This window comes from Trichoplusia ni, chromosome 8 (genome assembly GCF_003590095.1).
Source record: "Trichoplusia ni isolate ovarian cell line Hi5 chromosome 8, tn1, whole genome shotgun sequence".
Classification (NCBI taxonomy): domain Eukaryota; kingdom Metazoa; phylum Arthropoda; class Insecta; order Lepidoptera; family Noctuidae; genus Trichoplusia; species Trichoplusia ni.
In genome coordinates this window covers 5,376,744-5,520,922 of record NC_039485.1, presented here as the reverse complement: position 1 = coordinate 5,520,922, position 144,179 = coordinate 5,376,744, and the positions used below count along the sequence as shown (strand labels likewise).

General features: G+C 34.4%; 4 protein-coding genes across 9 annotated transcripts; 2 read left to right on the top strand and 2 right to left on the bottom strand.

Moving 5' to 3' along the window:
- Positions 1-26,742: 26,742 nt before the first annotated feature.
- On the top strand, positions 26,743-29,970 carry LOC113496630 (non-structural maintenance of chromosomes element 1 homolog). Its single transcript, XM_026875908.1, has 5 exons — positions 26,743-26,994; positions 27,185-27,483; positions 27,992-28,150; positions 28,638-28,771; positions 29,522-29,970. The coding sequence occupies exons 1-5, from the start codon at positions 26,892-26,894 to the stop codon at positions 29,691-29,693; spliced, it is 867 nt and encodes a 288-aa protein (XP_026731709.1). The 5' UTR covers positions 26,743-26,891; the 3' UTR covers positions 29,694-29,970.
- A 59-nt stretch (positions 29,971-30,029) lies between these two features.
- On the bottom strand, positions 30,030-43,654 carry LOC113496629. Its single transcript, XM_026875907.1, has 32 exons — positions 43,526-43,654; positions 42,373-43,447; positions 42,050-42,290; positions 41,841-41,958; positions 41,513-41,767; positions 40,744-41,330; positions 40,505-40,659; positions 39,447-39,632; positions 38,829-38,952; positions 38,592-38,745; positions 38,107-38,330; positions 37,211-37,424; positions 36,859-37,055; positions 36,355-36,519; positions 35,948-36,154; positions 35,548-35,752; positions 35,040-35,226; positions 34,598-34,775; positions 34,235-34,456; positions 33,994-34,161; positions 33,542-33,640; positions 33,380-33,463; positions 33,204-33,307; positions 33,076-33,125; positions 32,809-33,007; positions 32,485-32,697; positions 32,223-32,364; positions 31,839-31,983; positions 31,441-31,619; positions 30,921-31,142; positions 30,548-30,631; positions 30,030-30,252 (listed from the first exon to the last, which is right to left on the bottom strand). Exons 1-32 carry the CDS (start codon positions 43,527-43,529, stop codon positions 30,091-30,093), a joined length of 6,549 nt encoding a protein of 2,182 aa, XP_026731708.1. The 5' UTR covers positions 43,530-43,654; the 3' UTR covers positions 30,030-30,090.
- Positions 43,655-47,159: 3,505 nt separating this feature from the next.
- On the top strand, positions 47,160-113,340 carry LOC113496871 (protein held out wings). Of its 6 annotated transcripts, XM_026876242.1 has the most exons (8): positions 47,160-47,556; positions 85,048-85,181; positions 100,337-100,453; positions 101,711-101,851; positions 103,093-103,213; positions 104,466-104,813; positions 107,959-108,073; positions 110,327-113,340. In XM_026876242.1, exons 1-7 carry the CDS (start codon positions 47,427-47,429, stop codon positions 108,033-108,035), a joined length of 1,068 nt encoding a protein of 355 aa, XP_026732043.1. In that variant the 5' UTR covers positions 47,160-47,426; the 3' UTR covers positions 108,036-108,073; positions 110,327-113,340. The 6 variants fall into 6 exon arrangements, with proteins under 6 accessions (XP_026732043.1, XP_026732045.1, XP_026732042.1 ...); XM_026876244.1 differs by lacking the exon at positions 110,327-113,340 and having other exon boundaries at positions 103,093-103,198; positions 107,959-109,395; XM_026876241.1 differs by lacking the exon at positions 110,327-113,340 and having other exon boundaries at positions 107,959-109,395.
- Positions 113,341-131,991: 18,651 nt separating this feature from the next.
- On the bottom strand, positions 131,992-135,807 carry LOC113496826 (probable salivary secreted peptide). Its single transcript, XM_026876186.1, has 2 exons — positions 135,441-135,807; positions 131,992-133,455 (listed from the first exon to the last, which is right to left on the bottom strand). The coding sequence occupies exons 1-2, from the start codon at positions 135,627-135,629 to the stop codon at positions 133,315-133,317; spliced, it is 330 nt and encodes a 109-aa protein (XP_026731987.1). The 5' UTR covers positions 135,630-135,807; the 3' UTR covers positions 131,992-133,314.
- Between the last annotated feature and the right edge of the window lie 8,372 nt (positions 135,808-144,179).

The window sequence follows — 144,179 nt, the reverse complement described above, 5'->3', positions numbered from 1 at the left end:
TAATGAGAAAATTCAGCCTTTATTCCTTTAAGAACTGTAAACGTTTGTAAGTTAGGTTTTAAGACAACCGACTAGTTTCTAAAAAAAATTGTCTTCAATTCTACCAAGAAATTAATTGTAACAATACCATTGTTTCCTTACAATAAACAATAAGATACAGCATACAATACCGCCGTATGTGGAAGACATATCGATCTGTCATGATAATAGGTAACTGGCAAATGTTATGTCTGCGCTCCTGCATTTGTCACTGCAAATAAGCATTGCAAATTACCGACATCCCTGTTATAATGTTGTTTCATAATTTATACGAGGATTTGTGCTGTTAGGGCTGTTACGTGATCTTTTATTTATGTACCTATTTGGGTAACATGCATCTCTTTGATTTCAGACTGTTATTTTTGGGTTTTCCCGAAAAGGTATGAACTAACTGAACGATGAACAGGAACGATTCCTGGCTTTGGCAGTAGAAGGGGCCCGTCGTTATTTTAAGCTGATGAAAGTCCAGCATCTCCATCCAGTGCTCGTACCCTCGATGTGAGTTGAAGTCACTGGTTCACCGAGAAAAACAAAAGAAGGTAATGCCAATGAAGACCATGAATGACATTAAATTTTCAACTGTATTGCTCGAAAAATAAAGTTAAACCCCCATGAAAGTTAAAGAACCCCAAGAGACAAAACAGTGCTTTCAACAATTTTGGCAATTGGTGAAAAGTTAAAGAGTAAAAAGTTTTACCACGAATTCTAATGTTTTTGTATGAAATGTATTTTGGGCCTTCCAGTTATCAAAGTTTTCCACTCAAAGCAGTCTAGTAAACTATTTCATGTAGTTCACTCCACGTTTTTTTATACTTGTTGCAAGATATCTGGGTTCATTTTTAACTTAACTAGCTTGAGAAGACAGAACACAGCAGAAGAATAGAAAGAAGGCCTCTTTTCTACCATGCAACAGAAAAGGCTAAGACAAAAAAAAATCCAACCAAAAAACTTGAATCAAAAGTACTAAAAAATAACTTTAACCAACCAGAAAAGCCTGAGTCAGTGGATAAGAGTTTTTCGCATAAAAGGAAATTAGTTAAAGAATAGGCTACTCGAAATAGTACAGTAAGATCATTAATCAATTTTAACGGTGGCAACACACACATAGAGCTTTGTAAATGCTATCTAGACAGTTTATGAAACTATTACCGTGACGTAATAATGCTTCATTCAAGTGTAATTCTTTTCGTCATTGTATTCGGTTCTTTTGTCGTTTATTCGACGGAAAATGACCATTGACAAAAGATAGGTAACACCGATATTATTGTGTCGAGTGGACGCGCTCCTAATGAGTTTTAATACCTTTAGTATGTGGGTATTTTTGGGTAGTTCAATCTGTTACAATTTTTGGTAATGTGACTCAAAGTAGTAATCTCTTAGTAATAGTAGTGTCTTCTAATCCTTAGGCAATGACTTAGTGATATGGGTCATGAAAAACCATTAGTTACCTACATGAGAACAGGTCTATGAGAGCATTATCCTGTATTCTGAGATAGGGTGTGACAAAACTAGCGCTTTCAGACAGTTCAAAACGACGAGGACACGATTTGGGTATAGGTACCTAGCCTACAATATCCTCGAGGGGTCATTTCAATTATCCAACTAGACTAAAAAAAATATTTTTTTGAATATTCTGTATTAAATAATCCCTGTAAAAACTTATTTTTTCAAGTAATCACAACAAAACATTTATTTATACTTTACCAAGACTTGCTACGAACAGCTATAAACACTATTCGATAAATAAATACGGCTCCGAGCCGAACAAGTTTATTCAATAAAATCAATTGTGCTGTCACATCCGTAAGCACTTAGAAGACGAAACGACCAACTATTTTGATAACCACAAATACGTGTTTCGCGTTACAAGGGTGTAGCCCTTAGGCCACAAAACAATGACAGTAATATAACAAGTTCGAATACTTAGTTTGCCTACCTTTGTCATTGGGATTTTAAAGTGTGTGGTTAAGGAATCGGGGTTCTTAGGACTATTTGTTAAGTTTTGTATTGTTTGCAAAAACAATTTTGTAAGTACAGGTTAAAAAATATTGTATAGGTTTGAACTGTTAATAAGACATTAAGAGGGTTGGCATCAAGAACTGTCCTTTCAGATATAATATATGCCTTTGTGTTTAACTTATAAATTAAAGTGCTTTAAATTCTGTCTCTGTAGTATATTCACTATAATGAAAAGGAGTAACTGATAACAAACATATCCGTTAAAAAGACAAAAGAATAACTATCTGTATCGAAGCATCAGAATGAGTACGGAGAATTGTTTTCAACGTTCGAAATGCCCACAATAATTGTATTAATAAAATAAAGTTACGAATAATTTATGAATAAAAAGTGATGCTTGAGTAAAACAATTGAACGTAACCATCATTCAATGAAATTAATTCAAACTTACGGTCCATAAAAAGTAGCTGATACCAATAATTTTCCAGCCAGTATCCAACTGTCTGTAATTAGGTTACGTATTGTATGTGAGGAAATTATAAATTTGCACAAGCTGTGCCTCGAAAATCATTATTGGGCAATTTGTTGAACTCGGCCATAAAAGCACCGTTGATTAATTTATTAAAGGGACCACAGTTTTACACGAATGATGGCAGTGACACAACAGTTGCATTGTTCTGTGCCACGATGAAACAGTAATGAAGCTGAGGTAATAAATTTGTTTATTTTATAGGCTTACATTATTGACTTGAATGCAGATTGTGTTCCTGATTTTGAAGAGATAAAGCTTTTTTTGGGATTTGTGTTTGACTAGAAATATACCTATGTTTTGAAGGAAAGAAAGAAGAGTAAGAAAACAATAAAATTTATTTAATTAAAAGACAACTTATTATAAAAGGTGCACGCATAGACCAATAGATGGGGTCCCGACGCCAAACCCACTGAACACGACTTGTCGCGGGTTCGATCCCCGCGAAGGACAAGCGGTTGTTTGATTCATACAATACTTGTTCTGAGTCTGGGTATCTCAGTGCATGTCACTCAAATATTTGTGAATCCCCCCTCCCCCATTAAATTATTTACACACACAAGACACAAGGATTAAATTATTTACGGCAAGAGTCGTATATAATAAAAAACAAAAATTAATTTCCAATCCATTTGCTTCAGTGTTTCATTATAAGTTTATTATGAATTTCTATTTATAAAAGTCAACAAACCTGACCGAATCCCTTGATCCTCTATTTAATTTCAGCCTTCTTTTGTTTCATCTGAAAAGGTATCTTGGCATTGCAAAGGTATATTTGCTTTTAATTATTTCCTAATCAAATTATCAAATAAAACATTCAAAACCAATTTTGACTTCATCACCGAAACCATCAACACTAAATTACGCTAAATGTAGTATGAAAGGCGTGGGTGTAAAAGGCTACGCTGGACTTTCCACACCTTAATTGAAAAAATTGTTTATCTAAACAACGTCTAAATAACTGTGACACAAGCACATAGAGGTTGGGCAAACTGAATCAATTTGTGAGCTCCGCCTACGCCATACCCCTGCATTAATTGATTTACTTAGCAACGAGATACCGGCTTCAATTAAAAATTGTTTCCTTTAATTGACAATAACCGAAGCCAATAAAGTGAGTTGGGTAATAAATAAACAATCCATCAGCCAGTATTTTGTTTACAATAAAAATCTGTGCGGTTTACGACGTTTAACGACTGAAAGAATGCATAAATTTATTTAATGTTTTTCCTTTGTATAAATGCATAAGCAACGATTTTCTTAAACATCCATTCATGATTCATGAATTTCAATTTCTGTATTACTATTATTAGTAATAAAGAAATTACTATTATTAGTAAAAAGAAGTCTTTAGTACTATTATTAGTAATAAAGAAATACAATTAAATATAGGTAATAAATATTATAAATTATAATAAGTATAATTAATTATATATAATTACAATTTAATATAGGTATTTAAATATGAAACTACATTATACCATTATCACTTGTAAAATGTCTGGTCGAAGTCTGTCTCATACTAATAACCTCATCCTAATACCTATATTAGAATAGGAGTTCGCATAAAGCAAGGAGTGGCCAGGATATTTTCAAGTACGATCCAAAAATATAAAAGCTAGACGTTATGCCATCAAAGGCTGCGATAAATTAGTCTCGCCATATTCTCCCTTAAATTCGAACAAACTATCGCGAAAGAGATTGGAGCGTTCAACAATTTCAACAAATGCACATCAAAAAGGATCAACAAACAAAAACATAGTTTGAAACGTAACACTCCACATAAGATCACAATGAGAACCTAAAAAAAATAGATTACCTTATTTTAATAAACATCTAAAAGAAGAGACTAATAAATTAAACTGTCTCATAAAGGGCTCATGTTTTATGCTAAACATCGAGACAATAAACATTAAACATGCGTATTAAATTTGACATGTTTTTTAAATAGGGTCCCTCTTTAGGTGTCAAGATAGGATTAAAACAAAAGAGTATATCAGGTAGCCTCCGAGTTTACAAACATGCGTTATACGATCATTTAGTTGCTTTGTGTAAGAGAGAGACACCGCTCTGCAGTTTATAATGCTCTAAAAAAAACTACATTGAAACCGCTCAATCCGTATTGTATGTATAAATTGCACCATCGCGTTTCCACAAAAAAAAATAATTCTTTACTTACAATATACAATGATTACATTTAAATTAAGAATCCATGTACGTACTAAAATTTTATCTTGCAAATATTGATTTGGTTCAGCAATCATCATTAATCAATCAAAAATCAAAAGTTATCTGACAAATTTGCTTAAAAGTGTAACGTCTATTTAAAAAAAGCACGAGGCCCGTGCTTTTTTTTGAAATTTCCCACTTCATGCCGTTTTAAAACGCTTTTTCTTAATAAAGCAGTTCTGAACTTCGAAAGACTCCTGGCCCATCTGATGCTATCCGATAAAATGTATAGTGCATTGTTCTGTTCCAACTATTTATATTCGTGTCATCCATCAATTAAAGCTTTCGTTTTATATTACGGATTGTGACAAACATTCAGACACTATTAAAGGATTGAATATTAAAATAGGATTGTTATTTATGATAACTTTTTATATGATCTTACTAAAATTTATTGATAGTAGATGAAATGTATAAAGATAATTATAATCTGATCATGTGAAGCAAGAGAAATCAGCAGTTGGTGTCAGGCGCAGTGATACCAAGACAATAACAAATGTACTAAACTAAAAGTTGTTCAGTAAAAGTCTCGGTCGAATAATCACGACTGCACTCCGTACAAGCTAAAAGTCTAATCGAGTAATATTTTACAAAACCTTAGTTAAAACTGCAACTATCCAGCTCATTCTCCCCAAACCATTATTTGTTGGAATGGAAGGCGTTTTAAGTAAAATAAATTACCTGTTACAAGATGAGAGTTTGTGACCGAGCGGGGATCAGCGGCTGGCGAACGTTACGGAAATGAGAAATGAATTGTGGCGGGATCGGGCCGTGTGTTCCTCGCCTTACCGCCGGTAAAACTATCCTGTTTCACTAAAGTATGAGCATTATCTGGAATACCGAGAATATTTTTAATAGCACCGCAATATCTTTTAAATCGTTCATTACAATTTACTTGGCGGTAACGGCGGGAAAGGTTTTGCTTTTATTTTGCTGAAGTCAAAATAAGTGTTTTTGTTACTTTGAATTTTATTTGCTGTTACTCTGTTTTATGATACTTGAATAGAATTAAGAGAGATTTTTTGGTTTTTCGTAAATTATTAACATGTGTTTTTTTTGTGTGTTACCAAAGTGTTCCTTGTGGCTTACAAGATATAGAAAACGAATTATTCAAATTCGTGAAAAGGACGTCGCTAGCGACTAAAAGCGATTTAATACCTAGACCAGAGAATGAATTCATAACAGCAGACCACAAATTTCAGCCAAACCACAGCGAAATTTACCAAAATCTTATTAACTACTTTAAATTCACTTTAAATAAATGTCAATGTTGACTTGAAGATACTCCAAAAGTCAGAAGAGTTGTGTTAAAAACTCAAGAAACTTTGTCCTTGTTTGATGTGGCAATGCGATGTTGAAGTTTGACTCAAAGTGGAGGCAAACTCCTCAACGAAAATAAAGGTTACTTTTCTTATACAAAACAAAATAATGTTTTGTTTGTTTGTTGCGAATCGAGCGACTTGCAATTGTTTGAGTGTTTTATTTATTTCATTATAAGTAGCGTTTAGTTAAGTGTTTAAGATAAGAATTCAAACATAGGTATGAATTGTTTTTTCTACTAAGCTAATAATAAAAATAAACTTGTTGGGTGTCAACAATCATTTCAAACAAAAATGCAAATAGGTTGAAAGGTAAAATTTTGTGATTATGCACTAACAAGTTATGACTCTTCATTGAGATTTTAAAGTGAGTAGTCTAACTTTTAAATCATATGCATACTTCATTCTGACTTATGAATTCTTGTTCCCGAATAATTAAGTACGAGTTTCAGAAAATGACGTAAAAGGCGCTATGCAAGGAGTCTAGATTCTCATAAATTAAAACATAATTTAATATGCTCTTTACTCAAACTAAAAATGTTATGAACCTAAAATTTTTTCTCCGTAATATCTTTGGTCGATATTATTTTTTGAGGAAAGAAGCTGCGTTTCGGTTTCCTGATAGCTTTTACATGAGACAAATGTTCACAAACTTAAGTAGGTAGTCCACAATAGTTGCATCTTGTGTTTCATGAAAAAAAAACATCGATACAATTATTTTTTGCAAATTATGTAGTCTCCTTTATATTGTTCCTTTTCAATTTAAAATAGATAAGCGTAATTTATTATTTACTAAAAGTTAATACCTTTCAGTAGGCTAAATCAACACCTATCCAAAAATCTTGAATGTGGATGAACAATAATAAATCGATCTGATTGGTCTTTCCGTCAACTTTAAAAGCGACTTTGTATCACAACCCTTATATGTCATTGATTGTATACTAGATATCAATATGAGCGCACAGATAGAAGCAAAATTGATGGCCCATGATTCGGTCGGGAGCTGGCTTGAATTTTTATTGAATTTGAGTTCGCTGGCATCAGCTCAAACACTACGTTAGCAGAATTAAATTATGGTAGCGCCAATTACAGCCGTTTTTGAACCGCAGGATGGCTGATCGCCAATTTATGCGCTTATAAAGCTGGTTTCAGTTATAACATGATTCTGATGCCGTTGTAGGCCGTATGGCAGATTGTCGTGTATTCTGACGTAATGCTCGATAATGGCCAGTATCTGCTTAGTATTACACGGTACTGGAAATGCATTTGGTGTTGATGGAGTTTTTGTAGGCTTACCACACGTTAGATGTGAATATACCTCTTAAAAACAACTTTTACCTTTATGAAGTTATGGTATATTATCCTGGTTATCTAACATAACGCATCAATAAAACATCAAACCAAATATGAATGAAGGCAAACCAAATAACCAACCTTAAACACAATACAGATAACAAGTTTTTTTATACAACATATACATCGATTACCTAGTTAGGTACTAGATATAACTATACTATTTTTAGTTGACCGAAATCTGATGTGGTCCTCGAAGTAACAAAAGTTTTTCTAGTTTAGTAAACTTTGTTAAATAGATAAGGTCCCGTCCCGTCATGAATAGCTCGTTAGCCTGGTTTTAAAACTTTATAAGCAAAAAGACAACGACCGTTGTATTTTATCTGGTACTGAAATTGTAAAGCCTGTATTTTCGGAACTGTTATCCAATTATCAACTTTGAATCAACCTAACATGTAGTTCGCAGAATTGATGTTGGAATATAATTTATCGTTTTTGCAATAAAAGCTAGAAGCTTTTAATATTGAAACACGTTGTATTGTCATGCCAAAATTTTACTATCTAAGTGGTACTTTTATGGTTTAAATATCACATTTTATCTCTCCTTTGTGCAAATTCTGTCCTTTGTTCGCTGAAGGTAAGAAGTGTAGCTTTTTCGGAGCATGCAAGAATTTGCATTTCTAAGGACAAAACTAGGAACTTATGACAAAGGTGAAGATAGCTTTCCATTATGTAGAAGCAGCGATAGTGCTGAGACGAAACAAAGCAAATGAAACTGACGACAAAAATCTCCCAAAAAGATGGTTATAAGTTTTATTACGACTATAGCATTTTTGAGAAAAAGCATGCACTGTGGGAACAAGAAGATTCAACATTTCCTCGAAATGCACTAAGAGTGGAAAAAGATTATTTGATAACTTTGAATATTTATTAATAAATACTTTGTAAGACCATTTTGAAAATACCAAATACTGAACTCGCATTATTAACTCGGTTTACTCTCGGGTATTTATCGAGATAGCCCGACTAGTTTTGGACCCAACCGGAGTCCTTAATCATGAGCTGACGCGGCGATCTCATTGCATAATTTATTAGTGAATTATTCTCAAGACAATTACTATCAAAAATACTGAATTAGTTTCAGAAAACGATGCCACCAAAAATAAATAAATCTCAAACGCTTTAAACTTTGAGTAATTATTAGCAATAGACTTAAATGCCTATTTTCTTATATGTCTATTTTCGAATATCAAACAAGATTTTGTGTTTTACCAGCTTTGTTCGAGTGACCTGTATTTCGATTCTCAGTACTTTAATATTATTGTTCATTGTATGTCCCTTTCATATTGACTACAGCTCGTTGTACAGCAACACATTTCTTGTTTGCATCGGTCTCGATTTTCCGTACTGATACTGGACGTTGAGGTTTGTTTAGAATCCAACTTTATGCGGCTTTTGTTTCAAGCATTTCGAACACATCGAGCATTTCCATATACAGACTGATATCTGCATTCTATATTTGAATAACCAGACATATCATAATGCACAAACAATAATGGGATATACGATATATTATATTCCATTAACTTTTATGAACTGTCATAAATCCGAAAGGGTTCTTTCGCAAAATTCATCATTTCTCTTTGTGCAATTCATCGAAAATCTAAGAACCCCTGTCTTCTCTAGACCAATTACAATCGGCTTAATTTAATAATTCCAAGAAAACAGTCCAAATACGTAGCGCCCACATAGTTAGGTAAATTTATATTCAACTGAAATCTAACCTTAGTCAGCCTTGACCTCAAAGGTCGATCAAATGGAACTAACCAGCCGAGAGTCCACTAAATACTACTAAATTAATATCTAGAAACCGTTAATCAAAATGTAATTAAATTAAAACTACTAAAGGACAATTATATTTGAAAGACGACCTTGCCAGGACTAAATTAATAGAGCACGGCTTTCGCTATGAAAATACTGGCATAATTACCTTAGTTATTTAAATACACAATATGATTATTAAGTTATTATTAATGGTAATGAATTCAAATAGTAAAAATTAAATCTAGTGTTCTGCTCGACCAATTCTTCGGGTTGATAAGCTTAATCTTTAAATCAGTTGGTTACCTCACGTTAATACATGCACAGTTCAAAATAAAAATAATAAAATAAAAAAAGTTAAAGATAATTTTAAAAGTCATTTATTTCTTTCTTAGAGCTTCCTAAGTCAGGATCCCGCTTTAACAAAGCTTCTAGAATAAGGCAAAATATGTATAAGTGAGACACCTTAACAATTTACGTTACGAGAAAAAGAAATTATCTAGTATTATTATTACTTATAGAATTCCCTACAACAAGCTAAAGCATTACCCGTATAATTGACTCCCATTAACTCCAACCACACGCACGTCAATCTCCTCTTCTTCATCATAATGGAATCAACTGTTTAATGGTCTGGAGCGGAACCCACAGGCTCCAGGAAAATATCCCTTCCTTACAGACTTAATGATTCCCCTCAGCGTTTTTTCTCCAGAACCAATGGAGTTGCTAACACCAACAATTTGTCAGAGGGATACATTGTCTGTTTAGATTTGGGATGTTTATCTCTCCCTTTGAATTCACTTCAATCTTGTCACTTATCATTTGGGAGTTCATGCTTCAATCGAGTTTTGAGTTGATGACTGAATTTGTTTTTTATTTCTTGGATCGTAACCATTAAATAGCCTATCGTTAAAAGGGGCTCGATTGAGAAAATTATGCCATTGATTTGTTATTGTTTTCTTCAATATACACTTAGATCGAAGAGATAAACAAAAAACTGTACGAAAATTGAAATTACTAGATATAGAGCAAGAGCCCGTGAACCCCAGACCTTCGTTATTTTATAAAAGCTGAAAGTTTGTCAGCGCATACTCCCAACACAGGTAAGAACGATGGACCATTATGAAGTTTGGGTTATAGTGGCTTAGGCAGGTAAACGGTACTAAAGGTGTGTAAAATACCGATCTAAATTCGTCAAATAATAAAGTGCGATTTTTTGATATTATCTTCAGAATATTATTAAAAATCACGTTATTCATTGCCAGACACTTAACATCGTGGCAACCCCTTGCCAGACACCCTTAATGTTCATGAAATTATAGTTTAACTTACGTTATAGTATAAAAGCTGATTTTTATAAATAATACTTGGGTAATAAGTAGATGATGTTTCCTCATTAGCCAGACATTTTTTATAGTTCCAACCCCTTGCCAGACAAGCATGTAGGGTAGCTGTAGGAGCGAGCGCGAGGCAGTATGTATATGAGTGAGTGCGAGTGAGATGGCGAGTTAAGTCTACCGCGATCCCTCACTGCGCAGTTGTTATTTCTACTGCGCATGTATTGTTTAGTACTCAGTACATGTTTACATCAGCTAAAATAATATAATATAGCATGATACGTAGATTATATTTTTACAATTTGTTTATGTGACTTTTTAAATTAAAGTGATTTTGTATTATAAAAACAAATCATAGGTGAAACATTAATTTGTGTTATTTGCAAAAAAAAGTAGTGACAAATAATATTTTATAGTATGACTAGCTGACCCGGCGAACTTCGTACCGCCTTAGCGTAGCTTTGATGCACTACTTTATTTTGTATAGTTGACCTATCTTAGGTATGAGTACCTATTAAATTTAAACTGGAATCTATAATATTCTCCATATATAAATTAATCCCTATTTCCCTGGTCTCGCCATATCTGAAAAGGACCTAATTTTATTAAATACAAAACAAAATATATTTTTATCCTCAGTAATAACTTGTAGCATCATTAACCTATTTTTAATTAAATTTTTGAAAAATATTTTATTTTTTGGCTTTTTTTTTTAAACCTGTTTTTGATAAAATAAATTAAAATTTTTAACAATTTAAGGTAATTGTAGCATCGAATGTCTTTCCTTAAGATGTTTTTAAAATTTACATAAATCTGCGCCAAAAAGTTTATTTGCATGAGTCATTCATAATTCATAATTAATATTATTCTTATCATTTATAACGAATATTTAATTAATAATAATTGAAGATAGCACATATTATTGTTTTAGTTGATGTAAGCATGTATTAAATACTAAACAATACAAACGCATCTCACTCGCACTCACTCATATACATACTGCCTCGCGCTCGCTCCTACAGCTACCCTACATGCTTGTCTGGCAAGGGGTTGGAACTATAAAAAATGTCTGGCTAATGAGGAAACATCATCTACTTATTACCCAAGTATTATTTATAAAAATCAGCTTTTATACTATAACGTAAGTTAAACTATAATTTCATGAACATTAAGGGTGTCTGGCAAGGGGTTGCCACGATGTTAAGTGTCTGGCAATGAATAACGTGATTTTTAATAATATTCTGAAGATAATATCAAAAAATCGCACTTTATTATTTGACGAATTTAGATCGGTATTTTACACACCTTTAGTACCGTTTACCTGCCTAAGCCACTATAACCCAAACTTCATAATGGTCCATCGTTCTTACCTGTGTTGGGAGTATGCGCTGACAAACTTTCAGCTTTTATAAAATAACGAAGGTCTGGGGTTCACGGGCTCTTAGACCAATACTTTAATGTGCTTTTATTATGATCATTTGATACCAATTCTAATTCAATCCGTATCTAAATTCAAATTCATTCATTCAGAAATTTTGGCAATGTGACCATGTATTAATATTGTAGTTTATTTCAACCCTAACTGGTCATCATATTTGAACTCACTTAAGCTAGTGCGATGTTTACTAAACCACTTCCGCATAACATCAAAGGACAATACCCATATTCAGGTAAATGCGTGGCATGCCCATCCGACTCAAACGCTAACAGAAAGGTGGTGAGAAATGCCAAGTTCCAAGAACGCCTGGCTACGAATACTTGCATAGCCTATATACTCGACATCCCTACAAAACCGCAGCCTTCTAGTTGACATAGTCTTGTGCAGAGATTCAGACTATGTGAATAATCCTTTACCACGACTATGAAGCATAAATTTATTGACACCGCTTCCACGGGAGGAATTCGATGAACGTGTCGGATAAGCAAACTATTTGTGTTGTTTGTGCTATGTATGTTGTGCTCGTATTTATTGCATGCTTTGTACGCCGGTTTGACGTTGTATTTCATATTCGTTGTTGTATGGAATTTAATTTTCATTTTATTTTATTAATTTTTCTGATTGTTACCACAATCAGTAGCTGAATAATGAACAGAGTCGTCTATAAATAAAAAATATTACTTACTTTTGGTTTGGGTGAGGTTGATTTTGTGTGCTGTAAATAATAGATACTATTATTAACTTCTTCAGACCAAATTTAAATGGCACAGAAATGAAATCGTCTTTTTCAAACAGATTACACTCATCTAACTTGACATCCCAATCCAAACTGTTAAAGTGAATTTAAAAAACAAAACAAATTCTTATAATGGCAGCTTAAAAAGCAAGTTAATAAAGTCCTTTTAAAAAAGGGTTGACCATGAACGAGATTTAACGTCAAATTTCACCAAAAATCCTTTACCACTTAGCGGTGAGTCGTAGCGCACGCTTAATGCACTGTACAAGGTACATTAGTATTCCGTCTATTGTCTTCCTTTTTTCGAATGGACAGATGCTGGCCTCTTCCGGCCTTTATAGCATCACTGGGCTTAAGCAGGCGAGCACTTAAGGCGCTCAGCCTGTAAAAAGCAAGCGGGGAGAGGGGTAACAAGATGTCTAATGGTATCTTAGGGAGAAAAGCTCAGTTTTGCGGTGTAAGAAAATTGGCCATATTTTTAACTAAAACTATGGCCAATTTTCTCTTAAAGTTACTCGTCGATTGCTTTACTTATATAGTTAATATTTTTGGAAGTTTTTTTATATACTTAAACTGGATATGCCCATTTGAATCAGACAAATGTGTTGTGCTGGTATTTGCTCTTGTCACAAAAGATGTTTCAAAGTAAATAAAAAATCTTGGTTTAAAAGTGTTTACATTACATTGAAACGGAAAAATACCATATATGAACTAGTTACCTTGCAAATCGGGTCACCAGTCTATGACAGTTTAAACTAGACTTTTAATGTCATAATTTTTAATGGCTCACATAACCCAAGATCTGATAGAACGTATCAGTGGCTAGCTAATGCATACTCCATACATTATAAAAAGGAAGTTGATTTTAATAAAATTTCGCTGTATCAAGCGTCGTGCATGCAGTACCATAAATATTGTCGCTCACACTGGCTTAATAGCACGTATACAAACTTTTATTGAATTCGCTCAATATATTTTGGCATTGGCGCAAATACGATGGTTGTTGAATTAAATAATGAAAAGGCAGTTTTCCACAGGTTTTAACGGGTGAATGGCAAAGAGCCAACGTTTGTGTTTCACGTATCTGCACATCTACGACCAATAGACGTACTTTTAGTCGCTAACAGATGGTGACATTGTGGTTTAGATGGGACCCTTATTGTACTTAGTAGGTTTTGATACATAAGAATTAATTAGTATAGTATTAGTAAGAAATTACTTTTGTAATTCAAATCACAAGTACGAAGACAGACAGACAAAAATGATGTTGAGCAAGCTTGCGTGTTCCACCAGAATAAAAATCCTTTGCAAATTGATTTTGTCGTAGCTTGCATATCAAATTTATTTTATCATCGAAATCAGTCATATCTAAATTGATTTTTTTAGACTACAGTGTTTACATTTCCATAAAAGGATTGTACTGTACTCACGGCATCAATCATCGTTACCAATATTTACTAACAGTTGAAATTCAGTATACTTATAGCGTTATGTACCTTAAAATTAAAACACTGAGTAAGCCGTGCATATCGATAAAGAAGTTATTTAAATAAAATACTGATTTGACTTATAAACAAAAGTTTTTGATTTGAAAGTTTGTAAATACTCCTTTATGAGGGAGTCGTTTTATAGCAAATCAAAAAATATATTGTATATATTATACTGTATTATAACTTTCCCTAAATTACATCCCGAATCGTCTACGCTTCACCCCGTTTAACCGAATGTAAACTTAAATATTTGTCTCATAAACATCACTCAACAAGCTCGCCCCGAAATTCAGAACAAATTTTTCGCATCCAATATTTTGACGGAACGACCACATTCTAATAATATCCATTACAGCAAAACAAACAGCTTGGCAAAATTTACACAACACACTCCACACTGCCATTTATTAGCCATCATAAATTGCTTCTGTGGCTTTACTCAGTTTCAATTAACGTTACAGACTATTGGACTTATGCTCACAATTACTTTGGTAGACGATTTCTGTTCTTAATAACCTTATGTGAACGTTTTAATTTGTGGATTGCTGTTGCTATTTTTTAGATTTTCATGCCTAAAGGGCAAGAACTGAAGTTTATTACTAAGGATCCGTTGTCTGTCCATCTGATAGCAAGCTGTATCTAATGAACCGTGATAGATGGAAGGTAAAAAAAACATAGGTGATGTATTTCAGCTATTCTGTTGCCGCTGTAACAATGAACACCGAGGTTAAGCAAATGTGCGTCATAAACATGATGGGTGTCTATTTTTTTGTAAACTTGTTTTACGAATCAACTTGTACCTGATCGTTTTATGCATTTTTTTTTCCATTTGTAAATCTTCGAACATATAGAGAAATGTGATTAAAGATGTATGCTTGCATAATGTGAAACGAATGGTCGTTAGCTTGACTTTCTAGGTTTGTTAGAAGTAACATAGTTTCGTTCAGTTTGAGCCATCTACGAGTAACTGCAAGGAGATAATACGCGGAGTCTTTACTCTTACATTGCCATTGCCTCATGTACCTACATGAAAACCTTTATCGCCAATGTCATGCCATGAAGGAAAATCTTTAAGCCTCCGATATTAGTGAATAAATAGCTATAGCTTTGTATATACAAAAAAGTATTTGAGCTTGTAGTAATACAGTAATTTCTAAGCGTATCAGGAGGAATAGCGAACGCCGTAAGTTTTTATGTTCAAGTAAATAATGCCGCCTCCTAATGCAGGGTTAATTAAAAACGATACGAAAGCCGAATTACCGCCAAAATAAATGTCATAATGAAACACATTATTTTTAATGCAAAAAAGTACACTGACTTTCTTTTAAGCTGAGATGTATAACGCCGTTTTGAAGGATAAACAATTTTTGGAAAAATGTCCTTTTAGCTTGGCAATTTTGTTTTCTTGTCATGATGAATTTCGCACATACCTAATTGATGTACCTACTTACCTTTTTTCTTCTTAGTTAGGCTAATCTACTTTGAGCTAGGAAGTGGGTATAGTGAGACACTAAGGAAAGGTAAACCACCGTGCCATGTCTGTGTTGGCCTTTTGGAACACTGGCTACCCTTGACCTACTTCTTCTAACTTATTTTTTCCTAGATTTACGACTCGCACACTAAGAAATTGAATTCTTGTGTTTCAATAACATTCAAGAAATATGTCGAGAACACTCAGACTCAGAGCAAGAGTTCGGTGGATCCCGCACGTCCCCCATAGTTGGTAAGGCGTAGGAATAGGCCAACATTCGGCTATCCCTGCAGTCGTCAAGTGCAACTCGGCAACTACATTTCAACATTTCGTGTCAACTAAAAACACTCACTAACTGTATCCATCGGATCATTGGCTAATGAGACGTTCACTTTGGGGTAACTTAAACACAAAATTAGTTGAGATTCTTAGCTGAATACTCAGTCCACAAACACTTGGGTAATCAGCGCATATGAACTTCACTACATCGTAAACCTGAAGAGTATCTAATGATAGATAGTTCCATTTTAACTTAGCCCGCGTTAGCTTTTGATCAAAATACCCCAGTTGGGTGCGCAACTAGTCGGGCAACCTCGATAAATACGCGTGAGTAAACCGTCATTTCATTGAATCGTCCACATGAAAGTAAGTATAAAATGTATGTTCATGTTGTACCTAACCAGAGTGGAAGCCATTTCAAATAGAATGATCAATAAATATTCAATATTCGTTGTAACTTCTAACCATGTATCCAATAACATGTATGGACGTTAGCAGATATGCTTTACATTCACTGGAAATTACAACTGAATTGACTAAACCTATTAATAACATACATTTTACAAAAGGTACATTTTATACTAAACATGTTTAAACTGTCATTCGGTTGAGGAGGTCAGATTGGCAGTCGCTCCTTGTAAAACACTGGTACTTAGCTGGAACCGATTAGACTGGAAGCCGACCCAGACAGTTGGGAAAAAGGCTAGGACGATGACACGTCCCACTGCTGGGCACAGTACACAAAAGGATGGGAAATAGGGAAGGTTCGAAGCGGTCACCACGCCAGCTCACTGTGGGATTTCAGATTCTAATATTTATAATTCAGGTTTTCACCGTCTGTCAAAGTGTCTGAGAATAACTAAGAAAGTTAATTTTCAGAAGTCACATTGGCCTAATAGTATTTTATAAAATCATACCTAGGTATTGTTTTTAATAATATAGAATTAAAAACGTATGAAAACATCCAAAATATCATGATTGTACCTAGGTTGTTACACAAACGACTGTGAAACGCCTCTTTAGAAATGTATGAATTTACAAGCTTTTTATAGCGACTCAATTATAATTACGCGACAGGCAACACAAGAAATGATTAACGAGCTCACTAAATACTCGGGTAGTAATATAATGGTAGCTCTTGTAACAACATATTAACTTTAATTCCTGAGAAAATAAAGGCAACATTCAACGGTATTGTGTCATTATGAGCACTATATGAAAACTATTTATAAACACCGCAACAATCGATTCAACTTTATGAGAAAAGCTTTGACAAATATATTCATACATACATACGTAAAGACATATTAACCGAATTTAAGTTTTTATTTACCGCAGAACAAAACTAGTTCGCAATGACTTATTTTACGTTAAATGCTTACCTTACCTTAATAGCTTCTGCCCATGGATTTACTTACGAGGATGACGATGGTGAAGCTACAGAAAAATCTGTCAATTCAGGTTGCTACCTACCTAGATTTCAAATCTATATCTATACTTCTATACTAATATATAAAGCTGAAGAGTTTGTTTGTTTGTTTGTTTGTTTGAACGCGCTAATCTCAGGAACTACTAGTCCAAATTGAAAAAATATTTTTGTGTTGAATGGACCATTCAACGAGGAAGGCTATAAAACATCACGCTGCGACTAATAAGAGCGAAGATACAATGGAAAATGTGAAAGAAAAACAGGGCACGTATATGTAAATCATAACTTATCTCTTCTACCCACGGGGACGAAGTCGCGGGCAACAGCTAGTCATCAATATTGGTCAAACCGTTTCAGCGTTAAATGTTAACAAACATACACAAAAACAGTCAACCTTTCTGCTCTACAATAGTCATGTTATTATATGATACACAATCTACGCAGTGCATAACATATTGGTGCTCACGCCTCAAGAGCTCATGACATGACCTGTCAAGACGATACTGACGCTTTTGATTGACGAATGGCCTGTGTGGAAACTGCTTTATATCAACTCATCATAACTTCTGGATATAAACCTTATGATACATATAGTTATGGTTGAAAATGAGCATCTCATTTTTCTTCATGATATATTGTTTTAATTTCTTATAATGATTTCCTGTTATGGAGGCCTTTATCTCAGGAAATGTGCGTGGTGTATTCGAAGCTTAGGTTTTACTATATATGGATTCAAAGTAGTAGTTATTTATTACATACGTCTGACTTAATTTTTCTGATTGTAGAGTTATTTTCAGAAAATAATTTTAGACAGCGTTTTAGACGTGTACTTAAAATAGACGTAAATCACTATAACCATAATTTTAACATCGCATGTTCGTCCTTAAGCCGGGTATTAATAGATAGAGGTGAAAATCGAACACATGTTAATATGTAAACCCTTAGAAAGGTTATGAAATCAGTCACGCGACATAATACCGGACCCGGATATTCTGAGGTCGTGTGTTTCTCAATGCGGTAAAGCTTAGCCACGGTACACCTTGGCTTAGCAGGTTTAAGTATTATTAATAGACAAGTGAAAAAGTTTGCATTACTACACCGAATAATTAAATACAAAAATAGACAGAACTAGTATTAGTCTGGAAAAAGATCTGAAATTGCACCTCATAAAAAAAAGGATTTGATTTTCCAAGAACGGTATAATTAAAAGATCTGTTTAATTAAATTCGAAAGCTTTTTTAATGAGAGCCGGGATAAAATAGTTAAGACCTACATGAAACGAATTTCCTGTTGCTTAAGCCAAATAAAACAAAGGTAAGGAAACCACTAAAGTGAGCGGGGATGTGAAGAACACAAACAAAATTAAAGAAAAACTCAACAGCAAGTAAACATCGATGGAGCTTGTCCGGTTGGGGTAAGCTAAGCTAATACTTGCCAGAGAGAAGTTAAAAGCTTCACAGAATCCTCTTTTTATTTTTATTTAGTGCGTACAAACACGAACTGTTACATATAATAAAACTATTTAACTTTCCGAAATATTGCATCAAGCAAATATTAGCAAACAGTGAACAAATATTCGTTTGTTTTCATGCAGGAAATTTACAATTGTTTGTAAATAATATGTCTATTTACAATGTTCCAATTTTAAACAGAACTAGTGTTAGTAAATAGTATGTAATGAGTTTTTGTTGGACTACTACCTCCCACTCATTATTTTGTATCTAGGCACACAATATTAACAGAAAAGCTAGCATAGAGTATTCTGCTTTAGTAACGACTAACTATTTAAGCTCCTTTTAGCGTCGATAAAATCAAAGCTCCCTATGCAAGTTTTAAAAGGTGTAGCAAGACTAAGTAACTTCTGACTAATAATAATGCAGCTAGAACGGTCTATACGGGGTTAAATCAGCACTCAGTAAATAGAATTTAATAGCGGTGGACGACAGCTGAACTGTTTGAGCAAAGTTAATATATACAGGAAAAAGTGGATCAGGCCACAGGGCGTCACTCCCGAACAAATGTGCGAGAAAAAGTGGCAAAACCACACATAACGACTAACCGATTGGAACAGCAAAACCCTGCATCGAAGTTGAAAGAAACTAACTGAAAATTAATAGTGCAGTTAGGGAACCGTTCAAAACGCGACGATGTTGAGCCGATTTAAATTCATACTTTATTACTGTGCACTGGAAATTTCCTTTTTATACGATTCGTTTTTCTCTTTTGTGAAGCGGAGAATTCAATTTGATTATTTCTGTTATTTATGACCTAGACTAGATTTGTTAGTTCATTTCCTGATAAAATGTTTTACTTGATTAATATACTTGTCAATTTTGATATCCATTCGAGATTGACGACTAAGATCAAATTAGGCATAAGTTCTCGACTAAGTTAAAGTGTAGTTTGAACCAATATCCAAGTCATAATTTCCATAATTCTACCAAAGCACGCTTAAGAACATCAAAAGGGATTGAAGAAAAACCTCCTCGTATCCACACTTGTTCGAGAAGGGGAAATATGTGAGTAACATTTTTTTGTCTGGGTCAGACCGGGAATCGATAGTTATCCCTCTAAATGAGGGTGAGTATAGGCCGCGAAGTGGTCAATGTAGTGCCACAACTTAAAGAACGTCTAAGTCACTTAAATAGATAAGATAGTGGTATATTGGATCCTTCAGAAGATTATTTATCCAAAAGAATTCTTATTCCTCGAACTACAAACAAATTAGTGGGTTTAAAATCAACTCATCACTAAATATAGGTTCATTTTGTATTCACATTCTAAAGTTACATTGTAAATTAATAACTTCGTTTATAACTTTTAGCACTCAACGAAATAATTTAGTCTTATATCAAGACAGCAAATTTAAACTTTACCTTGATTAACTTCGACCTACGATACAAATAAAATATGATTATATCTAACGTAAGCGACGAATATTCGGATTATACTTTCTCATAAAAAACTTTTATTATGGAAGTAATTAATTTGAAAGAATGCTAATTTTTCTTTTAATCGCTTCTTTAGCGCCGCAACTTTTATCTACTTTGTTTGAATTACTTTCGGGCGAGCAGTTCGCGGCAAGTTTCTGAAACATTTTTATACTAAGTTATAACACTTTTATTATAATACAAAGCCATTGTTCCGAAATAAATTTATAAATAAAGTTGAAAATACACGTAAATACGTAATCTAATCCAGGATTAAGTTGGTAATTTGGATAATAAACCGTGACTTTGCTATCTATTTTACTGTTAACTGAAAACTCCACTATGCATTTATTCCAAATTGTAACGAGACAACAGCACTACTATATTTGATATTATCTACATGACAATAACCGTTTGATGCCGACATTTTACATGCAGGCTATTTATGAGACTGTGGTACAATGAAAATCATAAAAAATATCCATAACAATTTTCATCCGCTGACAGTGATGTTTATTGTTTGTATTTCCAAAATAAACGCAAGTACATTTTCCCTATAAAACATTGCAGCGTTTCGAACCAGAAACAGAATCTGTAATGTATTCGATCGCCGAATTCGTGACTACTCAATGCAGATCAAATATGAGCCAAATTGGATCCGTACACACGATGGACCTCCGAAAAAGGTTTGGTAGCACCGTAACTAGGCATTTCATTCGATACTCTTGAAAAAAAGTACGAGGCAAACGGGACAAATCGTTTCTGTTCGATACCATGAAATTACCAAATCGTTTGTACACCTACTTGTAGGTAAACAAAGGAGTCACTTCGGACTGAATTGATTTGATTCTAGATTACTTACTTTTGTACTTTTTAGGAAGCTCTTCTACAAATACGAGAACTGAACCGTGTGTTTTTCTAGTAAAGGTTTCTTGCCTACATCTTTTATTGTAGACGTTTCAAAACTTGGGGACAAAATGAAAGCCTACAAATGTTAGATCATACTTTTTCATGTACCTATATAACTCAACTATGGGTACAATATTAACATGCAACATATTCATTAGCTGTGTAATATATGTGGACACAGTAAGATACAATATATTAGACGCGCATAATTATATTGACCGACGTTACTGTTCAAACTTAATCATCATTTAGGTCATTAAAGATACAATCGGTAATGGTCTAGCTAATCAGACATACGCTGACTAATCAATGTCATAACATCCGTTCCTGATATTCTGGGGATTATGTACGAAGTCCTGAAACCTTATTGGTTGGTATTTGGTACACAAGTCCGTGAATATCAGGTGACGTCATTTGACTTTCTCTATTTTTTGGGAGTGGCTGTAAGAGTAAAAGAGCGACTTGCATTTAGCTTCTTCTAAGAAGCTCATCGAAATTTAGATGTTTTCTTTGAATGAACAGAACGCTTTTGTTTTAGAAAACTAAGACGTATTTTCTTGAAAAGTCTTGACGTCGCCAAAATACATCGAATTATCAAGCACTTATATAACACACATAAAAGATTCCTAAACCTTTTAACGTTTATATCAAGCAATTTTCACCTTCACAAAGTATCAAGTCCGAAATAACTTAAATGAATAATTCCATACATCAGTGTCAGGGAACAGTCGGTAAAGCATCCGTGAAATTATTCCGTACTCGGTCTTAGCTGTACGCGGCGGATAGAAGCAGAGAAATTAAATCGTATGGAAACTACGTCGCCAGCTTCGTGTACTATATGAAACTTAATTTGTTATTTGGTAAATTTTAAGACCTCTTGTCGGTAATCGCTGTTGTATCTCATATTGTCTCTAATATCTCTGACGTCTCTTAGACGATTCTTGCCCTTGAAATGATAAACGATGTCTCAAAGATTTTCATACCTTCATCAATATTTTATACTTATTATAATTATTTGCATGGCATGTGAAAATTGAACCCTTAGTATAGCATCGGTATATAGTTTTATTATGAATATTTTTTACATTTCGCGGGCTCTTAATGTGCTGGGGAAAACATGGGATCCTAATTTGAAACATTTTTACTAATCCTTTTAAAATAACATATTATATCGATCAAGAATAAAGAGTGTACCATCCTTAGAATGTCATCATCATCGTCAGTCTTCAAAGCGTACCTGCCTGTCTTCAGGAACTCACAATAATTTTTGTACACTCCGCCAAACCGGCTAGAAGTGTAGGTAGCTCCATCTGTTACGCTCTGCGTGTATTATCAAGATTACGTATAAGCTTACCCCGATTTCTGCGAAGCTTTCCGAAACTGAAACTTTTATTTTGAGTTCACGATACCTTTTGAGTAGATATGTTAACTATAATCAACTCATTAGCTAAAATCTTCAAAGACCTACAAAAGTGTTAAGTCATAAAGTAATGGATTATTGAGGTAGCCTTACTAATTTCTAGCTTTTCTAGTCTGTTAAGGGGAATTCTCATGGATAACTATCTCTTCGGGTGGGAAGTATTTTCAGACTCTTACTTAGTAAACTTGAACCAGAACCTGCAACGTATTCTCCACGTCTTCAGCATTTCATCACGCAATGACGTTGTACGATTGTGACCGATGGCTTTCAAGTGGAGAGACCAACGTGTAAAGTGAGTTAGCTTCTGCACCAGCGACCACATCCACTGCAGGAAATGTGAACCCCTGTTGGGGTCCTATAAACGAATGACTAACACCCCCGTGTCCTTCTCACGGGAACCTAGTAAAGGCAGGTCACTTACCTAATCACTTACTAATTCATATAACCGCATAAAATTATTCCTTTTACATCCATAAGTTCAAAATTCACAAGCGAAACAGAAAACTAAAGTACCAGCATCAGAAACTAGAAACTATTGCTTCATATACGGCGTTATAAATATCTAAAGGTAAACTGTTAGCTAAGACCAAAATTCGAGAAGCGAGTTATGAATGTTACTGAAACTTTTAATGGACTGCATTCAGTTAGCTCCATGCAAAACTGCGTCATACGAGGCAGAAGTACAATATTAAATCTTCGCATACATCGGTAGGTTTCACGTTTATCTAGGGAATTATATATGGGGTATAATTTTGAAATGTTACAATTTAAGACATTAATACAAGCTGTTCGTTAGAATTCCCCTGGTGTTGGTGGTGCACACGTCCGAATGAATATGTTTTACATTTAGTGATAGATGTTAGATTTCGATCCAGTTATGACAGAAGATTATTTGAATAGTCAATAAAATTTACTTAGGATATTATCATAAATTTGTCATCCATTGGGTAAGTGCCGATATATTCAAGGCATTCGGTGCAAACTGTTAACTTTTTTCAATTGATTTTTTTTTTCAATTTAGAAATTGCACATCAGATTCTAATGAATTCTCCATAATCTGGAGTTTGAGAATTAGGTATGTTTAGTATCTATTAGCACATGATCATACCTATATAATAATATCTAGAAATTCAGAACAACATTGTATTATCTCAAAGCTCAAATCCAATCAATAAGTTACAAAAATGATATGTAGCATTATATCTAATTAATCATATACATATATAATTAAATATGGGTTTGCAATGTTACTAACAGTGTTCGCTAAATTCTAAGTAGCTATTTGGTAAATATAATGTGGACACAAAACGCCAATGTGGGCAACAATAAGTGATCACTTATTACAATGACCTCACGATTACAAGTTTCAGGAATTTCCGCTTTTACAGAAAACAATAGTGCCGACCCACGGACTTATTAAAAGTAATTATTTATCACATACAACGCTTATGCAAAATGCTTACACAACGAAATAAACGCATTATGTAATGTTACGCTATTGTGAGACAACAACGGCTGGTTGTATTACTTTAAAATAGGAATACCAACATTTAATCCCAACATCGCAGGGAATGCTACACCTAGCAACAATGCAAAAATTAAAGTAGGAAACAAGGCAAACTGGGAAATTAGAATTGGTTTTCTTAATCGGCTGAGGTGGGAGCGTGCTTGGTTCATTCTGTCGCTGCCGAGAGCCGGCTGTTTTCAATACACCTCCAAATTGCTCCATTAAAACTTCTCAAACTGCCTTCAAACCGATTGTTAACGCTTCACGTAGTACTAAATGTTGGACAATGACAGACAGTCATTGAAGACTAACGTCAATAAATGTTTTCTTAGGATTTATTCATAAAACAGTTATACCGACCTAAGATTTTTAATAAATTCAAAGTTGAGCTACATATTCAGTTTGAGTAACACAAAAACCTTTAAGATTAATTGTTCATCCTAAAAAATTGAGTACAAAGTGACATATTACCTCATAGATATTTTCCAGAAACATCAGGTACCAACTTAACACATTTATTTACAAAGAGACAACAAAGTGCCTTCATATTCTTAGAAGAAATGAATGAAAGTTTGAAGATACCGTGAAATCATCCCTTAGATACTTACTACTAAGGCACTACATTTGGCACTATTTCAAACTTCCAAATCTCTCAAAGCCCGAATCTATTTCTCTTTTTGCGTTCGATTAAAACATGCTCGCTCTTTTCGTTCTATTCATGTATGCGATGCACTTCAACGAGTTTCACAGAAAGGTGTGTGGCAAATAGCACCATGCAACGAGCGTCATCGTGTTAAAATAGAAGGGAACTATCGTAAATATCCCCCTGGAGCACCAAAGAGACTACTACGAATACTAGCTTCGAGATAATGAAAGTGTTGTACAGAATTTCCTTGCATGCTCAATATTGCATTCTTAGTACATGAGCAATTTTAAAATTAACTGTTCTGACTGTAATATCTGGTTATTCAAAAAGCATAAAAATTCCAAGAAAAGTTGGCTCTCGTATAAAAGGCCCGGCACTAATGTTTGTATAAATCGTACTTACCTGGCCTGCCTCGGCATCCAGTACGTTAGGTGTTTTGAATGCGAGGCCAAATTGACTCCATTAAAAGTTTTGAAAGCGCTCGTAGCTTAGATAATTTACTGAGAGAGTTATGCCGTCTATAAAAGCATACGTGGGTACTGAAAACTAATGAATTTATGTTTGTGTTTATATTTTCGTACTTAACTTTGTTAAGTCAAAGCTTAATGTTTGAGGTGGTTGGAAATTTGAAATATTTCCACTGAACATTTTAAATGCTGTACCTACCTACGTAAGTTAATATGAAATAAGTTATAATTACTATCAGTAGTTACTTGAAACAAATTGAAATTATAAGTTGATAAGGTGTTCTTTCTTTTGCTATGCTATGCTATTATTGACGTTTTTCAGTTTCCTCTTTAGGTAATAAAGTAGGAAACACTAGGAACGGGCATTTACTTAAAAGCTTCATTCCAAAGACACCAAAAATTAAAAGGCATGTTTATTTTTAAAGTCTCAAATTAAATGATTGTTAGAAATAAATCAACAAAGAATCATACAAAAATATAATAAATATTTTTAGATATTTGCCTAAAATACATTATGAAAAGATGTAAAATTGGTGAAAATGTGGTACAAATTCTTAGCAAAACATAGCATGGCGTTTTAGAAGAAAGGATTAAAGAAAGTAACTATTTATTTTTGTGGTAGATAACAGTAGGTACCTAGACATCTTCATAGCACCAAATTACTATCTACTACTCGTAGGACATAAGTAAATACTAATTCAAGTTATATTTGTTTTATCATTTAGGTACAATGTGCAAACTGTGGCATGTAAATTGTAGTGATCTCACAGGGGACAGGACCCCATAATTGATAAGAGAGCACGGGACACAGGACGCAGTAATTAGGGAACGGGGAAGCAATTACGACTTTAATAGGAGTGTGATGCTCGCGGCCGTACCTTCGTTTGCCACATAATATTGTTATATGTACCTCGAGGAGCGCCTAATTCGTAGGAAAATTATTTATTGACAAGAGTAGCAAAAATTGTGATTGGTAATGAACGGAACGCTTTAACAGGAGGCTTTTCTAACACAATTATATTTTATTTATTGTATCAATAGAAACATCTTCCTGTTGCTGTGTGATTGCAGGCAGGTACTGTACCTATACGGAGTAAATTTTAATAGTGTTGAGGAAGGTGAAGAAGTGCAAACTTATTAAATAGTACGTTAAGACAAATTTAGCGCTAACTAATCTTACATAGTAAAATGAAAATTGGAGAAAAAACAAATACCAAGTTTTTTATATAAACTATGTCGTTGCATTTATATTTTTGAGCTATCACTTAAAAATAATGTGAGATACCGTCGAATCAATTTTTTTGACGACACAGTTTCCTAAATATGATGTTAGAGGATGATAATATTTCTTATATATTTTTATTGTGAAAGTAGAACCAGAACCCTAGCATTTGCGCTACGCTGTCCCATGTCCCATATCAATGGTTATAACAGTAACAGGCGCAAAATACCTGTACCCAAAGATCTTGACCATAAACAATATACAAAATGTGATTTGACAGTTGACATTTCTTTTAATAAACAAAAATGCCGCGAGCGATCAGTGGCTCGTAATTTTAGTTTGCGGTGTTTTGGCGGAAACTTTTGCTTTATTTCAATTAACAGCTATTCCTTCCTTTGTGTAATAAGCATTATTTTGTAACATGACGCCGTACGGTAATGCGCATAGATTTTTTCTGAGAACGGTAGCCAGTCAAGGCGTAATATCAGTCGAAGACGCTCAAAAACTTTTAGATAATTGTAATAGTAAGTTCACATAAGATATAAGTTAAAATTAAATAAATAATACGCCAACAAATAGTTCCACATTAAAAAGACAAATGAACAGAAGGCCATCTTTCAAATGTTCATTAACACTATTGCTACGCCAAGTACTGGTAAGATTTTTCATACTAAAATACTCACAGTATACTAAAATACTACTAAAAAATTTCAGGTGACGAGGAGATAACAGTAAAAGACGTTGTTAAAGCCGTAAACGATGAAATAAAACCATACCAACAGGAGATTAAAATAGCAACAGATGAGTTTACAAATGATGAAGTAGTAGTGTTCCTATCTCTCGGTTACGACGATGCTACAAAATCACAAAATGTGTTCTCCGCCACTGAACTTGAGTATTTCAGAATACTGTTAGAACAGATAATGACTACAGAATCTAGACAGGTCTCTGGTATTCATGCTATGAATTTAGTTAGTAAAATGAAATCATCTTTTACTAAAAGTGATGCTGAAGTGAGTATGAAATTATTTATATATTTATAATATTCATGTACAATACCAATGTGGATTGAGACGGAAGCAGGCAGATGTATTAAGTAATTTGAAACTGATGGTGTCTTCAGCACTTAGTTTTAATTTTAATTTTAGGATTTCTTAATAAATTTCAAAATGCTAGATATGTTAGAGATACGAAACTTTAGATCAGATAACTAGCTTTGTTTAATCTAGTGCAGCAAATGGAAACAGAGACCACTAAGTACCTAGTACTGGAACAAAAGTAATTTATTATGAGATGGCATGGCATCAGCCTGGATAGTAAAGTTAGACTGTCTGTTTTCAGTGGAATAAGCCCTTGCTCACTATTTTGCATTGATTCTTATGTATGGTTATTTAATTTTAATTATTACCTGTTGGATCATATGGGTATCTATTATCCAATTATTATAAATTTAAATATATTTAAACTTTTCTGTTACCAATAAATAACACAAATCAAAAAACAATGTTTCAAACATTCCAGAAATTGCTCGGAACTTGGTGCAGAATGAGATATTTGGATAAAGATCAGGACAACTACGCTCTTGGTGTACGAGCAATCCATGAATTTGAAGGATACCTCCACCAGAATATGCCCGACTCCATTGAAGAATGCTGCCTTTGCAAGCGGATTGTGTTTAGAGTATGTATTGCATATGATTTTTATATTGAGCTGTTTATGTACTATGTAAGCCATTAAGTGATTGCAGGCATATCTGTCACTAATTTGATGGATAAATGGGCAAATAATGCAGTGAAAACAATAACCAACTGAATAGTGACTTCTTCTTGTATTATTTTTGACTAGCTGTATCTTGTGGCTTCCTATAGTTTCTAAGATATCAATTTTGTCCATAATACCTTTATTAATTAAAATAGTTAGCGAAACATAAGCATTTTAACTATAAATCTGAAAACACAGAATTAGTTACATGTTTCAAATTATCTTACTTTGCAACTTTTTATTTAAACAAAGGTTAGCACTGAAATTTTGCGAATTCCTTGAGCTAGTATTGAAACATTATAGACCTACACCATTTTATTGGATTATAAACTGGTGCATGTATAATGTTTGATAGCTATTTTCTTATCTATTTAACTGATTTATATTGTTAACATAATGTTTTCAGGGATACAATTGTCCTGGATGTCCTATGGCCATTCACACAAGATGTCTGAGGCGGTATTTAGAGAAAGTTAATAAGTGGCCATGTTGTAAAATAGATTTCTTCGAAAATCAGTTGGAGAGTATGACTGAGAGAAGGTTAGTGCTTTTTAAATTGAAAATTGTTCTTTTGGAAATGTTGACCAAATTATATCTTGAATCTTAATATAAGCATTGAGTCATTGATTATTAGGTAAGGACATCTTTTCTTCTAATTGTTACTACTTTTCTCCCATTAATTGTGTCAAATTAATAAGTAGTATGATGTAGCATATACTCAGATTACAGCTATGGAATAATTATGTCTTTAATAACGGTTTACCCAAGCCTGTTTATTGGGATAGCCCCGATAGCTGTCACATCATGATTCATGATCCAAAATTATTATAAATTAGAATATAAAGTATAGAAATATTTTTCTGTCATAATTTTTAAGTCACATACATTATGTAAACAAGCTACTGTTAGTATCTTTATGTTTAAAATTACCAGTTTCGCAGATTTCTCTAATGAAAAAAAAAATAGGTTCAAGAAGTTATCATACTAGTTTATTAGGGAAGGAATGTAATGGACCAACTGACTTTTTCACTTTTTCACCATTAGCTTTAAAATAAGCCAACTGAATATTGCGTAATATTGTGAACAGTCGATAGATTTATTTATTTATTTATTTATTTATTTAATAATCACACTAATCTACCATTAGATATAGTTAATAGATGGCGCTATCACGACTGAAGAGTTTCTTGTAGTTGAAATTACGTTTTTATATTTTTATGCCATAATATTATATGCCAAATAATAATATTTTTAAGTAAATGAACCCAAAATAATTTTATTTATTTTCAGTTCCAGATTGGCTCAGTCCGAGACACAGCAGTTAGATACTTCAAATCGTTCAGATGATGCTACAGAACTTGATCCAACTCAGAATACTGAACTCACTCAAGACGTAGAAATGTCTCAAGATGTTATACCAGAAATCTCACAGAGAGTGACTAGAAAACGAAAACGAACTTAGTTTATAACTCTAATGATAACTAACCTTTTTGGTAAGATTCCATGTTGATTTGATAAGCTTTTGTATTTTATTTTTAATTAGTTTGAGATTCTGTAGAAGTTATGTAGTTTCGGTTTCTTTAAGTAACTTTAGTTGTAATGGGACAGAAATATCTGTGAATGACTCGCTTTATATTCAATTTTACTCTTATTTGTTTTTTAAGACTGTTGATTTGATATATATGGTCGCGGATTATCCACAGATAATTCTGCTGCTTTGCTTTAATATTTTTGTTAATAAATGTAGTTAAACATGTCAATTTAATTACAAATAAAAGAACATTTTATAAAATAATCAACTTTACTATTCTAATTAACGAATACCATTAAAATTAACTAAAACTACCGGGAAAATAATATTATATAGCTAAATATACATTTTCAACTTTCCTCTGGACGATTTTCGCTGATCTCGGGTAGTAGTCCAGTAAATACTTCCATTGGTCTAACTTCAGATAGACGATATCGACCACAGTCCGTGCACGGAACGAAAAATGGTGAGCGACTCCAACAAATAAACCCTGTGAAAACAATAATTTAGACTACCTAAATCTGGAATTAAATCGCGAAAAACAATGTACTTCTATCCTTTTCTGTCGCTCAAGACTGTTACTCTACAAGAGTACGAAAGAGCTTGTTGTTAAGTCAAATCAATAATCAACTGAGCCCGGTCTCACTTTAACTTTCTGTCTCTCTCTTATTGAGTATCGGTTACTAGGGCCTTGTATAGCTTTTCTAACAACCATCGTACTGGTAAATTTGACATTTGTTTCTAACTGAATTATTTAGTGACTGAAAATAATATTTGAACAGAACCTGAGCAATGCCAAAGCTATCTTCAGGTCCTAATACGTCGTATATAGATTCCGTCAAGTTTGGATGCACAGTCAACACTTCAACCTGGAAAGTTGAGTAAATTTATGTGTCTTTATCTACAACTTGGACACACACTAGTTGGATACTACTTCATTGCCAATGTCACAAGAAGGTGATCAGAATACCATCTTTGTTCTTCTGGTGTTGTACCCTACTACCTATTAGTCGTGCTCTGCTACTGTAACTACTCTACTGGTTACTGGTTACTGGTGATGAACTCCCTTTTCCGCATGTAGGCTCCAAGGGTTCCGCAGGTAGGGTGCCTGCGATAACGGCCCGTGTATTATTAAAATAAAAATACCAAACAACATACCTGCCCTCTATGTATAAAATAAATACATTGATCAGAGTCGCCGCACTGCACTATATAGTTCCCAGGGAAGAACACACAGTGTTTCATCCACATAGCCAACATTCGTCTGAAGTCGTCATCTGTTTTACTGAATATAACGGATTCCCTGATGTGAGAGCCGTATACCGCTTGCATTACTTGACAACGAAGTCTAAACGGCAGCTTGTAGACAAGTGACGGCATCTAAAACAATTTAAATATAGTAATTCTGTTTTTTCTGTGCTTCCTGATTTTTTTACTTGGGTGGAATAGTTTTTTTAGTTAGATCTTTATGTTGACCTAACAAACGCACCTGGTCAAGCTAGCCAATGGTATTGCATTTTTTATATATATCAGAATTACATCAATTGCATGAGTCGGGAACTCCATTGAAATTAGTATCTTTAATGCTAGGCAACATCTCGGCGGGTCTCGATAAAATTGAAGTTTCTTACCACACTTAGCTTATTATTTCAAATTTGATTATTTGCTTTTCAAATACCTGTTTCCCTTGCTGTCTATTCCACAATTCACGTACATAGTCCCACATTTTACTCATTTGATGTACACTTAAGTCCATATCGCGGAGACCGTCCCTCAATTCATTGATATCGTAGTCGTATGCTATGCGAGAAGAAGAGTGAGCAGTGATCATAGCCGACATTTCCGATATGAGAAGACCTGTAAAATTTGGTAATAAGTTTTGAAGTTGCTATTCATATTGTTGGCTTCTCTGTAGCTCACTGAGAGCAAGTGTTTCTTGCCAAAATAAGAATGGACATTTTATTAAAATTTTACATTAGTTAGTAGGTATTTAGTTTTTTGGTTAAGTAGTTGTTAATAAGCATTTTAGGTATACATATATAGATAGATTTAATACTGTGATAAGTTATTTCTTACCTGTGCAAAACTTAATAACTATTATTACAATAATAGTCTCGATTACTTCGAAACTGTTTTGCGAGGATACATCTCCGGTGCCAGTTATAGTTAGTAAGTTAATCATATACCATAGAGCTGCCACGTACAGGGCAAAGAAGTTACCCTGAAATTGTAAAATTACATTAATAATACAAAGCAAGGAGGATCGTTAACCCATAAAAGGATATATTATGTAATCGACTAAGACCAACTTCAAAAGAGTAAGAAGGTCTCTATTTCATGGTAGGGATTTTCAAAAAGTATGCATTAGCTATCGTACACCTGTTACAAAAATGAAAATGTATCCTATACTATACACCCAAAATCTCAGCTATATAGATCTGTGTATGAAAGAACTGTTACCTCCGAGTATTTTGCTCGTAAATTGAGAGCCTCTTTTGACATCCAGTTAGCAGAAGTACAGTGGACAGGGGTTAGGCACGATAGCTTAAAGAATATGCAAGCATTCACGTGCGATAATATCGACGCCCATATAGCAATTGTTCTGAAATCATTAAGATAAAATAGTACACATTATACAATAAATTATGAAGTACAAATCATTTCGAAGCTACTTGTTACTAGGAAGTTATAAACAATGATTTGCATCACTTGTAATACTAACGTCAGTTTAAATAATAAATTCGCCGAACCAATACTCGATTTCCTATGCGTTCTGTAAGTAAACAAATAGGAAATTCTGAAAAGTTGCGGTGACCGCGCATAACAAAACAGGGCCATTTTCATTGATCTGGATAAAGACAGTGCAAAAACGACGTAGCATATGAGGAAGTTTGCTAGAAAGTCACGTCGGCGAAGATACACTTTTGAAAAGTACCTGAAATCATAAAAACGTTTGAATTCTTTAAGTCTTGCTCTTCCATGAAGGCAAAATCTTTAAAGATGATAACACATCTATAATGAAATGAAATAAAGCAAAAGTGCTTACATTTTTCTCACTTTATGTGGATTCAAAACGTAATCTCCATATCTATTCATATACCCACTATGAAAATCTAAGAACGCTTTAAATACAAATAAAATATCGAATATGACGCAGACGTGGAAGAAGTAAGGCACGGAAAGAAAAGCCATTTGATACACTAGTAACATAAAATCCATGTAAGATATGCAGAGAATAAGATATTCTGAAAATAAGAACAAATATTAATATCTTTTTGATTTTGATTTAAAGTCATTGAAGTAAATAGCCTACCCATAAATGTAACTAGTTTGCTGTCAGGAATAATGCTGCTACGAAACCATCTGAAACATAATTCGTTTGTTAAAATAACTTTTATTTTTTATTATATTTCAGTGAAATAATGTTAGTCACATGTTTACCTGTGAGGTTTAAATATCAGTAGTAAAGCTGGAGTATAATCCACATTGCCCATGGAAGTAATAGATTTTGACCCATGAGATTCCGCGATACTTTTCTCTGGACTCTGCGGGAAGTCAATCGCGATTAAAATTATTTGGAACCTTAATATTACAAGCTTAAAGTATTTTTGGCTAACCTCTAAGTATACATTCGGATCCATCTCACTGTCTTCTTCCTCCTCTTCTCCGGTCTCGTAAGATAATGGAAAGTTGAACATTTGCTGGAAATGTAACAAAATTGTCGGATACAATAACAGGTTTTAAGCAAATGACTTCAAGGACCAATTTGTTTTAATTACCTCGGTACTATTTCTCTCAGAAACAAGAGTCGGTAAAACATAATCTTTAGGTGCAGATTCCACTGACAGTTTTACTTTCCTTAAGACTGACGGATAGCTCTGAAATTTTCAGTCCAATATTAAAATCATCACCATCAATCCTTCATTGGGTAGGAACAGCTAAAGAAAGGGCGAACGGTAAAGAACTGGAGCTTCTAGTGCAGCTAAAAATAAGTATTACATTCTAAAGTGATTTACCTGTCTAGATTGACGGAAAACATGCACTTAATGCACGGTTAAGATTAAACCCAACCAAACGTTCTTCGTTTATAAGATACTCAACATACATAGCCAAATGACTCCCCTAACTGTTATACTTGCCTTCCAATTGTCAAGTAGAGCCAAATAAACATTTCGAAAAATCTCCCTTCCATGCATCTTTTTAGCTATTTGTTAATTCATAGGAACAGTACCTTTAAAAGCGTATAAAAGTCGCGACCCTGAATACAGAGTAAATCTATATTCCTTGAAGCGGTAACATTGGACATGGTTAAATACTTCGTTGCTCCTCGTATGTTACCAAATATACCTCCAGGTCCCATGCAAGCTTCCACTTCGTTCACATTAGACATTATATCCACCTACCAACAAAGAAACGAAATTTCAAGTTCTGGAGTAAACTTTAATACACAAGAAGTTTGTTCAGCAGCTTACCTTTCCTCTGTAAATAATATACATTGTATCTATCACTTCATTTGCCCTCATCACCATGTATCCTTTTTGGAAATACAGTTCCTTAAGTTTCTTTGCAAATGCTCTGAAGAAAGAATACTCAACATCCTCGAACAAGGGTATTTCTCTTAACGTTTTCTCGTACATATATAATACTGCGTCTTCGTTTAAGTTTGCATGTAGTTTCCCCAGAATAGATTGATGCTATGCCAATTATATTAGATGTATTTATTATTTTATTCATGTCACATGGTAATGAAACGCGGAATAAACTAACCAAAATTTTACTAAAAACTTTGTTTAAAGACAGTGACGGTCTTTAATTAGGATTAGCAAGTTCCTTACCGACCACCCACCAGTTCTCTTCCATTGGTATTTCCAATACTCAATAACCGTCTTCTTCAGTGCAAAAGGGACTTTCTCTCTGTTCAGAAACATTTCTAAATGTTTCAGATCCTCTTGGAACTTGGTCACTACTTGATCAGCCATTGCTTTAAGTGATGCTATTCTTGAATATACATACCTATAAAATTGTTTAGAGGCAATTATCTAGTATTAAAACTGCAATCCAATAGACGGGGCTAGAGCAAATGTGGAGAGCTATTAAGTGGATGTGATCGTAAAATACGCGTGTGGATCCATTCTCAATTAATTAATGATGTCGATTTAACAAATATGACTGTTGTGACAGTCTCTTGGCAAAATTTCTAACAGTGTGCTCATATTAGTTATGAGCACTTTATTGTTCGTCAATATTTCATATTTGAATGTTTTCTGCGAAACATACCCGAAAAATAGAACTCCATGAATGTTAACACAAATACACATTATCATGTGAACTATATTCTGTGGAGTGATATCGCCGAATCCGGCCCCTCCGAAACTGGTCGCTGCCCAATAGTAAGCCAGTAGAAACACTTTCGTCGGTGACATGTAATCTCCCTTGATAATTATAATCCCATCTATCCAAGATCCTGTAGAATTAATCAGGGATAGTGTTATGATTATTAACGTCGTAAATAAATTTATGTGTCCGACCCAAATTGAGCATTCTCTGAATTACAAGCGGGGAATATGCCCAGATTTAGATAATTCTGGGCTGATCAGCCCATGAAGATTATGTTATACATATTAGGTTCGCTACGAAGTCTTAGTAACTTGGTCCCGAATTTTGCAAACGAGCCAAAAAGGGAGCAAGATAAGTAAGAAAACGTTAGTTCGTGTTCCCTGATTTACTAGAAGAAAAGTATAAACATTATTTAATAGGGCAAGTTAGCGCATGTTTAAAATCTCACCTTCCTTACAAACCATGTTGCCGTCCGGATGAAAATTCGTTTTTATGTATTTCATTTTCTGGGCAAGTTTTAACATTTGATATTCAAAATCTTCAGGATCATCTGCCTTTACGTATCGACAGGATAGAGTGATCAGCAGTGAAGTATACAGATTTAAAAAGAATAACGTTAGAAGAAGAAAGTGAATCACACTCATGAAGTATGCCTGAAAGAAACAATAGTAAATTAAATTTAAAGTTTATTACAACATGACAACATAGATCAAATATACAGCCATTTTAAAATGACTGTTGAATACATCCATAAAACATTAGATTTAATACTTCGATTAGTCGGATGCAGTGTTTTTTATAGCTTCCTATGTCTCACGGTGGTTAACGTATTGCATAGACGGTCTCACCCGTCTTAAAGCGCCGATAGATTCCGCCCACGACGCTGCGTACAATTTGATTACTTGTAAAACGTTAATCATTCTTAATGCGCAGTGGAACATGTGGTGATTCACTTCGTGGTCCTCCTCTGTGTGATCCTCATTGTGTTTGGGAACGAAAAGCTTCCATATTGCGTACCAAGGGCAGCATATTAGAATGTCTACTACGAATTGTCCCTGAAATTGTTCAGATATTGTATAATTAGCATGTGTTTCTATGTATATCTACTACATCAATCTGATATCACTTTGTAAGACAAGATAGTTTCTATCATAAGACAAGCATTCTAACTTCGTTGATCATTTTTTTTTTAAGTTTAGTTATTGTCTTTTTGGCCTGATTACTTATCAACCCAGTATTTCATTAAGATACTTACTTGAAGGTAATGTTTTGCAGTCATATAAGGATGATATATCAATTGGTTTTGCGACCCGTAATAAGCCACGTGAAGCATCAAATACATGTCAATATAGCAGATGGTCTCCAAAATTATCAATGTAATATTAAATGTTCCGAACAATGGAGCCATAGAAACAACCACCTTGAATAAAAGTTGTTAAATGATTTGAAACAAATGTTCAATGTTTATAACGACACCCACTAAAATGAAACAAATGGGACTTGCTTGTACAAAACTCATAAATCTTTTCACTTAATACGAGATTACGAAACTAAAATAAATGGTTCAATTAGCGTTGAAAATTTCACGCGAAATCATTTCAGAGAAATCAGAATACATGTTATTTTCGTTCAAAATACGTCTAGCTTCCGTATTAAGGTGTTACCAAAATAAGAATCCTAGAATAGATTTGATAGACTGCCTAGACGCACCTAAAGAAGACGACTATATATTCATACAAATGTCAGAATAAAATCTTACAGGTATGAGTAAACATAATAAAAATGCAGTGATTATGCGAATGATCGCCCACGTTTTTAAGAATATCCCGTCTGGTCTGATGGCTATGGGCATCAATAAATACGGCGCAACATTGTTCAGAATTTGAAATTGTTTAAAAGATTTCCAGTAGCTTTCCTTGTTTTTCTTGTATTCCAAAGAGAGGTCAATGAAAGAATCTGAAAAATAAAAATGCTATTTACTTACTTGTTATTACCCTTTTGCGTCTGTTGCAGGGTTGATGATTCAGTTTATGCTTTCGGAGGCTTACCGCCCCGTCTTGATATTATCTCTCTGTTTCTTAGGTTTATCTAGTAAAGTTACTACTACTTACTATTGAAAAACTCTTGGAGAAGACTTGTAATCCTGACTTTCTGTTTCTTCTCCGTCAGCCGATTGTAATGTTGCAAATAAGAGTCGGTGCTCTGCGATTTAGCTTGAATCTCTATTTTCTGAAGTTCTTCAGGTTTCATTAAGCCTTCATGTTCTTTCATGTCTGGAAACAGGCTCAGTGCCGACGTGTATGCGTAGTGGCTTACGCTAACCAGCTAGAAATTATTAGACTATAGGACATTATTCTAATGAATGTAAGTAACATCTGTCCCAAAAAAATTCTAGGACGTAATTCTTTGACAGTTGAACAAAACAAAATGGTTTTTGTCATGCTAATATGATAATGGTACTGTTAATTATTTTACTTTTTGTTCCTATCTCGACTGTACCATTATGGCATTACTTTTTATCCCAAAATTACCTTGTGTGGGACGACAATTTATCTACCTAATTTTATTAGCGACGTATCTAACGATATCAATCAACCTGTATATCTTTGATTTCCATACTAATATGGTCCTATACTATTTATTATTCTGCGCTTTGAAAAAGGCAATTCAGGAAAATGAATTGTCATTTGTTATTTTTATTTGTTAAACTGTTTTATAAAAACAAAGTCTGCGTATAGTCTGGTCAAATAAAGAATGGAAGCAATCAATACAGTACATTGTATCTTAAATCTTTTAATATGGTCTTTCATGACATAAATTCGCTATAGGATACCAGAACGAATTTCAGTTAAAATTTATATTTATCAAAACAGTCATTCAAGGCAAGCAAACAGTATCTAGACTCAATGTCCCATTATTCCTTATGTATTTATTTAATGCACATAATTTAATTATTTCTGATACATATTTTATTAGAACACAATAAGATAAAGACACGATATTTTACCTTGCAATGTGTTAACGTAATAACAGTGCTGAGTGTGGGTACACCATAAAGCAGCACCAGTAATCCAATATGGTTTCCAGGGCCTATCACCCTCTCGCTTTTCATCTCCCTCATTTCATTGGACGTCACCAAACAATATCCACTCTCGATTATATACAGTTCTCTCGTAACAGTACCTCCATAGAAAACTATTTCACCAGGCGGTAAAATTATGTCTCGGGCGGCTATAAAACAAATTGTTTTTATTGACAGAATTGATGTGAAATTTATATAGCCTTGAATTCCAAACTCAGGAACTTCCAGCCAGGATTAAAAGGCATTTTGATCAATTTGATGATTGATGTCAATTAACTTTAGCTTTTATAGGAAAGTTTTTGGACTAAGTTCTGTCGTGACAAAAGTCCATTAAATTGTAGCATCTAATTAGGACATTTTAGAATTGATGTCATGTACTACATTGCATTTAAGAGTGTCGAATTGAATACCTTCTGTCAGTGTGTGAATATATGCCTTGTTCTTCACTTGAAAGAATTTTATTGAAGTCAACGCTTTGAATCTAGCTTGATGCAATACTTTTTTTCTTAATTCAGTTGGCACTACTGTCTTTTCCAACCAATTATCGTCCGTTAATTCTACGCCCTTAAAGTAAAAATAGAATTTTAGCTGTTGCGAGATATTCTCAGAGGATGTTAGATGTTTTAACACACGAAGTAAGTAATTACCGAATTATATTGCCACTGCAATTCGTAGAATGCCATTATCCTAGATTTTATTGCTGGATGCATGTTGTTCTCTTTCATGAATTTGTCTATTGTTATTATTACTTCCAAGAATGCAGTTTTTGTTCTGTATAATGGGAAAGACAAATATTTAAATACTACTGTCCTAACTACCTTATACTGGTTTCACATCTAGTACATACTTACTTATAATTGATGTCGTCAGGTACCTATTGAGTAGGTAATTAAAACGCATTATTTCGCTATTTGCTAAATATTCAATTGCTAAAAGTCGTCGTTAAGTCAAAAAACTGAGTTCAGCATTAATTCACGAGGGGAATACAAACTCATGATCCTAAATTGAAGTTACTGAATGCATTATAAATAATGTCTTCATAATACAAACATTAGATACGCGTTATCAATTTTAATTACAATTTATTGCATTTGGATGAAGGGGATTGGGTTTATCATAGCAAACTCCGTTCGCCCTTTTTAGAAATGACTGCAGTAAATGAGGCTTGACCTCGCTTCGACTGATCCGTGGTAGCCATTCAGCATAATTGATACAAAACATTTTTTGTCACTTGTTTGCAACTACAATCACATGTGGGTTGTTACCTTGACCAATGTGTTACTACAGCTGAGAACTCGGACACACAATAACCGGAGAGTAGAACTCCGTAGAGGCTTAGAAAGGCTATGAACGCCATGTCGTAGATATCACCAGGCGTATAGTCCCCGTACCCGACGGAAAGTAGGATGGTTGTCGCGAAGTATATGGATGTGACTATTGGGTATTGAGTTCTGAAAGAGAACAAGTTAATGGCTTAAGAACGAAGAGTATAAAGCTGGACGGTATTGGTAAAAAATATTGGACCTAGTACTGGACTAGCAGTATATTCAGCTAGACTTGATAAATAAAGAAGATGACTGGTTATAACATGGGAAAAAGCATAGCAGGAGGTCAATCAAGCCTGATTGAAAATTAAAAAATAGAAAGAATTATAAATTGTTATGCAGGATATTGTAAAGTAAATATTGCAGTAACGAGGTACTGTTTATGTCAGAGGCATTAAATCTTAATTAAATTGGACTGGGTATGTTATCCTTATCTAATGACTGACACTGTTTATTATATAGCACTTGAGTACTAAGTCATAATATTCGCGCCATATGCCCTTGCCATTTATATAATTCTAAATATGAGTTAATTTATTAAGGAAATATATAATTTACCAGATTGCGCTAAAACATAATATGCCTGATGAATAATTGTTGTTTGTCCAATAAAGATCTTTTTGTCCTAATTATAAGAAATAAAATAGTCTGAAGTAGTTCACGCGCAGGACGGATGCCATCAGATTTATTAAATAATGATGCTGTATTTTATAATGACTCATAAAAATATATAATTCAACGGAAAAGTTTAATAGGTACAGTATTAATGCTAGATGAATCATATCGGCCCGAACCAAAATAATGTATTACGTCGCAGTCATATTACATGCAATACCATGCATTTGGAGAACTGAGTTTATGTAATCGCTTTATAAAGAAGGCTGAAGTTAGAGACATCGAGAAAGCTTAGTTTCGACATAAACCCACATATCGCCCACACATTACCAATAAAGAATTAAGATCATTAAAATTGATTAAATATGCTAGTTATAACTTACTTTGAGGATCGGAAACCGCTTTTTTGGTCTTCCCAAATTAATGCTCTGCTAAACCAAGAGTTTTCTGAACATCGGTTTACGAAACAAGATTCCATGTATAAAATAACGCCGGACCAATAGCACAGCAGGCAAATATAAACGCAATATTTGACAATCTGAAACATCCAACATCAATTTTCATAGGCCAAAACTTGTATTATCTGATTATATTCCGATAAATATTTCGTGTAGGAAGATACCTTTACAAGCAGCGAATTCAATAGCAATTTTCTTTCCAATTTCTCAAAAAAACTTGACAATCTCCATACTAGGCAAAGTTTAATACCTTTACATAGAGTAAACAAATGGTCTCTGTAATTATCGTGATATTTAACAGTCTGATGTATTGTAACAATGTATTCGAATGGCATGATTGCCACAACGTCGAGGTAAAAGCCAAGAGTGTTCATTCTGTAGTTCAGTATGTGTCGGAATGTTTTAAAGTATTTCTTCTTAGTTTTTACGGCTGTTACAGAGGTCATAAAGAGATTTAGAATAAGCGAAATGGTGATGATTATCTGGGCGTAAAAATAAATTCCATCGGGAAATGTTCGATGAAATCCAATGAAATAAGGGTAGACGATGCAAATGTAGAAGACAACACAAAGCATGTAAAGTTCCCAATATTTAACTAGAGGACAATCAGCTTCCAGTATCCAAGGAAATTGGGGTTGTATGCAAGTGAACTTGGTTTTCTTTTTCTTAATGTGTTCCGACAGTATGTACAGGTCTAAACAATGTTCGTCGAGATCGTCGTCTTTTGTTAGAGGGTCGACATCTGTTGAACCTGTAAAGGATTGATAATACTTTTACTGAAACCATTATTATAAAAGACTTTTATATTAATTTGTGGGTGCTGTTTTCCTTTATCTTTGACTTTGGAACACAATATCGATTGCTAGATTCATAAGGTTTTTTTTCATGACCTTGCTAAATAAAGAGAAAAATATTACAAATCTTCTTTGGTACCTTGAATGTATCTCAATTTGTCCTTCAAACATTTTATACTGCTTTTCTTTCGATCTTTAGAAGCGTAGATGTTTAAAGAAAATTCATTTCGATCTCCTTGTTTCAATTTCCTCATCCGAGCTCTTGTTATTCTCGTTTGTATTTCAGAACGTATTGAATCAACTAGGTCTGGGTAAGTTATCATCAGTTTAATGAACTTAGTTTTTTCTAAGACTTGGCACTCGACATACGTCGCAGCTTTTACCGTGCATCGTGCTGTGTAAATAAAGTAAACTTTAGTCTTCTACTCAAATTGTCCTATTGCGTTGTAGATGATATTTATATTTACCTGGTATGTTGTATACTAATGACGTTTCTCCAAAACAAGTGCCTTTTGCAAAAGAAATCATAGGGCTTTCGTCGTCTTCATCAGACAATAATTCTAATACGCCACTTGTAACACATACCTAGAATGGAATTGCAACGAGGTGATATTAATGATCTTAGCGGCACATAGCTAATTATAACTTTAAATAGTCAATTTATATGCAACATTACCATAATAGTCTTGTTCTGGTTGTGGCTGTACACAACATCTCCTGGTAAATAAAATTGATGACTCATATCTAAGGACAGCCTCCTTAGAAATGCCTCTGGCAGCTTCCTAAATATTAAAGAACTATACAGTGGAACAGCATTTAGGTCGTAGCAAATTTCCATTTGTAGAGGATAAGGAAGAAGTCCTAGGAGTTTTGGTTTGAATACTCCAGATTTTTGATACCAAAGGTCTTCGTAATACCTGAAAAATATATTTTGGTTATTTTTGAACCATTTTTTAGTTGGGCTGTAAAAATATTCTATTACTAAAGAACTTTGCTAACCTAATGATACGTTTTGTGGTGTCGGAATCCATTTTGATCAACCGGAGATGATTCTTTATTTTCTTAAGCTGCCGTACATATTTGGATCTCCTAGTTGTTATAGTAATGAATTGCGATGTTAGAGAACCCACGAATACAATTGTTGTTAGCAGGAACCCCAGTAAGGTCGCTAATATGGCTATCACTCTTTCAGAAGTGGTCACTGGGTACAAATCTCCGAGAGCGTTCGTAGTGAGAAACATAACAGACCAATATGTGCAAACATAATACCAGTCGACTGTTACTTCAGTTGGCAAGTATATAGCAGCGAGTGACCACGATGTACGAATTTTATGTATGTCGAAGCTTCTATTTGCAAACAGGTACCATACACATGCCCAAGTATGAACTGACAAGAAGAAAAGTATTAGATACTGTGACAAAAACGTTGTCCATTGATTGCTGCCGGCTTGCGAAGATCGATTGTAGAAATATTCGATTATCCTGTACACTCGAATGGACGCTGTAATCGGCGCGATCGCGTAAATATCGAAACTAAACGGTATCACATCGGTGTCAAGTAAGTACAGTACTGAAAATGGAATCGCCAAAATTATGTTCAGCACAACTTTATATGTTTCTGGTTCTACCAGATTAAGGGTTTTTCTCCATTTCTTAAAAAATTTCAACCCAACAATGATAACCACGTCAAAAGTAAAAATAAAATTGAAGCACAATAAAATGATTATTGCCAAATATGGTTTATGTGTAGCTTTACAAAAAGTGTAAATGCAGGTATCCAGAATGTATGCAATGAATATTGTTGTGAGTATGAATATTTTCCAGGCAGGGTTAGAATAGATCAGTAGAATGGTTCGCAGCTTGCTGTTTGTAGTAAATTCAGACCGTGCTTCTTGTAATATTGCGTAAGTTTTTTGACGTTTGTCTGCACCAATTTCCATGCGCACATTTGGTGAAGCTGCCCCGATTCTCGACGGTATTTGTGGATTATTTAGAGCCAAATCAGCTCTGTCATGTCTTCGTCTAAACTTGTAAATGTCTAAATGAGGTTTTTCTTTGTGATCTTCGTTATCAGCTAACAAATACAAAACATCATTAATAATAAAGTTTTTACAAAAGATGTAATGAAGAGGAAAGAAATTGTTATGCTTACACATTTTCTGGTTTATTTATTCTCCCGGTCCAGTTAAAAGTTTACGTTCAACATGACTCCAGATCACTGATTTAGCGATTCAATATTTTAAAACTTGTCAAAATAAAATATCATAAACATCTAGTTGGTTTTAAAAAATAAATAATCAAGTAGGCATATTTATCACAATAAAATTTTATGTGGCGATGATTTACGCTGAAAACAGGAAACTGGCCACAAACTTTGAGTATTAGAAGAATAAATATGAAGTATTTTGTATTCGGACAAGGCAGATTCGTGTCATCATTTGGTTAAGATCAAAGATGGTTAGCTTGTAGTAAATGGTCACAAGATGGTTTGGTGACGCAATGTTTTCCTCGGCGCACAAATCGTAGGCCGAAAGCCGGACATGTAGATATTCAAGACGCAAAGCTGTGCGCACGGCACTCCAACCTACATACATGAACATAAAAATTGTTGCGGACTTGACGTTAATTTAATTTCATACTGTGCACATGTTATTTTATAGAAAAGAAAAACACAATGTATGTAGGTAAATGTCTATATTACCGCGTTTTTACGACACGTTGATCATCAATGATGTTATAATATCTTTATCGCTTACCAATGTAGGGCTAGTTTGTTTTATGAGCTTAAATAAAAAGTTTCCATTGTAACATGAACGTGTGACAGAAGCTTTTTTTTAAACATGGACTACAAATTAGTAAGGAAAAATAAAACTTGTGTAGTTGCAATGTTTTAAAACAAATAATGTTCGAGCAACATATTCGCTGTCGTTGAGTGAAATTAGTCTTGAAAAAGCAAATGCAAACTATAAAGCTATTTACCTACAAAGATCCAAGAAAATGCTACATCGTATCATTTCCATTTTAATGTTTTTATTATTGGCAGAGAGTAAGATACTTGAAAGCGGCATTAGTTCATTTCCATCTTCGTATATCCAAGTTCCATAGCGCCTAGATAATTAGACTCTGAGCGACCTACCATAGTCGGAGCGGCCGCATAATCACGACGCTTTTATGGCAGTCAAGCCCGTGTATCGGTGAAAAATGTTGTCATAAAACGATTTTAAATACTTTTAGCATTTTGCAGTACATTTAATTTACTCGAAGCAACCTACTTGTTAGATTATTCTGTGGCAGGTATTCTTATTTAAGGAAAATTATTTGCTAAGTATCAAGGTGCAACCATCTTCAGTATGACGTAACATGGGTCCTACATTTATTTCAAAGTAAACCTTACACCTAGTATGGTGAATTTGGTATCACAACATTCTCCCACACCCTGGACATTCGTAATTACCCGACTCTTTTGCAGTCGTTTTGAAAGCGGATAGCGTATCTGTACCTATGGGCAATCTAAGAACTATGTTCCCTATATGTCTGTAAATGTCTATATATCTAATAAAACTTTCAATTTAGAAATAATAGCGGAATATAGAGCGTGGAACTTGTGTGCTTAATCCGTTTAATTCGATAGATCCACAAGAACATCGGATAGGGGTCAATTATCCATTTATCCTTTTAACGGAATTGATAAAACGTAACTAACTTGGGTGATTTTAATTGATCCAATGTGCTGGCATTGTTAAAAACGAATTTCAACGGTGATATAAAGTTAAATTTCATCAGACCAATGGATGTTTGAAAATGCAATTAGAGTTTTAGTAGCATCTAGACTGATATCCAAAATTGATGTTTAATGTGTATCTTTAGTACGCACGCATAACGCATAATTCTTATATAGTTGGTAAAATAGGCACAATGGATAGTTTGTTTTGCGAGGCCATTTTTCCTAATAATTTTATTGTAGCCTTAAATCAAACCGTAACAATTTTTGGTTACCCGCGGTACACTTTAAACTTTTGAGATGCCATTAGTGACAAAGACTGCGCAAGATAAGTATGTAAAAGTGCCCATGGATGGGTAATGGAATTGCATACAGTTAATCTCTGTGACACACATATTCCCTCAGTCTAGACTGTAGTTCAAAATAGAAGACAATGGATATTAAGGAAGAGTTATTTACGGATGTTACCATTTGGAAATCTTTATAGTTGTACGCATCAACGAGCACTTCGTTGCAAACCCGTCAGCCAAGCGGCTCGTGTTATTAAAGTTTGTCATTTTTAGTATGTAGAGCTTCTCAATCGTAGACTGGAATATAGGATGAGGTATCCTCTTCTTATCTAGTTCTTGGTTGATTATTTGGTATTATTTACACCATTTGAGATAATTTTAAGCATTATATTTTTATGTTCTTTAGGACTCCTTAATTTCAAAGTCAGTAGCTTCAATGCTGCACTATCCATTTTTGTGTTTGCATGTTGTGAAATATATTTGCTCTTATCGAGTATTCCCAACCTACGTGACCAGAGGTGATCATAAAATTAAAAAAATAGTGTATAAGCATACATTTATTAGCGATCAAAGCCCGTTTATGTTCTTGACACATTGCGTAACTATACTTCTATAATAATATGAAAAACAATTTGCCAGTCGCCCACTGTCTCCTTTTATGTAAAACAAGAATAATACTTTTAACTCGACTGAATATTGTGCGTTGGCGTAATGAGAGTTAATACTTAATAGAGGTAGGAACATGCTAGTATGTTGTGATTTGATGAAATATCCATGAATAATTATGACAGATATTTGTTATTAGATTATTTTGTCGTTAAAAATTACCTAGCTAAAAATTAAATGAGGATTTTGTCCAATTAATGGTTAATCCCATTAAGAAATCGTTGAACTAAAGCAATTACGATTTCAATTGAGCATTAACTTTGGGGGATGCGGACCTGTGGGTTAACCAAGAGACCCTTATGGAATAGATTCTTTATCTGATGTTTCAAACTATGGAGACGCGTCTCGGTTTGTGGGTTTTATAAGTCCTTGAGCGTAATTGTTCGTGACGAGCATGGTTTTTAATAACAGCAGTTTAGTTCAGCCTTCAGAATGAACTACATTTGCATTTCTACTGTTATAATTGTATATTTTGTTTAGTCTTCTAAGTTTGTGTAAGAGGATGTGGAAAACGAATGAATATCTTTTTCTGATATTCTGTTTCGAGTAATATTTATCTGAGAAAGTAGAAATGTTCCTCTAAAATTAGTGAACTTTTTAAGTGACAGTAATTTATGATCATCTAGTATGAATTTTATGAATCAATTTTTACCAGTTAGCATATAATCTTTACGCAATTTGGTATTTGTACCGGTTAAAATAAATGCCGTTATTTCGACTTGACGATTGATGACGATTCATACTTAATACTCTAATTGATTTAATATTGATTTCCCCAAATGTCGATATTAAAGGTAAAGAAACGCTGCATTTTAGCTAATCAACTATTTTACTTTTCTCTATTGATTACAGATAATTTGAATTCTTACTTCTCAAGTAAATATTCTTAAAGACAATATTAAAACTTTGCTACTTCACTTCATTAGTCTAACATAGATTGGAACAACGTGAATAGCTACAGTCATGTCAACCCATACTAATATAATTATAGTTGCATCAACGATGGCTAGATGGCGACTGCTTCGCATTTATTTTCTGTGGGGTTAGAGCGAGACAATCGGAACGACGCGCGCAGTGCGAGCGAGTACAATATATGTTATTATTACGCCTACACTGCGGACAGAAGTCGAGTCGCACGCGCTTACAAAAAATCCATTCGACAAGAGCGCAGGCGCAGCGCTATATTCGCCCACAACTTCACTTCGGTCAACTTCGTCATTTAGTGGTGATCGAAACTTCGATGTGTGTGGAAGTGAATTTAACTTTTCTAACATAATCTCACAAAAATAACAATAATCAGTAACTAAAGTACAATATCCTATTTGATCGTGTTGGAATAAACATTTAACGTGTCATTAGTTATATAAAACGTACTCATGATGTGTGATAATAACAGTCCTTCAACGCAAAGTATAGCGGACTACTTAGCTCAGTTGCTCAAAGACAGGAAGCAACTGGCTGCGTTCCCGAATGTTTTCATGCACATGGAGCGACTTCTGGATGAAGGTAGGTCAAAATCGTGTCGAACTATTTATAATGCATGGACAGTCGAAAGTACTAGTTCCTATCGGCGATGCTTGTCACCGAGGCGATCATAAATCGGATGCGTCGACAAATGTTACAACGCAAACGATATTAAGTTTATTTTTGTCTTCGCCCCGCCGAGTTATGGTCCAGTGGTGTTTGTAATGCGATCCTTCATTTCGAAAAGCGAAGTAAAGCAGAACGTCTCTGGTCCGATTTGCGGTCAGCGGTCGTTAGATTGTCGCCGACGAAAGAGATCGGTGAAATGTATGTACCTAGTAAACGAGTTTGGTGACTACGTTTATGTGTCTCATTTCGCCGTCCACGCAGCTGTTGTAAATAAATCTTCAATTAGTCGAGTTATGATTTTGAGGTTATATTTTAAATGGGGACGCGTGAGATGAAGGATCACAAGCCCTGGGGGTAACCTGTTCGCAGGGCCGTATTCTTACATTCCGCGCGAGTTGGAGGAATGTCGCCACTCTGTGTAGGTACCGTACGTCCACCATTCTCGGTCCATACGAGATTTGTACGTAGCGCGACGCAGGCGCACCGCTCCTTGTGCGATGTATAGCCTTGTTTTAGTACCACTCGTAACCAGTCCACAGATACTATGTAGCCCTTATCTTTGCTACTGAACGCCTGCTAACTACTAGTCACTTGACGTTTGCAGAATAAGTTCCACAACGATTTGAATATGGTATGAATTTTAATGGATATGGGTAGGTACCTGCTAGGTATATGAGTCATTTTAATAACATATGAATTAGTTATTGTTGTCACCATGCTTTTGATTTATTTCAACAGTATATAGCGCTAAATGCGAGGATTACTTAAGGTACATTCCTGTATCCTTGCTACTTTGAAGAAAAAAATATTTGGACCTTAACTACAATAATTCTGCTTTCAAAAAATAAACTCATTTATTATTCGTATTATTTAGAGTCAGATCTACCTACCCACAAAAAACTTTAGTTTTATTTTCCTTCGTATTTCCATTTACCTGTTGCAAAAGGGGAATCATTTTATGCTACACCTAATACATTAGTATTATATTCCTCTGACCGTGATAAGCTTAAGTATCCAATATTAGTGAGTAAACTGGTTTGAGATACTTTGCCACCATTTAAGTGAATGCAGTTAGGTACGTACTTAGGCGATTACGCTTGTTCGATTACTAGGCCCTAATTGATATTACCAGCTAACTGATTATCGAAGAGACTAATTGATTTGATGCTTACATTGTTGTAGAAAATTCTTTACACTGGCAGTTTACTGCACTGTGCATAATATGTAAGCGAGAGAAAAAGATGCAATTAATTATTATGTAAATTATATGTAACGTTGCATTTAAATCTCTTTACAAGTAGAAGTACCTACCTACGTAGATAAAGTTTTACTAACAATTTTATGTTAATTTCAACACAATCAGAGGCACGCACATTGATGATAATATTGCTTTTAAATAATTGTGTAAAATAGAAATTTCATTATCACGTCATTTAATTAAGCATTCTGCATCACAGTAAAAACAATTCTATTATTTACAATTATACCTGTTGTTGTTGTGTTACCGTTTGATGTTGAATAAATAAAATTCAAAATATAACATAGGTTTTCTTTTTGACAAATGCCAAATACTGTCAGATATCCTATGGAAGGGCAAAAATACGCGTTGAATCCTCTTTAATTTGATTTTTGGTATCTCGGTAAAAAAAACGGGGCCAAAAAAACAAACATAAAAGTAATTACGTATCCAGTTCAAAGACGGATTCATATAAAAAAACTGATTAAATGTCGCCAGTCTTGATCTTTGTAATTCAACTTTTTATAAAACTACAGTTAGGTAATTGATTCCATAATAAAAAAAAACAATCCTACTATTATTAATAGATTCTCCGTAAAACTATGATCATAATAATTAGTTGGATTCTCTTTGTTTTATTCTATTAAGTCATGTTGTAGCAATTAAATTGAACAATTGAAATTATTATTTTATAAATTACTTTATATAAAAATATAGGATATACAAGAACTGATTCAATTAGGTATATTTACAGTAGAAACCCTTTTATAAAAATAGTTCTCCTGCCATTCTTAACTCAAAAGCTAAACTCATTGAAAAGACAACGTGTTACTTAAAAACATTAGTAAGTCTAGTCACGTCTCATTGCAAAGCAAGGCCTATTCGAACGATACCTCTACATGTCATAATGTCGCAGCCATAACGATTTACTGTTAAGCGTTGCCCTTTGGGATTTATGAAGCATTTTGTACGTTATACGGAGTCCTTTTATCATCAGAATTGTTATTTATTAAAGTTTTGTCTAAAAATCTCACCCCGTATTAAAGTACCCAACAAATTGATTAGAGTCCCTAGATTTTCTTCCAATTGAACCACGTTAAAAGTTATGCGACTGTAATATGCTTGAGAACGAAATGCACAACTGGCACAGACCGTCTGCGCTATTTTAAAGAATGTTCTGAATATAGACGCAAATATAAAGTAGACAAACAGTTTGTGTTATACTGAATCGTCAGCAGATGTCCTCATGTTCTCGTTGGTCTCACATTGTCCAATGTTTACTCGCATTTAAATGAGCACTTACGAAATAATGTCAGTGGCGCATGAATCTAATAAGATTGGTCTCGGTATAGCCCAAGTGGATTGAAATGTTCCATATCCAATGGTTTGTGTTCACGTGTTCTTATTATAAATGGCGACAACGGTATTATACTTAAATTGCGTGAACGCAATGGTAAAATGCATGTCTCCAGTAATATTCTGCTTGCATCATTCTCGAAAACTTGTTGATTTAACATTTGCCTTAAAAAGCAAGAGCTCTCGACCGGAGGGACTGACTCTTTAATTTCGTTTTGATAAGATTGGTAAGGTTGAGTCACCCAAAGTATGTTGGTATCTGAGATACCCTGTCATAATTTTATTCGTTGTTATTGGCGTCCACGTTTTCACAAACTTTTATATTAAAAGTTTAGATCAACATAGGTACCAGGGTGCAACGATAACGATGATGTTGAAGTTTTATGGTTTATTTGACATGTCACGCCGCCGCGCCGGTCCACGTTGGTTACTGACGACTTGACGAAAATATCGACGGCAAGCTGACAGCCGACAGGCGTGGCGTATCGCGTTACGCCGAACTAAGAAATTACGGAGGTTATTTTCGTTAGACGCTGGAATATTGGACATATGAGAAAAATATTGTTTCACATTTTCATGTAACATTATGTTAAAAGATTTCAACGCGTGTCTTCCACATCGATAAAGAACATTACCATGACATTACAACAAAAGAACCGAATATTACCATGTTCAGAATGTTAAGCATTGCTAAAGACCATGTTCTAGTGATGAGATTTCAAGTTCACTTATAATAATAGACATGAGTTATCCAAATGTAATGGCTGACATTTAATTACTCAAAATATTTGATAGTCGCAAACAATATCGATCGATCAATGTTTACATATTGAATCAACTATTTGGCTGTTTGCATTCCAAGAGGAACAGTAAGCACCGCTAGATAACAATGCGCTAACCAAAGTAAACATATAAATTCGTCAATCAAAACATTCAATAGATATCAACAGATAGAATATAGGTAGTTGTCAACTTGAGTAGGAATATAGATTAATTTGGTGGTATTACATGATAAACGGACATCAATGGAATATCGGTAATTTTATCTATTCTGATTTGAACAATATGAGTGGATTATAAAAAAAAACACCAGATTTATACATAACTTTTATCAATATGTTACACACACTTGATATACAGATTATACTACGATAAAAGATAAAATGAGTTTAATAGCCTTTACACGATGTTCTTATCGGAGACACATCCGAGGAGAACGCTTTGTAAAAATCTTGATTTTATGCTTTGGCACTTCGCTCGTTTCTGCTGTGTAAGTTTCTACTATGTTGAGTACATTACAAGTACAGAGACCTTCCAAAGCTGAAGTCGATCCTCAAAATGCCCTGACCCTGTTTAAATGAAATCGAATTACACTGAGCGTGTAATGCCTACTTAAGAATGCAATTATTGCGTTTTGATGCGTAGGCGCCACCTACATTTGATGCCGTCGCTAGGTTCCGCAACCCTACAGCAAAAGTGAGTCTTAGTTGGGTCATTATAAGGTTGCTTAGTATGCGATTAGGCGGGTGCGCCTACGTCGATGACCAAATGAGGGTAGCCGTGGGTAGCGTGGAGGTGTAGAAGCCAAGGTTGTTCCAGTCGCTTTCCGACACGTTATAACTTGCTGTGGGTTGCTTAATTGCAGAGGTTCAAAACAGTTGCCGATGCTTATACAATATATTTTGACTGTCAACCGACCTTACCCGAACTCACCATTTAGGGGTTTATGCCTTAATTATGAAATGATTGCATATCCGAACAATTAATTTGTAAGGAACCATAAACTCATCATTCCACCTACAATGTCCATTTATAGCGTTGGGTTATAAACATTTATTTCCAGTTTATTAATATTTTAACGCCTATTAACGTTGCTTCGAAGAACTAGTGTCAAAAATACAGCGGTAAAGCTCCAAACTCCAAAAGACGTGCAGTGGCTTTTGGTGCTTAAATAATTTCGTGTGTACTACTTCAACCGGGCATTGTTCTTTCATCCTTTGATAGGTGCTTAATGTATCCTCTCCCTTATTGGATTTACTTGACTGACTGGAAGCATAAAACAATATCTTCTCTTAAGTTATTGGACTTTTCACATTGAAACACAAAATGGACTTACTTGCTTAGTCCGTAGCTGGTATTTTTTAGCTCAGTTCAGTTTAGTCGCGATTTAAGCACTTTTGTTTACCTGTTGATAAGCCCATGCCGTCGGTAAATCATACTTGTATCTAGGTTGCTTCTGAATTGTTTATAACGTAGAATAGAGAAACTGGAATAATCAATAACAATGTTATTTAAAGTAACAAATTATGAAGTAAAACCCAAGCTCGATTCCATTTTCTACAATATATAAATTAGAGTTAAAGTGCGACAGGGAAAGCCAACTTAAAGCGTATGGAAACACTTGCTTTCTTACTTCCTTTGTATGGTCTTAAGTACTACAGAAAATGTTACAGAAAGCAAATATTGACACGCGACTCATTATCGCGGCGACCTCGATAAGGCTACATCTCTGTAGAAAACTGGATCATACGAGACACCTATTCTTCGTTCGTTCCCACGACACTGCCGCTGCGTATCTACGCTTTATCTTCACCAACGTGATCGTTCTGCTAATGAGATATACTTTTTAAGTCCGTGAAAATGAACTTGGTACCATAATAGTGATCTAGGTGATGCGACTCATTTCTAACAGTTACTGTTATATATAATTTTGCTTACCTACTTAAAGCAACTTTCAAAAATAATAACATCATTTTGAAATGAACTCTGACTTGTATTTGGAATGTTAATGAAAACTGAATAACCACCATAGATAGTGTACTTGAACGCACAAAGAACGCGTTCGAAAAGAACGTGTGGGTTGCGCGTGAGCTCTGTAATTTGAAATGAAAATCGATCGCTTCAGAATGTCGAGGAAACCAGTCCCGTAGGCGGGGCCCCGAAGCCTACGCTTAGAACCAAACAATCCTTCTAATGTCGCTTTAACATTTCGGGTCCCATAATATCGCCATCACACCATTTCGGTTCTCCTACGCAGGTCATTATGATTTATTGTAACTACGAATATTTTATGAAAGCGTATAATATATATCCATATTGTTCGAAATAGAAAGGTGAACAAAACTTAAAACATGATCGTAAATTAAGGTACACCGATATATTTTCGGTACAATAATTAGTAGGTCTACAAATACTGTTTCTATAACGTGAGATAGTTACACTCGAAGCTGGCTCACCATTCAAGTTGTACGACAGCTCTATCTAAACATAATTCAACTTTGTGTACTCTCTCTAAGCTACCACTTAGCATACGTGAATATTCAGCAAGTTTGTAACACGAATAGAAATAAGACGGATTGCTAACACACCTTTACAAAAAGGTCGGAGTCAAAGCGTGGGACTTGACAGCCCACGGACAGAGGTGACTTGGGTGGACCTGCTTTGTTTAACAGTGGCCCTCAACGCCTACATTACGACTAGAAGCCTGACGATCAGGCTGTTATCGACATTAAGTTCAAAACTTGATACTCAATTCGTAGGCAAATATTCAATGTAATCCGAAGTCCCACTTCATTCACAAAAGGCGTTCCGATTGTGGCCAGGTTTCCATTTAAACATTTTTAATATTTTAGCAACTATTGACAAACTAAAAACTTCCCTCAAATGGACCTTCACACAATCCGGCGGATGTCTTCTTTATCTCTTTTAAACATAAAATGTAGGTGTGTTCTGTGAACTGGACCAAACATCCCGACGCTGGAAATTCTTAAGGAATGACTTCGCAGATTTTGTTGCATAAACTAAGTAGTGTTTTGTTAGCGTGATCAGTATGTTACACCCAATTAAAAAAACCTAGCTTCAATCCATTGCATAATGCGTGGATCCGTTTCCTATAGTATTGATTCAACGTAAGGTTGGTAAATAATTGCCATTTTCCTCATTAATAAAGCGGTCTTATGTGTAACAAGTTGAGTGATATTCATGTTTGATTCATCATTAAACTTCCAAGACTTTTTAGAAGGAGAAATGCGTTAACTTGGAGTAAAGACAAACTGTGTAGTAATGTCGAGTACAGTTAACCAACAAAAGCAATTACACCTAGAAGATGTAGATCCGAAACAATGTCAACAGACACCTTTTAAAAAACTTTCCTGTGTGAATTTACCGCAGTTACAAACTGTTTGATCAGACAGTGGAAGCTTTTACTGGTTCTATGCATTAGCTGTTACATGGTACCTACTTTGTCAGTGGGAAACGTAAATATAGTACCTACGGACAGATGGAAAACCGCTGACCCACTTAGTACAATGGGCCAATAAATCTTCTGTTTTGACAAAAAAGGTTTTTGTTGTAGGTGAGCCGACTTCACTATTGATTCTTGGTTAAGTGCACCTCTAGTCCACATACAATTGCCATTGGTATCGACAACAGTAGCCTTTTAGTATTGAATATTTTAGTCAGCTTTATTTTATTTTCAATTATTAAATTTACTGTTTACAAAGTTTTTGATGGTTTGTCAGTAACAAACGAGGGTGAATTGGGCATTGACCTGTTAATATGTAACAGACCTGATAACAGTTGCCATTATTATTAATTTAGAATTCTTCATCCAAAAAAACCTTTAAAATATGTCTGTTAAATTGTATTCAAGTTATGATCAGCTTCAAATAACGAAGTATCTCTGATAGCCTCTACAAACGCAATAAAGTAACGACATTATTTTCTATCTATATAGATTAAAATTCAAAGTTAATGAAACAAAGACAAGTATCGTACTGATAGTTTTGCATAATCTGGAAAATCCCATTAGGTAGTGATCTTAGAATTGAAATGTTTCTCAACTAATAACTTTGAAATATATTAACTGCACAAAATGAATGTAAATCCTGTGTAATGCTTATGAATCCTATTGTGCCAGGCAGTAAATATAATATGATCTTATACTAATAAATTACTTGAGATGGCGTACAAAGGTAGGTATGACAGTTATGCTTTTAATTTATTGTTCTTTTCAAATCTTATATCTTGGCACACATCGAATCATTTCATTTTTTACGTTCCAATGCTTTCCCTCTATTCTTACTACTTTTCTCACACGTCACATACGTAAATAATGTATTATAAAGTCTTTTGACGTTTAGCTCACGTTATCCATGTTATTTAATAAATTCCAAAAATTGCGTATTGTAAGAACGTAAAATTTGAGTCAAAAATCTTTTGATTAATTGTCAGCCTCATCGTATGTAGATGCTTGATCACTTTATTTGTAGTTACTGTATCGCTCTCAACTCGTTCATGTAGTCAACTCCATATAAAACGTCAGAGTTTCATTAAAAATGTGAAATTTATTGTTTACCCTATTACTGGTTACGATAACGCCAGCCCGGCCTTCACGCTCTACACTAATCGCGATCCATGCAGCGAGCGCACGCTGTCCGACCTGTTATTTAATGTTTACATTGACAACAGTTTTAAATATTTTTATCAGTGCTAAAGTTCGCTAAGTTGTAATTAATGCAAATGTAATTAAATTCATAACACGTGTGTATCTAGTATATTTTAGAGTAAATTCAGACTTAGTCATCTTCTGGTTATAGCGTCATTTAACATTCATACCTACATATGTCTGAGTTCTAGTTCTGCGTAGTGAAAATGAAAATGCTGTGTACGACTTCTCATATACCGACTTCGTAATTCGTCCAAACTGGACCGGTCTAGTTCTCTAACTTTCTACAATATCACGTAGGAGGCGATCGACGGTCGACATTAAAAGACTCTTCCGATCTATTGACAGTTTAACAGCCAGTTTATAATAAAATCTAGCTCCCGTTACTCTGCTGTTTGTGCCGCAAACGTCGATTTAGAACTGAATTTGGATTTCGTGTGCTTATAAACGTTTGTCAAGAAGCGATGTTATGACATCAATATTGAATATGGCCACCGTTTTTCTTCGAGCCTCCCGTGATTCGCTTTCTATAATCGATAGGCAAGGCGTTACTAACAAGCAACGCAAACATGTCGAAAGTGCCTCTGTTGCGCCACACGTGTGGGATGCGCAGGCGCCGGTCTGCCGTCAGATCTAGTGTAGACGGCTTAAGGGTCCCATTCATTTCGCATTAAGCAATTTAGTGAACGCACAGCGTTTACCGGTTCATTCATGCGATTGTGCAATTGTTGGTATGTGATTTAGTCGTACACATCAAACGCTGACGATTATTTAACAAATATCCGATTACTGTTTCATACTGATTTTTATGACGAAATTCTGTGCACCTTGATATTATTGAAACAAGTTTAGAGGAAATTCAAACACGGGTTCAATTTTAAGATAGAAAAATGAATATAGTATTGCTTTAAACAGGAAATATAGATAAAAGCTAAATCTATTAAACGTCCTGGTCTAGATCATTTATATAAAGGTCGTGATGCCGTGACTAAGCGGCGAGTAGTCTGCTCATGTCTTTACTTTCAGATACCTACTGATAGATTGTTATGATCTCACTCCTACTTGCCTATCAGTGTATATCTGTCACTTTCTAGCTCGTCCAACACTTCACGTGTTTGCTAGCTCGCCTACGCGACGTCATCTGTTAATTTAATTACTTCTACTTTATACCATTTGTAAATTGTTCATGATTTTTTTTTAAACGAAGCTCACTTTTGCTTTTCGAACTAAAATGTTGGAGCCATTTATAATATTAATACAGCTATTCGAAATGTAGACACGTGAGTCCCCCGCAGAGGTAAATTTTTAAATTCTTAGAACCACACTTGTGTTAAACACCATACACCTTCTATTTATAGAATAGTCTGTAGAGTTACAAACGTTATCTTAATTGAACATTACAAATAACACAATGTTTTAACTTATAGAATATTTGCATTGTGGAATGTATAAGCGAGTACTTACAATGAATTCCTTGAGCGACATTGCATGTAGGTTAGGATGATTGTAATAATACTTGTGCCTATTATGAATGTATAGCTAATGTTTATCTTATTAACGAACAAGCCTATAGATGCGAAGATTGTGGTGTTAATCTAAGGTCAGTCGGTAGTAATTTACGTAATTCTCTACTAATGATGATAATGGTCCTGTTTATAACGTTGTCCCTCCGGCTCCCGATCAACTCGACAACACATTACTTAATATGAATTATTATGCACTTTATATGTGTGACTATGATCCAAGATATGTAAGAAACGGACGAGTAGGCATATTATGTAAGTAAATTGATAATTTAAATAGAGGCAACTGCATCCAGCCTGTTTTTTGGATGGTAGCCAACTTCGTCTAATTGGGTCATTTATATGCATTACAAAATTACTCAAATACTTTCTGTAGTTTCTGATATAAATTAAGAGGGATTATTTGAATTGAGATAATACTGAATTGCATCGTTAAACCGCGTTTTAAAGCTATTATAAATGTTTACTTTCCTCATCGATTTAAATAAGAATTCTTAAGAGTTTTGGGTCTATAATAACACTTCTAATATCCGTGTCCTTTGGTGAATGAGGAAGATTTTTGAACTAAAATGCTAACGCGCCGCTGAAAAAACAAAACACATTTTATGGGTTTCTAATGTTTGTATTTCGACCTACAGTTTCCTCCACTTCTTTTTAATTCCAAACTTTAAGTTTGGAATTAACAAGAATAAAAGTAAAAAGTTCCACGATTAAAAAACCATTCAAACCCTCGGACTCGCGAAACTGAGGGTTTCGTACAAAAAGGGGAAAGAAAAACACATTAATTGAGTGACAGATAAATCTATGGGTCAAATTAAACTAGTTTTTTTTGTACTTCTATTAGCGGCAACGGTAAGAATTTCACCATCAGTGATGATGTATTTCTGCCGGTAGAGAGTTACCCTTCTTATACCGAACCCTAATCAAGTGTGCACGGTACTCGCGCTGTAGGAAGTACAGCTATTATTAAATATAAGTTAGAGCCCGCATTTGTCCCTATCGATCTATCCTGCATTTCATTACGTTTTAACGGGGTCTTGATAATTTTTGCTTTGTTAAAACTTTCCCCTTTGAATATAAAATAATGATGTGCTATTTTTATCAACATGCTGCATCTATAATACTGTAGTCATCAAACATCTACCGCTTTAATGCACGCCTTTTAGTAACAAAATATACAATAACTATGTTCTACTTTCAAAGTTCAGTCTTAAATATAATGAGACTGTTAAATCGTAAACTAAATTTTATTTCATGATCCGAATAAAATATTCTTAGAGCAAAAATATCAAACGCTAGCCGGAACCCTGTAACGACTTACACAGCCGCGTTCTTGATATCTCTGGAAGCAGTATCTAACAGATGCAAGGCTTATGAACCCTGTGTGTTTACTTTAAAGTCCAAATTAGCTTGGAAGTCATCTTCAAATACGCCTTAATATAAATTAATTGGATATTTTTAATGTCATGGCGTTGTGTATTTATAAACCATCTGGAGGCGGTTTGGTTCACGGATGCGTTATTTGGAAATGTACTAATTTTGTTGCGATTCATTTGGTTAATATAGTTTTATGTCTTGTTTCAGGTATGTTGGCGTCATAAAGTTTAAGAGTATTGTTGTGCAGCTGAAAAATACAGTCGTAAGAATCTTGGATTTGCAACGATTACTTCCTATTTTAGCTAACTCTTCATTTCATTACTATTTTAAACACAAACTCTTTGTTTTTTTATTACTTTATTGCACATAAATACACACACTAGGACAATATGTTCTTGGACAGTTCATATACAAAGGCTTTATGACATATACCTTATTCCCGGCCTTTTCTTCCTTTAAAGAGGAATACGTGCAAGTAGGATTCACAAAATCTACGTCGATATCTTTCAATCATAGCGCAAACATTCGCAACTGACTGCGATTGCGCTCTGAAATTAGATAAAATGGCGCGTGAAATTCATAGAGCTTGCTTAAATTAGAACGATTTCTTAGTCTTCGAATTCCAATCCATAAGTACGCTTGCTATTCATATGTAGCTATTGGCCGTGCAGAAAGCAAAAAAAGGTCGTTTCCAATTGTTTATTCTAACAGTTCGAATTTATAATGGAATTCCCTCCAAAGAAAATAATTCCTGCCGTATCCAATATATTTTTATACTCGCTAACACGCAACAGGAACACAGTCGGCACGAGCGTACGCTCATTAAACCCCACAACAATGCAGGGCGGGGTTTGCCTGCGTAATAAAAATTACAAGACGCTCAGGATGGGAGTGCCTAAATGGTTCCTTACTTGTCTCCGGTCACGATAAATCTAGTGGACTCATTAAATCTAAAGCATTCCGAGCTACGAATGGTATTTGTTTTAAGAATATTTTATAAGCATAATAAACTGCTTTTATATTGTATGTAGTATATGTAGTAATATGTTTGAGCGATGTTTACATGGACTATTTATTGCTATTCCCGTTATGATTCTTATCTTGGGAGTGACGTACAGTTTACGAATGATGCGCGCTATGAATGAAGCGTGGTTATGGCGATGGTGGCCAAGTTTTGGGGCAGCAGACGCGAGCCAATGACGCGAGGTTCCGCCAAGCTTCCGCCGCGCCCGTACCGCTGCACTCGCGCGTAAACAATCGTCAGATTTGTTTGTTGTCCATCGCCCCCTCTGATTTCAGTTTGAATATTCTAATAGAAATGGGTTTTATTGTTATTCATACTATACAATTTGAGCTCTACTTATTTGTTGGAATTATTCAATTATGGTGCTCTACCTTGTAATAAGCGTATTAAAACCATACTAAGTAACTATATGACTCTATAGTAACAAAGTATAAAGAGTAATAACAGATTTTATACATTTGTTGTTATTTGCCATGGAGTTATTTTCATGTTGAACTCTGATTATTTAGCTAATTTTTTTATAATTCACTTAAAATAGCTTAGTAATTGTCCTATCATTTTATTCCTTTAATACGGCTAAATTGTCATTATTTTGACCTTAAACGGTTTTCTCTTGCACAGATCGCGTTTCAAGTTACGCAACGAGAATGCGTCGGCGCAGATTTCGTCACCGCGGAAAGCGCGCTGGCCCATTAAATTGTTTTATTATGAACTCGACGCCATCTTGTGTATTTTTGGCTGAAGTTTAGGTGTTTATCTGGTTGGGACTCTGTCCAAGCAGTAATTAGTCAGTGTAACTTTATTTTAGCTGTCCACATGAACTTGTTGGATGAGAAAAATGTGTATTACACCGAGCAAGAAAAAATAATGACACTGCTTCGGATATTGCACATTATTTGCGTGATATATGTTTATCAAAAAATATTTAGACATCACAACGCTGCTTTCGATTTTCAAGAATGTAAAGGCGTAACATAAACATTTATGTATAAAATCCAGCCGCCAGAAAACAGTCTTCCTGCAGAGTTCAACGACCGACGTTTGTTTGTCATCCCACATCATGTCTTCACGCAACTCCTCGCATCACCTGTTTCATTTTTCACTAACGTCGGTCGTGAACGTAAACGTTCTCTATTTTAATCCTCACTCTAAAATTATGAATGAGTCTCTACAAATGACACAGGATCCGCATTCTATAGTTTTAAATATATTTAAATAAATCTATTTGCCGTCGAGTGTCTGGAGAGTTATCAGAAAATTCTTGGAATTTCTATTTTGTGTGTCACACTATAAATTATTTTAGTTGATACATGTTTATAGAGCTCACTATAAAGTTTAAGATGGATACTCCAAGATTTAAAATCTAAACTCATCTGTTAGTGTGCGAAGAATTATCATTTATTCATTCAAATTATTCCGAAATGTACAATTATTTCTGTACTTAATTATATCGTTCTTACTAAGTTGTAAAATTTCGGTCTTATTCAAGCAATTCTTCTTCGAACACATTGTTATTTGCATATTCATTTTTTGTCACATGACTCAGAGTTTGGCTATCCACAATGTTGGTACAAATGATGTAATCTACATTTCGGGGCTATTGGACGTAGGGTCATGAGATACGGAGTACTACGTACTGGGCACCGTAATAGGCAAGGCACGAACTGTACTTGCTTTAACGAACCCACTTACCTGCTTACGGCTTTCAAGTTTCGCACCAACAACGCACTCGTTATTGTGTTTACATGAATCAAATTGTGAGCTGCTTCTGAAATGTTTCTCTCTAAGTGCTAGCAATTTGAACGTACGAAAATTCGGCAGGATACGCAACAAAATTGGTCAATCGTTAACGTTCGTTGAAATAGTGAACCAAAGTATGACTCACAACAATTCAATTGAGTAAACACGTTTTTTCTCGTCTTTAACTCTCCGTAATTTTGGAAAATATGAATTCTTTGTATTTAACTCATTGGTTTTACATTCCGCCTGCTGTCAAACAAATTTTCTTGTTTACAATAACAAATATCTTTTACTTTATACTGACAGCTAGAAGTTATGTGCTCCACTTCGTACGCAACTGGTATCATAAACCCCTATGTCGGAATAATTTTGTTTTCCCGAAGCAAACTAATAAGATATATCATTGTTAACCGATATGCCAAATAAGCTTTTATGTACACAGCCGACCTATTTGTTTTCGAAGCTATATTTAGCTATCCGTCGAATCTGATTTGTTTGGAAAAATCTTGAGCTTAATCGTACTGACAAATTGAAGTCCAAATAATCTTAATTAATTACTTGACCTCACTGCTTTTATTGATTACCATATAAAGATTTCATTTTTAATCGTTAATCATGTTGTATTAACTTGCATAACTAATTAGTTTATATCCACAAAAAAAAAAAGTTCCGTCTAATGAGATCTTCAGTTTACATGCAAATAGAGAATTTCGTCGTGTAACTGATTTGTAGATCCTATTGCATCGGCAAGCGCGGCGTGGGAGAGGCGAGGAACGTCGACCCCGCGTGCAACTATAAATATACAACACACTCCTTATCCATGCATCTGAACATCCTTGATACACCTCTTACACTAAATGTGCAGTCAAGGAACTTAAGCAGCTACGTTACAAAGGGATGATATTTAAGTGTAGAATTAATTTCCTTAGTCTTTTTATAGTTAAATATATCTACGTCTGGTCTTCTTATCAATACGTGGTTTCAAAAACATGACCAAACCTTGTTCTATCGAGTTCGATCCGGTGTCTTCTAAAACTGTTCCGGTTTACGTTTTTCCGTTATACAGAACTTGCTGAACTCAACATCTGAGCACGCCAGTCCGCCACACTTACAAGCCCGATGATACAAATTGTTTCGACAAAGTTCAATGCCGTCTCTACACGGGTGATAGCAATTGAATCAGTTCCACTTGCAACGAATTAATGTTCATTAACAGAGAATGATATGACACGGTTGGCCATTTTATCACTAATAATGAAACTAGTGTGTCGGGTGTCTCTCTGGTCTACTAAAATTACCATTAGGACGTCCTGTTGCATGACATCACTGGTTTGATTTTTAACGATACTATCTCGACCTGATAAATTAGCGGTCCTTCTGAGAATTATTCAAAAGGCTGAGTTAATATGGAGTCTTCATGATTGATCTGAATGCTGGGCTCGGCGCTTGGGTCGTGAAACGGAACACGGTCGTCCCTGATAACTTTCCCGGCACTAGGTCAGTTTTGCGCGGCTCGCATAACGGTACAATCAGGTTGTTGCCGTCCGTCGACACGTAACAATGTGATTGCAGTTTTGAAACGTTCATCGTAAGCGATTCGTTACGATTGTGACCGATGTATACTCTAACGCTTTGATATAAGAACGGAGCAAATTGCTATGTCCGCTCCCAAAAGCCTTGAACTTGGTCGCGTACACTTGCTTTGCATATTCGCTTGAGTTACGCTTTAGATAACATTGAAATTGCGATAGAATTTTATCAAGCAACTTTTGTTTTTTTTTTCGGAATTAGTCATATATAAATTTATTTATCTATAACCAATTTTCTATAACCATATTATTTTACGGGTGATAATTAATTTTGGTTGAAACGCCTTGTTCGTAACGTCTCAGACACCAGTCTGTCATTTGTCACAAATTTTGACTGATTGATTAATTGCGTTTCTGTAAAGTGGATCGCTAGACGTGGAATTACTTTAGAGATAAGGTAGTCGTTTCGCTAACTAGAAAATTCTATGATAAATGAACTATGTAGGCGGTAAGTACTAGCAACGTGTACTTAGCAACCGCGCCTAAATGTAGTATTTTGTGCTGTAGCGACAGCCACCACCAATTTTGCGGTAAATAAGCATTACGCTTATTGAATGCGCGTACGTTTTTCTGTTTCATGTCACGTTGCTTTAAATCAATGCCTCAAGCTTCTACTATTTTTTGCTTCGATGACATCATTTTCGGCGCTAAAAAGATTAGTAACTATGTAAACAAACATAGTGTGTCTTACGTTTTATAAGCAGTTTTAGAGTATGTTTATTTAATGTATCGAAAGGAGTTTCCAAAATATGTAGTGAGTAATAAATTCTAATAATCTATGACCGGAAATCAATGCGAAGACCGTCTGGATAAACTTAGTGATGCAGAGAGAACGCAGGCGAAGGTGTTTGAACTAACGAATGCTTCGTGCCTATACGAATGTTCGTTTCACACTATATTTAACGATACGCAATATTCAACATTTTAATGTTAATCGAATTCATATATTCTAAAAACATCTAAAGCTAAACTTGTAAATATGTAAAAAGCAATCATAAAAACGCATTTAATGCAGAAATTATAAATGTATACAAATAAATTCACTTACCTATAAATAATTCTAAGACGAAACTAATAATATAATAACAAGTCGCACCTGTTTGCTTGCGACCGTACCTGAGCACAGGTTGTCTTTTGTGTTTATCAAAGGCACCCCTATTATTCAATCGCAGTTCCTTTGTTGATGACGTCACCGCGTACGAGGGGCGCCGCATATATGAGGTAATCTCCGAACGTCACTATAAAAAAAAGTGTTAGGTTAGTAACGTTTTTGTCTCGTTAGATATAGGATTACGGAATCACATTGCTCATTGATTTTTTATGTCCGATGCTAAAATCTACTGATGTCACGGCCGTTTTACGACTGTCCAAACCCTAGCCGTAAATCTATTAATTGAAATTCTGATTAACGGTGTAGACGACGATCGTTTTGAGTTGCACGCGGAATACTTAATTTGTGAGGCAATAGTAGCACTTATAGTCACTCCAAGGCGGTCCACGCGATGTGACTCCATTTTTAATTATGAAAAGTTTGGTTCGGAACGGATAGTTCTTCTTGCATGTGGTAGAAGGAAGATAAAAAATATGTTCCCAGAAAAAAAAGAAAAAGCAATTGTCTGGTACTGTGTCGCTTAAAATGTTTAGAGATTCAATTTTAATGTCGGCGTGCGACGTACTAAGCTGCTGTGAGGAGGAATTGACATTGAATTCATTGAATTTGTACATTCTGAGAAAACATAATTGTTATTCCTTCTAAATACGATTAATAATATAAAGTTATACGTAAGCGATGCTTCATAACGATGATCCAGGAAAATGTTCACTTTACAGTAAGTGACCTAGAATCAGCTGATCACAAGAACTCGTCTTAATTAGGTTAACGTCGACAACTTACTGTAAAAACAGCAAGCGATAGCATTTTGTCTCTTTTCCATTCGATTTGTAAACTTTTATTATTATTGAATTGTAAAATATACTTTTATGTATCGGATCTAAAAATTATATGGCTATTTTATATCCTCAATTTTGTATTATAGAAAAGTCTAAGGTAAAATAATAAATAAATAATTCTCTCAATCCAATATGTGGAATATGAGACTTGTAAAATTTCTCTTTGTCGAAACCGTGCCCAAATTTGACATCTTCATATTTTTACTTCTTTGCATGGTTCCGTCTCGTATCAATTTGTTTGCTGTTTTTTTCGACGTCTCCTTAACCTTAAATAAGATCTTATGTTTCAAAAAGATTACATAACACAAGAAGTCATTGCATTAATACATTTTATCGATATCCTTTGTAAGATCTCGTTTTCAAGCCCACACCCTATAATAAAATTCATTTCCTGACAAACGTTCAACGAAATGCATATGTATGTATGTATCATTGAATGAGTATGTATTAACATACAAATAAGTGTAGGCAGTTTTCATTGCATTATCTTAGTACTAGGTATCTTGCAAAACAATCAGCACGTTGCACAATCATTTCTTAGTCTCACAAACAAAGGGATGACCGTTAGTTGCTTTTTTCCCCTTTTTTGTCTGTCCCATGCGATGCGTAGTCTTAACAAACGTTTCTCTTGTTTCCTGTCGTTGTTCCACATCTGCTACTAATGTACTGCCTATTGTTGCCTAGTGAAGAGTTTTAATAACAATGGGTTCGTCTAAGAAACATGTTAAAACACTGTTCCGAGTTACAAATGTACGTTTATCAACACTTTTTGAGTCTTCGTACTAAATTATAAGTTTATTATTTAAATAGACCTTTGGCATAGTCGGTGAATTAGGGGTCATCTTGTTGGAAATTGATTGGTCAAAACGAGTCGATCGATGACGAAAAACTGGCGTTTTTACTATCTATGTATATATAAGATTTTTTCAATTAAATTATCTTGTTAAATCTCCTTACCACAATGAATACGTATAAACCGCCAAAGAAGCAAACCAATGACACAAGAATAACTGTTGCATTACGACTTAACCGCAAGTCCTATATAGAGTACAAGCCCTTCGTTCTCACAACATACAATCAATCAACAATAAGCCTAAGCAAGCTGCTTTTAGAACCTCATATGAAGTAAAACATACCACAGTGAACAGTGTAGTATCATTTGCACCGACATTGAATTCAATTGCTCTGGTAATAAAATCTATTTTTGGTATTCGATTGTTTATAGCACGTTAAGTGTGTCGGCGGTCGGAGTGGTTGCAGACATCTCGTGTTACAGAAGCGTGGTTGGTGTTAGCGTCAATGATCCACCTCTTTGTGCCGAACAAGCGAACAGCTGCAATTTGCCAGAGCCGTCGACCATTGACCATTGTTATTAGCCCTATTTGTATTCATAATTTTGAAATGTGGTACGACTTAAATTTTGCATATTGTTTGCTTAGGATTATGAATGCCTTACACATGTAAATTAAAATGGAACTGTTCTTGTTATGTTAACAGTTTTCGGTATCTAGGTGTGTAATGTGTATATGTATATTTAAAGTTATCGTTTCGCAATTTTGAGCGTTACAATTAGGTATGTACTAGTTCAAGTTTTTTGTTGAACTAAACATTATAAATGCAGCAATAGATGTCAATCTCGTTGTCATACCCTTCGAATTAGTATAATGTGCTAATCAAAAATGCATATTACCTAAAGATCGTGAACTGCCGGCCATTAGGATAAAATCAGTCAGTAATTTCGTGACAAGTACTGGGCGTGCCTGAGGTTACAGTTTACTTTCAACACTGTCCACATGTATGTTTTAAACATGAATGCTTACAAACAAAAAAGGTAAATAGCTATTGAAATTAAAAACATGCCTGCCTGTTTCGTAGCTAACGCTATGCGTAACAGTGACAATATGCGGCCTTGTACAGCTACTGATCCTTTTATCTTCGTTATGATACATAGCTGTGACGCCATTTATTAGGTATTTTGTTTAGAACATAATGTTAATCTTGTTACAAAGGTGGGCCCTAAGGCTAACGGGACCGTTAAGACAAGAATCATGGCGCCTAGTGATTAATAACTGAAGGAGGAACATAATATAAACTTCCGAAAGACCTATTTATAGAATTGACATTTCTATCGGTACAATCTTGCATGCACAATGAAATTGAAAATTGTAAATCAGTGATGGATAGTAGCGCTTTTATGTATTTGTACCTCTATTCCATTGTTGTAGATCGTAAAACTGGCTGATATAATCACAATGTCCATATAACAAATTCACAGTCTGTACGATCTTTACTGCTTTATCGAACACGCACAATTTCCAATCAAAGCAATCTAACATTCGTAGTACTTGATATTTAGTTGTTTTCTATGACCTAAATACTACTAGATCTACCATGCAAATTCCGATTTCATTGCGATATACAATATTGTCATCGAACTTGTATACCTAGCAGTTGTAATTTGTCACAGGGCTAGATACAATGGGTGATACATTGCATGAAATATGGTCTTGTGGCAACATCCATCAGCTTAGTTACGTTGCCATCGATATTTCATATTATCCAATATAATATTTCAACGTTCATACAAGTTCCAGATTGGGTATTTTAATAGGAATGTCATTTTAAAAGGAAATCTACGGGGACTATTAGGTCACTATAAGATTATACCTTGGAAGTGGTCAACTGTTAGGCTTCTTGTAACGAGTTAAAATCAATCACACCTCTGCTGTACTTCATTCCCATATAATGGTCATTAAGGAACTGACTTCACAATAGTTACTGAAATGATCCTATTTTAGTACCAGCTTCCAATGAGCTTTGCTGCATCGTTGCGTTCAAACTGTTTACTTGAACCGACATTATTTGCTCCGGCAATAGTCCAACAAGCAATTTGACTTGTTCAAACATCGCTTAGGGCGCGTATTTACTGTGTACCCATTTATATGCGATATCATTTGAGTATATTTGTGGAAACTACCGTAAACTGAAACTGATTTAGCAAGATTCGTTTTAGTACTTTTTTATGTAAAAGCCTTCGAAGGATAGGTAGCAAAACATATGGACATATGAGTGTTCCAAACAAGAAGCTGAATTTTGCCTGCATTATGATAGATTTTGAATCCCAGATTAGTTTCATACATGGCTGCTTTTGGGTATATCGATAGGACTTTTCATAGCACCAAATAAGGGCAGGGGCCGAGTTCTAAGTGCCACCTACACAGTGCTGTACAAATGTCCATATTCGTCATTATGGGCGTTCTGACTAAGACGGCCAGCGAATCGGCTACCTTTGTTAGATGTAAGCTGATGACTGTAGTTTTTGCCGCGGCCGTGGGCGGCCGATTCACCTTCGATATAAAGATTATCTTATGCCATGTAGGTGGTAGGTACCTACATCTTATACTTGAGAATACTTAGGAAGTGGACGTTGTTTCGATTTCGTAATGATAGTTCCGATTTGACGTGGGCTGCTTAATGACGAAGCACAACCTAATCCACAAATTACATATTTATTTAACCTTATTGCATAAGTAACAGCAAGTACTTGCGACGTCCAAATGACCTTCTTTTGGACAGTGAATGTATGGCTCCAGTTAAATAGACAAATGCTTGAATTATACAAGTTTTATTTTAATGACTCTCGACCCCAAAGGAAGTCAGTAAAACCGTTAATTTTGGATGTGTAGTTGTTGATTACGCCTGCTCAAATGACCGGGTTTCTTAAGTTTCCCATGATGGAAACATAATTCGCCAATGATTTTTATTTAAAGCTAGCTTTATTCGTAAATTGTAGTTATAAAAGCTCCTGCACAAATCACGTCAACCGGAAATTGTAAGTGACTTAATCACAATGTTGTAAGCATCGCTTTAATCAAAATCAATTCAGATTTCAAACAAATTCAAAAAGTTTTATAATCCTAGTACATTGTTGGTGTTAACAATCATTTTAGCGTTTATAAACTATGTAGAAAAAAAAATACACTTTACTAATTTAATATAATACAAGATCGCCAGCAAACAAAATTTGCGCTTAATGTTACTAGAACAAAATAAAATTGTTAGTACAGACCAAAATTGTATAATGCATAGCATTAAGTTTTCATCGCATTTGTAACCTATCATTTTGGTTTACCAAACAATCTTTCGGATTGTTTCATCTTGCTACCGACTGTAGATAAAGACTCCTCTAATGTAATGGGTTTGTTACAGTAGGGTTGTCATGCACTTATCTTAAAATAGAAGAGAAAAAAAGGACTATGGGTTATACGTTAAATATGCTTAAAATATGGTACTTTTTGATGGCCTCGTAGGAAATTATATCTAACTACGTAAGTAACATTATTTACAGCTTATGTAGAATAGTTTTAACCGAGATTACAAACATTGGAATCAGAAATGTCACCCTGTAATTAACGTGGTAATCAATGCTCAAACACTTCCCTGGATTAAGCCTGTGTGCGTATATTAAATCTCAATCTTACGTCATCTTAAGTTGTGTTTTATAATTTTATTTCAAAAAGTCACAGTGCGTTGGAATTTCGAATAATTTAATGCTAGGCGTAACCAAACAACCCAACCCTAGTTTAAGCGTTGTTGCATGGTACCGGTGCAGCTATTTTAATTACCATTAATTTAGATTTAAAGTACTACTTGAGAGTTTTATGTATACCTTTAAGAGTCATGGTCGAATTGTTCATAGTTATTTATAAATAGATGACGTAATTGTATGCAACATAAACCTCGCCAATCAATCATCATGTTTAAAAAATAACGCATTTGTTTGTATGTTACACTACCGTCTACCAATTACTTAAACGTCTGTCGAAGAAAGTTAAAAGAAACAGATTGATGTTTGGTAGTTAATATTTGTGGTCACACCCAAGACGTGTTATTATGTACTTAATTAAGCTGATTGCTCAATTTATTAACAGCTCATCAGTGTCCCTTTAGCTGCATTTATTTATCGTGCTTGAGCTCATTTAATTTATGAAGACTCATCGTCATAATTCACTTCAATTAAAGTTAACATGAGCGGCGTTGACTTAGCTGTAAACATTTAACCTTAACGGTTACCACTCGTTAGTAACGGAACTTGGGATTTTGCATAATTTTCATTCGTTGACAACAGGCCTTGTTCGTATCTCAAACCTCAAACACGCACGTAATTGCAACCCGATTAAAAAACATTCTCACTTGCGCGCTTGTATTCGATGTAATAGATATTGTTGGACATTGAATAATAAACCACTGGCCGTAACAAACTATTCTTCCGACAAGAGATGACGAATTTTACAAAAAAAAAAACATCATTGATTGATATTTAATCTTGGAACCTTTGAACTTTCTGTCGTGTGGACAATGGGTTCTACACTCAATTAGACGCCAGGCCCCTGTGGGTGGTCCGATATGTTTCTTTGCCCTACACTCAATAAAAATGCGCCTTTAGTGTTCGTGTCAGTTAAAGTGACGTTTTGACGGACTTTCTGTTTGATGGTTCTGGTATGTAATGGACATACGAGTATCATACTAGTATTTGGTCTATTATCTGCAGTATGATGAGATCACATTCTTTACTGTGGTAGGATGAGTGATGTCGATTTATCACGAAGACATTGTCGTGATGTTTCCATTTTTAGAGCAGCCAAAATTGGAATGATTTCGAAACGAAGTGAGTTGATATTTAGAAAGCAAGAGATATACTCACCTTGTCAAGTCGCGTCACAAGTGTGTACTAAGAAAAGGAGCTACCTAGAAAAGGCCTTCTTATTCTTCTTAATAGTGTTTCGCTATTCACTAATTTGGCTTTAACTTAAAGAGCATAATTTATAACATTCTAACTGATCCGGCGAACTTTGTTAAACCGGCTTGATTTGTGAATCTAAATAGTCCAGGGCGCCACCCAAACACAAATATCATTAAAATCGGCCCAGCCATTTAGGTAGAGTTTTAGTTTTGATTTTTGTTCTCGGTTGTCATCTGTTTATTAGTTTTATTAAAATGAAAGAAAAGTATTTTAAATACTTATAAGTTTTTTCCCGATACTCGGTTCAATATTCTTTATATAAAAATGTTTTCAAATTAAAGATAAGAAGATTGTTCACGAAAACCAAGTACCTATGTTTTTCTCGTACATCCCTCGTTTTCTTGAACACATCAATACGGATTATTATTTTTTTTTTTTCAAGTAGGTAGATACTCATAAATCGTCTGCGGCTAATTCATTACAGTATCTATTCACTTGTTAGCTTCATATTTTTATTAGCTATTTAATGTTTCCTGCCTTGCATGAAGAACAATCTTACTGATCTATTAAAAAACAAAATACACAAATAGGTAATATTAAAAAAATTAAACCTTCGATGCTCAAATCTTCGCTTCATAGTAAGTGCCCAGCTATGAGATGTATAATATTATAAGGTCGTATTATTATGTTTTTGTCTTCCTTCGAATATAAAAGAATACTTATTTATTTGGAAGAATATTGTTACAATAAGTACCTTTAGAAATACATAGTTATCAATATTATTGCAACCATAATTTTATCATTATCGATATACTATGTAAAAGGGTCGAACAATAAATCCTCATTGTAATTGCATTTACATAATCTGAGACAATCCGTGAACAATCTCAAATACCATGTCTATGGAACAACTCATAATTAAACTGAAGTTTTCCGTCAAAACACATCATTTGTGGCATTTAGCCGTCGTCATATAATTAAGTAACCTCCGACAAAGCAACATTTAACGACAAGAAGCGCGAACTTTGATGTTGGCTATTATTTTATCATCAGTGATGTAAGCTTTGTCTTGTCTGGTCCTAACATGAGTGCTAATGCAATAACTAGGAATCTCAATGCTTTAATCAGTTCTGCAGCTAGGTATGTGAACAAAAAGCTGATGAGGAACGTGACGGATTTGCAACACTGGAGGTTCCAAAAAGGTTGAAGATAAAGAAATTTTAAAATTAAATTACCTAACCCATTTTTGACCGTGCCTATCGATGTCTATCCTCAAGGATAATTTTCCTTAATTGCTCTTATAGTGGCTACGGAAGGAAAAAAACGGTTTTAACTACATAGCCATCTCGGTTTATTAAATACAGCCTGGAGGCAGACAGACAGACAGTAGAGCCTACGGATGCCGTTTTTACCCTCGTAACGGATCTTATAGTAAAGTTACATTAGTATGTGATGTCAACAGAAGTCTTTGTTTGGGTTGATTAGATTTAAATTAATTGATGTGTCTACCTAAATACATGGGAAATCCTGTTGTACAAATTTCGATGTGTGTCGCTGTATAAATCTAAATGCAAACACCAGGTTATTTAAATTAACTCAAATTACACACCTGTTAATTTAACTATAGTCAGATCGTGTAAAATTTCGTCATTAATTTAATTATGCAAAAATATTGGTTAAATACCAATAAATATCGAATAATTTTATCTAAAAGTACATGGTAGATACGACTACTCGAATAATAATACCGATTGGGATGTTAGCCAATATCTATGAACGTTCATCTACCCCTGTTAACAGCCAAAATAAATAGAGTTTTATATTCTAGCCGTCACATTTGTTTAACAAATATCTTAACATCGTGATCCAACTAGTACAGGCTTAATATACATGTCGCAGCTATCTTGTTAAATCAGTCATCTAATTGGACGCCTAAGCTGTTCATTAAACCCCGGCATTCAATTAAATACCTAGACCGATAGTTAATTGAACTAGGATCACTCCACCTTTAACAGCTTGGCTTATAAAGTGCTCTCATTCAATGTCTGCCCTTTGAAGAAGGAAGTTTTGGTCAGGCAAACCAAGACAATCAATTGATTTAAGTATAGTAAGTAATATAAACAGTAAAAGGTTGATCTAAAATATTAGTCAAAGATCTACAATAAATACACAAAGTATTTATTGTTGCGCGACTCAAATTCACGAACACCTAATTGAACAAAATGACTAAAAGGTATTTAACCCTTCAGTTAATCGCTGCGATCGATAACTTTGCTATTAGTGAGTACTCTAGCCATTTAATCGGATGCTGGCATTTCATTAATGACTTAGGCTTAAAATTAGCCAACCGATTAATCAAGTTGACTGCGACAAATAGATCCCCATGAAAAATCGTCTGATGTCAAATCATAACCCCTTTAATATGATTTTAAAACAGTTACAGCTGAAGGAGTGCTTTTGAGATATAAATGCAAGATCGATCAAGAAAATTGATATTGTTTTCCTCTTTTTAAATTTTCCTTCACCAACAAGTTTCACTATGAAATTTCAACATGTAGCTAGCTATAAACTGAGTAACATCGTGAACAGAGATGTGCCAAGTATTAAATTATTAAACAAACATTTTTGAATAATTCTGTCATACACGACGAATTTTAAAATATCTAATTTTAAATCACGTTTTGTATAATATTAGCTTGACTTTTAAATGCTTGAGTGTCATCGACACAGCTCATCCTCACCTACCCTGACAGATATTCAAAAACACGGCTATTATCTGGATTATTTTTCAGTATTTCGTTGTAATTGCACCGTTTCAAACACGTGCATGTGCTTAAAGCTCTGTGCCAAAAGTTTCGCGTAAACATCTAAATAAAAAAGTGGGTTATTTTTGACTATCACTTCTTAGCTACATGAGTGTCGGCGCTATGAATGAGCTCTCTATTATCATTTAACGAAATTATAACATTTATCATATGCGGTACCTTCTTGACGGCTTTGAATGCCGTTGTTCAACATAGTCCAGTGGAACGTGCCTACGCTTAACAATGCTTCTTATTAATATCTACCGTATTAAAATAAATTATGTGTATATTATGTCACTGTTATTTATAAACTATGTGTGAAGCCCTCTCTGTTTGACTGAAGATTCTGTTCACCTTTGCTCTTTAGAATATATTTAGGTATTAGGTGCGATTAACCATCGCTAAACCCTTTTAGCAACATAAGTAATTGTTGCAGCGAATTGAAATCATAAAATTAAGTGACAGTGGGAAGTGGAAAGCGTTAATACTACTGTAAATCAGGGCACATTTAATGTAGATATTATATCTGACACACAATTAGGCCTACATGTGAAACTTCTGATTATTAATTCAGATACTTACAATACAATTGCGCACCCCGCAATTCCTTTTGTACGTGTGAATTCACGTAGAATTCAATGGAATCAGACATTCTAATGCAGTCAGTTTTAATGTTAAAGAAAATGTTGAATTATTTGCGCTAGATATTCTTGTTGCAAACTGTATTTGCTGAATCTTTTAACAACGTTGCATCGGCATCAGCCGCGTCCGTTCAATTATGGCAAGCTATTTTTTCGCTTAGACACTTCGACGTTTAAAACCATGCTGCTTTGTCTTTATGAAGCAATAAATGTCTTAAGAGCAGACACTCCTCTGTACATAAGTATTTAATTATGTATTTTAATAGTCTTAAACAGAAAATGTAAGTTGTGCATTAAACTAAACGTACACTTGCGTCAGATATTTACCGATATTGCAAATAACACTTTAGTTACACAAGACTTGAAAAATGCGTGTGAAATAATCTCAAAAATATTTTTTAATGTTATGCTGATTTGGTAAACTTCCTTTTTATTCTTGAGCTTAAATAGATACAATTTTATTTTCTTGATTTCGAAATTAGATACCTGTATTTGTTTTTCGAATAAAATACGAAACGAAAAGTCTTAAAAATGGGTTGAACCTGGCACAAGGTTTAAATTGCCGATCGGGAGTTGTTTTAATAAAATAAATGTTTAGGCAAGTTATTACATAGCTCATCACATAAAATACGAACATTAAGACAATACTAATAAATATTTTATCTTTCTTTTCAGGTAAGCACACAATCAGAGTTGAGACGTGAGAAATTCTATAGAACACCGCGAGTCGTAAGTCATAAAGAATCTCAACGATGTTTTTTACCACCGCCTTTATAGAAACGCAGCTTTCTTTAGCTACATTATTTATTGTTCGAGACATTACTACTTTACATGCGTTTGTTTGTTATACTTCCATCTCCCAAAGAGCGACTGGGAAGCGATATTTCATTTATTAAGTAAAACATGCATGTTTTCTGTATCGAATTTAATGTGGATATTAAACTGTTATAAAAGTTTTATAGCCCACATGTATTTGATTTTATCTGGAAACAAGTTGACATAGTATACGAATTTTGCTCTGTTGAAAATCGACGCGCTGTAGCAACTTATTAATCGAAACATGATTTTAAAGTAGATCGAAAGGTTAAACTACCATACATGTTATGAAAAACTCTTACGTTTAGTCTTGTCCGCCAATGATCGGCATTTAATATCCTAAAGTGAGTTTAAAGGTATTTTTAATGGCCAAGAAGGACCGGTATACGGCATCGTTTCATATTAGGTTAGGGACACAGAATTAATTAGCAAAATTAGCTCCGCAATGACACAATCTTGGCCTTACGTGTATTTGATTACACCTACGATTATTACAAGAATTGCAATTGAATTGAATTCAATCATTGTGCATCTGTAATTGTTGTTGAATCCTTGAACGAGGAGTACATCATTCTTGACAAACTATAACTGTAGCCTTAACTGTAGGCAATAATATACATGTTTTGTGGCCCATTAAAAATTGATGTCTATGTTTACTTGAAATTGTATAGGAATAGGTGGAATAATCACGTGTTAAGACACATTTTAAGTATTTGTTACTTAAAATGTGTCTTAACATGTGATTATGACTACTCTTTACAATTAGTTTTTCTTAACTTGATTTGACGCGTGTCGTTCAAGACGCGTTGCTACTGGCTACGTAGCAATACATTATGAATGGCAAGGTTGACTCGCGTTGTCTGTACGCCAAGTACTTCGCTCCTGGCTCAGGTCTTGCTATTGTCAAATATTTGCCTCAAATAATCCGTCTCGCTCGCAACCGAAAACTGTACTGGTTTGATGACTATAACAAGTTCTTGCGACACTAAATGCAACTGTATATTGACGAATCATGTCTCAAATAAAAATAAATTGAACGTTATTGTTGATGTAAAATGAAATACACAATGTGTCACATTCAATGACGCCATTAAATCTGTTTAAAATTGTTGTTAGTGTTTATTCAATAGTTTGTCATTGGTATAATTCTGTCATTCAATGTTTGTAAGCTACGCCCACCAGGCATCCATTGAATACGAAGCCCATTCCAGAATGGAAGGTGTCGACATTGACGCTCACACAGTATATTGTTATAAGAAAAAATACCAGTCAATATGTTGATTATCACTTGACACAATATACCTTAGCACCTCGCCCATATTGAATGACAATACTTTTAATTATTGTATTATTCATAAACTAAAATAAGAAGTTTTATGCCTTCCTCCTGACACCAATTTTTGCGTGAACAGCTTTATAAAACGGCTACACCGGAGGCTATAAACTTTCTATTGAACTAGCATAATGGTGCATTAAAGTCGATAGCTGACACGACACGATACACTGGAACATCCACACCTTGTTTTACGATAATGTTCCATATTATATTGATGTCCACGTCACATTAAGTCATGTTGTTTGGCATATAGCACATAAAAAACGAATCCCAGTTTCCCTAATGTAAACTCGTCCTATATTTACAAACAGGCGTCGCAAGTAAACCGTGAAAATAAATATTAGGCGATAAATCAGCGAAAATCTCCGGTTTACTCCTCTGTTTTTATGGCTATAATAAAAGAACCGTCAACTGCGGATAGTGTTCGGGGAATAAATAGTATAGATCGCGGCCAGTGTTCTGGAAACTCAGACGCGTAACAGTGCCCATTGGTTCAGCTTTGACACATTTAAGCGATCTTAACTAGTGAGCTTATTTACACGTGTCGGACTCGCGTAAATCCTAACGATACGACTGTAAATCTGTAGCCGCTTTGTATGAAAGCATACGTAATGCTCGTACTTAAACAATTTATAGAGATATAATTCTAGTTTCGCAAGGAAATGTTATCTTTACATAATATTATTTGAAAAACAACTTCGAAGGTATTCTTTGTAAGCACTTCGAAAGACTTTTTGTGTAATGTTGATGTTTCTCGATTACTTTTGACGATAAGTTTTAACAGAATTATTTGTTATGATTACCCAGTTTTGAAATGTAAATATAACCATGGAAGAAAAATACAAAAATGAATAAATTTGCTAACAGCAAACATATTGGTTTTCACTTCCGTGTACCACCTTAACTCGGTATCACCATACAAAAATATGTTTGGACACTTGGTAACGATTGACACGCAAACATTGAATGTCTTTCTGACCCTCGGGTATGCAAATAAGATTTATTTTTTTAGGGTTCTGTAGTGAATAAATATAAACGGAACTATTACGGAATTGCTAAGGCACCGCAGTTAGACCGTTCGTTCATGCATCGTTCAGCAGGTGACATCGCAAGAACTGTGATTGCTACACAATTAAAATTTTGTCGGATGATGTATTCCTATGTATATGTGTACGGAATCGACGGTGTCGAAGATCCGATTCGCACTTGACCGTTTTTTTTCATTCATACCCGAAGTCGGCAAACTGCCATTCATGAATATGAGTATTTATTTTTTGGTCCATTTACGCCTGACCACCTGTGTATGTGCACACGGTCTTTGATGTTAACATAACTTGTTACCCTGTTGATATTCATATTTCCCAGTCTCACTGCACACGATTAGCTGCAGTCCAATCAGCAAACGATACTTATGCACCTATAATATCCATTCATTTCAAAGTGTCAGTATTTCCTTCTAAGATTTTTTGCCGTTTCTGAATGTCGCGTCGTTCTTCTAATAATGTGACAAGGATTTTCTACCCGTGCATAGATTTAGATATCACGATAAAGGCGTTTCAATCACAATTGTTAAGCCAACCTGCGCTGGCATTTCCAACTGGTTTCCATTTTGAGTGCATTTCGTAATGGCCAATGTCAGTTCGCTCCCAGTGATTTATGCACTTATTATTTTGCACGTAGGTAAGTACTTGCATTGTTTTGCATGGCGACTGAATTAACTTGTATCTTTACTACATCATTGTTTTCATTCATAAATGAATCACCTTCAGCTTCAATCTCATTTCGTCACTTTTCGAGGTAATAATTATTGTCATCATCCCACACGTTCTAGTATGACTAATGGGAAACTTGGAATAACCATCCATTACGTAAGTAGGATACTGGAACTGACACCATTAGTTTAGTTTCTCGTGTAAACAATTTTAGTTCTAATTAATTCAAGTCTATCCGATGTCCTCCCTCCGACTGCTTGTTCCAATCTTAGATTTAGTAGAAATAAACATGATTCAATAAAAGTCAACTTGATTTGTGAGAAAATTCTGTTGCTTCTGTCTTCTCTGCCTATGTAAGTAATTGAAGATTTCTAATTTACTGTGAGGTAATCTACCTGAACTAGGTACTTCGACTTTTGTAAGCTCTACAGCTGCAACTTTAATTGTATCTTCTTCTATTTGCATAATTCATGTGCATGACTAGCCATTAGCCTATAATACTTGACATAGAGAACAGGAAGTCGGATATTACAGGAGGAACTGTGTGCGTTGGTAACATACTGTTAAATACCATATGTATGTACCGTCACGATCATCTCTCTTAGCCTGAGCAGAATATAGATATTTAGACAATACGTTTATATATTCATATTCATGCACAACATCATAACCCATAAATGTTTAAGTTCGTTTTCTACACATTCTTATTTAAAATTTATTAAGTGTGATGAAATTACAGCTGAACTTTGGTTTAGTCATGAAGTAAGAGTTAGGTGCAGTACTGAACGAAAGGCAAATTTTACAATATCAAGATAAAATAAATGTACTGGTATTTGGTCCCGATGTTTGTGATAAATTAATCAATGCAAAACTTTTTAACGCTACTAGCAATATTCGCTTTACTACCTACTATACAAAGCTTTGATTCTAAATACAAACATAGGGGAACCAATTTGCTTTCACAGCATACGTGAAATGCTAATACCGTGTTAATTAGTTCCACGTATATGATCACAATCCCTGGAAGCGTTTTTTATTTATTTAGCGTAGTCTGTTACATTACCAGTAATGGTTGAACTTTCATATAGAATTGCCACCATTAATTCTAAAACTGAACAGTCTGACGAAAGATGCAAACCTGTAAAGCAGAAACAGCATCGTAAGTTACAGTACTTGATTAAACACGTCAGTGTAAACTATATCTCGTGACATTGTGTAATTTGAATGTGCTCTTTATGTAAAAGACACATTTAAGTTGGTCAATAGTTTACGCAAATTTATTCATAATATTTCCAATAGGTTCGTTGAATCTTATCAGTATCTCGCTCTTCTCGTGCAATAAGCAATAATTTCTTCAGTTCACTTCGAGTGTCGGAGTCCTTTGCTTTACTATTAGAATATCGGTAGGCATCGGCGCCGTCCTGACGTGTCTGAACATCTGTTACATTCTATATATTTCCCAGAGCTACTGTTACGGAACCAGAAACTCAATTCACTGCTGGCTATAGATTATCTTGCTCTCATTCATCATTCTGAAGTGCATCGCTTTCTATTAATAAACACTTTTTATTGTTACATGATGAATTGACTAGGCAACGTATTCTAACATTGATACACTCTGATAGTCCAAGATCATTAGTCTTGTTACCACGTTCAAACAAAACTAGTTTGATTATTTAATAATCTAATTTGTCAAGCTTGATTACAAATTGCCCGTCCAGAAACACAATAGTTCTTCTAGAACACGCCGGATGTGTATGTTCTTTGTTCAGCAATGTCACATTAACTTAATTTAGACAGCATTTACCTGCATTTATGCCCATATAGATCTTGTTTAGGAGTATCTTTACTTAGTATGTAAATGCTGCAAACATTTTATATACCGTTCCCTGTCTAGCATTTGATTTACTAAAGGTGGCAGTAATTGTTTACCATTATGCGAAAATGATTTATCTACTATAGATTTCTGTCTTCGGTACTAATATTTATTGTTGTTATTAAACTAGCAAGCTTGAATGCCCCTGGGTCTTGTACTATGCTGACCTGCTAAGTTACATTTCTGAGTTTTATTTCAAGTAATTTCGTTTACATCTTGCTATTAACACCGAGTTTGCAAACAGTAGTTTTTGTGCTAACATAACGGTAATGAGTATTTGCATTGTATGTTCTTGTTCAAATACCGACACACCTTCGTTGGTTTTTAAAGTTTGAGTATAGATTACAGTACCTGATACAAGTTTGTTGCATGCTATCGAAGCATTCCCAGAGATGTCGGATTTCTTTAATGTCATATATGTGCCGGGTAATTACACACACATTTTAATATATCAACATAATTATTCGCGTGATTCAAGTCTCCGTGGTTGGCCGGCGCAAGTAAAGCCGGTCGCAACTGACCGTGTTGAGTTTACGCATCGACGCTCAACGTGAGAAAATTCCCCTTCAATCCACATTGTTCTTAATTTACCCTCGTGTATACAATCTTAAACTATTCAGTGTTCAGGGAACATTAGTCTCAGTGCCAGCGGAAAGCGGAGCCATTACTTTATCGAACAAATTCTCTTTTAGCTTCCAAAGTTTCTCGTTCTGACTTCCTAATTTCAAGATTTGCTCCAACATAATTTGGTTTACTAAACGGTGGTAGATTTATGAAAAGTTTATTTACAAAATCAAGACGTTTCTTTTTATTTCTGCTCCAATTGTGACAGTCAAGTTTAATTAATACACCACCTCGTAATTTCACTGTCTAGACCACGCGTCCGTTTACTTAGTTTGTTATTATGACGGCAGTTGCATCGGCGTCGTTGTTAAATTACGAAATACTAGCAACTGTGCTTGGTGATGAAAGAAATTAATTGTTTCCGCCGACCGACGCTGCTAACGAAAGTGATTTTGTGACTAAGTCTATTCTTAGACTGGTTTCTACCATTTTTTATGCTGGAACTGTTTTATAAAATGCAAGGCGATACGGTTTATATTTCAGTTTGGACATTTTTCTTTTTGCCCAAAGTAGGAAAATCAAGAAGTCATTATTGATAGTCAATTTTCGCATAATCTGTATACGTAGATGCCAGTTGGATTTTGAAATCATTACAGTAACGTCACTTATTTCATAACGATTCCAATTTTCTTATGAAATTAAATAAATACCATCTAAGAAAATGAGAGTTACTTTTAGTTTTCCACAGTACAATTAATTAATACAATCGTTTCTCTGTAGGTATATGAGCGTAGGTACTTATCATTGCAATTTTCATTCATTGATCCTTAACCTTTTATTATTAAACTTAAAAAGTAATAACAAAACAGTCTGTTCAATTACTCCATTCATTTCAGTAATGAATGATGTTGCATTACTGTCCCACATTTTATTGAAGAAACATTATTTTGTTACTCAAATAAACTTCCACATAATATGATGCTTTATCAGCAGCCAAGTCGCTTGCCTCATCGATTAAATCAAAATTACCTAACTGGCTATTATTTGTACTTCATAAATATGTAAAATTGAAAATTAATATTACGTGACCTTTTTAAATGGTATCACATTTATTTCGAATTATGTCGAAAATTGTACCATAACTGTCCGAGGGTCGAGTTCAAGCGGGGCTTAACACCAAACATGTTTATTTTATGTATAATTTAAAGATCGCACCGTGGCCAATAAAATAGAGTTAAAGTTTTAATAGAAACTATAAAACCTTGTGGGAGGCGAGATGTCATGATGGAGCGTAAAAATCTAATCACGTAGCGACGCTTCCAACTCCGTGTGATAATATCGTTCTTGCGCTTGAAGTTACAGCTTATTAAATGCGTATTAGAATAGAATGAGGGAGAGGGATTACAGAGTGAATGCACCGCGGTCCGCCATTGTGGACTGTGACAATGCAAGAGAGATTGCATTGCATTATCTGGAACCAGTAAGCGTACGTGTGCGAGATTCACTCTCAGTAGATACTCCACCAAGGAATTTAACCTCTCGTTGTTGTGATTTGTTTGTAAGTACTTTGTTGCCGAACAGCAAAATATTATGATATTTTATACGCAGGTGTTCCTATATACAATTAGAATGGCAGTGTTACAATGAATTAAACGATTGGTTTTATAATTAGGTACGTCAGACCAATATGTTATGTTGAAATTATTATTTGTTCGAATTATAAACTTCAACTATACGACTTATACATAAAATTTATGGCTCCTCTTAATTTTTGTTACAAATCCGATGTAATCTGTTACTGCTGTTCCGTAGGTGGTCTTTAAATTGGTCTTGTCGTTTGTCACTCTATGACAGACAAGCCGCTTGCACTTCTAATAGTGAATGTTCTTCCTACGCGGCCATTCAAACATCATTGTGATATCAATTATATTCAACACAATTTATATCTTAATTCAAAGGCACAGAGTTATATTTAGAATACATCGTAGGAGTCTTGCATAGCTAGAATTACGTATACAGAGATCGCGATTGCGGTTTGAGTAATCCGAGTAAATGGTAAAATTAAACCTTGTTAACAAATATAACTAAGTATATTGTGTGGCTTTGCAACCTGTTTGGATGGCTCTAGTTTTGATGCAACTATGTTTCTGTAACCTATAACGACGTAATAAATTATGTTAATAATTTCTCACTTAATTAAATTGGTCTGAGTTTAATTTATATCAAAATTTGTGATCTTTAAGATTCCTAACACGATTGGATGACCAATATTTTTATTCTTGCGAGGTGTGAGAAACATGGGATCGGCCGCCTTCCTCCATTCCTTAAGTTGAAAGAATTAGCTCCGAGAAATGGGTTAATGGGATGCTTGTAGGCGCTGAGCATGCAAGCTGTCATTAAATGCTTTCTGTTACATCTGCACGCCTCGTAAATTACCTGAATACGTTAATTTAAACGTTCCGCTATAAGTTATAATGGCAGAGCCGCGAGCTTTTACTTTTTTACAAAAAATAAACTGATGAGTGCGTGTAAACATTAAAGATGTTTAGGCATCTTTCGTCCGTCATAGTTCACACGGGTTACAAGTATGTACACAAGTTTGGTGACTTGCGCAACTGCGACCTCCTACAGACGACATATTCCGTAAGTCGTTCACGTCACACCCAAGTACATTAATCAAAATCAGACGGAACGACGCAGAGTGACGGACAGACAGCCCCCAAATACAACCTGCGTCAATACAACCTCTATTATACCGCGATTGTTTTTGTTTAGAACTCTCATTTGCCAGCACAAAGACTGCTGCATTGTTAAACAACAATTACAAGCGTTTCGACACCCGTCAACGTCCGATGTGACACGTTACAAAGGCTTTTTAAATGATCTGATCTTGATGCAACCTTGTATTGACCATAAGACGATTCAACTTGTCAAATAGACAAATGCTGACAACGAATGCCGTCCAATCAATCAAATGCATTAACATATCTTAGCCTCGTAAATAAAGATACAGGATCGTAAACGAGTGATCGCTTTTTATAATGCAGATGATGTTTTTCTCATAAAAAATATATTCAAAACATTGCAAATCGACAAAATAATAAATTACGAAGACTTCGTATTCATGCTCAATTCGGTAGCAGTGGCAGTCTATAGAAAGTATATTGCGAATGGAATGCATAAACATATCATCCTAAATGCTCCCGGTCAATATGCAAGAGAAGGTGGCAATTAAATACATAATCCATCGGCTATCACACAAGTCCCGAGGCGGGTTAATGGCTTGTTTACCCACTCTGCCGCCCTTATATGGCGTGAAAGCTCCTCCGCATTGTCGCCAGCCCCTCAGCGTACTCGGTATGGTCAGGCGGATACGTGCGTCTGCGCATATGAGCCGTTTGATAGCGTGAGAGATTAACAAATTCAAAAGAACTCGCATAACTGTACTGGACGTATTTTTACTGTTACAAAATATTTAAAAATACATTTTTACTTAAAATTTAAAGATGTTTTCGGATAAGACAAATTGGCTTTTGCATACCTGAACCTGCTTTTTAAGTTCAATAAGGGGCATATCGGTTAAGTAAGACATTATTGCTTCTTAATAAAATATGAATACCTTTTGATACTTATAGTGTACTTAAACTCATATCATTGACTCGTATCGATAAATATTTTATTGGTTAAGTGAGTTGTGCTCGTATTTATTACTTGACATATTTAATATCGTATCGCGAAAACAGATGGTCGTCTGATTGCGCAGTCCGGAAATTAGTCGATGACTCATCCCCTCTTTATCTGGATAAGGAAGATAAAACGAGACCCTGTGTTTGCACAACGAATCTTCACATACGGTGGGGAAATCGCGGGTCTGTGTTGTGATATTTTTGCTCGAACACGCCATATGGTCTTTGTATTTCATTTCAAATGATATTGCTTTTACCTCGGCAAGAATATTTTACATGCACCTTATATTTTACTCAGCTTAACAAAACAAACATTACGTAGGTATATTACGTTCTTTCATTCATTACATTTAAAACTTGAGCTCTCCTCGATTTGTTTAATCACAAATGGATAAAATCTCCTATTTCGATATTTTTACCCGACTACATACTTAAATGTGTTATTCAAGGTTCTTAGCACTAGGGATATGAGTCATTTTCAAATAAATTATCAAATAAACATATCATAAGTCAATTACATCACTGCCACTAGGGTGGCCTTTGTACATTATGATAGCTGCCTATATTATTAGAGGTGCAGCGTAAGATCTATCAATACATCTGTCCAATGATGTCATAACCGTCATCGACTATTGTAGCCTCAAACTTATTACAGATCGCGATGGTAACTAAAAATATTGATTACCAACAGGATGGTCTTCTAAAAATCTTTATATCCCTTCTTTATACATGAAAATACATTATATTACCGTTAAAACGTGAAGTTTCGCAACGTTTACATAATTATGTATTGTAATATTTCCAAAACTAAATAGTGTACTCATAAAACGAAGAATTTTCTATGGTACATAAAGTTTTGAATACACTAGTAAATGTTTGGGACGGTTTTCCGAAATTAACGAGTCTATATGTCATGTTTCATGTGTTAAATTTATTGTAGCAGATGTTTTCATATAACTAACGAATGTTTTCATTGCTTTTCAGAAATTGCAAAAGTTCGAGCAAGTTTATTCCAAATAAATGGAGTCAAGAAAGAACCACTCGTTCTACCAGAACCAGAAGGCATTGTTACCACACTCACAGAAAAAGTTTACGTGCCAGTTAAAGAACACCCAGATGTAAGTACATACATTCAATAAAAACTTTACACTAAGAAACGAAACGCAATCAGAAATCTTCATCAAATATCATGTTGTCCTTATCACTTTAAAGCGTAAAGAGTGAGATATAGACAATTATAATCACCCTTAAGTCACCCTTATAGTCGCTTTTCAGTTTTATGAGTACATATAATTTACAGTTCTATTTACTTGCAACGAAAATTTTGGTTCGCTCTGTGAAAACACAGCTCCTGATAATTTACGCTCCATTAAATTAAATAAGAACATAGCTGTGTACAAACGTTCGCTGTCTTCCTGACCTATATTTATAGATTCAATGTAGTGTGACGGGTAGTTGGAATGCTTGTAAATTTTATAACTATACTTATTTAGGTCTACCGTCTATGTTGCAAAATACTCTTTTGCGCTATAGAGACGGAATTGCGAACGGTTTTCATCGATTTCGAATGATCAAAAATTTTTGAGCAAACGGTTCTTTTTAATAAACTCTTATGAGAAGACCAAGATGAAGAAAAACAAAAAAATATCGTCTATATTTACCCCGTCAGTCCTATTCTCCCATTTTAGCGTTATCTTGCAACCAGTTTCAAATGATAGATTAATATGAAGTAGGCTAGATAAAATTATAAGCGCTACATTTGTTTACATACTAAAGCTTATCTATAACTCCAGTTGAGGAGGTCAGGGTTATGAAAATTACGATTACACAGCTGCATTTAAAAACACATTCAATCATTAATCGTAATTCCCAAACTTACGAGTATTTCCGCTCCAGCAGTATTTGTTCGATGGTTTACCATTTCATATTGTTCTCGATAATTAAGCGACCAATTCACGTCGTAACTACGTAAGACCAATCTGCTTTATTACATACGGCTCTGAGAAATTCTAATTAAAACCGTATCGTTCGAAACTTTATGGATTTACAGAAAACACCCAACTTGTTGTATTGGCACTACACACCTACCTACGGAGTAATAGGTCATGTGCTATGCAAATTTCCTGCTAACAGTGGGGGTTTCGTGAAATCATAAAACGTTTGCATCGCAATTGAAAATAGTAGTCGTTGCGAATAATTTTAGTCAAACATACAATCACGTTTCATTACCGTAGATTATTGCGATAAGATAGTATTTATCCATTGATTTGTTGGAGGTATCAAGCTGTCATCGTTTGAGCGAATATTGTTTTGGTAAAACCGAACTTTTCCCAACGTGTATGTTTGATCTCAAACAACGGTCCGTGCCTTTAACTGGCGAAGGATAAACGACGTCTAAACTAAATAAATGGTTTATTTTTAGTATCCTTTGCCTAGTCTACAATGTTTTTTTATAGGATTTTTACCTTCTTCGTTACACATTTTGTTGAAATTACGACCCACTGCCCGATATTCTGTAAAAAAATGTTTATTTAAAATATTTAACTGTCATTGTGTCGAGCCCAAAAGCGGAAAGAACGTGCTTTACACGTAATATCATTGTTAACACTTTAGTTTGTCGCATTCATACAACTTTTATTTCATTCACAAAACATTAATATCGGTATATGACTGAACACTTCCTTTAAGTAAAATGTGAGATGTTTTTTCACTCATTTATTATTCAACTGTCAGTGTTAAACTGTCTTTTGAGCAGTGTTTGTAATTACCAAGTGTAAACACTCGGCCGAATACTGATGAAACTTGTATGCACATCATGCGATGTACTTAAGCAATTATAAACGTAATGAATTTGTATTGCATTGTAAATACTCATGTTATTATTTCATTCAGCTTTTAATGGTTCATAAATACTCATTACAAAACCATTGTGAACGGACACCACTTAATGGTCGCCTTGTGAAACATCAGCATTCATAGACTTGCTAAAATGTAATAAATAAGCTTGTCAATTACCTCAGCGTATACGTTAAGCTATCTTGAAAATCCATCGCAGCTTTCTTTAGGTTTTTTCTTCAAATGAGAATTCTAATAATTTCTTCGTCTGTCGAGCTAATTGTATCGTGGAACAAGTTTTACTGTTATAGTTGAGTTAGTCATACAGATAGAAATACAAGGTTGGCAGGCTGCTACATTTGGTGACTTATGTCAGGGATATCTCGTCTTAGGAATGATTGTTGATGCTTACACGACGATCAATGATTCCTACCATTCATTGTATCGAACAGATTAATAGCAAAAGAACACGTTTGGATACCTTTTTAGGCAACGAGTTCGTTGAACTGTATGATTCATTATTAAAATCTTATAACACTAGAATTCGTGTTCGTGCCAAGTTCGGTTGCAGCTGATGAAAATATTGTCAACATATTCACATTTGTCAAGCATCGCTATTTGACTATCAATATTATGGTATACTTTCAGTTAAATAATAAGCCACGTGTCCACTTAAACTTGTTAATTTAAAATTATTTTACAAAATTATTAGTCCATATTCCTTCTAGCGGACTGCTGTTTTGCAATAATTGTATCGACGCTTTAAGATCCTATTTGTAGCTAAACACATCATATTCCTATTATTCTAATAAATAATGGTCGGTATCTGTTGTTTTCGTACGCAAAGGGGTTGGGTAAGCTGTCATTTATGTCATTTCCCGGGCACTATTCCAAAATCTAACGCTACCGAAAATTTCCTTATAGCATCATGCCAGGAAAAAATACTAACGTTTGAATCGAGAATCATACTTTCCAGGGAGCAATTCTTTATGTATGTAACATATCCTTTAAAGTGTCTTTAGACCTAATCAACATTAGTGAGATGTCTGTTGACTCACAGCGATATATTGTTGGCGCCATCAACTCGTCTGGGACGCCATATATGGTGTCATCTAACGAACCTCCGCCACTGAATTAATTTTGTTGAGTTTTATTACAATTTTGAGTAAATGAATATCAAGTATTGAATTAATGAGGGGTAATGTGAGAAACAGGAACATTAAAAGCAACTGATATAAGTAAACGTTGGTTTATTTTCTTAGTATTCATTGTTCGCTTTTCATGTGGATGGTGACCACATTAAATGCGGCTTCAATTGAAGTACGTCATTGAACGGCTATCGTAACTGTTAATATTCCATTAACAATATTTACGCATACATGAAATTCTCGTTCATGACTTAGCATTCTTATAAATTGACAAAATATTATCATACATAGATAGAATATCCTAACGCCGTTTCAGGTCATGCGGTAGGTTCTCGATATTTCCACGCCATTTAAACGATCGCAAATACTATCAATATTCATGTTCAGATTAATGTATTAGTTACCATAGATCATGTGAATAATTGTGAGGAATCTAACAATGTGAACGTAAATCTTAAGATTAATTGATCGTTGAATGATATTGATTGAACGATCAAAAGAACCGTTCTGAGACATCGGTCACGTACACAGATATAATGATGAAACCCTAACGATGCAGATAGATGTCATAAGCTTGAGTTCTTGGAATCTATCGCATGTAGTCCCTTTGATGCAGAATGTTATTACTAGGTAGGTGTTGTACCTAGCATTGAAATAAGAAACTTATTAAACATGTGTGACGATATTGATTTCTCTTTAAATTTATAGAATAGGGAAGAAAGGGCTTCCTAGACATGTATTTACCAATACCATAAGAATGTTCTTCCATTTGCAATTTCTCCGAAAGAAACAGATGGGCAAATGTTTGGGGTTCACTGCGATCCCTGCTAATCACATTGCCTTGCTGTTTTCTAATGTGTAAATGTAAGTTTCTAAAAGGGGTACTTTTTTCGTTGCGAAAAGTTAACAATTTCCATGCTGTCCCAAGATATAAAATTAGCTAGTTAAGCTAATAGCTTTTAGCATGTGAATATTTTAAGCAAACTTCGAAGATCAAATTGGCGCTCATTGGACATTAGAAGCAGGCTCGTTACGCATATTACTGCTGGTTTGTAATTTGCCGTTACATTCGTGACGCTGTGAGCAAATAGTTCATGTCGACACGATAGAAGAGGGAGCCAAATCTTAAAATAATGTTTTCACAATTGGAAATCATACCATTAATGTTTTATTCGCTCGCAAAAACTGAGCCGTAAAGTAAACGTAACTATTCCAGAAATAGAGCGAACCGTATGCGATTTGTTGAACACATTGTCGAAACAATAGTTTCGGTACACCGGTCTGGCTGCTGTGACTAATATCTTAAAATGTTTTACTTTTGTAACTGTACTGCGCGTTTTTATAGCTCAAACAAATAGAAATGTGTTAATTCTTGATTCACCATTGTGTACGTAGGTTTTAGGGCCTATTTCAACACCTTTATTCTCTGTTTAACTTTATTTACCAAGCGTATATTCCATTCGTTTTTATGATTCACTTGGCAGACTTATACGTGCATTATATCATTTGTATTCAGCATCAGTGTGAATTTCTTAGATCCGTAATAGTCCATACAACGGGACTAGCTCTGATCTCTGAGAAATATAAAAACGTGCCGCATTTTTTCCACTAAGTACATGCCTGTCAATTATTTTTATTCATAGAATCATAAACAAATCGCATATTATTTTCTATTTATAGTAATGATATTCTCAAGATTGAGACGTTATGCACATATAGAAATGCACTTTAAATAGCCAGCTAATTAATTCTTTTCCTAGTCCTATATAGAAAATAAATGCGAACCAAGTGCGGAACATGTTCTATTCCGCATTGTTGGGGCTCAAATGATATGCTGAACACATACTAGTACGATCCAAGCCTCTCGATCATAGTCCACAACATGGAGAGTTCGACTTTCTGGTCCCACAGGTTCCCGCTTGCATTGCATAGTGATGTTAACACATCGATAAAATACATGTAAATGCTAATATTATTTTACCGCGTTTAAGATGTAATAAACGCATGCGCCAATATTCTCACAGAATATATTATGCTGAATTATGAGACTTTGGTGTAGAAATCACAAACAAGTTAAAACGGCTTTTATAAATTCATGTGTACCGCAGAATCAGTATTTGCCGATCTAATGTGGTTACGAAATCGACAAATTTATTTACTTGCGTAAAACGCTTCATACTCAGACAAGTGATAGAAAATAATGTTATTTCGTGAATTATGAACTTTTAAGAATATTTTAAGCGAAAGAGTTGTGCCTTAAATCGAATCGCATAAAGTCACGATCTTGATAAAGAATCGACATCGATACACGCGCGGGCCCGTGCCTTGAAATCTGCGTCTCTCCATTTAGGGGCGGAGGAGTTATTAAATCCTGCCATATCGGTGGGGTCCGTTACTTCGGCTTTTTGCTCCTCAAGTAGTACAGCTCGGTGCGTGCCTTAATGGCGGCCTGAGTCTTGTGTGGACGCCGATAGAAAGTAATGACATCTGTTTGTTACAAGCTCTTCATCTAGAGAAATTTAATTGGGTGCTGTAAATCAAAGGCGCAAAGAGTTAGATTTACTGTAGCTTGAACAGTTTTGTAAAGACGAAAGAATTATCAATGGTTCAATAAGTTTCTAAAAAGCCTTGGCACTTTAAATGCTCATAGAATACGTAAGATTGTAATAAATCTCTTCGTATTACTCGTGCGTTAGGTCACAAAAGATATCAGTTTCTTCATAAACATTGTTATTTTAACAGTACTTTTAGCTACTTGTTGGTAGTTTTACGACAATAAAATCAATAGCGAAGTAGCTCGTTCAAAAAGCCATTGTACAATCAGAAGTAAATAATTTTAAACGCGTTGGATCAGATTCGGTAGTAAAATTCAGTATGGAAACCATTACTAAGCTTCATCGTAAATAAAACATTTTATATACGGTATTAAACATTATTTGAAGGTATGGTTCGTTTTGAACAGTGTACATGAACACCATCAATGTCGATTGAAGTGGTTCTAACCAATAAATGATAATTGAAAACACCTTCACTAATAATCAAATACTGTTGTTGATTTATGCTAATAATATAAACGTAATCTTATCGCGTTTATACACACATACGTATGATTCTAGTTATTACGCGAAAGAACGTAAAGTAGAATTACATTCGCCAACGAACGCACCGGACGGCTGAATTGTTTTAGTGAAAACACGTCTGGCACAAGCAGTGTGTGCTTTATCATTCGCGAGTGCAAACATCAGTAAAAGCTTGCGAATGTGTTTCAAAAAGATTAAACAATTCACGCTACTGCATCGTCAGAAACTTGTTTAGGTTACCAGAAGCCCGGAATTTCAGATTGAATGTAGATTAACGATATTTTTTTTACAATCTATCCATCAATAATGCGATTGAAACAGTTGGGTTTTACGTACGAATATATGATTTAAAAATTCTAGCTCGAAGTCTATAGCAAATCGATTAAATGCAGCATTTATACTGGCAAAAGCAGCAAAGAGTGTACAACTGGCGGACGTAAATTAAAAACTACATTTTCAAGAAGCTTTTCGGGTATTTAAGTGGCCTTGCATACCGCAGTTGGCTTCAATAATGTAGTATTTGTGATTTCAATAACGACAAATCGTGAAAAATACGACCTAACGTTTATACGCCACTACAAAAATATATTTTAGCCTTAATTTATGATTGTCTTATCGTTTATAGGCTTTTATAATAAAACATCTTTCACAAAGCCGACCGGTTTTGCATGTCTCGATGTCTTTGAATTTCGCGAGAGCATCTAAATTTGTGGCATCGCGTAGGCGTAGGTATACTGCCCTCTGTTTTTCTTTTACAATGTTGCTTTGTATAATTTAATGAAGTTTTCTTATGGCTCGAAGTCCGTAATATTAAGCCATAACATGTGCAATAAACGCACGTGTGGGTGTGCCTCTAATATCCGTTCCATTTATCTTTACACTGTGTGAATCTGGACAAATGAAGAATGGATTCATTGAACTCTTTTATAGTGTCTATTTTGCATCGACGTAGTTTTATTACCTGCTTCATTTTCATCCGCGTGTCTAAATATTTTCCTCGTCGCTACTGAAGATTCTATCGTCAATTTAGTCGCATATTTGTCAGGCAATAACAGGGAGCGGTGTACGTGTAATGAGGTTGATTAGATTGGTCGTACTTCACGTAAGGGTCACAGTTCAGTCGCCTTCGACACTAACTTATAACGGTCGCTATTGTCTAACAGCTAGTAGATTATCGTCTATCCTTATCGCCATAACTCAAAAACCTAGTGACTCCATGGGAATGGCATGCTGCTCGTTATCAGTAAAGCTTTTACATAATGAAGCTTATTGTAAACCAAAAATAACAACCTTTATATAATAATAATATACAATTATTATGGTTAAAGCCACTACCTAATGCTTGTTACCCAATCACGTTTCAACAGAACAATGGGTGACGATTAGATTTTACACAAAATAAACTTACGTCATAACAAAAGCATGTGACTTACCAGAAAGCTAAGTAGTTCCTTTAGGACTCAATGTGAACGATGTATGAAGTACAGAAAATCTTTGCATATTTAGAAACTACGTATCCGCGAAGACGAAGACAAAACGATGACATTGTAATATGCAACATACGAGGAATTCTAAATTGCTATGTCTTGCCCGTTTGACAAGTGTTGGCTCCCACAATATTTTGTACGCATAAACAAACTTTTAAATGCAAATTCCATGATTGAGATTAATGAGTACAGTGTAAATTTTCACACAGTAAGACAAGGAAAAATGTGACTTTAAATGCAAGAACGTGTTAATGAATGCACGTTTCCCATTGTGAATGAGAGTACCGAAGAAATAGATGATACAGTTAAGATCGAAGTACAATTCAAGCTCCAAGTAATCGATATTAATATTCCCGTGAGTCTGAAGTTTCACTTCACCTAAGACTTAAAAGGTAGATCTCTTAAGTTTTAACACTAAGATCATCGTAATTATAATGCTTTTAGACTTTTCAAGTTCAGTTCAACTTGGAACCGTGCAGCTAGAGTCATTACTGTATCGTTTTAAAAGTGCCTCGAACGGCCTAATTGAAATAAAAACTTTCTTCTGCGTCGGAGAGGAATAATTATTTGTCTTCCTATTTAAGGTTATTTTTACTTCATCGCATACATGTTGTTTGTCTCAAACCCATCCCGTTGTGTGTCTGGCTCATTCGTTTTAACTGCCAACTCATAAATGTCTCATATTCACAAATAATATCCTATCCTATTCGTAACGTGTTATATCATTAAGCCCAGTTTCAATTGTTACCTTCGTTCTCCATGCGACTGCATCGCTGCATTTGGTACCGGTAACGAGGTTGATCGGATTGGTCTCGCTCTGACGACCGCGGGTCACGGGTCGTGGCCCATTCCAGACTTTGTCTAACAGCAGTTTCTATTAGTACATTGTCTTCCACTTTGTTTTTAGAAACTGCGCAGCATGCTTGGAAGAAATATTCATGTTGACTTATATGGGAAATAAGGCGAACTTACAGTTAGAGGCTATATCTTTATTTAGATTGCTTGCTTTTTCATCGACTATTTATCGATACGTAATATGTATTTGGAAAATAATATTCACGTTATTTTTGGGTTTTTGAATATCATAAATCCTTAAGAAAATAAATTGTTCGAATTTGTTTGTACGATCTCATGGGAGTGAGTCTTTTTCTCAGCTTATAAGTCATCTGGTTTGAACAACTGAGTCATTATAAATTAAACATAATTGTGTAGCCGATTCCTCTAAATGCTTGATAATGTTAATATAATTTACATTCTTCGTCACATTTGTATCGAAAATATAATTTATTTATAGGTAAACAAAGGTTCGTGACTAATTCCTGGCAACGCTTGTTAAATCATTAATGTCTTAAATGATTTAAATCAATATACTTGCTATTGTAGTTACGGTAAATTATGGTCTGTCCCGTAAATTTACTTAGCTTATAGTCTGATCATATTAATATATTACTACAATTATGGTGTCAATACACAATATTAGTGTTGGATATAAAATAATGCTCTTTAATACTTCAAATCAAGTATTAACATATTATGGTATATCTATTAGTAGTTTGACAACTCTGTTGTTTGCTCCAACTTATTTTGTATGCTTTTCGACAGAAAATAGGTTGAATCAAACATTTTATACATAAAAAATCATGACACCTTGTGTTTGCGGAATACCAATTCAAGTCCTTTCCTAACAATTTATAAATATTTACTTGTTTAAATTGATGGATTATTTGTAGATACAAATTGGCAAAGTAATGTTACACTAAAATCATTTCAAACCTACTATAGATATAATAAGCAAGTAAACAAATAAGATAATAGTGATGAAGATAATAATGCATTTAATAATATGTACTAAGCTTTACTGGGAACCGCAACAGCAGTCGAGCCCGAGGCGACTTGGTATCGCGTCGTGACCAATCGTTGTACGACAATTATGTTAGAATTATACCATCAATCAATTGCAATATAGGTACAGTCGTCCACACCCACCTGCACTCATCCGGCATTACCCGTTCTAATGATGGACAATCACCGGCGGTCAATAGTTCACTTGTTTTGTTATTGTTGCCCATTGTACTTTTCTTTGTTCAAGTTTATTAGGGTTAATATTTATATTTATTGGTGCACAGCCGACGGCTTCTTCACCGTTGTTGTCATTATCATTAATATTTGAAACTCGAGATCGGTGTTGTGTTATGAGTTTTGTTGCTTTTAACAAAATAATACTTGATGTGATTGGAGAAACTTGAGTCCATTGAAAATTAAATAAGAGAAAGGTGTTTTCGTATAGCGCATGACCGAGTAAATAAGTTAATGTTTCTGTAATTGATTGTGTTTCGTTATTTCTCTTTGTATGTGTTTATTCGTATAGCGGTCTCACTAATGCAGCTGCCACGTGCTAATCTGAGTAAATTTCATCAATCATCATCTTATTATCATTATCTGAATGTATGAGTTCGTTCTAAGCATGTTTGGACCCGTGATCCTCAACGCCAAAAGCGAAATACTTGGTCACTGACCACCGCTTGGGTCTCCGCCAAATACCCATATATTTATAGAGGAAGCCATTGTTAGTGGTAGTTGTACTATAAGCTATAAGTCATTGACCTATATCGGATTAGGCATTATAATTGTGATTTCAATTCCTTTCACACTTTTAGGATGCTTATCACCTATGACTAAATCCTCTTCACAAACTTTGAACTAACTATCTTTTACAGTAACATTTTTATCATATTGAACTTTGATTTAGTAAATTGTGTCAAAATGAAAAGTAATTTCCGTGAGTTTGATAATCATTTCAGGAATTCCAATAAGTCTAAAACTAATAATTTACGATAATGTCACCTTTTTGCTTAAATTTAGTTATTTTGATTAAATCGTTAGATTGATGGCTTGCTTGTGATTAAATTATGTCTTACCTATGCGAATCATAGACATGTATTATTATAGTATACTTTAGTATAGGTACTTGAGTACTAAATATGTAGTGTTAGAACATTTTTTTTTTTGACCAAACAGGCCGTTAAAGAAATTTGATCAGCAGTCCTAAAAGGAAAATGTTTGTCAATTTGACGTACTTTTTGTGATATTCAGAAGTACATTCGATACATTAACAGTTCCGTACGTGTACTGTGTGTTTAATATAAAGTTTTGTCACGCCTGTGCCAGTTGCGTAATAAGTATAAGATTCATAGGAACATCACTCATCGTGTTAAGAAATAGCTTTTAGCATTCTACATGTATATTATGACGAATCCTTCATGTACTGCAACTCTAGCTTATATATAAATGTCTGAAAAGAAGCGTCTAACCTACTCACCAATATGAAAAAAATAACGTATATGTTCTAAAAACCCCATTATAGCTACCAACGGTATCAAATAAGCGAATTAAGCCATTTATAACTGGATTTCTAAACAATACTGCGAAACAGCGAACCGCACTAAACTGCAATGATAATAATAAATATTTTAAAACGATGAATCCGCATTGCTTGTTATCGATAGGCCGCGGTAACTGTGCGAGCGATAAGCGAATATTAACTACAGTAGAAATACTATCACAATAATCAGAAAATTACAAACAGATGTTTTTTTTTTTTAAGTAATTGACACACGTAAAATTTATAACTGTGCCAATCGTTGTTTGGCAATATAAATACACCATAGTAAACGTGAAAATTTAAACAATCAAATTGCCAGTAAGGGTTCTCGAGATAGATAGACGAAGAGGAGCCTTCTTATTTTCTTATTAACATCTACTGCAGGATAAATGCTTGCATTTCCATAGTGATAAAAATTTAAGTTGTGAAAAGAGTAACACAGTTTTAATAGAGTGGAAGTGCTAAAGCACTAATTGGATAATATGTTATTTATTATATTGTAATCGTCACGTTTACGTTGAAAACGATTGTATAATTAATTAGGGAATAATGAATAAGGCATGCATGTGAGGATATTATTGTAATTAACAGGCGTGTTTTGTTTATTAAATATTCATTACAAAATTGCACACAACAAGATTGTTATGGCGTTTACATGTTTTTAAAACTTTAGTGGTAAAGTTATATTCATTGGTTGTGTTGAATGTACATATTTTATTACCCGACTGTTTACGCGAATTCATGCGCATGAATAATTTTCAGTAACATTTGTTTCCATGACCTTAAATATGACCAATACTCTATGCACTGACCTAGATTTTGTAAGAACTCCCGGATTTTAGTTACATTCCTGTATTTTGCATAGAGAGCATTAGAACTATATTCGTCGGTACAGTTCTAATACATTTTCTATTCAAATGTTCTGGGGTGGTAGAAACACACACAGTTTGGTAGGTACTAAATAGCTTTTTTATATTTGGCGTAATAATATCAATTCCAGCAGCACATAAGTATGTTTATTTTGTACATACTTAATTAAGAACTTTCTATAACTTCATTTAGGAAAAAATCTTGTATTTTATTTTTATGATCCCTCATTTTCACCTGCTTTTTACCGATACAACCTATAGCACCTGTTAGTCTTAATCTCTTTCTTTATTAAAATACCCTTCATCATAAAAAAAATACATTAAAATAAATCCACAAGTTTCTGAAAATAATGCGTTCTCATCTCCTATTTTAGTGTAGATGGAAATTAAATATTAATTCATTCCGCTATCAGTGAGACCTTGTCCTATTCGAGTCCGTGGCAACTGCACCGTGCACGTGGTTTTGCGGTACTATCGGAACGCTATCATTAGGGTTCAAAACCACTGCCAATTACGAATGGGAAACTCGCACATTTCTACCCAATATAAACAGTATTGTGTTTCAGTTAGTGTCATTTAAATAAAATTAGTGCACTAACAGTGATACGGTGCGTAAGTTGCTCTACTACTGGTTTTGAATTAAATTGGCATAGATGACTGCACTGTCCGCACTAATGTAACCAGTAGAGTTTTTTTCCTTTTAATATATCCAATATTATTATGTGATACTTATATCATGTCAATACGTTTCCTTGAGGTAAAAAATATTGTTTTACACAATATACTACCACATATCTGGTACCTGTTCAAACAATTAGCGTCATGTAAATAGTTACTCTAATGATATTATGGGAGTCGTAAATCGTCTTGATCTGTCAGATTACATAAAAACACAGATTAAATACAATTAAAGTTCCATACTTACCGATATCTTTATTATTATCTCCTTTAATGCTGTATAATGCAGTAATACAAGTAGCATTTACTGATTTATTGTTGCACAAACGAATAGCTTTATTTGCATTAATTCCGATAAGTCAATACTTAAACAGATAACTTGTAGCGTTTGAATTAACTCTTCTGTTGGTACTTTGTGTATGTGTGTGTAAAGGGCGGTGTGCGTATGCGCCGTAGGCTGGAATGCAATTGGTTAATGTTTATCGATTAGATGCGCCGGCGGCGGTGGCTCCGGTATCTACAATTCCCATACTTTTGTTTGCTAGTACTATTTTTTATGTTACTTGCAACGAATAAAGTTAAGCGATGTTTTGTAAACGGCGGCAAAGTACTGTTTAGCAACGGTAACGTTTGCATAGCCTAGATCTAAAATAATGAAAGTGATAAACCGTCGACCACGAATCCGGGCACGTTCAGGCACAGGTATTTCTGTAATCTGAAATATAAAATAATTACTCCTCTCATAAAAATATTACTAACAGTGAAAAAATGCAATAAAGTAAACACGGGCGCGTCGCCAACTATCGCGACGCTATTTCGACGTTGCCGACGACGACGTCCGGCGACAGAGCCGCGATCGTACTTTGTTTCCCGTCACATGGCGAAATTGTGACGTTCCTTGACATTTAAATATTTGCACGTTACGATACCTTACTTTCTATTGACTGAGATAGAAAACTGTTCGATAAGGTTCAACTTTCCGTAGTGTCGTTAAGGGTAATACACCTAGGGGCTAAGTCGTTGTAATGAAAAATCTATCATGCAAACATGTAGCTATTTCATCTGTCAAAATAATTAACTAATTTATAAATATTTTTTTTTTCAAGAAATCATTTTAAAATAAATACATTTCGAATGTAACAAAATGGAAGACATGCATAGGAATTAAGGAAGTGTTCTCTAGCAAGCCGTTTGCGGCCAACCGCTAAATAGCATCGGGACTGCCCTCCGCTTTAGACTTATGATCACTACGAGATTACGGCTAGGGTTTTATGATGCTTGCAAACCGCGACCAGATAAACGATAAACTGTAGAGAAGGAAATCTCCCCGCATCCTACGTGTGGACATCAAAGAAAATAAGCTTTCAAATGTTGTGGTAAAATGATATTTTCCATCGCATCAAATTAGCCGTCTACGAAGAAACATTTTTGATTTGTTTTATTTACATTTTTTAAAAGCTACGCGATGAAATCACTCATTTTCTTTGAAGAAGATAATCTAAATATTGTAGCACTCACTTCGGAATAACCAGACAGAATAGGTCTAGCCTAGCTTCTTATAGTTGGTTGGCTTAAAAAGATTTATTTGTAAGATAAAGATGTATCGACATGCGAAACTTCGGTCCGTCTGTTCTCCGAGTGATTTACAATTTGTCGTCTGTCGGCGTCGCAGTCGGTAGACCGCGACGGCTAACGAATGCTGTCCTAACTCGCTCGAGGTGCCTATTTCCGCATCTCATATTTCTCATTGAAATACGCCACAAGGTATATCTAATTAATCTATTGTCATAGCAAAGAAAATGAGCGATATTCGCACTGATTTATGACTTCAAAGACAATGCTCGCGGACGTATATTAGTTTACTGCCGACGCCACTTTTCAGTCACTTTTAATAACATATTTGAGCAATTTGCACGCTGTCACGCAAAACAATTTAGCATGAGACATGTGACGAATTCTAACCTCGATTTTTATTTACTACGCTTATTTATCGTCGCGTTTTGAACCGACGTCGTTCGCCTCCCTGAAATATCCCTTTAGAAAAAAGCGTTAGCGTGAACCACGGGTGGTTGGCGGCTAGCCAACTGGTCCATTTCTCAGCTTTGCTTGTGGACGGCAGAATGATACTGGTTCACAGTTCATATACATTGAGCTGACCGATGCTTTGAAGCTTACGTATTGAGGTTAAACGTATGTACGGAGTGCGTATATACACAGGAAATATGGTTTATGTGTAACGAAGCGAGTAATTAATCCAGCAGCTAATGGCATTAGATGTAGTCACACACTTGAATTAGGTCTTTGCGTGCTGCGCGGCATCGTTTCATAATCTTGCACTTAAAATTTATTCATATTATCTAACAAATTATGAATGAAGTTTTAACTGAATTACAGCTCAGGATTTCTGGAATGAAGGTTTTAATTACCAGGCAGTAATTACTAAGGATAAGTTAATGCAACATTACCAAGCTCTTCGAAAATATTGCAAACTATTTAAGTATTTCTTTAACGTTGCAATATTGTTACTAATTGTCAAGAGTGCGTAATTGGAATGGAAATATTTCCTTAACGTCGACCATTCACAGAGCCGGTCTATTTTCGCCGACGGAAAACGTATTCGGGCTAATTTTGAAACATATAACGAGGACTGTTTGAAGATTTAAAACCTTTAATCTCATTAAGATCGATTACTGCATATTGAATTATTATTTTAATAGCTTTTACTGGGTTTAGGCTAGAATGTCAAAATTTTCTGTAACATTTTTTTTAATTATGTACTTTCTATTATTTCCAGTTCAACTTCGTTGGAAGGATTCTCGGGCCCAGAGGCATGACAGCAAAACAGCTGGAACAGGAAACAGGATGCAAAATCATGGTCAGAGGAAAAGGATCCATGAGGGATAAGAAAAAGGTAAACACAATTCTGATAAATACTTCTGAATATAAATCCTAATAATGACTAATGTAACATTTAACTGTATTTTTTGTACTATCCGTGTAATAATACCTTTTTCATCATTATTTTCTGTGCAGCTAACAATCGGAAATGAATCAGGTTGCTTATTTCTCAATACTTATTGTAAGTTAGTGGTTTGCTTGAATATTATTGTATAGGACCCTGAGGCTGGGTTGACCACGTAACAGGAAACTTGGAAATAACTGTATGCAATTTACACTGACATAAACCTTATCGTCGTTAGCTATGACCTGTTCTATGACATGTGTTCCAAGAAATTCGTTTACCATTAAAGGAACGGCGTATGTTTCAGTACCTTTGGTACATGCATGTGTATGTGAGTGGCCATCTTTGCGGTCGAGTGCCTCAGTACTATTGCGTCATATACACTAAGTACTCATATCTACTTTATTTGTTGGCATGTAGCAAAGTAGTGCAACAAATGGACAACGTCCCAAAAGTTTAACAGGTGACACGCGCCATGCATCGGATTCGTACCGACGCGACGCCGACGTGTCAAAATAGATTTGTCTTAAAATTTTAATGTTGCACTAAATCTCTCGAATAAATTTTAACTAGTATATTTTTCTTTGCATTTTACAGGTTGTCATGCTTTCGATGTGTAGTTGGCACTCATAAATCTCTCTTGCACACATCAATTAGACAACAATTGTCAACTACAAAAGACTTGCAATATGTTTTCTTTATTCATTAACGTCTCATTTAAACTTCCTATCCTTTGAAAGTAGTTCTACATTTAAAACACGAGCATTACGAAGTTTCTTGTTTGCTCTAATGGCTTCAGTTGTATTTGTTCGACGAATGGTAATACCTAAATAATTCGAAGCGTACGTATATGGATCTTCCGTTTGAATATGTATGGGTTTAGTTGAAGTGCTCAAGCCATTAAATGTTCAGTTACGTCCTTGAGAATATTCGTGGCTATTTATATTCACAACCATGCTTCAGCTATCAATAGTAATTGTAAAATGTTATATTGCAATGATGCTGTGTTTTGTGTGGGCTGAAATAACTCATAAGTGTTGAAATCGTATATGGTCTTAAACTGTTATTGTTGGACCCTTGTTAGGATGGAGTTTAGCTCAGAATTTTCTAGAATTACATTTTGGAATCTCAGTTTTCAAATTAACAGTCGTTATTCAAAAAGCTACAAAAGCAAATAGTATATCGAAAATGTATTACGAATTACAGGAGGATGCAAACAGAGGAAAGCCAAATTGGGAACATTTGGCGGACGACCTGCACGTCCTACTCACAGTTGAAGACACTGAGAACAGGGCGAAGATAAAGCTGGCCAGGGCCGTCGACGAGGTCAAGCGTCTGCTTATTCCCGTAAGTTTGTTTTTAAGTTCTATGTTTTCTAGTTCTAATATTATCATCTATTAACACATTTTCCAACTGATGTTATATCCCAATTTGCACTATAGAACCAGGTATTCTGCGATCTATGGTTAAATTAGGTATAATAATTTTCAAATTTTGAGAACACCCATTTGTATTCCCCATACACCCATTTCTTCAGTTAACCACGCATAAATCTTAATGTATTTTGTAGTTTTAGAATCATACTACAAATTATTAAAATAAACACTCCAAACTGAAATAGAAAGACAAAGATTCTTGAAATACCTTCGTACAAGTTCATGATCTAGTGTAATCAAAATTATCTCCGATCTTTCTTTTGGACAACCCGTGACGTTAAAAATTCCATCATAGTAAGGAATGAATAATTTAATAGTTAGTTGCCACGCAACGTTGCTGGAATCGTTCGAGCTGCTGTGATTGTTATCTGTCCAATTGTCCATAATAAATCCCTAACATACTGACGGACGGAAGTACTAAATAGAAATTTTGGCACACACTTGAATTATCAGTATATACATTTACCAATCGTGTTTCTTCTGGTATATGTGAATTATTTTCCAAATTACTAAATATATAATTGAAATTGTACTGGAGTAAAAATATAACATTGTTTTTCCTATCTTTTTATGGATCTCGTCCAGTGTTACGTTCATTGCCGTGCATTTAAGGCGTTATGACGTCACCTGCAATTGTGTTGAACCGCAGCGAGCTGCCGTGCCGTGGCCCGACTCATTACTGTTAATTAACGAACACTGGTTACCTTCTACCTAGATACAGTAATAGTTTTGTTTTGTTCGAGCTCCAGTTTCTCCTTGGTCATCTCCAAACAAGTTTTCTCCTGTAAATCATAAGTGTAGATCCCATCTACGCGGATTAATATCAAATAACCCACATTTAGACTTTGCATAATCACATACAACTAAAACAAATTATATTTTAGAACTAGAAATTTACATTCCAAATATTTATTTATTTTCCACGTCTTTTTAAATATTGTTGCCAATTAATTATTCTTGGCTACAAAATTGCCATCAAAGTCAGAATTGATTAACGACTTTTCACACACGCACGTTAGCTAGACAAATATAGTCTTAACCGACACTGACCCTATTTCACTGCGAGAGCTCCGTAATTGACTTCATTAAAAGGCCATACAATGGTCTACATTCGCGGTAGTGTACTCATCATAGGATCATTTTATTCTACAGCAAGCTGATGGTGAAGATGAACTGAAGAAGCGTCAGCTGATGGAGTTGGCGATCATAAATGGCACATACCGCGACTCAAGCACCAAGGCGGTGGTACCCGTCAACGGTCAGTGCCTCATAAGTATGGTCGCATTCATGTTTTGTCACTAACCCTACCCACTAAGTAATACTAACACTAGACTATCTATCCGACATTTGGTCACCGCAGATGCAATTTATGAACTGGTAACCTTGAGAAAGTTGCGCAGTTGAATGGGGGGGCCTATGCCTAGTGCGCGCTGACATAGCGGTGAACCATTGTTAGAGATAGTCTTCACTGATTGGTTTTAAGGGTTTTGCGTGAGGTTTTCATGGGTGCTAACCAATAAAGGTCCAGGAGACCTTCGAAGGTTTCCAAATGCTATTGTGTTCATGTCTCTAACTACTTTTCCAAAGAAATGTGAGATAGTAAGGGCATGTTACCAGATTTCGATGGGCGCAAAAATAAATCTGGGCTGTAATTTGCATGGGAATTACATGATACTCGTGGGATTATTTTACATTGTATTGTTTTCCGTCAACTGTACATACTCTGCTCTGTTTTTATTACGTTTCCTATTGTTGAAATGGCATAAACTGTGTCTTTTGTTTGCGGATGTGAGTCATCAAGGCGACTGCTAAGATGACTAACTTAATTGATTTGTGGCATGTTACGGTTGTTAACTATTAACATGGGTGATTTCACCGAGCCAAGATCTCTTATCGTTAATTAAGGGCTATTGGAAACCGTTCGAGCTAAAGTCGTATTAGTTACGGATAGCTAAATGAGTTTTTGTCTTGATTACTATTTATATTTCTGTGAAGTATAAATTAAAAAATATTTACGGTTTTACTTAATTATTATTCTGAGTCAAATTATTTTTATACTCTTTACTGTGTTACAGAATTCTTAGTTAAATTTCCATTTGAATATTACTCAGGTAACTTTTCATAGAGTGAAATAAAGTCTTTCCTTGTGAAGATTAAAAACCTATTTTGTATTTATGGTGCATCATACACAAAACCAAAACTGTGATCTTCGATTGATCAAATTGAGTTTCGACATTATTTTCGTTACCTGCGAATGACTGACTTGTCAGGACACGGATTTGTCAGGAGCAGAGTAGTTCGATGGAAAAGAGGTAGAGGAGAACCGCATTATTAAGGTCTGTCTATACCCAGGTTAAAACATGGTTCAAGAGTCCTATTATGATTTAAGGATACATGCATAGATTTTCTTATATCCAAGAAATTTTGCATTTTATTTCAGGAATTTTAATCTAAACTTGTGTACATAACAATCCTCCTTATACTACAACTACAGTCGTACTAACATTAATAGAGTTGTAATAAAGTGGATTCGACAGCGGACGAGGAGTGGCGGCGCGTGGCAGCGGCGGCAGCTGAGACCCAGCGGCTGCTGGCGCCGGGCGGTGGCGTGGGCGGCGTGGGCGGCGGCGTGGCGCTGCGCTCGCAGGCGCCGCTGGGCGCGCCGCTGATCCTGTCGCCGCGCATGTCGGCGGGCGCGCAGGCCGGCCTGCTGAACGGCTCGGGCGCGCAGGCGGCCGCCGGCCTGCTGTCCCCCGGCGAGCCCGCGCACCAGCTCATCTACGCCTCGCCCTACGACTACGCTAACTACGCCGCGCTCACCGCGGCCGCCAACCCCCTGCTCACCACCGAGTACGCCGCTGCTGACCATACGGGTGGGTTGTTCGCCCGTTGATTCTCTTATCGCGATGTTTGATAACGTACTTTGATAATTTACTCCCATCCCCCTTGCTTATAAGAAAATAAGATCTTTGTTTAAGAAACGACTATCATAATCCATACTTAATTATGTCTTTTCCCCCATGATATTGCTGAAAATATGTCGAATATATCTTGAATTTACTTTATGTAACGTAGGAAACTGTTTAATAACTGCCAACTAGGAATAATCAAAAATAATAATGATTAAAAAGTTATCAAACATCGTTATATAATTACTAACGCTACATACACACGGTACCGGGTTTTCTTCCAGTAATCGTCCACTAGACTCAAAATGTAATCAAGTCATAATATTAGGTAAACGAATGTTAGATCAAATTAGTGTTAATAAAATTAAATTTAATATATCACAATTTGATGATGTAAAACCACGAACAAAATAACCGCATGTCAAACTGCCCACGGGCACACACAAGTCGAGTACGACAGTAACGGTAAAATGCTTTTGGAAAACTGGCTATAGAAGCCAGTGCAGTCATTCAGGTCATAGGCGTATTATAGGGTCATAGTCCAGTCCAAATATATCATGGCCTTTTTTGGCCTTCCCAATCCTTGCCATACGCGATACCGTCACACTATCCTAGTTCCTCACTACATTTAGGTACATCATGTATCAATTTTTTTGCTGTGACCTACAAACGGCCGTATGTCGCATAAAATTGTTTCTCAAAGCTTCTAGAACAAGCTTATCTCGAGCAGCCAGAGAACACTGTATAGCAGAATAATCTCAACAAAATTGCCTTCTCTAATGGTCAATAAAACGCAAAAAGCAAACTAAAATTGGAAACTTTTTCAAAATTCAACGACATACAGGTGCCAAAGGAATTTCAATCTGGTACATTTTATAGCCATTTTTCGTCACGTCTAATATTTCGCATATACTTTATTGACACAATAATATTGCGGGGCTTTGTGATGGTACTTAATTTTATCACGAAATTAAAGTACGGACGAGATTGTAACGGTTTGTTTCTTTCCCATAGCACGCGATTTGACCGATTACATCTGGAGCCATTTTTGGAGGGATTATCCTGCTGCGCGTTATTAGACTAAATAACTCCAAACAAAAAGTAAATGAGACACAGAAACTCGTTAACGTTGGTGGTAGCTGCCACATCACAAATAGCTATCTATAAAAATCAGCTTAACAGAAATCAGGCTCGTGTTTACACAGCACTAACTCACTAATGTACACTATTCTAACGTATGGTGTCGAGCTTATGTTGAACTGTGTGTGATATAAATTATTTTAATGGGGTTTGCAGCGTCGAGATATCTGCTAGCTGGCTTTTGACATTGGCCGCATCAGCCCACAATAAGATACGGCAGACTGCAAGCGCCGTATCGCACAACGCATCATTATTACCGTCCTTGATATCATAATCCTCCTTCTAAACGCCTCACAGGACGTCCTCTTACAGTCATAATAAAACGCCATGATCAATTATACTTTAAGATATTATGTTAAGTACGTTTAGCTTAGCGACTCATTATTTTGTACCTACGATGTTATCGTCTTGAATTTTATTATTTACAACATTGTTTTCTTCTACAGCTGTTTTGTACAGTTACATACAAATTATAATTTTTGTTTTTACTTGACAGTCAAAGATTTATATTATTTATTATATAACAGAATAATTTACTATTTATTCAAATTAATATAATGATCAAATAGCTATTTATTGAGAATATATTTCTTTTATAGCAGTTGTCTCGTGTTAGGGTTGATGGCAGTTGAATAATTGTTTTAAATTAGATATTATTTTAGTTGAATCTTAACTGCCAATGGAACTCTATATAAGTTACCGATGTTTACTATACAAAGACATAGAGTTTTATATATATTTATTTACCTGTCTTGTTACTGATATTATCCTTCACTCGAATGGAGATAGATATGATAGAGTCCGTCATTTATAGTTCTTGTGATAACCCTTGCTTGTAACACAACTAATATAATAATTAACATACGTTAATGTCGATTCAAACTTCGATAATTTTTGGAATAAGTTAAATCTTACTATGAAGTATTATCATGTATTCTAAAATTCCACCGTATGCATGTGGTATTATATTTCATCTTTATTTTTTAATTTCCTGTTGAATACTTGTGAATAACAAACGAAAATTTCGTATTAACAATAGTTTTATCTGAATGACGCAATGAGTTGCATAGATAATTCAGTAATTACAAGCAAAAGGGACCAAATACAAATTGATTTACGAAAACAACACATTTACATTTTTTTAACAAAACTGACAAAATTAATAACGCGATACACACTCACATTACGAACAAAACGTAGAACATTCTAGGCGGTTGAAATGTTTATACGTTTGGCGTGTAACAATATCACGATGTACCCGCATTGTGCAACCTGCTATTGTTACAACAACACTCTCGTAACTTATTAATTTATTAGCCATATTATTATATTTATAAACATACCATAGGCTAAGTATTATTATTATCTTTAAAAGATTTCTAGTTAGGTTAGAAAAGAGTGAGCTTTATGAGAATATTATACACCCGTATTTTATTGTTTAGGTTTATTATATCGCAGTTAACACTGTAGTCAATTTTATTTAAAACTGAAATTATCGAAGCCAGCCATTACCTGTACCTTGACCGGGCGTTCGTAAACCCGCTCGTTTAAAGTTTTTTTTTATTTTGTTATATTTTCCAAAGCAATAAAATAGATAATAGAATAATCTATAGGCCTAAGCATAATAATAGAAGTTAGTGTTACTGCCAAATGAACATTTAATATAAAAAGAAATATGTCTTAGTATTACCGGATGACAGTGACGAGTATTTGGCAGTGATAACTAGGTACTTGCGATCGTTTCGTTCCCAAACGAAACATTTTCTATTTCTATTTTATGAATCGAGATTGAGAACTCCTTTGCAGCATTTAGATGTAAAGCTCCCATCACTAGCTCTATATAATCTGTCAGCTTTAAATCTATTTGTATTCCAAATTCCGTGTGGACTTGTGTAATAGCACTAATAGCTGTATGTATCGAGGAGCGTAGGGCTGTGTGGGCTGCGAGTGTAGTGTGTTGTGCCGCTAGGTGTGGTGCGGCGCGCGGGCCGGCTCGCGCAGGTGAGGGAGCACCCCTACCAGCGCACGGCCTTACCGGCGCCTTAGGGCCGCACTCGCTCTCACGCCGCCATATTGTTCACGAGGTGAGAACCATGCAGCGACGATGAATACGTTTGCTTGTGTTGTCGGTGTCGCACAAACTATACAACGCGCATACTATACAATGAGGCTGTCCAACCGTTATATATATGGTTGTGATATAAAATTTTTGCCCGGTTTCATAATTGGGCACAAATTTTGCACCAATGAGTCTTTATTTCCATAACGGTAGAACAAAACTATATAGGCCTCAGTACCCTTGGCTAAAAATTCAAAATTGTCGCGGAACTTGGGTTGGACAACCTTGCTATAGAATCTCTTTTTTAATGCATCTCAATGACTTGCAAGTATGAATTACTCATGTAATATCCCTCTTAGTTTTGTGTTTCCGAGCAACCATATTCGTCTTGAGAATGCGTGGGTACCTTTGCTTTACTGTCTCTCTGTGTCACTATTTTTTATTTATTATATTGTGTACTTATTAGTTACGTTCTTGAATAGTTTGTATGAGGATAAGATGTAATATCGCTCTTCGTACCGGATCTTAGGTGACACTGCATAATTTGAAAACTGTGATTTTTATATTTCTTTTAGATATTTAGATCTGTTACATGTTGTGATGCGAGGCATTATAGAGACGCTCTATCTATTCAAAGTTGAACATCAGCGTTACCAAATTATTTGTCTGTCGTTGTTTTCAATGCTGTTGTTGCAACAATTGAAATCACAACATGTCTTCGGACAGTCGTAATATTTTCAGGTATAAATTATATATTAGAGGGAAGAAGGATTGATGTTACACTTTTCTTATCGCGAAGCTTGGTTCATGTTGCGTAGATCGTAGTGTTCATATTGCCAAATAGAATCCACGGAGGTGCTACAGTCCGGTTGTGAGATCCTTCTTTCCTGAGTCTCGCCCAGTATTAGTCAAAGGAAAGAGCATTCTCAGAATTTGTGCCATCAATCCAGTATTAAACGTAATGCCCCTCCTTTGACTCGATATGTTTTTCATAATCATCACAACTTTCTATTAGTCAATATAAGATTTTTATATGAAATTTTTTAAGCTAGTTGTTTTTATTTTTGCCTTAGGTATTATTATATTTACTTTCTTATTTGAAAGTGGTTTATTATTAAGATAATTTGCACTTGTGTCCTTGTGGATTTAAGATGCCGACATCCATTATGTCGGTTACGTATTTTCACGCTTTTTATATGAAATGATTTAAGTCGAAATGCTATTCGTAATTTTATAAAAATAAATGATAATATGCGATAATGTTTTGTAAAGTATTGTTTCCGTTGTTGATTGTAAATAAATGCATTTTCTGAAAATATACACGCAATAAATCGTCTGAAATTTAAATGAAGCGTTTTCTTTTTTCTAGTCTCGCTAGGTCCGCGGTCAAGATTAATGTTTTTGTGTTACAAGTTATAAGTATATGTCGATAAAGTTGATGACGTGCAGTCATTTGGTCAATTGTAGCCTCACACAACTAACATGCAACTCCACAAGGCCAAGTTCCCGTTTGTTGACATAATAATAATTATTAAGTGCACTATCATAACTGCTATTGTCACAACTTGCAGATTATCTGTAACTATGTATTTATATTATATGAGTCACTAACATGCAAATATGTAATGACATTGATTCGTTATCACAGACTTATTAACAACTTTATGAGAATGCCGCCATGTACATGTATCTACTATTGAGATGTTGCAACGATGTGTTGAATAACTTACATACTTGCATCTGGGTGCTATGGTTATACATAAGTGATAAATTTATTATGCTTGTTTGTCTGAGCAGTGTTTGTCGCATCGCGGTGACCGCGTAATGCTTCAAGCACCGCTCGTTTGGGAACTATTGGGCATTTAATCCTATATTTGTAGATTTATCATTTACATACTAAATTGACTTAACATTTTTCAACCATTAACTGCGTAAACTAATTAAGTACCCGTATAGTTTTATTAACTGGGCCAAAAACAGAACAAGTGTCGCGGCGCGAATGCCTGATAGCCTCCCCCTCATTTTTTTTATTCAAATTTCTATTTTTATGAGAAATTCCGTACACTAGTCAAGTCAATCCGAGTCCACGGTTTATCGCTTGTTCGACTAGCTGCATGTTGCCAGTCATTCTTACTTAGCGTATGTCCGTCTTGCGGCCAGCTCGGCAACAAGCGTTAACGCGTGCCAACTCGCGATTGGGGGTACTCGTGTAGTCGGACCATGACATTTTGATCGATACTAACATTCTGTTTTTCTCTCTTCTCGTTAACCCGGCTAGGTGAGTGCTAACGGCGCCGAGGAACTAACAGGAGTGCGCCGCGCCCCGCCGGCTCTGTCGCCGCGTAACATACTCATCGGAACATCGACCACCATGTAGCTATTAGCTGTTGGGCCTTTCACGTTTAACATTATACTATGTATTATAATAGTCTAACTATTAACATTTATATGCCTGTTATGTTTATAACATGATGAACTTTATTAACATTTTTTATATAATTTTTTTATGAAGTGGCACACGCCATCGACTATATTTACTATATTGTATCTTATTGTACTTCTGTTGTCGCTTAACGTGTTGTTGTTGAAGCACGAGTGTTGTTAGGCTACCCGGACAATCACGGCGTTAAACGTGTACCTACACTACCTACACATGTTATATTTAAAGATTTTCTTTCTTAACTTTATTTGATTTATTAGAGTATTTTATTTAAAATTAGCACTTTTAGCGCCGTCTATTAAAAAAAGATGGTTTGATTTAAAATTGACCTCTAACTAAAGCTTAATTCATGCAGTAGCTAGATAGTATTTAGACATTAAATTGCGTTTTCTAACAGCCCGCTTTTGGTACGTATTTATCAAATTGCACCAAAGTATAACCTCTTAGCGTTGTATGAATTAAGCTCTGTTATGCAGTCATGATTTTTCATCTTAGTAAATCTCACTTGATGATAGATGAAAATTATATTATCTATATAAACCCAATGTACTATAAAAAGTACGACTGCGCACGCAATTTAAATCCGTTCAATGATCGCGGCGCTACATGGATACTCTGTGGCGCGTCAAAGGATGGATGGCATCATTCAAGAGGTATCAAGTAAGTACCCACGATGCTAAAGTAAATTAAATTGCTTCGCATAAATTAATTGGACTGACATTGGATTATAGTCTAATATAGGTTGTTTCTTCATATACTCATCGACCCGTCAAACTTTCGGCAATCATTTTACATTACTTTAAAACCAAAGACTTTTAATTTATAGTGATTTTTGACTACATTTTTTTCTGTTCAAATTCGAAATCATGAATGTCTTCCTATTGAAATTGAATACCTTTACATCGGTCAATGGGTGTATGGATTGTCTTTTAAAATAAAAATATATTTATAGCATTGTATTCTACTCTTAGTGCTTAATATTTATAGATAACATTGATATTTGTACATCTCATGTGCCTTAATTAAATGTACAATGTTCTTACCGTTTTGGTTCTATAGAAATTGTTGTAATGCTAATTAATAGCTAAGTTAGAAGAGATTAAATTATTGTTAACTTTTCTAAATGTTAATTTTTATACATTTATCGTCGTCAGTTTTGAAATATTAATTGTAGAAGAGTATAGTAAGACCCAAATGTTTTAGTGTCTAGTAGAATATAGTTGTGGCAAAATAAATAACTTTATAAGTGCCTTCGTTACAATCTCCTCGGGAATCTCTAGGTTTCTTTATCTCATATATATCAGAGATCTGTTCGTTAGTTTGTCCATTAAAAAAAAATGCAATAATCTCAAAGATTATACAAACATTGTTTTTTATGTAACAAGGGCAATTATTCGTCATTACATAAAAGTGTTATGAGAGAAGCTTGTATAATGTAATTAAAAGCAATAATATAACAATAACTATCACGATTAGTGCAATAGAGAAGTTATGATACTAAATAATATTTTATTAGTAATCTCGGCTTGTTTTAGTTGAGATAATATTTTTACAAGATTTTATAGAGATCTGATATTGAGATTAATGCGGTAGGTGAAATATATTATCGCGCTCGTTATCTGCAAAGATAAATATTTTCTTTTAAAATTACGTTGATTTAAGCAATTAGTAGGTAATTTTTTTTAATCGTTTCGCATTAATTAGGTGCTTTTCGAGAGTTTGGAAACAATATACAAAAAATTAAATTTACAAAATTGTATGAAACAGAATCTGTTAGTTTCTTTTTATATTATCTTTTTAAGTAAAGTTTTATTGAACTACGTTTGTAAGTATCCTCGTAAAACCACATCACTGTTTAATATCATCCGTTGTTAACACTCCGTCCATGAAATATTTCATAAAATAAGTACTTAATTTTGTTGGTCTCCCATTCATACATAAGTGCGATTTATTTGAGACTTCTCATTCGCAAAACGTGTTAACAATCGAAAACAGCCGTAAAATGTTAATACCCAATGAATATGTAAAACTTATGGGCATTGAAAATAAACCTTTATGACGTTGTCAACCTAATAACTGGTTGCCTTTCACATTACATCATCTCATGTAATCGTTCACTTTATTTTCATCTTTACGCACTCGCAGTAAGGTCTGAAATTGCTTGTTTATAGAAATATGCTGGACAATATTTAGAACAATGTTAAACATTCTTTTGTTATTTGTTTTATTCTCCTTTGTCAAAAAATATTAGTAATGTTAATCATTTTCGTAGAAATTCTTATTTAATTTGTTGTTTAAAGGCCTGTTTAGACCATATTCATTCATATCTCATATAGATACATAAATAATAGTTCGTACAAATCATATTATTACAAAATATAGCATTTACAGATATAATCACAAAATGCAAATGCCATAACAGCTCGAGGTATCCGCATCATGTTAATGGTGAATATATGTGATGAAATAGATGTGTTTAACGTACAAATAATTATATGTCTGCAAATAACTAGTAATATACTGTGTTTCATAAACAATAACATTAGCAATTTTGTTTCTTGAAACATGCTTAGTGCCATGAGCAGACGGGCTTAATACATGTCATTGTTTTTTAATATTAATTTGTACTTATCGTTAAGGCAATATAAATCAAGTGCCTTAAATAAACTTGTACATATTTATTATCTTTCATTAAAGTATTAATATAGCGGAGAATAAAAAATCTAAAATTGTTTTCCAAAAACAATATATAGAAAATAAATAATATTAATTAAGTGAGATTGTGCATATTATGTATGTTTTGATGTGTGTTTAAGATTGATTTGGTATTAGTAAATATTTAAAAAACGTAACTCTTGTGTTTTTTTGTTATTTTTATTAATTATTACTTACTGTTTTTACCACCTTTGTTGTCTTGCTAAAGAGTTGGTATTGTCAATAATTTCTTCTAATTGGCCTTCTTTTAACTAATAACAAATGTTTTATGTCAATATTTAAATAACGGCCAATTTTGGCCAACCAACACCTCGCTCAGTGGTCTACAACAATGTTAGTAGGTATCATAAAGATAGTTGAGCTTACAACATTGGCTTACAATCAAAAATGAATTTTACTCCATTACCTTAAAGTGCATTTTAGCGTCTATTGATGGGAATGTTACCTGACCGTATCTTTTACCTACTCATAGTTCTGACTCCATGCATGTCAAAAACACAATCCATTTTTTTGGATATGCATTAAAGTCCTTATAACGCCACTACGTAGCGCCACCTAGTAACGTCAAAGAACATGACGTCAACCCCTAGTTCATCAATCTACCGCACTTGAAAAGGTTTCTACGTGTTCCTATAGGTGGCGCTGGTTAAGTAGTGTCCATTTAATATATACGTAAGTATCGAGGCCAGCTTAATAAAAGCTTAAGGAGGAGCTGTTATGAGAGTAAAATGCATAGTAGCATGAGAAACTACGAATGGTCAGACAACGTCAGAATGGCTGCCAATTTTGTTTCTCTAATACTGTTTTGTACCTGACAGGTGGGTAGAAGGACGCCTATCTCAAGGATCCTGCATGAATTAACGTTCATCGAATCTGATATTCAGTAGTTACAAGGAGTACTGAATGCATCATATACCCAAATATTCGCTTTAAAATTCAATAAACAACCGCCTTACATTATTGAAATACTTTGTCAGTTTCAAAGTTTCCAGTTTGCTTTTTACACGTGGGTCCATGGTATAATTTTCACCCACCCTCTGTATTTTAGTTTTTAAGTCTGAAACTCATCCTGGAACATTTTGTAATTTTAGTTTTTTAGTAACCATTGGGTAGTTGTACCGAGAAGTAAGTATCAAAAGACAAACTCCAAGGTTTGATGTATAGGTATATCTGGTCCTACCGTCACGAGATGCTTCTCTACGCCGCGTAACACTTCCTTTTTCACTACCTTAAGGCATGTTGGTAGACCTTCTAATATCTAAAGCGCATCTATTAAACTCCGGCCTACATGAAATGGAACACAGCAGAGATAAGCTTGACGTAAGTATGGCAATGCAATATTATTGAATATTATAAAATTATTGTCCACCTACACGTGTCCGGCTATCCGGTGACTCATGTATATGAGCTGGTACTTAAAAGTGTGTCATATTTCATCTAGACTAGACACAAAGTTTATTACAGGGATAAAGGAAAAGAGGTTTACCTAACTGATCTGTTCTAAGACCTATTCTGATCATAACCCTGAAGAATACTTTCAAACATAACTCGTATAACGTAAGCATAGTGCTATAAGTTTTGAGTCAAATCAAACTTTTATGGGTTTTGAAATAACGTACACACGTTAAGCCTCAGGCAGGACTTGAACTTTTTTTTGTAAGGCAGGGAAATTCTTATGGACACTCTCTTCCTCGGGGGAGGGAACGGGTAGTGTCAGACTCATACTGACTAAACCTGAACCGCCGTGCTACGTCATCCACGCTTGAATGTCGGTGTATCGCAATGCGTTGCAATCCTTCATACAAGACAGGAGTAGAACCTGCGACTCCTGGCTTTACGCTATTAGTTAACATGAATAATGTCCCCTGTGATAAAAAAAAACTACGATATTTTACTTAGGTCCTTTCTATTAAAGTACAAATCAAGGCTTAATTATTAGCAAAAAATAATATAAGAATTGTTAAACGGATAAAATTGCAACAAAAGTCATTTATCTTTTCAATACGACCATACCTGCACACGGTTGGTTATGTTTAAGTGGAAGCAATTTGAACTTTTCCTAGTGTCTGGAAATGGAATTTTAAATTCGCACTCGCGTCCGTTCCCATGGTACTGGGAATAAACGGCCTGCAGTTTGTCCTACTGCATTTGTCGCTTTCATGCTTTTGCATAGCTACAACGTACAAACATTGTTGACGCACGCCCCGCTTACCCTGAAGCGACTGGATACTTTTGATCACGTAAATCTTTTTAATGGTTCGAATGTTTGAAAACTGGTTTCGTGAAAATGCTACTGAAATTTTACTAGAGAATTTAGAGTGAAAAACTAAACATCTTATGCCTACATTGTTAAAGCAGGCTTTATTCGATATTATGTACTTTAGTGATTGGGCAGTACTATGTACCTACTTAAGAGGTTGAGCGGCTGTTAAATAAACTACCTAGATTGAAAAATCACGTAACGGAAATTTCTAAAAGTCTTGAGATTTATTGATCAAACATTGACAAAACAGATTAAAATTTTAACACTGTAGGAACTAGCATTTAACTATTCGGCGCTATTAATAAACCCATTCATAATACGAGTACACACACGATATTCTGTAATCTAAGTACACAAAACAAATGAGAACCATCTTTAGATATTATATTTCACAGAAATCTTAGTATGGCTTAGTATAACTTTAGCGCAAATAAAAGATGCAAAAGATATCCAGTTTATCAATATCGTGGAGTAATTAAGCTCGCTACAAAGGTGACACGAATCGTAACCACAGCATAGTCCATAGTCGGCTTAACGCCCTGTTATTACCTATGCACAGTGATTACATGGATTTATATGCATGAGTTCTTATAAATGATGCATAATTGGGCCTATAGTTACATTTTTATCGTTATTAAGTTGCTATAATAAATCATCGTCAAGATGCAACGCCGATAAAATTGATCTTACACGTCGATAAATTGGGAATTGCTTGCGTTTACATCGATCGTATTATGTTTTTATTTTTTAATTAGATTGGAGCTTTTTTACTTTTAAAATTAAAGGTTTAAGTTATTTTATTATAACTAGCTTTTCGTACGCGGCTTAAATCGCGTTTCCAAGAGAACTGTTCAAAAGTCCGGGATAAAAACTATCCTATGTTCTTTCTCAAGGTCAACTCTATCTCTGTACCAAAAGTCATTAGTAGTTTAGACGTGAAAGCGTAACAGACAGACAGACAGAGTAACTTTCGCATTTATAATATTAGTAGGGCTTTGTGTCGGTTCATCTGCTTTTATAATATCCTTAAGACACTTTACTGTGATGGAAAAATCCCAAGGCAGAAGAAATTCATACTTTGATCTGGCCTATGTATTGTTCATATATTCTGATACAGTTTACAGTTCTATCTCTTTAAACTAAGTTGTACTTATTACAACAAGTGCGCAAACCTTAGAACTCTACATTATTAACTCGCAAACTTTCCCTGGCATTGCAAACATTAATTATGCTTTCCCATCTATGCTTATTTACCTTATTATTACGCTGGCATTTAGCAATTATACAGTAATTTACAATTACCTGGAGAGTAGGTCCAAGCGTTTGTAGGATGTTATTTTATTAAACCACACACAGTACACTTCAATTAAGATTTTAATATCATGTTACATTAAATTTTATTATTCCCTACATTTTCATAGGCATTTATAAAACTTGTCTGTTTTTACCATCATCAATAGTAGTTACCTACTTGGTTTCTTACCAGCCTGTCATATGCTTGATAATAAGCTTTACTTGAACTCTAGTTACCAGATTAGTATAAAATATTCAAAACCGCGAATCTCTCCTTTCTGATGCCTCTAGCAATTTTCCATGTACGAAATATTTTTGTTTGTTTCCATTACTTTCCATCGAAGTCTGCGTGCAACGGGGACCCTGCTTGGGGCGGCTGCTCGTAAAATTGCAACTGACTTGGGGAGACGTCTCAAGACGCTCGTGCATTCTTAGCTTTATAGAATACGTATAAAGTTTAGAAGCTTACGGGTTTTATGGCTGTTGTGGAAAAGACTAAAATTATTTTCTTTGATTAAATTATTTGTACTTAAAAATGCATACATAAGTATACATACCTACTATATGTTTGTTATTGAACAAAAAAGGCATATCTGAAATACAATTATTGTGTTAGGTGTCGTGTTAACCACACCCATATAGGCCTTGTTAGACATCAGCTCAAAAGCAAAATAAAAAAATACGGCTGAAATTGTAATCGTCAGTTATAGAGAGAGATAGATAGAGGCCGATGGTGATGACTAGAAAACATTTTTTTTTTCAATATTGTTAACAGGTACTTAGTGCTCTAAACAAACTATGTCATCAAATCGTCACTTAATTTTTTTATAGCAAATCCAAATGATACTTGAGCTTGAGCTAATAGCGACAGTCGAAACTACAAAATACCTTCAACATGACTCTCAAAGTAACAATCGTTCGTGTACCTTTCCTTGTACTATATGGCCAAGGAATCAACCCGGACTTAGACGCGGTAGGGTGCCACGGTCATAAAACTACTTCCCCTAACACCGCTAGGTACTGCCGCGCGACACCATTCACTTTCCCCACACATACTTCAATCGAATAGGAAAATTTTAAACTTTGATGTTGCCCACTTTGTTCCTAAGTTGGTACTCTGCAGTTTCAAGCGGATTGTTGTAGTTTCTCAGTATAAAGCAAAGCTTTTATTTTCAACAATACGTTTGGGGACAATTTTAAACATTTGACGACGTCGAATAGGGTCTGAAACAATTACAATGTTCGACATTTTAGTTCGTTCTTTAAAAAGAATTGTCTGAAAATCGTGTTACTAAATATTCTTGTTCGGAAAAATTGTTGTACGAACAAACAACATAAATAAAAAAAGGATCCTATTTAAACTCACCTAATTGGCAGTGAAGGACGAATTTGACTCAAATTCATGAATAATTGTGACAAATTTTCTCCTTTTTTAACAAGCATACAATATCTAGCTACAAAAACGTTTCGAACAATTCATTTTTCCTCTTCCTTGATTAATGTCGTTTCGAGTTTTTGCTTGCTCCTGTTTCAATGAAAAATTTCCCTCGAGACCAACCTCGTAATTTTCAGGGAACTGAAATTACAGTTAATTGGCCAATGTTTACGCGAATGAAAGTGGCTAGATACTTTTGTAATGGCCACTGAAAATACGTTGGACTGGAAAATGTTTATGAAAAACTGTAATAGCATTGTTACTCCTGGAGTTTTTAGAAGTATTTCTGTCATTGTTAAGTTGTTCCACGTTTTGTATAAGGTATTTTAAGGTCCGCAAACGTCGTTGTCGTCCTTAGACCAGAATGCTACTTCGAATACCAATATTTTAGTTTTTCCTCTACTTATTTCTTTTCGCGAAATTGAACTACAAAGGATTCATTAACAACTACTCAAATTCGCTTTGTATATGCCTATTAATTTCCAGACAAAACAAGCATTAATTCTTAAACTTTATACAACACGGTGCATCACAAACACATGTGCAAATACTCATTTCATTAATATCACATAAGCGTTGACATGAGTTAATTAATCGCTAGCAGGCGTCAAGGCAAGCTGTTTCCGTTAGCTAATTAATACCTTCAGATATAAGCGCCCATTTAGTATACAAGACATTACTAGACTTGACGTAATTATTATTATGTGATACTCAAACTAGCTTAAGCTTTACGGTTCCGCCTCTGTAAGTTCCAGAAGATTTTTTTAGGTTTTAAAGAAACGACTCCGGCATTCAAGAATTTTCCTCGTGTTGCGGGGAGTTTCGTAAAATTTCAAGTGACATGCACATTGCACAAAGACACCCAGACTCAGGACAAGCATTTGTTGTTCTCACTAATGCTTGTCCTACGCGGGGACTGAAATCGCGCTCAGTGGCTTTGGCTTTGGTATTCATTGAGAGGGTTAATAAAAAAAGATTTTCATTACGGTGTTTACACATGATAGCTAAAAGCTTCAACGCTCTATTCTACAATTTAATAGACTGCTAATTCGTACCGACCTTTTAACAAGTAATCTTATTTATAATTGCCTTGTAAGCTTTCAGGGTCTCAATAAAATAGAATAAATAAATCTACGGTAATCACCATGTATTAACTAAAACCTATGTATTAAATATCCATTAAAATACTAACCGATGTTCAGAGAGAGGTGTCTACCTCGCAATAAAAGTTCCATTAAAACTTAATGGAGAAAATTAGATTCAACGCCAAACACATTATCGTCTTAAGCCTGGTTCACACGTTATAAATTAACATGAATGCGAGTAGTTTCGAAATTCTAATCATGCGATAAGTAATTAAGAACATTTAAGTGAAATTAGTGTGACTTGATACTAAATCATTACGACTGATGAAATTTTAAAGACATCGCTCAAATGCTTTACTTTTTGAAATGTGTGCTTCATGTTTTATAATATTTAATGCTCCGTTGAAGGATACGCGTCTATCAAACATGAAGGACAAACAGTTTGATAACTGCAATAATATTGTATTTTATAACATATATTTATCGATTCGTTTACGTTAATATTTATATTTAAAACTTGGAAATAATAGCAGTAGAAAAACGATACCTCTTTTTACTGTATCTTACATTTTTTTGAGAAATCGGAGCTTAATTAGTGGTCTACCTACGTGCTTCTTCTTTATTATCAGACAGCGCTTCCATTAAATTACCTTAAATAAAATAAATTCAATTAGCATGTAAACGAGCCTTAATACGAAGCTAATTTGGAAAATATCTAATACGTGATGACGTTAATCAGGTGCAATAAGTGGACACCGCGTACCCGTGAACTTACCACTAACTCTCAACGTTACCGTACTACAGTTGTGTAAGAAAGACAATGCTCTATACCGCCTATAGTGCTGTCTCACTTCAACAGTGTTAGTAATATAACTTTGAGTTATAGTGGTGAGTTCCTCGGTCATTATACTCATCATAATCACATACTTTACATGCACAGTAATTATATCGTATTGAATTATGGTTTTCTAGCTATCGTATCACTAACGAAGTGGATAGTCCACGTTCTTCCTTCGTTCTCGGGTTAAAACGTGTTCGAATAACCCACAGGCTGTTTAATTACACCGACGCAGTAATTAGCTAAGATTTGTATTTAATTACCTCGTGTTGGTAAGTTTTCTAAAAGCTAATATGACTGTGTTGAATTGGTAGTAAGATGAGATAAGGTTTATGATGTGATAAATTAATTTGATGCTTGTTTCTCGAAAATAGGAAATAAATTAAGGTGTCTATTTGTAAATATAAAAATTGTAGCTTTGTTTTTAAGCTTATTTACCCAACAATACATAAAAATAGTTTCAGTTTTATTTCTATTGTCCGTTTGCTAATTTTTGAAACGTTTAGGCCGATTTTGTTGACTATTAAGATAATTACAATGAATACTAACTCAACTTTCCGCTTCACAAAGAATACATACGAGATACATTAAATTCGTTATAATGTAATTACTAACAAATTCACAGAAATGGAAAGAACGCGGGTGAGTCCGCAGGTCACTGCTAGTTTAAATGACGAGACGCTAGATATTATTGGGAAACAAATGCCGTAAAACTTTAATCATTGTGTAATGACATGGCAGAGCAAAGTAGGCAATTGGATATTAATTAAGATTAAAATCACTAGCTTCAAATTAGTTGTTAATTAGTGAGGTTTATGTCCAAATTTTAATATTAGATAAAACTTGGACATAATGTAATGAGGTAAATTAATATTTTTTATACCCGAAAACAGCTAACTACAGCTTATAAAGATTATAAATAAGTTCAAAGACCCCATTATACAGAATTATTTATTGTATGCAGAAAAAAACTATTAATTATATTTAATTAATAAACAGTTTGTAGGTACACGGAACCGTTGTGGTCATCGTTATTTATAGAGCTTATCAAAGAGTCTTTTTCAAAATAAATGCTGAATGAATTGACCTTTTGATAAGAGCTAAATGCGTCACTGTGCAAAGCAAATACAGTATGCATCTGAATTTTTAAAAGAGACTCTTAATTGCTACGCGATAATTAACACGTATATATTATGCAGAATTAGGTATGTACAAAAGCATATAGCAAGACAGAAGATATAGTTTTACGAAAGAGCCAACGTCGATAGTTGAAGTTAATTTAATTACTATTAGATAGATAAACCTTATCGATCACCAAACTTGAATATCAGTAATATCAGTTCAATCTTTAAGAGCAACCATGCCACTGGAATTCACCGACAAACAGTTTTTCTTCGTGTTTCAAATACAAATATATTTTAAATTATAGTGTCCATCAATACCCATCAAAAAACTGTAACGGTATTATTTTAAGGCAAAGCGTCGTAACTATGCGGGTGATATAAATAGTCTAGATGTTCAATACAATTCACGAGGTTTCCGTATTTTAAATGATTGTGGACATAAATTAGTGGCATTCTGACATTTGTGGCACTATTTCGTGATCGTCGTTTTAGGGTTCCATAGCCGAAGGAAAAACCGAGAGCCTAATACTAAGGTTCCGCTGTATTATCGACTGTTTGCTTGTTACCAAGCTGGATCTAATGAACTGGGATAATTTATACAAACCTCCATAAATTATGCAGTTTTGTTTTCGCTGTAACGAAAATTAATAAACAATCTAAGTTAAGCCAGGAAGTTATCTACGGTCACAAATTTAATAAATAACTATTTTTTTGTTTGGAACCCCACTCTGTCACGAGTCCGACTCGCACTTGACCAATTTTTTCTGAGTGACATTAAAAAGGTTCATAGCCACAGACTCTCTATTCATATTCAAATAATTATAAATGTGTCATTTTTAATTATAAACGCTTTTGTCGGCTTCGTTGACTTGTAGAGCGCGGAGCGTGATTTGATGAACAAAAACGCGTTTTTTCTAGCCATAAGAGACGGTTAATTTCCATACGTTTTTTGTGAGTTCAAAAGATGTTTTAGTTTAGTTTTTTATTTGTATTTATTGTTGTGTTGATTGGTGTGGAGGTGTTACTAATGTTGTTCTTAATGTCATGTGGTACAATATTCTCAGCAAAACAACGATGTCATTTTTTGATGTTAGGCCAGCGTTATTATGACACCGAAAAAAGCTGAATAAAAAATTACACTCCACCAAACCTTATTTATACTCACCCATATAAATGAGGGTTGGTTGACAATACATTCATGATTTATTGAACAAGTATGCTTGCTTTTTCATTTATATAATACTAGTTATTATATGATCTGGTAAATTCCGCATTGCTGTTCGACAAAAAAGGTTGATTCGTGAATCTTATTCATCCAAATCTCCCAAGACCATACAAAAAATATCGAATTGGTCCAGCCGTTTTGGAGTAAGTCAGTGACACACATACAGTAGATAATAAATTTTTTATTTTCGATAACAGGAGTAGTACAGAACTTATGTTCATTTGTATAAGGTTGAAGTTCGTTTAGTACGTACTTCAATTACTACGAATCCCTAAGTTTTTAGTAATAGGAACCTTAATTTTGTTCTTCACCTTAGTTATATTTACATTAGATACGAGCTACCCAAACAAATCTGAAACATTTCACTATCAGAATTCTCTAAACAAACAAACATTTCTAAAACAACTGACAGTTACAAATACGAACCGAATCCCAAACCGCAAACTTTGTACCAACAAAGTTTTTGTAAACCCATAAGTAGTTTATCATCAACCAGCCTCCTTAGTTCCGTACAAGGAAAACGTGCGAAAATGCTTCAGGAAAAGAGCGGTCGTTACCATGATTTATGTTTTCTCGCAAAAAGATGCTACGCTAAGTGTTAAGTACCTACCTTGGACCTTAACACCACCACTCAAAGGAAACACTGTTATAGTTGTAAAAGCGAGACAGCAACATACACAGCATATAGCAGCATCCCTCTCTAATACTTACCATAGCTGTACTCCAAGAGGCAGAGGTTAGTTTCTTTGTTTTAGTGGTCAGAGAAAAACTACCCCATTGTAAGTACAGGAGCTTGTTATTAATGTGAGCATTTTACGGCTTCACAAATTGCGTCGAGACACATACTACATAACACGACCGCTTTATTACTGCCGTCGTTAAAATAGGCAGAACAAGGAAGGTCGTTAATAAAAGAAGTTATTAAAAATTATTGGTTAACATGTGTGTGTGTGTTATGGTGTACCGAATATGGTTAGGGTGTTTAAATGCTTTTAATATAAAAAGAGTCGTTGAGTTTTTTTATAAAGACCAAATGAGAAATTCCTCCTTTTTGACGTAGGTTAAAAAATACAAATTAAAAGAGTTATCATGTTGCGTTTAAAGACTAGACCGTTCACCGTTGTCATGATCTTACATCTTTCCTTTCCCTTCGTCACATTCAATTAGATTAGATTATATTGTACTAATAATGTATTAACATATAAGTCTAATATTTTCTGTACTTAATAAAAAAAATAAAAAAAAATGAATAATCTTACTCAATCAACGCAAAACAAATTAACATATAACAATACAACGTCTAGACTAGATAAAGTTAAATAAGTTATAGACAATACAATTATCTAACGAAGGGAAACAAGCGTGCAATGCTGCAATCAACTTCAACATACAATAATTGCCGCACGCGATTTTAAGGATAACTATTGAGTTGTACTTTTATGTTGCATGAGTTGAAAATTAATGATAGGTTAGGACATAGTTTTACGAATCGCAGTCCTATTAGGTGCAATATAGCCATTCATTTTCTATGTTTTAATAAATAGAGAGAAATAGTTGTTTTTAGGACAATTACAAATGAATGAAGATTTGGTATACCTACAGATAGTTTGATAAAACTGGTGGGTAGGTTCCGTGTGACCCAGGATAGAGAGCTGTGGAAACATTTGGGATAGTCCTTTTTCGAGAAGTGTGAAAAAGGGTAGAACTAGATACTGAATTGTTTATTTCGTTTCAAAATTAATTCGTGTCTGAGAATTTTAGAGGGAAAAAGTTTATCATCTTTATACCTTTACAAAACAACACTTGTATAGCAAAAGCAGAAGGGAAGACATAACAGAGTCCCCAAAAACACGCCAGTCCTAAGATTAATTTGCCACAATTATTTTAGTAATTAAGGGCTTTGCATGATAAACAAGGATTTATGGCTATAAACAAGTTAAGGCTCGTCTCTTCAGCTACAACCTTTAAAGTTTGGTTTACTAATTATTTGCCTAGTCCCTCGGGGAGGCAGGCGCGGTTTTGCTTTATTATAATGAAAGTAATTCCGGGAATTTTACACGCCTATTCCGCCTACACGTAGAGCTTTATTAATGATTTAAATAACTAAAAAATGCTATAATTAATTGTAGTAGTGATATTTTAATAAAGCTCCACCCATGAATAAGTCATGAGTGAAATATTGCAAAATTAATTTTAGTCCTCATATTATCTATGGGCTCCTTTATCCATTTAAAACACCATCAACTTACCAGAGTGCTTTATTCACTCCAATACAAAACTTTTGTAAGCTACACTAGAGCACAGCACGTTGAACAACGACAGTATACAGTACAAATTTAAATTTGACAGTTCGTAAATATTTGTTTGTTTATCGACTTTCGTTACTGCGAAAAAAATGTAATGAACGCCATTAGACCTGCCAGATTGCTAAATATAGTCTGATAGATTTTTTTTTGGGAATGGAATAAAAATAATCTTTAAAACGAAGTTCAGTACATGGACGACTTTAAAAAAAAGTATATCGAAAATCTGCGCTATTTATCATATTTTGCTAACTACAGATGGGAAAATTTTCGAACACAGGAAAATTCCGTACGGTAAAGTAAGAACGAAGTATGCATACAAACAACCAACCAAATTAAACAATTGACCTAATTTACAAGCTGACGAATCCCCCACCAATCTCCAGTTTCTGAAGCGACACCAAAAACGGCTTCCCAATTTCTTTCAGCAGTATCGTTAGATTATAATTCTCCCTTACATTTGCCACTCCATTTGTAGTCATTTGTATGGACGGTACACACCGCCTCTACGAAACTTTCCCTTACCAAAAAGCCTTCGTCAAGTTTCTCAAAGTGGTTCGTGATTGTGTTACCGATGGGAACGCAGCCTCTAATATAACCGAAGTTTCATTATATTGCTCAACACTAAACTTCTCAGGAGTTCCTCTAAAGAGCTACTGTTTGGAAAGACAAAGGGGTACGTGCATGTTTAAAGTAGATACGATAACTTCTTAACAAAGAGAATATTCAATAAGAAAAATTTTGTCATTGAAAAGTAACTCAATTGAATTTCATTCATTCAATTATTTGTTGGATGTATTGTAGCAGGCTGATTGATTACATTATATCAGCATTTTTATTTAGTCGCAAGCTAATGCACATTTAAAAAACAATTAGGCTATTGTTTCTTTACAAAACATAAAACATAATCTTACAAGAAGAAAACGGCATTTGCATGATTTTTGCCTATTCGAATACGCCTGAAACTGATCGATTTTAAGAATAGACCCCAAAGCTTATAATTCATGCGGTTATGAATAAAACACACATTCGGCAACACAGCAAACGTGAACCAATAAATAGGTAGACTTCGTTTAGTCCCTCGGTTGTAACTATTTTATGACTTCCACTTCCGATGTCTGCACCAGAGGGTCTAACACCCTTAAACCAGGGGGCCTACCACCAACTCCTAAAGTAAAACAGTAAAAGTTGAGGAAAAGAAATGCAACTCTATATTGTGTATTGTGCCATCCCGCTGCCACATCTATAGTCTAATTTTAATAAGTGTTGGCAGTGCAATAGTGTTATTAAAACGAGACACACGCTCACAAAATTGCACGTTACTATTTTTCTTCTCTACATTAACGCAAAGGTTTAGAAGTAAGTGGTAGGCCCCCAGAACCCAGAGCCCCTGCAGTTATAAAGTCTCTTTGTTTCAGGCTGTTTTAGTATGGGGTGCGATAGGCGATAGGTGCATCGATACTTCTAACAACGGTTTTATGATAACAGGGACATAAAAGACTCTTTCCTGTTGATTGTGTTTCGATGATTAGAGTTTTATGTTTGAATGAAGATAAAGTATAAAATAGTACTGTTTTTGTTTTTCACTTGGTAAATTGAAAAGAATAGATGGTTTCTTTGTGAGACCGCGATCGGTAAACATTTGTTAAAAGATTTACTTTGCCCTAATTGCAGGTAATAATAGAGTGGGTAAGTAGAAAAACCTTGACTTTATTAAATACATCATTAAAAGTATAGTACAACTATAAATGTAATTAGGTTAAATTTACATGACTTAGATAACAATTTGCTACTACAAACCAAACGCTACGACAAATTGATAAAGCAATAAGTTAAACGCAAATTATTTTTCTAATTAATAAAATGTTTGACTGCACGGATAGCCGAGTGGTTGGCCGCTAGACAAGGATTAAATTCCTTAGTGCGATATTCGGTAAATAATTACACTTACTTTGTCACATTTACATTCAGGAAACTCTATTTATGAAATTCAGTATTTATCTCTGCCGAGTTTACTTCCGCCATTGCATCTATTTAAATTTTAATCTAAATATAATTTATAAATCTAAAAACAAAAACTCCTCTTTTCTAATTTCAAACTATTGACCGAACACAACAAACCCCTAATTATAACTATCCCGATAAGCGAAGGTCCGTAATCAAACATCTATCAGTGGATGCCAAAGCCGCGAGCTTACAGCCAAAACAAACGAGCAAATTAGTCTCTACCCGGTCCCCGACAGATCCTGATTGATGGATGGCCCCAAGTCCCATACAATTAGCTTCTCAACAAATCCGCTGGCGCTGTCAACGTTTTATAGAAAGATTAAAGCCGTTTTGTAAGCGATGGCTGTTTAATAGACATGTTGTACTAAGACTTAGATGGAACTTTGTTTCCGAAGACTTAGACGCTATAAAAGGAAAGTAGGTAACTTTCCTTAACTTAGTCAAAAAGATAAGCACTTCTGCCCTCTGAGATCGCACGAAGTTTCGTGTGTACAGAATAAAATTATCATAGAAGGAATTAATTGATTTCTTTTATACGTTTGAGAATGGCCACTTTGCTGGTAGCTTTACTTATTAAGATCTGCACTAACTATATATAATCTCTAACAGTCTCAACCTGCGTAAAATCGTGTTTACTACTTACGCAAACACTCAGTACCTCACCTCGGCCTTTCAACTATAAAAGCACAATAAAATCGACACATGCAATAGAAACTTCCAATTGTAAAGCCATAAAATCCGCTGCAAAATCAAACGCAAGCTATAAAGAATAAACTATACGCCTATTACAGAATAGTCGACGTTAATACCAGGAAGTTCAATGGTCGAATGCAGTTCAATACAAGCAGTGAATGGGCTAAAAATATCCTCACAAAGAAATGGGTTAATGACTGGCTTAGTACACAATGCCCCTCGTTTGAACGTCTTCATACAAGCCGTGTGCCTAAACTTGGACGGGGATCGGGTAAACAGTTTTTATAACGTTTAAGCTCGACCTAGTCGCCCTATATTTTACGGAAAGGGTGAAGTGTTTAATGCTACCGCTTTGGACGTAGCTTTTTTGATCTTTAAAATACTGACCAAACAGTTTTATGAACACGAAAATTCTCTGTGATAGTTACTTCATTTATACATACTTATTACAAGGTAATTACATTGTAGATTATATTCAAAGTATAACCTTAGTAATAACCTCTTTTCTGTACATTAAGGAAAAGTAAGTTATTATTTTTTATCGTACTCAAAGACGAATAATGTGCTTCTAAGAACCCCTCTGTAACTAATCACATGCGTTTTATAAACCCGCATTGACATAATGTTTTCCTATAAAAGTCGTTAAGACTACCCGATTCAAGAAAAAAAAATGAAAAAGTATCCGCGTTTCTTAGCATAATTTAATTTTTTTACCGAGCGTGCTAAGAAAAATAATTCCATTACCGAAGCAATTTCCTTTTACTGCCAACGATTTAACCTTACCGTCGCGAAGTACATAATGCTGGTAACAACATAGCTTAGAGAGCTGGAAACTCTTTCGAATTTACCTTTAGTATCGCGAAAGTCTTTTCGCAAGAATCTATTTGCTTTTCCAACTACCCTTCACAAGCAAAACTATACTTTACTTTTACGTGTTAAGGTTGGTTTTGTTTATTTTTTTTCTGGGGAGTGGAAAGTGTATGTTTGCAGAAGGGTATTATTGGAAATTCCTGAACGTTTGGAACGTTCGGCTGATATGGAACGTAGACGATAGTTGGACTGCGATTGGAGGAAGTCCTGTCTCGGACGTGAAGGCTCCCGCTGCGTGACGCTGCATTCTGTTTTGTTTTAAGAAATAAAATGTATTCGGAAAATCAACGAGCTTTCTTATACAGACGTTGTTGAAGTGGAGCCGCTTAGGTGTGCAATTTCAGTGCCGTTTATAAAGTGGCTGTGTTTTTGTCTTCTTTGTTTTTTGTATTGGATTCAGAAAGTGCACTAATACTGTTTTTAGATCTATATACACACTAATGTTAAAAAGAGATTAAATTTGTTAGATTTTGGTGTTGTATAGGGTATCTAATCTCAGAGTCTCCAAAAAAAAACGTTTTTGTTCCGATTGAAAGCTAAATTATTGGCGAATGGAGAATATAGATAAGTTGACCCCAAAATACTGCCCAACAAAGCTCATGTCAGGTGGCTTTAAATAAAGACGATTATACTGTAAATAATGCTGCTCTTCACAAGATATTTCATAATAAATGTCTGTACTTACAAACCTGTAAGCAACTTACAAAACTTTTGAAACCACTTAATAATTTCCTGAAACTTTCAACGCGAGCTAATGATTCCTTCAACAACTAATTTTCCGCACCTCAACGTTTCCGCAAATTAGTAATTTAAAATTCACAGCGCGGGAAGCATCTCAGTAATCGGGGGTCCACAAACGAACTATAGTTAAGTAGAAACTCTCATAAAACAAAGTGTCAGTTATTACATTAATAAAGGCCGGCAAAAACCCTACCCTTTTTGTTTATCCCTCGCTCCAACTTCCGCTTTGTCTCTGATGAAATATACAAACGTAAATATTCCGGGTGTTGTCTATGCTTTTTATTTCGCGCCATGTTTGTCGTTATGCCTATTTACAAATGTTTGAATGTAGAACGTTGTTCTTTTTTGTTTGTATTGTGATGAAATTCAGTGTGTAATTTTGGGACTGTTTTAAAAGAATTTATATTTGGAATAGGTTTTATATTTTTTACGGAACTACCAATTTTCTTTTATTATAATATAGGTCTTAAAATTGCTTTAATCAGCTTTAATGTTTTAGAAATACCTTATAAAATATATTTAAGAGTAAATTGCAATATGTTTGTTTGCAAACCTAATTAAGTCCCTCTTCTAATTTTTGAAAAAACTTAATCATTACTAGACAGGATCATGATTCCCTATCCATTAGTAGCACAAATGGTAGCACAATCTTCAACCCCGAAAATAAGCCTTTAAAATGACATAACAAAAATACTCCTACAAAGAGCTATAGGTGTGAATAAGACTAGCTATAGTGACCCCTTGTCGCAAATCCACGTCGGTCGACCAGCAGGCCGTCCTGATTTATTAAGGGAATAAGGGCAGTGTTCACAAAAACACAAACGGAAAACGGCTTACGGCGGAGCCGTTTTCCTCCCATAATTCCTCGGGTATTCCACACGTTTTGCGATATAAAGAGTTTTTATTGGTACTTAAGTTTCTATGAAACATTCGTTTCCTTTTATTGTCGTACAAATGAGACTAGGTACAAATAAATACTGTGCTATGTGCCTGTTTACTTCCGCCTAACGTGTAGCGATCATCATTATATTTATGTGTCCCCTGCCGGCAATTAGTATCTTATGTATACTTCCATTTATGTGTGATATTATCCCACTAATATTATAAAGAGGAAAGTTTGTGAGTGTGTATGTTTGTTACTTCTTCACGCAAAAACAGCTGAACCGATTTTAATGAAATTTGGTATGGAGTTAGCTGACACTCGGGTTTAACACATAGGCTACATAGGATTTATTACGAGAAAATATCTTATTTCCTAACCACAAGGACGAAGTCGCGGGTAACAGCTAGTTAATCATAAAATTAAGAATATATGCTCACTCAACATGCTAACTCTAGTGCGCGGCGACTCGTGGGTTCAAACGTAGGACAAGCATTTGTGTAATCCACGAATGCCTATTCTGCGGTTGTGTCTTTTTGTGAAAACTCCATCTATACATTTTCAGTTAAAAAAAAAACATTAATAGCTAATTATACCGTTTGCATGGTTCATTAAATTCAATAGCCAACAAGTTGCAAGAGAACTGAAAACATTAATAACAAAATGGGGCAACACGAATTTTTTTTACACATGAAACAAATAATTATCCAACTATTTCAATAAATTATTTTCGTCCTAAAAAGCTTAGCTACATTAAACTTCATAAAGCTTATATTACACAAGTTTATTCTAAGAAAACGAATACCAATTTCCCCAAAAATTTAATTTAGGCAAAGCGAGTAAACTAAGTATAATACAGATAATAAAGCAAATTTCTGGTTTCCAATATACGACAATGTATTCCGGGACTGACAACCGTGAAATTAACATCAACGAAAATCTGAGCGAAGGGTCGTGATGGGAGTACTATGTTATATGGATATAGGAAATATATTATTATTGTATAACTATTGTATAATTATTGTATACTACGTATAATTATTGCCTTGAGGCTGTATAGTAATAGCTACCTAAGGAAGTCGTTTTCTGAAGTAAGGCTATTGTATGATTTCGATTAAAAATTAAAACTGTCATAGAAAAGAAAACTTTGATATTTTTATTTAATGGTCAACAAACCGTTTTAGTTTAGACATAGTTCGTGGAAAAAAAAATATTTCGATTATTTTCTGAAAAAGTTCGTAAATAGTTTAAGTCACTTTAGAACGTCTAGAAAAAAATAAACAGTTTATTTAAAGTGAATAGTGTCTGCAAAACAATAAATTAAAAACATTTTTTCCCCTTCAAATAATTGCGCTTAGCCTTTGATAAGTCTCCTCGACTATAAATAAAACCTACAAGGAAAACCAATACAAGTACTTATAAATTTAATCAACTTACCTAACAACAGCTGAGTAAACAGCCAAGCTATTTCTGACCATGCGTCATTAATATTCTGACCACAAGCATATTTTAAAATATTTATTTTCATGAATATAAATTTATATTTCCAAAATCTGACCAGACGGGCTGCATGTCATCCTTTGCATATTGAGAGACTCGACGCCGGGAAATTGGTTATTTAATAAAGTATTGGCCGTGGGCCAGCAATCTGTCAATATGCTGCATTATGGTTGTAAGCCCCATATTAAATTGGCTCTTATATGAATATTATAATAATTAGTGTTCTGGGAGTATTGGAGAGTGGGAATCAGGTAGTATTTAAAAGGTATGCTTTTATAGTTTGGGCAGGAAATTTCGGACTACTGCTTAGTGGTGGCAACTTTTCATACAGAGAAGGTTAAATAACATAAATACAAATCCTGCATAGTGAGAGTGTTATTTCATAAAATCCACATGTAATGATGCAGGTTTTTTCTTTCAATGTTTTAAAGTGACCAAATGAAAAAATACATGAGATGCCTAAAATTAGAGTCGGAAAAGTAAAAGAAGTGAAAATTAAAACTATTCAAAGTAAAAAAAAAACTAAACATATTCCATTGACTTGCATTTAATTAAACAGAAAAGATTTATACAACTTTTCTTATTTGGTTATGTATTTATACAATGATATCAATTTATACAAAATCGATTCAAATAATCATAAATCATGCTTAACAAACTTAATAGAACGCATATTAGGCAAGAGTATTCGTCAACATAACTTCAACATGAATTAATAAATAAATAAAATTGTTGACTTGAAAATGCCCAAAATTCTTTCAAGCATCTAGCTCTTATTAACTAATCTATGTTAGTGTGTCTATACACATTGACGTTTACTTTGCGAATCTATACATTTCCAGAACCTACCTTAGAGACAATCGACGAACGTTCGACAAACAATCATTCTGTCTACAAGAATGATATCATGCAACAAACGTTTTTAAAACTAAATCTTAAACTATAGAACTAGCCTCGATCTAGGAAAGTTGTCATGTTATTGACAAACATTCAATTGTTATAGTAAATAATAACAATTAAATTAGTGTAAACATTATTATTGCAAACGTGACTACCGACTCGTCGATATGTTTATCATCTCCCTGCATTTGTACAGCATACGACAGCAAACATCCTAAATGTACTATAATTAGTTAATAGTTATGTAAACATGTATTGTTCACACTTGGTTCCAGATCTCTCTATTCATACATTGCTAAAATAGTCACTACCTTACTGATATTAAAGACCTATATCGATTGAATCAAATAATAACATGTGCACCTAACCCTATTCTATGTACAAACGTTACTTCGAAAACAGTGGCAGCTATTGTCTTGACAAAACAATAAATTCTTCTTCATTTGGGCTTGCTGTCCATTAATAACTGGCACATTGACAAAAAAGATGCCAATATTGCTGCTATTATTCAAAAAGAAACAAATGATTTCGAAACTATTCGAATGAGTCATCCGATTACTCATTAGCACATTACATTACAAGGTATCTTAACTAATGTTGTAATGTGTTAACCTACAGGAGGAATTCCAATAGCGCCAGTTGATACTAATAATGTCATTAGGCGGGACAGAAATACGTTAAGTCATGTAGTAGGGGTTCCCTTGCCTTTTGATATGGGTACCTCGGATAAAGAGGACAATGGTTATAAACTCACGAATTGTATTAATTGACATTGGTTGTCATGACTACAAAGTTATTAGTCGAAGTATGTACATGGAAATTTAGTACTTCATGTTGTAAAAGCTGTATAAACGAAACACTATCTTCAGATCTTCTGTTGTAACACTATGGAACATCAAAGTTTTAAAGCTGCTGAGAGTTTCTTACATATTATTGCAATGTCCACTTCACTGACTAGACGTATATTTCCACTTCGAAGTTCAAGGGATGATGCCTCTGACTCTTCATTCTGACTGTGACGTAGGAGAAACCGACTCCACCGTCAGTTATGTTGGCACTGGCGTGGGAAAAGTCGTTGTCTATTGCGGCAACACCCTGAAATAGAATTGAGGAGTAAATATAATAGTTCAGTGAGCATTGGATAAAACAAGATACCTAAAATTTATGGTTTATCTAGTGTATTAGGGTATCATTGACAGGAAATGTTGAGAAAACCTAAAAATAGGTGCTTAAAAGGCTCAATCTAGGGCATAACCTCTTCTGCCCTAAAACGACGGTTGTGTGGAACAAAAAAGTAGACTAAGGTGGATTGTTGGATCAGTTAATAATATCAGGTTATTATTATTATTATTTATTGAATTTAAAACATTACTTAGTTGGTAATACAATGCAATATCCCACAAACCCAGTTCAGTGGTTTGACTGTGGTTTCTAAGTCATAAAATGCCTCTTACTAAAAAAACATTTTGATAGAACCCTTGTCCTCCAAGCAAGATTCCCAAGCCTTCAATTTTCGGGCGACATAGATTAAAGCAGAAATATTAAAATAACATCACGAAATCATAAACAATTTTCGTCATGACGGTTTTCTTACAAGGTATTTCATTGAGATCAATTGTGTTAAGACAATTTCTAGAACAGCTCATTAAAAACAATGTCCATTTGTTTTATTCTTTGATAAATACAAATATATACATGTATGATTGACCTGAGGAAGATAATACAACTTGTTTAGTTAACATTCATTGAACCCGAACAATTGTTTTTTTCATTGTGATAGCTTGTTTTACTATTGAAGATATCATTTCTTATAAATAAATGTCTTTGAAAAAGCTAAGTACTTTAATAAATATAAAACTTGTATCTATATAATATGTCTTATATGTAAAATTCTTGTGTCACAAAGTTAGCTAACATTGACCTCCGAAACGGCTAAACCGATTATTATGAAATTTTAATACTACATAATATATATTATATTTAGCCGGTTTGAGAACCGGCTATCTACTTTCATGCTTATAAATGATGTGGTCCCTTTTTTTTCAATTTATAACGTTTTTTCTAGACAAGATAATAATAATATAATTTTAATAATATATTTTTAATATGGAAAATCAATATTTGCCGGGTCAGCTAATTTGACATAGAAATGATAGGCAGTAGATATTTTTTAGGCAGGTAAATTCAAATGTATGCTAAAAACGTAACATATATTTGAATAAAACACAAATAATACAATTTCTCCTACATAATAATTACTAATTGATGCAAAACCGAGGACACAAATCCTTTAAATAGGCAATAAAAATGTCTAATATTATCTAACGCCTATTAAGCAAATCTATCTTGACCGACAGAGCAAATTGATTATGCGATTAAGGAACTGTTGAGTAAGAAATTCTGGTACAAGTGTGAATAACATTAGTAAAAACTTGCGACATTTATATATCTGTACGTGTCAGCTTATAATGGCCAAGTGTATTTAGTACTGATTGGCTCGTGCCGATTTCTTTTAGCGGTATTCTTTGGCCAGTGAAATTTTAAAATAGAGTGGCTTTTAAAAAAAGAAGTTTCAAAAATGGTTCCGTATTTCTTTGAAACGTCAAAGATATAAAAACTTTTTTGAAAGGATTGTGTGAGGTCACACAAGCAAAGGCTTCCTTCTTTTTCTTTCTGAACTATTCATCTCTTTTAAATATTGCTATAGAATAGAAAAAAGAACGGTCTAAATGTAACTAGTTGTAATAAAAATGCTCGCGCAATTATTTTAAATGTAAAAGAATAAGCATTATTTGTAAAACCGTTGGACTTTGATCGTCCAAGGTACATTGTTATAAAATTCTCACATCAGCATAATAATTTTATTGTTAAACACGAATTATGACGAATCAAATTAAAAAATGTTTATTCAAGTTTTTACGCACCTTTATTGTAAATTTTGTAGTTTTAAAGTGTCTTTAAGTATGTTTGAATAATTAGTATCAATTGCTTAAAATTTTAATTCATGAAGCTAAATTCAATGTATAACTCAAATTGTATTTATTATAAAAAAAATGATAGTAAAAAATATTAAATCTAACCTTAATAGTCCTTTTTTCTGGATCACTATACGTCAAAGTCTTAATTCTCTTTTTAAATGGTATCGCAAAGTCTTTGACCCTCTGATGGAAGACCATCTTCCTATGAACAGTGTCCCCGATGATCATGTCGTAACACACACACACGCACAGCAGACACGACAGTACAAATAACAAGAATACAAAACGCATTTCGAATTTATTTCACATAGTTGCACAAGTAAGTATAGCTTATGCGACTGAGCGGCGACGAATGAGATAACCTCGCGATAAACGAACGTATCGTTCACAATAACAACTTCACTCCGATCTTAATTTACAAGTGTTCGCTTAAATGACGTATCGAGTCTCTCCGTCATTAAGAGCGGACTGGCTTCCAAATGTTTGAGTATCGGACTGCGAAGATTATTGGCAATAGGTCATTTGTCACTTTGTTTATGCTCCGGTAGTTCTCATACGGAAACAATAGGCGATCGGCAATTGTTTTCGCTGGTTGGTATGTTAATATTTTTATATTGATGATTTATGATTATGTTTTATTTTGGAAGCGGTTTGTAGGAGAGTTGAATCAGTTGTTATAAATTAAACTAAAATGTCTTTGTTCTGACTTATCGCAAACATAATTTATTTCTCTTTATTAATTCATTTGGAATTTCAATGATTTAATTTTATATAAATTTGTGACACCTAAAGGTTTTTTTGCGAAGTAATTTTTTTTTACTTCAAATCTTTATAGCGATTAAAAAAAAGTTGGAAACAGTCTTCCCGCTAATCCAAATCATGTCTCATTCACTATACTATACTTCTTTCGCGTGATCATTCATCACTCAGTTCCTTCAAAAGTTTGACAAGAAAATTTGATAACTTCTCGTCATGATCTGATGGATGCAATTTTTAATATCCACCCACTTATAAACTTAGAATCAGTTTTGTTCGAATTTGTTTCATGGTTTATCATGATTGCGAGTTCAAAGTGACCGAAATTGATGGTTGTTGAGTGTAATTACTGGTTTCGTTTGGATGTAGGTTTTTTCACTTCAAGTTATTAAAGGGAACTACATGTTTTATACGATAGTGATAGAGTACCTAATTGTAAAAGTTTTAAATTAAAGGACGATCAGAGTGTTAAAAAAAATATTAATGACGCAATAAGCCTTCAAAATATCTATCAAGTTGTAAAAAGTAATAAATATTAATATTCTCGCATAATCGCATTGGAAGTTAATATAACTGCTTGATGTATCTATCTGCGAAAGCTTTTAACTAATAAACTATTATTAAATTCGAAATACTTCTCAAGAAGCCTAAATCTTTTCAAACATCGTTTGAAGTTTTCATATTAGAGATTTTCCATTTTTTTATTTAAAATACATCTGAACTTGCGGCTCCGAAAAAAAATAACTTGCAACTTACGTAAACAAATTGTGAATAATAAACTGTTGCCCGTTCAAAGCGAGCCGAGCGAGCTACCTACAATAAATGCACGGTTCATTTTGAATAATAACCGGTAAGGGTTAAATAATAGCTCTAATTTAGATTAATTGCTCATCTGTCCGTACACGTGGGTTTGTAATTTGGTATAAAGGAATTCACTTGTTTTAATAAATCAAATTAATTTCACAATTATGTAGCGTATTCAATTTAATTGAATACAATCTTTTTTGTTGCTGTTTTTTTTGGTTGATGTTGTCTATTATTACTTAAGTGATGGTTATTGGTGAATGTTTTTAGTTTGTTTTATTATTGCATTTTGCTGGTGTTGTGTGTTGCATATTAATGTTATACAAAGATGACTTCAAGGAAAATTAAAATGGTAGAAAATAAAAATATACTACATCAAATGGATATCAAAATCCTCTGATCCCTTTTTATGATTAGCTAAGTTAGTTTTTATACTTTAAAGAAAAAGGATACCTACTAAACGTTAGATATTTCCACCTAATGAAAATATTCTTAACACTAAATGATCTTTAAAATTATAAAAAAGTTACTCAGTCGAAAATTGACAGCGTTCCAGTGTTTAAAAAAACAGCTAAATAAAATACTTTCCGTGTTTATAGTGTATGGAAATAATGAACTTCTACTTAAACACGTGTTAAGTGTACATTATACTCATTAAGTGATATGTATTATTCGTGACCCCAATGCAGTTCAAGCAGGCTTCCGTATCGTCACAACTTCGATTCCCATGTCAGGACAAATATTTGTGTATGTAATGGAACGAAACAGGAAATGTTAAGCAATCAAGCTTTTACTTATTTGTCTGTTGTTTTTGGATAATATGGGTGGGTATGTTTAATTACTTTTGCGGTAGCTTTTAAGTTTTGGTGTGAGAGTGACTTGTCAAAGGTACAAGTATGTACCTTCTTGTTGTTACATATTATTAGTTAAAAAAAAAATGGCCTACATGTGAACCTAAAAATATAATTAAAAGTATTCAAAAACATGCAAGCATCCGTAGAAGCTTTTCGAAGCTTTTATCATGTCATGTGAAAATAAAATATTTAATTGTTCTTTTTCAACACACGGCATGATACACAAATCACTGCCTACGTCCACAACGTTAACTTACATCTTTACTTCAAACAAATAGCCTTAAGATTGTCTAAAACAAACCTCCAACACACTGCGTATATTTTCTTTTCCCCAAGCTACCATACTATACATACTGATATACAACAAAGCACTAAGCTCTTATTCTTTTATCCAAGGAAAACTTATCCATACGCTTGTTTATTACATATTCATGTTGAAACTATTATCCGTTGTCTAGAACGTAGCCTTCGGCCATTCCGTAAGCGAGGGTTTACCGGGGATTTCTACCCTCATAACTGATTCTATCGATATATTCGATTCTCGGAAGTTATATTCTATCGATATAGGTTCCGACAATCGCATGTGGAGTCTAGTTTATGTGGCTGTATTGTTGTGATAACCCACGTAGTACGTATCTAGGATAATAGGAGTTTTGGTCTCAATTTTGAGATATTGCGATTTTGAATTGTGAGCATTTTGGTTTTGTTTGGTCATCTTTAATCTTATTCTGAAAACAAATTATGAAAACATTTTTTTTACATAAATAACGTTGAAGTTGCTATGAAAGATTTTATTTATGGAGATGATATTAATAGGTTCAGAAAGCTGTAATGTCAAAAACTGAGAGACAATTTCGAGATTATCATAAACTGGTCTACACATCTAGCTATACCCAAAATCTACAACAAGCCAAAGCATATTAAACACAATACCAACGCATTTTTCAGCGAAACAACAGCAATAAGTACATGAAAAAACAACTAGCATGAAGGAGAGATACAGATAGTGTGGGGAAAATCCCGACTAAAATCACAAAATCCCCACTGTAAATAAGGGGGTGAATAAACGAAGAGTCGATGCGACTGTTACTCGTGAACGATTCTTTTTTCATTGCACTGTGATATATTCCGATCCGAAAGATTTGAATCTCTTTTTTAAATAAACTGTGACGTTCGATTTGTTCTTTTGTTTGTGCGTATGATTGGAGCGGTCTGTTTGATTTCGATTGGGTTTGCAATTTTGATTTTTGCTATTGTTTTAAATAGTTTTAGGAAAATACTTTTGTTGTTTTGTGTCTTTGTTAAGCGTTTTTGTATTTTTGAACGTACGCGTATTTGTTTCTGTAGAACGTTGGTTTTAATGAATATTGTGTCTGATTTTGATGTTTTGATTATTAAAATGATTAAGAATAGATGATTGTTACAAAAAAATCTCTTAAATACAAAACGTAAAATTGAGATGAAATAAAAATTGCCCTTGGTAGAACGCCACACGGCTTGAATTTCAAGTGTATTTAATGTAGATTTATTCTATTTCGTATGGCATAAACCTACACTTCACTTTAAGTAGGTTTATAGCATTGGAAACATCACACACCCAATCCTGACTTTAAGATCCTCGATATCTCATGCCCAAAGTTATTTAATGGGAAAAGTTTGCGCTTCCTTCATAACATTTGGTTTTAGGGTTTTCTTAGTTCATTTCTCTAACCCAGTATAAAACTAGACCGGGAAACACTTCAGTCTAGTTTCAAAAAGGAAATAATAAAATTTTGCTAACCGAGTCACGAACGTATAGTAACAGTAAAATTTTATGTGCTTGCCATTCGTGGTTGCAAGCAGTTTTTCAAATTCATACATTGCTGAATTTTAAGCGGGGTATTAAACTCGAACCGCTTTTAAAGATGTAACGTAAACGTGAGCTTTTGTTTACAGTGATAAAGTCGTAAAATAAATTTAAGTTAACAATTTTTTATTATTAACATCAATGTGAGTGACATTAGAATAATGTACAAGAGTTTAATTATATTCTGAATCTATTTATAAGTATATATATTATATCTTTTCGGTTCTTTAGGAATAACGTAAAAATGGAATCCTATCACTAAGACTCTACTGTCTGTCCGGCCTTGACACAAAAGGCTAAAATTAATAAGAATAAAATAAAAATGGAGATGAAATTACAATGGCACGGTCATTAACTTAATAGGTGACTTATTTTTGATTTTCTTTAGCCTATTTGCATGGAACCCTCAGTAGCAAGTTCAACCCACACGTGATCGGTTTAAAGCACTTCCTACAGAAAACCCTACAGAATCTTATTATTTTTTCACATGAAGCGATTTGTCGGATAAAAACCAAAATCACTCAAGGCAGAATTTTGATAAGGCGTTCGATCTCCAGTTCGTATAGTTAATGGAAGCTGCAAGCATGGCACCGATGGAATCGGCTAATGATATTCACCTTCTCGGAAAATTGCTTCCCTTATCCACACACGTCGTGCGTTTACTGGGAATTTAGGCGAGCAATCCTTGGAGAGAGGGCGTTGCTATGGCAACCAGACGGAGGCTCATGTGGGCTCCAAAACTTTAAATTGTATTACCATGCGCCGAACCATTTATTTGCAGACATTGTCGAGGCATCAATCTTGGAAAAACACCCGAGTTTACATATTTTACCAAAAATAAACTAACAAAACAAACAAAACTTTTCGTTAATCAGATATACACCAGAATATGAAACTAAATCATATAACTTTTCCCCAGTTGTTACTTTTCCGACCTAGACTTTTTAAAGCTATAAAAATAAGTCAAGAAAAATCTAAATACTCGCCATGTAAAAAGCGTACACAAACAGGTTTAGACCTTTTCATCAAAAATTACAATAATTCGATCAATTTATGCAGCGCGACCCTTTTTAATCCCAACGAAATGGAATTACTCTGGAAATGACTTCGAGACGAAAATCCGATACAAACCAGAACCTCCTACCAAAATACGAAACGAGTATATCTCAATTTCGTTTTACGTTCCATTGCGTTTTCACAACGATTTTATCGCCGGTCCACGTCTTGTAGTCGAAGAAATAGGGTATTGGACGATGTAAAAGGATTTTAAGTTTATTTTAAGCGGGAACATCCCCCCATATTCGCAGATGATGGAATTTTGGGAGTATTTTTCCTCAAGAGGATGTTGACTGAAGGGCGCTTGTGGTTCTTATAAACAAGGCCATTATTATCAGAACTATAGCTCGTAGATCGTGTTAATGTGCTTTATGGAACGCACTCTGTAAATAAATGGCCTAATACGTACGACGAAAAAATTGCCAATTTCCTCATTTCACTATTTATGACGGAAGTATTTTTACATATCCAGATATAAATGTGTTGATATTGCATCTTTTTTATTCTAATTTATTCTTTCTGTATCATATTCTTGATTAGAGACTTATATAAGTCAATAATAGAAATGTAAAATATGTAAAATACACCCCTTATTTTAAATTTAAACTTTCAAACTTTCTCATTCCTATTCCTTTATTCATAGAAGACTATATACATTAGCTACTACGAGGTAGTATATGACGACATTAGGTAGGTATCTAATAAGCCTAAACTAAATTAACAATGGCCAACAACAATAAAGCCTAGAGCCATTATACCACATATTAACAAGAAAGTGGATTATCTATCGATATACCTCGCAAATTGCAGACATTAGCAAATCTACGTCACTAACCGACAACGGTAATCGATCCTTACCATACGAATCGAAGCCGGGTAAAGCCGGACATAACGCAAGGATAATAGCCACGTGCAAATCGATACACGACATAGAGTATTAAACAAATGGAATGTACTCCATAGAATACGATCTTTAGAATAATCTGTAACTTATTTATAATATGTTGTTTGATTACTTTCATAATTACAGATAATGCTATTTTTTTAAAATTATTCGTTCATCACTTAAATTTTGAAATTTTCTATTATTATTAAAATCGCATGAAAGATCTGAATAGCAAGAGCAAGCCTAGCACAGGCGTCAGCCCTGTGCTACATGTTACATTGTACACATATGTTACATTTACGCTAAACCGTATTTTTTGTCAATAAAACTTGTTAGTGAATTTTTTCTAACTTTTATAAGGCTTCACTTTTCATGATCATTAATAACACATTAGCTCTCAAATTCACTACAATTCTGAATGTTAGAAAAGCTAAACAATCAATTTATACAATTTAAATTACGTTTCTAAAATCCCCGCTGCGTACAAATTTGCATCGTTCCCTATTCTCTCCATTCGTTCTCTAATCTTTGTCAGACGGATATCCGTGCGGGTGGTGGGCAAGCACTAATTGCCTGTTGGCCGGAGTTGAGGGGCGGCATTAGTTCCGACTATTGATTCGATGATGGAGGGATTGCGAGTGCGTTTAGATTTTGTGTACATAATCATAAATATTGCATACATTCGAAAACAAAGCGCAATTTCAGATTGTATTGAACGAAGTTTTCGTTTTGAATTCAATTTTTATGTGAAGTCTTTTACTGATCGCAGTTTTTTTTAATCCATCCATTTTTTATTTAATACTACGCGATGTTTACGCGAAAATGCATCCTAAAACAAGGCAATGAACACATTGACTTTATGCAGTCTAGAAATTTCATTTTCCTTTTTCTATTGAAACGGTAATTTAGATGAAGATTGTTCAAAAAGCATAAACATAAGAACAATTACTTTAAGATGTTGTTGTCTTGTTATTGTATTATTGTTTTGCCCTAATCTTAATAATGACATTGTGTTATCGATATACCCATTATGGCTTTAATGTTGTGTTGACAACATGTTAATTAGCGAGGGTTCTATTGATTATAGGTTAATGTTTTGTCATATGTTATGTTGAGTATGTTGGTTTAGCAAGAATTTATTAAAGTATGTATGTATTAGGGAGGTTTTGGCAAGTTTATCATCAAATGCACGTATACAATTTGTGTGTATACAATTTGTTGTTTTTATTCAGATCAAATTCAGTTCAGTCTATCAGTTACGATTATTTGAGTGTTTAACATAATATATCTAGTGGAGTAAATAAAACTGTGAATTCCATTTAAAAGAAAATAGAAACCGATATATAGACTATAAGTAACATTACAGTTAGATACAAATACATACTTGTAACTCTTAGTAAACATGTTAACTAATCGCCCCCTTGATTAAAGAACATGTTTCAAAATTAGCATGATCAAATATTTACGTGACTATCAAGTGGTCTCCACAGCAATATTTACACAGTAAAAAGGATGGACTTTTAATGGATTGATCGGCGGATATCAGGCCGGACGGACTAACTCCATGTTAATTGCTCTGCCAGTCGCGTCAACGCAATGACAAATAGTCTGTTTGTCGGTTGGCGTTTTCCCCAGTTTCAATATTTGATCAGAGTGCACTTATATTTGGATCGTCACGAAAGGGTATTGACGTGATACATTATTTCTTTGTGAATGTTATATTATTATGAATGATTTTTGGGGTTTGAATATTTTTGTTTGTAGAAATCACATATATGGAATTTAATGCGCGAGATGCACGTTCGATCCCAATGTGGACAAGTAGCTAACAATGTGATTTTTTTAATTTATAAAAACATAATATGCTTTCTTAACTATTCTAAGACCTTACTGACGAACGGTAAGGGAAACATTGTTTCCTCAAATAAATTTTCAAATATTGGAATCTGCTTAAGCCTAAAATTCTATTTCTTATTCAAATTGCCACATAATGTAGTGATTATTATGATGTATTAAATTTATCTTTAAAAGCTATCATGTGACAGTCAACATAAGAGCATAAATCAAATTTCGTCCATCAATATAAAAACGACAAAACCGAGTTTGCATTAAGGAACCGGCTTACATTTTGTTTTATTTAAAAGAGAATAAGACATTTTTGCAAGATGAAATTTCAAGAATGCTCTTTCAAGACGACAACTGAAAGCGTTATGAAAGCTAGCGAACTTTCTTCCGTAAGATGTGTTAAGTAGGATGACCATAAACCAGGATATTCCAGATTCAATTTGACATTAATTTATTGTTGGTTTTTTTGTAGTAGTCGCTCAACTGTGTGTGTCCCCGTATAACAATAGTCGGCAAACGGGAAAGCAATTCAATAATCCAACAAAATACTGCATTGTTTTAGAAAAAAATACATAATTAGGTATTTCTTACAAGTACGAGTACCTAAGTTCTTGTTCGTTTCATAACTAGAGTTATAACTCAATAAATTACCTTTTTCAACAAATACTTTGTTAACAGAGCATTCGTTTTTAAGACGCTCTAAATAAATATTGCACAAGACCATTAAAATGTTCTAAATTCTAAAATATTTCAAAAATTCAGCTATCTAGTCTGCGTTCGAGCTATGCACACAA

What these genes read in the sequence shown, in the direction of transcription:
- LOC113496630 (XM_026875908.1), top strand. Translation starts at nt 26,892, where the DNA reads ATGACGCCGTACGGTAATGCGCATAGATTTTTTCTGAGAACGGTAGCC. An exon ending in ACTTTTAGATAATTGTAATA is followed by an intron (nt 26,995 to 27,184) that starts GTAAGTTCACAT and finishes AAAAAATTTCAG; the next exon opens with GTGACGAGGAGATAACAGTA. An exon ending in GCAAGCGGATTGTGTTTAGA is followed by an intron (nt 28,151 to 28,637) that starts GTATGTATTGCA and finishes TAATGTTTTCAG; the next exon opens with GGATACAATTGTCCTGGATG.
- LOC113496629 (XM_026875907.1), bottom strand. An exon ending in CATGGAGTTCTATTTTTCGG is followed by an intron (nt 34,776 to 35,039) that starts GTATGTTTCGCA and finishes ACAATTTTATAG; the next exon opens with GTATGTATATTCAAGAATAG. An exon ending in ATCCGAATGTATACTTAGAG is followed by an intron (nt 33,308 to 33,379) that starts GTTAGCCAAAAA and finishes GACTTCCCGCAG; the next exon opens with AGTCCAGAGAAAAGTATCGC.
- LOC113496871 (XM_026876242.1), top strand. Translation starts at nt 47,427, where the DNA reads ATGATGTGTGATAATAACAGTCCTTCAACGCAAAGTATAGCGGACTAC. An exon ending in GGAGCGACTTCTGGATGAAG is followed by an intron (nt 47,557 to 85,047) that starts GTAGGTCAAAAT and finishes ATTGCTTTTCAG; the next exon opens with AAATTGCAAAAGTTCGAGCA. An exon ending in CAGTTAAAGAACACCCAGAT is followed by an intron (nt 85,182 to 100,336) that starts GTAAGTACATAC and finishes TATTATTTCCAG; the next exon opens with TTCAACTTCGTTGGAAGGAT.
- LOC113496826 (XM_026876186.1), bottom strand. Translation starts at nt 135,629, where the DNA reads ATGCGTTTTGTATTCTTGTTATTTGTACTGTCGTGTCTGCTGTGCGTG. An exon ending in CAGAAAAAAGGACTATTAAG is followed by an intron (nt 133,456 to 135,440) that starts GTTAGATTTAAT and finishes ATTCTATTTCAG; the next exon opens with GGTGTTGCCGCAATAGACAA.